Source organism: Mercurialis annua, linkage group LG4 (assembly GCF_937616625.2).
Source record: "Mercurialis annua linkage group LG4, ddMerAnnu1.2, whole genome shotgun sequence".
NCBI classification, from domain to species: Eukaryota; Viridiplantae; Streptophyta; class Magnoliopsida; order Malpighiales; family Euphorbiaceae; genus Mercurialis; species Mercurialis annua.
Window position 1 is genome coordinate 23754385 of NC_065573.1, and position 144179 is coordinate 23898563.

General features: G+C 31.0%; 12 protein-coding genes, 1 long non-coding RNA gene, 1 other non-coding gene and 1 pseudogene across 22 annotated transcripts; 8 read left to right on the top strand and 7 right to left on the bottom strand.

The window, feature by feature from the left end:
* The first annotated feature begins 1384 nt into the window (after window positions 1–1384).
* Window positions 1385–4281, top strand: LOC126678112 (metal tolerance protein 4-like). Its single transcript, XM_050372994.1, has 7 exons — window positions 1385–1797; window positions 2073–2242; window positions 2326–2524; window positions 2635–2813; window positions 3017–3167; window positions 3808–3941; window positions 4037–4281. The coding sequence occupies exons 1-7, from the start codon at window positions 1554–1556 to the stop codon at window positions 4214–4216; spliced, it is 1257 nt and encodes a 418-aa protein (XP_050228951.1). The 5' UTR covers window positions 1385–1553; the 3' UTR covers window positions 4217–4281.
* A 549-nt stretch (window positions 4282–4830) lies between these two features.
* Window positions 4831–7221, top strand: LOC126678113 (uncharacterized). Of its 2 annotated transcripts, XM_050372995.2 has the most exons (4): window positions 4831–4995; window positions 5238–5280; window positions 5602–6404; window positions 6820–7221. In XM_050372995.2, the coding sequence occupies exons 3-4, from the start codon at window positions 5780–5782 to the stop codon at window positions 7023–7025; spliced, it is 831 nt and encodes a 276-aa protein (XP_050228952.1). In that variant the 5' UTR covers window positions 4831–4995; window positions 5238–5280; window positions 5602–5779; the 3' UTR covers window positions 7026–7221. The 2 variants fall into 2 exon arrangements, with proteins under 2 accessions (XP_050228952.1, XP_050228953.1); XM_050372996.2 differs by lacking the exons at window positions 4831–4995; window positions 5238–5280 and adding an exon at window positions 5295–5436.
* Window positions 7222–8268: 1047 nt separating this feature from the next.
* LOC126676888 (uncharacterized) lies at window positions 8269–16072 on the bottom strand. The gene is made up of 8 exons (XM_050371211.2): window positions 15556–16072; window positions 14593–14961; window positions 14254–14513; window positions 13130–13271; window positions 12592–12963; window positions 12328–12459; window positions 11014–11142; window positions 8269–10817 (listed from the first exon to the last, which is right to left on the bottom strand). Exons 1-8 carry the CDS (start codon window positions 15691–15693, stop codon window positions 8559–8561), a joined length of 3801 nt encoding a protein of 1266 aa, XP_050227168.1. The 5' UTR covers window positions 15694–16072; the 3' UTR covers window positions 8269–8558.
* Window positions 16073–32661: 16589 nt separating this feature from the next.
* LOC126676892 (uncharacterized) lies at window positions 32662–34485 on the bottom strand. The gene is made up of 3 exons (XM_050371215.1): window positions 33337–34485; window positions 33109–33188; window positions 32662–33011 (listed from the first exon to the last, which is right to left on the bottom strand). Exons 1-3 carry the CDS (start codon window positions 34225–34227, stop codon window positions 32918–32920), a joined length of 1065 nt encoding a protein of 354 aa, XP_050227172.1. The 5' UTR covers window positions 34228–34485; the 3' UTR covers window positions 32662–32917.
* Window positions 34486–40886: 6401 nt separating this feature from the next.
* LOC126676894 (DNA-3-methyladenine glycosylase) lies at window positions 40887–45198 on the top strand. Of its 3 annotated transcripts, none has more exons than XR_007640437.2 (7): window positions 40887–41247; window positions 42005–42076; window positions 42200–42323; window positions 42503–42573; window positions 43243–43300; window positions 43383–43655; window positions 44277–44367. XR_007640437.2 is itself a non-coding variant. In XM_050371218.2 (7 exons), the coding sequence occupies exons 1-7, from the start codon at window positions 40912–40914 to the stop codon at window positions 44381–44383; spliced, it is 885 nt and encodes a 294-aa protein (XP_050227175.1). In that variant the 5' UTR covers window positions 40887–40911; the 3' UTR covers window positions 44384–45198. The 3 variants fall into 3 exon arrangements, 2 of the variants coding, with proteins under 2 accessions (XP_050227175.1, XP_050227177.1); XM_050371218.2 differs by having other exon boundaries at window positions 43383–43499; window positions 44277–45198; XM_050371220.2 differs by lacking the exon at window positions 44277–44367 and having other exon boundaries at window positions 43383–43842.
* Window positions 45199–48513, bottom strand: LOC126676889 (gamma-tubulin complex component 3). 2 transcript variants are annotated; one of them, XM_050371213.1, is made up of 4 exons: window positions 46127–48513; window positions 45526–45985; window positions 45389–45442; window positions 45199–45298 (listed from the first exon to the last, which is right to left on the bottom strand). In XM_050371213.1, the coding sequence occupies exons 1-2, from the start codon at window positions 48406–48408 to the stop codon at window positions 45706–45708; spliced, it is 2562 nt and encodes an 853-aa protein (XP_050227170.1). In that variant the 5' UTR covers window positions 48409–48513; the 3' UTR covers window positions 45199–45298; window positions 45389–45442; window positions 45526–45705. The 2 variants fall into 2 exon arrangements, with proteins under 2 accessions (XP_050227170.1, XP_050227169.1); XM_050371212.1 differs by having other exon boundaries at window positions 45199–45442.
* An 18742-nt stretch (window positions 48514–67255) lies between these two features.
* Window positions 67256–70551, top strand: LOC126676893 (E3 ubiquitin-protein ligase SINAT2). Its single transcript, XM_050371217.2, has 4 exons — window positions 67256–67388; window positions 68045–68656; window positions 68963–69349; window positions 69860–70551. Exons 2-4 carry the CDS (start codon window positions 68453–68455, stop codon window positions 70178–70180), a joined length of 912 nt encoding a protein of 303 aa, XP_050227174.1. The 5' UTR covers window positions 67256–67388; window positions 68045–68452; the 3' UTR covers window positions 70181–70551.
* Window positions 70552–77060: 6509 nt separating this feature from the next.
* Window positions 77061–78336, top strand: LOC126678467 (probable protein kinase At2g41970; annotated as a pseudogene).
* Window positions 78337–78897: 561 nt separating this feature from the next.
* Window positions 78898–81173, top strand: LOC126676891 (pentatricopeptide repeat-containing protein At3g12770-like). The gene has a single exon (XM_050371214.2). It carries the CDS (start codon window positions 79017–79019, stop codon window positions 80799–80801), a length of 1785 nt encoding a protein of 594 aa, XP_050227171.1. The 5' UTR covers window positions 78898–79016; the 3' UTR covers window positions 80802–81173.
* Window positions 81174–81638: 465 nt separating this feature from the next.
* Window positions 81639–81720, bottom strand: TRNAS-GCU (transfer RNA serine (anticodon GCU)). Its single transcript has one exon. It is a non-coding gene; the product is annotated as a tRNA-Ser (tRNA).
* Window positions 81721–81863: 143 nt separating this feature from the next.
* Window positions 81864–83614, bottom strand: LOC126676895 (thioredoxin-like 3-1, chloroplastic). 4 transcript variants are annotated; one of them, XM_050371222.2, is made up of 5 exons: window positions 83133–83598; window positions 82985–83059; window positions 82331–82397; window positions 82168–82185; window positions 81864–82071 (listed from the first exon to the last, which is right to left on the bottom strand). In XM_050371222.2, the coding sequence occupies exons 1-5, from the start codon at window positions 83414–83416 to the stop codon at window positions 81973–81975; spliced, it is 543 nt and encodes a 180-aa protein (XP_050227179.1). In that variant the 5' UTR covers window positions 83417–83598; the 3' UTR covers window positions 81864–81972. The 4 variants fall into 4 exon arrangements, with proteins under 4 accessions (XP_050227179.1, XP_050227181.1, XP_050227180.1 ...); XM_050371224.2 differs by lacking the exon at window positions 82985–83059 and having other exon boundaries at window positions 83133–83614; XM_050371223.2 differs by lacking the exon at window positions 82168–82185.
* A 4311-nt stretch (window positions 83615–87925) lies between these two features.
* Window positions 87926–89234, bottom strand: LOC126678991 (uncharacterized). Its single transcript, XM_050373928.2, has 4 exons — window positions 88690–89234; window positions 88563–88612; window positions 88375–88463; window positions 87926–88294 (listed from the first exon to the last, which is right to left on the bottom strand). Exons 1-4 carry the CDS (start codon window positions 88849–88851, stop codon window positions 88032–88034), a joined length of 564 nt encoding a protein of 187 aa, XP_050229885.1. The 5' UTR covers window positions 88852–89234; the 3' UTR covers window positions 87926–88031.
* Window positions 89235–106087: 16853 nt separating this feature from the next.
* LOC126676480 (uncharacterized) lies at window positions 106088–108381 on the top strand. Its single transcript, XR_007640299.2, has 3 exons — window positions 106088–106173; window positions 106255–106332; window positions 107933–108381. It is a non-coding gene; the product is annotated as an uncharacterized LOC126676480 (long non-coding RNA).
* Window positions 108382–113213: 4832 nt separating this feature from the next.
* LOC126677869 (protein trichome birefringence) lies at window positions 113214–116218 on the top strand. The gene is made up of 5 exons (XM_050372683.2): window positions 113214–114472; window positions 114583–114775; window positions 114868–115061; window positions 115165–115323; window positions 115620–116218. The coding sequence occupies exons 1-5, from the start codon at window positions 113478–113480 to the stop codon at window positions 115960–115962; spliced, it is 1884 nt and encodes a 627-aa protein (XP_050228640.1). The 5' UTR covers window positions 113214–113477; the 3' UTR covers window positions 115963–116218.
* A 16018-nt stretch (window positions 116219–132236) lies between these two features.
* Window positions 132237–133970, bottom strand: LOC126679529 (homeobox-leucine zipper protein HOX11). Of its 2 annotated transcripts, none has more exons than XM_050374577.2 (4): window positions 133496–133970; window positions 133109–133398; window positions 132936–133015; window positions 132237–132850 (listed from the first exon to the last, which is right to left on the bottom strand). In XM_050374577.2, exons 1-4 carry the CDS (start codon window positions 133794–133796, stop codon window positions 132520–132522), a joined length of 1002 nt encoding a protein of 333 aa, XP_050230534.1. In that variant the 5' UTR covers window positions 133797–133970; the 3' UTR covers window positions 132237–132519. The 2 variants fall into 2 exon arrangements, with proteins under 2 accessions (XP_050230534.1, XP_050230535.1); XM_050374578.2 differs by having other exon boundaries at window positions 133502–133963.
* Window positions 133971–144179: the final 10209 nt, after the last annotated feature.

Consider the following 144179-nt stretch of genomic DNA (forward strand, 5'->3'; position numbering starts at 1 on the left):
AAAGCCAAAATAAATTTTAGATTTACTAAGATATTAATTGTATAATTTATAAATGAACAAAGGGTCAACGTAGCGTCTGAACTTGTAACAAAAGATCATTTAACCCAGTTTTTACTTGTTTGAGCAACTAATCCTAAAACTCTTTATTTTTGGGTCCGATAATACCATAATTGTATTTTAAAAACGCGTAAAATACAAATCAGAGGTGAAAATGCAAAATAAAAATTAAAAAATTCTCTAATTGTTGCGATAAAATTATCCTAAATTTATATTTTGCAATAAAAATATAAATTATGGAGTTATCTAACCCAAAAATGAAGAGTTTGAGGATTAGTTGTTCAAACAAGTAAAAATTGGATTAAATGACCCCGTGTCACAAGTTCAAGAAGCGCGTTGATCCTTTTTTTTTTATAAATCATTATGATTTATTTTATCACCGTAATTTCAACTCTTTATAGACTGTAAAATGTTGAAATTAATTGAATTTGGAAAATAAAATAAAAAAGAAAGTGCTTTATTATTTGAAATGAGAAGATGGAGAGTTTATGTGTTGTCCCACATTATTTAGGAGAACTCAAGTAATTGAGTTTATTAATTTGGAATTTCTCATTTGGGTTTGGACTCTAAGGGGTACCCAATTTTGTGAACAGGCTAGGAGTTACGTCCTACCGTATTTACCGTACGCGCCGTCCGACCGGCCTGGTCTGAGTTGGATGGTTCGGTTGACACTATTATTTTTTTGATACATAAATAATTGTATTATGTAACAGATTTTTATTTTTTAAATAAACATTTGAACTGCTTCATATGCTTTTGACTGTTGTAAACAATTTATGTTCCATCTTTATGATTGACTCAACAACTTTTTTCCTCCAGCCTATGGTCTCTTTTTCATTTCAAAACAAACAGAAACAAAGCAAAAGAGCAATACTCAAAAAGTGTTTTCAAAGCTGCTTTCACAGTGCAGTGAGAGCTGTATATTTTCGGATGTTTTATCCTAAGGACGCCGCGGTTGCTAGTCAGCTTTACACCACCGAACTGTGCCGCGAAACGTCTAAAAGAGAGCGACCTAATCCGCGACTCAGCCTCATCGTATTCGTGTTCAGTTTTAGCAATTGTTCCAACATAAACTAACCAAAACAAATTATGTACTATTAAAATTATAAAAACATATTTTTAAATTTTACTTAAACATAATATATCATGCAATGCGTAGCATTTATTTAAATTTAAATATTGTATCGCTAGGTTCGTATGATATCAGCGTACCTATAGGACACCAGTTGACAAAGCAAAAAAAACTAATTAAATTTTATTTTCTTATAATTTCCATTCTTACAAAACTAAAACAAACCACATGTAATAAAAACCGTATCTGTGTTTGGCGCAAATGTTTTAAGACAACAACCAACCTGCAATATTTATCAATAACAATCATAGATTTATTAACGTAGTTGCTGATTTGTTGAGAAATAAATATATAAATCAAAGGGTTTGTGTATTTTCTGAATCCTGATATTGGGGTTTGAGTTTTTGTCAGGATTGTCATTAATATGGAAGGTGGTACTGGCAGCCATGGTGAGAGTGATGACCAGAGCGTGACGACACCGTTTCTGTCAAGCGAAGATAAACATAATTCGGACCAGAACAATGGAGGAAGAAGAAGAAAAAGATGTAACTCTGTGACTCATCTGAAATGTGATTTTCTTTCGAATTTGCCTGACAAAGTTAAGGCCGGCCTTGATCCTGAGTCTCCTTTCAAGCTTGATATTTCTAAAACCAGGGGCTTGATTCAAGGTATTTTATTACAGATTATCAATTATAGGATCTGTTTGGTTCACTTTGTTTGTTTCTGTTGCAGTTGACACAATTTAACAGCTCTGTTTTTCAGTTTTTTATTAGGACAAGATTCAGTGATTTTAAAAAATGTCACTTGGAATCTATTTTATTTTATCTGTAATTTGTCCTGATGAATATTTTCTTGATAATATCAGTTGGATTTACTTCAGTTTTATATGTGTACAAGAGGGTGGTTTTCAATTAATAATGAATATTTTGATTTGTTGTATTAGGAGAGAAGGAATATTATGAAAAACAATTTGCAACTCTGAAATCTTTTGAGGAAGTTGACTGTCATGAGTCACAAGCTCTTGATGAAGACCAAGAAAATGAAGAACAAATCCAGCATGAAAGAGCTATGAAAATTTCTAATTGGGCAAACATCCTTTTGCTCGCTTTTAAGGTTATCTACTCGTTTTTTCTTTCGTATTTTGACAAATTCAAACATCGAGTTAAGGTTGATATGGCTTGTTATGAATGTTTCAGATATATGCGACTATCCGGAGTGGATCTTTGGCGATTGCAGCGTCGACTCTGGATTCGTTGCTGGATCTCATGGCGGGTGGGATACTATGGTTCACGCACTTGTCGATGAAAAACATTAATATCTATAAGTATCCTATAGGAAAATTGAGGGTGCAGCCGGTAGGAATCATCATCTTTGCAGCTATTATGGCTACGCTTGGTATGAATCTTAAGCCCGATTTTAGTTCAGATGTGGTGTTCTTGATTTGGGTATAAGGGCTAATTACAAAACATGAATGATGATTTGTTGTATGTACGTGTTGTGTATAGGTTTTCAAGTGCTGATCCAGGCCGTAGAACAACTGATTCAGAACGATCCATCTGCAAAGATGACTACGGAACAATTGATATGGTTGTATGGAATCATGCTGACAGCTACTGCAGTTAAACTTGTCTTATGGCTTTACTGCAGAAGTTCCGGGAATGATATTGTTCGCGCATATGCCAAGGTTTGATCCTAAATCCAATTTTCAGCTCATGATTCGAAGAGGGTTGTCGGTTTTATATAAATTCTCCCTTCACGCGTTACTGCAGAGAGATTGTATGCAATTTCAGATTAAAGGATTAATCTTACTCTCGCGCTAAGGCGGGCCTGCTGTTCATAATAACTAACTCTGCTCCAATTCATTTATTTGCATATGATCATTTTCAGGACCATTACTTTGATGTGGTAACCAACGTAATTGGTTTGGTAGCCGCGGTCCTCGGTGATAAATACTACTGGTGGATCGATCCAGCTGGGGCTCTTCTTCTTGCAGTTTATACAATCTGCAATTGGTCTGGAACTGTACTTGAAAATGCAGGTTAATTTCATTGATATTGTACCTAGTCTCTATAGCTCCTGCTACATTAGGGGTGAGCATTAAACGGTCAAAACCGAATAACCGAACCAAACCGAATTAATCAAACCGAAATATAATTTGAAAATATGGTTCGGTTACGGTCCGAATTTTTAAAATTTTGACTATTCGGTTTGGTTTACGGTTTTTACAAAAAAATAACCGTAATAACCGAACCGACCGTATTTAAAAATTACATTGTTTTAAACTTTCATATACTCACATTTATATATTAAACTTGTTTAGTTTTATAGTTTTATAATAAAAAAAGATAAATATAGATTTAATTTAAAGCACATGTACTCTCTAGGTTAAATTTTTCCATTTTTTTTTTATTTTTTAAAAAACTGTTTTTTTTTCTTTCTAAAAACCATACAAAAAATATTACGGTTTTCGACCGAACCGAACCGAACCGAACCGTAATATTTCGGTTTGATTAATACGGTTTTGATATAATTTGGTTAATACGGTTCGGTGACCGAAATTTTTAAAAAACCGAACGGTTTTGAATTTTTGGACGGTTCGATGACCGAACCGACCGTTGCTCACCCCTATGCTACATTACTAGTCTTGCGCTTGTGTCTAATGGCTGCTTGTTTTGTAGTTTCGCTGATCGGACAGTCAGCGTCCCCTGAGGTCCTACAGAAACTTACATATCTCGTCATTGGCCACCATCCGCGAATCAAAAGAGTAGACACAGTTCGCGCATATACATTTGGCGTTCTTTATTTTGTCGAGGTTACTACACAATCCGTATTCTATGCTAAGCAAAAAGTTATCAAGTCCTACATTTCGGGGTTTTATTTATGTTTTCGGAAATGTTTGAATGGCAGGTCGATATTGAATTGCCGGAAGATTTGCCGCTAAAGGAAGCGCATGCTATTGGAGAGTCATTGCAGATAAAGATTGAAGAACTTCCTGAAGTGGAGAGGGCATTTGTTCATCTTGATTATGAGTGCACACACAAACCAGAGCATTCTGTTCTTAATAGACTCCCTAATAATCTTGATTGATTTTGAAGTTTCCCTTTTTGTATTTTGTTGCTGTTTGTCAACCAGAATTCTTCTGTTTCATGTCATTTTCTTCTTGTGTGGGATGAGGATATGTGATAGTCTCAATTAATAGAAATTATTGTGTTCTTCATAAAAAAAAAAGTGCATAAAAACGGAAATGATATTTTAACTAAAATCAACAATTTCAAACTACAAAAATATTATTAAAATTATATTTTTCTTGTTAGAATATTAGATTAAAAATGGAATTTCATTTTGAGAAGTGTGTCCTAGACAATGCATTCTAATTTCTAAACCTAGTTAAAATTGTCTTGGAAAGTTTAGGAAAATAAAAATAAAATGGCATAAATTTAAAATAAAGATTAGGAAAAGGTAATGTCCACGTTAGTGTTTTTCTAGTTCGGTGTATCAATTTATTAAAAAATAGAAATTTATGTGGTAATTGCCAAATTTTAAAATTCGTGTTGTAATTGCAAATTAAAGTAAAGTTCGTATATTAATTTACAATTAATCCAAATATTTATAGCTCAAATGACTATAAAATAGTACTATGTCACAACATTTCAGTTTAGTGTAGTCCCCAACAAACCGTTGAGGATACTTTAATGTTTGAAGTTTCACTTTATGAAGGTCATTTATGTATAGGGGAAGAAACACGAGGGTCATTTTGTACCTTTTACTCCAGAAAGCGGGCCAAAGAGCCCAAAACTCGCTGCTAAACATTTTTGTTCTTTCACTCACTCACTCACTCACCAGGAAGTCATTGGAGAGCAGAGAAGGTTAGCTTCTTTATTTCTTCCCCTCAATTTTATTTTTTTTATGCCTCTGCTTTAAAAATCTACATAAAAGGAATGAACTTTCTTGGAATCTTCAGAATTTATTTGATTGGAAACTCTGTTGCTGTTCAAATTGTAGCAAAATCCATGAATTTGTGTTGTTGAACTTGGTGTTGTAATTATCTTGTGTTAGAAATGCAGGATTATTCAAGATTTCTGGGTTAACGACTTTTTTTATTCTTCAGGGTTTGGGGTTCGATTGGTTTTTGGTTCGGTTTGGCTTTTCAGGTCAGTTTGAACTAAAGGAAACCGGAAAACCAAATTTTTTTCTTTTTGTAGTTTGAGGATTTTCACTTGGTTTATAGCTTTGATATGTTTGTGTTAGTAATTTTTCGGCAGGTTCGGAGAAAATGTACCTTTATATTAACTGAATTTAATTTAATGGTATGTTACTAAGTTGAAAGGTTATTGTAGCTGTTTTTCTACTCAGAATTGTTGAGACTTTCTTCAGCTGTCATTGTTGGGCAATTTGATTGTCTTTCACATTTGCTTTCTCTTCTTTTGTATATTTTAAAAACTAGTTTTGACATTAGTATTTTCTTTCATCAGGAAGTAAGATAAAAGGCATTGTCAATCTGTTGACATAGTAACGTCGATGAACTGAATAAGTTCTCCTGGAGATTTTTATCGGTTACAAGTACAACGTTTTCTTCTCGTACTGTGAAACATCAGTACTGCTCATCTTAAATCTAATAAACAGCCATAAGGGGGAAGGCTAGTTTCTTCGATGAATTCTATTTCAATGCCTTCATCTCTTGTCCTTCAGTTGCCTTCCCGCCATTTGTCCTGTCACCGTCAGCTGCATTCTCATTACATTTCCAATAGAACTGTTGCTTGTCATGTTCGTTTAGTTTCCTCTCTTTCCAGCTCGTTTCTATCCAATTCATGTTGTTCCTTGCACACTCGCCAATCATCAATTGGTGCTGCAGTTCCATCAAATGACGAGGGTCCAGTATCTGTAATCAACTTTGAAGAATTCGCAGAAAAGGATTGGTCATTTCTTGATCTGGAAGACTCGAACTCCGTACAGCATAAACAAAATCTTGGCCGGATAATTTCTGCGGGAGAGATTGGGGAGACTTCGAGGGTTTTGGTTTTGATTGGCTCTGAAGAATTTGTCGATCAATTGGTTGATACATCACCCGCCAGTCCTTTGCATGTCATACATGATTCGCTTTTTGTATTGGCTATCACCAAAGAAAAATATGACAAAGTTAAATGTTGGCATGGGGAGCTGATACATATGCCAGCAAAGTGGGCTCCTTTGGATGTTGTATTTCTCTATTTTCTGCCAGCTTTGCCTTTCAAGCTCGACCAGGTTCTTGGGACGCTCGCACAACATTGCTCACAAGGTAAATAAGATTTATTCTTTTTTATAAATTTTATATAGAGAAAGAGAAGAAGAATGAGCATACCTAGCTTAACTATGAGAAGCTAATTTTGATATTTCCTATATGTTGTCTTACTATTTGTATGATGTTTGTTCGGAAACTTTTGTTTGTCATAAACAGTGGCGGTACCAAAATACAAGGGAGGTGGGGGTGGGTTTTAACTAGTATCAGATGTCGAACCCATTATTTACTCAAAATTTTTTGTTAATGGTTTTAAAAAATCTCTAAAAGCAAAAAAATTATCCGTAATCAAACAATAAATTTATATTATAAAATCAAACTAACACAAATCGATAAATTGCATGGTTATGACAAGTAGTGAAGTAAAATTTATTTACCTGCTTGTGGATTTGACTTGTGCCTATTGATTGCATAGGTGCAAGAGTGGTCATTAGCCATCCCCAAGGAAGGGAAGCGTTGGAGCAGCAACGGAAACAATACAAAGATGTTATAGTTTCTGAACTGCCTGATAAGATGACCCTGCAGAATGCTGCATCTAATAATTCTTTTGAGATAACTGAATATGTGGACGAGCCGGGATTCTATCTTGCTGTTTTACGGTTCTCTCGAGCAAGAAACTGAAATGTTGTTTTCTATAATACATTTTTGCGTATACATTGAACAACTGATTGTGTTTATTTTAGGTTCACAAATTATTAGCTTACCAATTTCAGTTTTTCGGTTGGTGATCCGAGTTGCATTGTGTTCATATTATTTTGTCCTGCAAGAATTTAAGCTATTTTTCCATTATATGCTATTGATTGATGCTCCTTATGAATATCACAGTGCAAGTATTTTTGACATACTGATGCTCATCTTATATGTGCTTTGTCTGGTATGTAAACAATGAACGGTCACTGGAGAAGATGTAGGCTATTCAATTTACTGATCTCCAGGTTTAATATTTCATCTTGATGATTGATTTTCTTATTTTATGAGAATTTTGTGGAGCTTCCGAGTTTTTTTTTTTTTTTTATCAAAGATGGGAATCGACTCTTTCGAGTCTCAGTTGTTAGTTGTTAGTTACCAATGCGTGGTTCGAACCCACAACCTATTGATGCAATTAGAGGTACCTTAGCCCTTAGCCATTCAAGCTAGGCCCACATTGGCAGCTTCCGAGTTCAATACTCACGACTACATACATTCATTTAGATATGAATTAATCACTTTTATTGTGTAAAATGAGTTATTTTCTATTATGTAGTTCGTCGCTGATCTTTAATGTATAGGAAAATCCATCCTAATAATGCTTGTTGAGCCTTGCTATCTGTTAAATAACCAATTCACCCATGGCCTCTTTAAAAGTTTAGACTATTAAGTGAGACTCCAACAATAATATTATCTCTAACACACTTCCGCACGCGCGGGTGCCCATTTTATCTTATGCATTTAATAATCAAATGGTACCTTATGCATTTGATTAATTAAATGAGGATTACTGTGAATTGAACTCTAGACCTATCGATCACAAAGCTTCAGTACCATACTAAGTAACTTAACCATAAGACTGAATTACCTGGGATGCCTGTGCCCATAAGAAATCGCGGTCCAAGAACTCAATTCGTCAGATAAGTCTCCAACGATAACATTATCCCAAACACCATCTATAGTAAGGGCACTCTAAACGATTGCATAAGAGGAACAACTAAGAAGGCAGCAGAAGGAATTCCTAGAAGGTACTTATCAATTTCCTCTCACAAACCGAATGTGAACAACGCAAAGGCTGACCAGGCTCAGTTCGACTTGTTCATTTACAATGCTAGCTAGTTTAGAGAGTTCTAAGTCTCCCAAAAGTATATTTCTTCAGTTTAAATTCATACCAAAATTCATACCAACAAATGCTTCATTATGAATAAGAAAAAAACCTGCCCTCATACAGAAAATCTCAAGCATTATATCACTCTTCCAACTTTTCTCTCTACATTTTTTAAAAAATGAGACAAATTGGTCACCAATCAAACTGAAAAAATAAAAAACTATAGCTGAATTGCAATTTCTCATAGGAAGATTATTGTGTATTGGCTTCAGAAGTACTCGAATTTTCGAAAGCAAATAAGTAGACTGAGACTGCTAGACTGCACTGCCAGAGTCCTGTCACAATTTCTCGCTAACATTTTAGAAGATGGAAAACCTTATGCCATTGGTTGCTGCAAACAGGTTGTATTCTTCCATAGCAGTCTCTTTATTATTGCAAGCAGGGTCATTTCCAACTTGATCCCCCGAGATTTTTGAAGAAAGATCAACAATCCCATCTTTCGATTCTGGCTTACATCCTGTTGAAAGAGCTACAGGCCCGCCGAAGTGGAACAAGGAAAAGCTGGAGTTACTGACATGCAATTTGGCAGGATTCCCGCCTTCTCCGCTTGTAGGCATTTCCATTAAATGCGACCCAGCTGAAACCTTGTTCTCTGTCATAGAATCAGTCGAAGCTTCCTGCATATGAGCCGTCTTTGTTCTCTCCTCCGAGCTCAAGCCATTGGCCTTTCCAACTGGCTGGTAAACTGGAACCGCACCAGGATTAAACATGGGAGTTGCTAAATGCTGTACTGGACTATACTGCATGCACAAACGTGAATTTCCATTCAAACCGTAACCAAGAGGACCAGCATAGAGGTAATGGTTAGGGTGGGGAAAAGGCACTAATCCATTAGGCGGGCCAGCAGACCAAGCAACTGGATTTTGATGATAGTAATTCAATGAAGGAGCTTGAAACACTGGATATTGCAAGTTTTGGTTTTGCATGGTTTGAAACATGCCTTGATGTTGCGAGCCTACAGCAGCAGTTGGTATTGCGTGCTCAGTGTTTTGGGCAGTTTTTGTCCGCATATTTCCCACGGAATTCATTCTTGGAGGTTCGGGTGGAAGTGCAAATTGCTTCCTGCTTCCATATGTGTCCCCTCCATTTACACTTGGTTTGTTCTCCATGTCCACTTCATGAGGATTTGAGAAACCATTTTCGCACAGTAAAGCTTCTCTTCCTTCTGATTGTTGACTGGTATCTTCTGAATCCGATGTGGAAGATGATTCCAAATTCCCATGGCTAGAAGAAGCTGTATTGCTGTCTCCCTCACTAAGGCAAGAAGAGCAGTTATCAGAATTTGAAGAACTACCTAAGCTGGGATCAGAACTCCCACAAAAACCAGAGTTCTTACTAGCAGGACATGAGCTGGCATCACCAAAAGGAATTGTCAAGTAACCAGGGTCATCTGTGGCTTTCACATTATGTCCGTTATTGCAGTCTTTATTAACACTAGAGTTTCCTGATTCCTCCATATTTTTGTCCTCGTGATCAATTTCATCAGAAAATCCAGTAATTTCACCTGAACATGTATCACCGGATGACTCAAAAAGGTTAGCATCAGATTCTACACCCTCAATCTTGAAACTAGATGACCTCAAGGTGACATCAGTGTCTGAGCAGCTCCGAGGATACTTTTTGTTAGATTCCAGAGGCTCCCAAACTTTCTTAGAATGAAGCATTTCTCTGCCAGAAGAATTATTCTTGACTCTTCCACAACCTTCACGGATGTAATCTGTCTGCCCATACTTGTTCCCACGATAAAATTGTCTGGACATATCCGTCGTAGATTCTGACTTACCAACAGGTTTGCTATCTCTGACGATTCTTACTGCAGAAACTTGCGGTTCAACCTTCACTCTGTATTCATTGTTTTGGTGACAGCTGCAAGAATGAAAGTCATGTCTGTCATTCATCTTGTTGTTGAGGCAATGGAACTTCTCACTAAACTTGAGGCCACAATTTCGACCATTGGACTTTGGGCCATTGATCCTTGATTGCCTATGTGATGTGTTGACACCCTTTGTAGGTGTCTCAAAATTATCACTGTAATGTCTCGACTCGGACCTGCTGACGGTAGCCCCATTTTCTGAAACAACTGCACATCGACGTCTATCAGACCACTTCGTTGAGGGATCAGCTTGAACTTCTTTTCGAAATTTCAGTCTCTGGCGGGAAAATTTTGACTGCTCAATTGTAAAAGAACCAGCCGCATCTTGCACATCAGTAATTTCTCCGCTCAGACTATCATAGAAATCATTTTGCATCATGGAATTCAGAGATTTTTGTTCCTGACTATCAGCATATTCAGGCACGGATAGAGTATCACCAGTTTCACTCACTGAATCTCTTAAGCTGATGACAGTATTAGGTTCCTCATCAACATCTGCAAAGGTTTTTTCTTCCGAGGCCTCAAAGGTATCATTGGATTCGGAGCTCTTCTTTTCTTTATCCTTTTCCTTGCCTTTTAACCTCTCCTTCCTTCGGAGTTTTTTCTCTCGTTCTTTTGTCCTTCTCCGCTCCTTGCGTTCCTCTTCTTCACGTTTTTCTTTTTCCTCTTCTTCAAGAAGTTTCATCTGCGGGGAACAATTTCACTTGTCACATATTTCTCCTAAACTAAATGCCTTTCTTAGGAGAAGGGTCTGGCTTTTACACCCATAACCCCCACTTGCAATTACCTGCAGGTGTACCAATTGAGCTAACACAATTGGTTAGCTCCCCAATTTTGACGCACAGCTCAGACTAAATCTAACACAAAATAACTAGTAATACCTGCTTCTCCAATGTGATAATTTCTTTGCATGCAACGTGAACACGCTCTTCAAGCAGTTTTAGTGCAAGACAAACAAAGATACTGTGTGCATTTTGGCGTGCAGTTCCTTCTCTGAAAGCCTTTTCAACCTGAAATGTGCATCAAACAGTATAAGTAGTAGAGAATGTGAAGTTCCATATAAAGAGACATACAACTGCATCTTCTGTACAAAGCACCAGAATGTACACATTGTGCCAGCTAATCTTCGCCTTGTTTAGCACATCTAGATTAGTGAAGATTTTACTGCATTAATTTTCTATACATGGTTGGTGATGATGATTATAAGAGATTATCAGACAGACAGCCACAATTATATGCCAATAACCAGATATATCACAAAGCCAACAATTTCTATCTATAAGCCAAGGCACATGCATGAAACTAAAGTAAATAGAGGCATTCCTGACAATAAGGTCTATTCCTGACAATATGATTTAATAGACTGAGCTTACTGTAAAGCGTAAGAAAGAAAATTTGTGCTCGGGCGCCCTTATGTCACAATAACATATCTAACCTTGTACAGTTGTACTCCCTTCCTCTGTCCAATGTAAAAATTCTCATGTTGTTTTGCACAAAGTAAAAACAAATTTATATATCCAATTCTAATTTTACCCTTATTAATTTCTGTAAAATTTAACTTTGTAATTGATTATCTTGTAAATTGTGTTCAAACATTAAGATAACAGAAGAGGTAAAAGAGTAAGTTTAAGATAATAAGTGCTAAAAATTCCAATGGGACTTCTTAAGTGGGACATTGTAAAAGTTACAATGAGACTTCTTTAACGGGGCGGAGGGAGTATTTGGAAAAGAAATTCTTTTTCTTACCTTCTGTTTTTCCTAGTTTAATATAACAGACTTTTAGATTGCAAAGTTCTAGGGTTTGCATTACTCAAGTTTCTTCATTTGTGTCATCACATAAAGGACCACTTGCTTTGACCTCTACTTTACAGAAATCAGATTAGAATGTTTTGGTTCAACTACTCAATGTCGCTCTACTTTTTTCAAATCACATTCATATTTTCTCTATTTTCAAGTTTACAATCCAAATGCAAATTAGCTGAGGAAACTGGCACTAGGACACTAAATTAATAGAAGCCATTCTTTCCTGTCAACAATTCAACCTGATGCTAGTTTCCCTATGCAACCTACCACATCATTTCCCAATGCTAGAAGACAGCATATGTACATTCAAAATTCACAAAACTTCCAAAGTGGAAATAATTCCTCATACAACAGTTAGAAAAGACGAGCAGATTGCAAGACTTTAAACATACCTGTTCCTTAAAAATAACAGTAGCAGCATCAAGAAGAAATTCTCGAGCAAGTTCCGGACTCTTCGCATGTTTTTGTGGACGGGAGCATTCTCCATCCAGCTCATTTCCATCCTTGTCCATGGAATCATCATCCTAGAAGTTTAAGAATTTTCAAGAAAGGAAACACTATTACATATAAAGTAGAAAGAATAATGCCCAGAAGTACTCGAATTAGATTTTAAAGCAATTAGATGGTAGAAAAGATGATAATTAAGACTCAACTACCTCTTCTTCCTCAGCCTCTTCGGCATGTTCAAAAAATCTTCTGATGCTTTCCCCTCTAGTGATTGTAACGAAACCATCACCAACTACTAGCCTGCAATGCACACATTGTTGACCCTTTAACGCATGAGCTTTTACAGAAAGATCAGTACGTCGCCCGTCTAGTTTCCAAGCCCTCAAGGTGATAAAACATGCACTTAAACCACCAAGGTCTAAGCCACTGACTTGAACACTTCCATTCATGCCTACATTTTCAAATTCTAGAATGTCGGCTTTCCCTTCTCCTGTCCCAACTGCCCATTCAAAGTGATGATATAATCCAACAGTATCTGCAAATGTCTGGCGCCAATCAGCTTGGATAGCATCATCAGTCACCTGAGGTAATAATAGAGAAAACATGTCACGTCAATCAAATCTCATCAAGTGATCGATAATATATGAGAAACTGATAAAAACATATAACATGATCAGCATTTCTTGGTGACTGACTGACTTCTAAATCTTCATTCAGAAGCACAAAATCATAAGGAAAAAGAAAAACCTCATATTGGAAATCCGTATCTGCACCACAAAACCAACTAGTGCAACGAGGTTCTCGCCTCATGCGTTTCAGCTCCTTTAGCTCCTTGAACTCACGAATAACATTACGTCTGCAATCTCTGCAAAATCTCTTGCTGTCAAACCTGTGGCAGGAACACACAATTTATTAAAGGAGAAAGAATTGGAGCCAAACCCATTTCAGGAATTATGCAGCATAATAACGAGCAGTACATGATTAACTAAGAGTATAAAAAAAAGGCATCAGCTAATCACAACCTTCATAAGAAATTTAAAGAGATGATAAAGAAAGGTTTAGCTAACAGCTACATGACAATCTACATTCAAAAATTGAAATTTTCTCAAAGGTTGCCCCATCTGTCAACTCCTCTACAAATCACCTCCAAATTTCAAAAATCTTCAAGGATCACTTGCAGAATTAACTTCCAAAAGAAAATCGAAAGAGTGATGTCACTTTTATTACTCCAACCTGTAACTAAACAGAAACCCTCCTATTTGCTAATAGGACTTCATTTGAACTCCGACCACTCCGGATGAGAGTAACACTATTTCATGACTTTCTTAGAGTTCTCTATTTTTCATTTACCTTTTTTTCTTTTGAGTGCTATAAATTTGAACTATAGATTTAATGGTATGCATGGAGATAATCGTTACCAAACCATATGCTATTATAAAGTGAAGCAACATAGCCTAAAGATAATTGTCTAAAGCCAGTAACACTACATTTGTGTGGATTTTCAAGTTAGTTCTCAGAAAACAAATACATGCATCTGAAATAACATAACATATGAGCACGAATGAGACTATAATATGCCGCATAATGTACAAATGGGGAGGAAATAGTCCCAATCTATACGCAATTGGCAGTCTACTCCTTCAGTGTCCTTTTACATCTACCATATCATGTCCTGATTAAACAAAATGTGACATTTTTTGACAGACTTTTGTCTCTTATCTCTGGGGCATTCCTAATTTCTTAGCTAAAACCATCCTTATAGTTCTAATTCTTACTTCCTCAGTAGCGCATTGGCAGTAAACAAAGTAGCTTCAGGTCACCAACTGAATTATGTATATAAAGGATAAGCATATAGATAAATGCAGACACACCTGTACATAAGCCTCTCAATGAAATCCTCTTCCTTCATTCTTAAAAGAGACAGCCGAGTTTCTTCTCCAAGTGCTGACCAGAAATCCACTAAAGTGTCGCAAGAAAGCCTTGCAGTGTGCAGAGCACATGTTTCTCTAGTTCCATGTCCTCTACCATAACTTGCAATTCCTTGGCTTATCCAACCCCGACCTCCCCCACCACAGGCATCCGGATAGAGTAATTCCCTTTCACGTTCCCTTGCTCGAGCACTGTCAAAAACCTGATTTCGAGAGGACAATCAGTTTCCAAAAAAGGGAAAGAACGAAATAATTGGACATCAAGATCCAATCAGCACTCACATTTTGGAGAGCTTTAAGAGACTTTGAAAACAAATAGCAGTTCAATAGCGTCAATGAGCCATCACGTGTTGTAGTCAGACCCCCCCAGGGATGGACAGATGGATCCTGAATTTCATCTTGGCACCCATTCGTCATACTCAATTCACCGTCATTATAAGTTTTTGAGGCTCCTGATCGGTTTTTAGGAAGATGTCCGCCTTCACTGTTCTGCTGCAAAGACTTGCCATAAATGACAATTTGCAAAAAGCCTTCGAGCAGTAGTCCATTACATCTAGAACAGTACATGTTTTTACGAGCTTGCTCAAATAGAGTTTGCTTGTCAATCCGTAGTAGCTTATGTCGAGCTTGAGGTGGCAAGTCAGTCCAGTACTACAAGAACATAAAAGCTTTGTTACTCACTGATCAAAATCGGCTTCAATAAAAAACAAACTCTTAAAACTATTCTAAAAGATAAAAATTAAATTCTCTAACAATTCTTTAAGCACCAAAATGACTACAAGCATGCTCGCAAAACATAGAGAGCATACTTTCACTCGGTTCATGTTCGTAATAGATGGAAAACCACTCCCCTAGCCCAACAACATTCATTTGCAGAAACTTCTCAATCATAGTTTAATAAGGCTCTCACTTCTCATTAAAATGACTCAGCCTGAACAAGCAACCCACTAATTCTTGTCCTCTAAGAAACCAGACAAAACCACTGAAATGCCATTACCCTCCAATACTTTATACACAAAACCCATTGATAAAGAGTTACAGTGGATCTAGTGAACAAAACACTCATAACCAAAATCAAAAACTACCCAAAAACAATCCTCAAATACTAAACTTAAGCAATAAGATCCAATCTACACCCATTAAAACCCAAATTAATTTCTCCAAATTATATGTAACAATACAGCAATCCAATTAAAACCCAATATACAATCAATACAGAAAACAAATTAAAACATCCAAGTATACCTTCTGTAGCTGATTATAGCTAACATCATCACGGTGTTTCGACCAGAACCCATTGGTGGTAGAAAGTGAGTAAACACTACTATTACACGTTGCATTATCATTACTCAATTGCTCATTTCTCTGAGCTAATCCAGGCATCTTTAAAATTACTCTAAATTAGATAACAAATTAGACTACTATAGCATATCAGATTCATCACAAAAAATACATATCTATGCTTCAAATTCCACCCAAATCATTGAGAAACAGATCGAGTCAATGAATCGAATAATCAAACAATTGAATAAAAATTAAAAGATTGAGGGTGAAAATGATCTGGGTTTATTGTGAATTGCAAGGATCGATTGGATAGGATTAAGAATTAGATTGAATTTTCATAGGAGAAGAGGGGTTTTTGGGGTTGATGATTGATGAGATTTGGTGCTGGTTTTGTTGTTGCTCTCTATTTATATATTTATATGGTGAAAGAGAAAAAAAAAGATTTTTGAGATGGATGATGCTAAATGATGCTAACAAATGGTAATTTTGCTAAGCAAAAAATGTTTTTGTTTTTGTTGTATAATGTCGTTGTGGTATGTGTGTTTTGGCGACGGTTGGGTAAAAAAGAATGAATTACTACTACTCTTTGTATTTCATGTCACATTACTTCTCTTTTATATGTAGGGAATGAAAATGTTCATTAGTGATTTTCTATAAAGTTGAATTGTGTTTTAATGGAAAATGGGAACTCAATAAAGGAAAGGCTATGCAATAAACTATAGATTTAGTCATAATTGTAAAGTATTTAATTCAATTGATCCGTGTATGATCGGGGAGTCTGATCGAACAGTGAACTCATGTTTGATCAAACACTGAATCTGTCATTAAGTCGAGATTGTGTGATCAAAAATTTACAACTGTCGTTCACTTTTTTCCAAGAAAAAGTTAATTTAAAGTTTGTTTTATTGTGATTAATTTTTTAAATATTAAATGATAGAGTAATCAAACAATTTTTAGATAAACAAATATGTTTATTTTAATTAATAAATTTATATGGATTTAATTTGAATTAATTAGACCATTGTAATATAAATTAATAAATTTATTTGTAAATATATGAAATGGTAAAAAGTTAATTTTTATATAAAAAAATATTTAATAAGATTTTATAGTATTTAAAAATAATTATTTTTTAGAAATCTTAATGTTTCGATGAAAGTATTAAATTTTCAAAAGAAAAATTGAATTAGTATCAATTTGAGTGCATGTGTGTATGTGAAATAAAACAATTGAGTAACAAAAGGTGATTTACAAGTCAAGTCGAGTTTTGAAAGAGATAAACGAACATTAGGAGAACAGTTAAAAGAAATTTATCGTTTGTTTTAACGTTTCAGTTAGTGCAAAGAAGAGAAACAATAAAAAAAATAAAGAGATACCAAATGAAAAAAAAATAAGTTTAGTGCTTTGCTTTTAAAAAGTAGGCCTAATGTCTTAAAAAAACTCGTTCTTTTAACCTTTTTCAATCCTATACTAACGTTGAAAACTGGTCAACTTTACCCTATTTTGCATTTTATCATTTCAATTATACCCGATTTTTTAATTTTTGCAATTTTTTTACTTAAATGATGAAATCATTTAATTAACTAAGTATAAAGATAAAATTAAATTCATTTTCATTCAAAAAAGTACAAATAAGTCCTTTATTTTTTAAAAACTAACTAAATATCATAATCAAATTAAAACTAATTTAAATTTTTAATTAATTTAATTAAATTTAATTTCAAATTTTAGGCACATAGAATTAACATATGCTATACATGGAGAACGTTTTTGAATTTTTTTCTAAACGAAAAAGACGTTAATTTTATATTTTAGAGTACAATTGAAACGATAAAATGCAAAATAGGGTTGAATTGACCAGTTTTTAACGTTAAGGTAGGATTGAAAAAGGGCTAAAAGATCAGAGTTTTTTGAGACATTAGGCGTAAAAAGTATATATATATATATATATATATATATATATATATATATATACTTTGTAGGTCAAATGACTTCTGGTATTCCTTTAATCAATTTCTATATATAAGTTTTTTTTTTCTTTTGATAAACGATAAATATATGAGCTCAGCTGTTACGACCCGATTTCCACCTGAAACTCGAATTAAGACCGGCTCTAGGGAATAAGAATGATTGTTCCGAAACCCGTAGCAAATCTAGGAAAAACAGTAAACACTTTTCGCGTTTTAAAAATGTTAAAGGTCTCAATCTCTTCTCGCGAGTATCTGAAAATCTTTAAAATAACATGTAATCAAAACCCTGCGATTTCATTCCTGTACTCAGGGTAGTACGCGTACACATCACGTATCTTTTTTTTTGGTAAAAACCGAGATTAGATTAAGCTCAAAACAGCACAAAACAACAAGAGTCTGACTCAGACTCAATCAATCAGAGAGGCTACAACTTTGCCACTTCTGATACAAATTCAAAAAACTTGCAGAATTACATCTAAGGGAGAACAACTTCAGCAGCACATCATGTCTTATCCACATATAAATCCTATCAGCATCAATCTTCTCCTTCTTGAAAATCACATTGTTCCTTGCTTTCCAGATGTTGTAAATGGCACAGCAGAAACTGATTCTTCTAACTTTAGCCAGCAAGCTCTTGCCTTTTGCTTTTTCTGCTGAACCAGAAGCATTCTCTCCTCCATCCATACACTTCTCTATTCATCAAGCAATTCCTGATAGCTTTCTCAAAAACTTTTTTAGACACACAGCAATCAAAAAACAAGTTCTCAATATCTTCTACCTCTCTATTGCAAAGTACACAAATCTCAGAATCAATGCAACCCCACCTTTTTAGCTTACTTCTAGTTCTCAGTTTCTGCTTGATTGCTAACCAGGAAATGAAACTGTGTCTTGGAACATTGCCTGGATTCCAAAGGACTCTCCACCAGCTAACCTCATCATTCTGGTCCCTAAAATGCTCCCAGGCAGACCTCACTGTAAATTTCCCAGTTTTATTAAGCTTCCACTTGATGTTATCTTCACACGCATCCTGCACACTAAAGTCTCTTTTAATCATATCCCAAGCTTCTTCACTTTGATCATCAAAAGGATCAGGTAACCTCCAGCCACCTCTTCTCCATAAGTCTTTAACTTTAGCTTGCTTTGGTATATCAGAATCAGCAATTGAAATGCCAGGAAACATATCACTTAAAGCTTTTCCTCCCACCCAAGGATCAAACCAGAAAGACATATCACCTTTCCCCAGAATGTACTCAAAACACTCTTTCAACTCATCTCTAACTTTAAATAGGCATCTCCAGCTCCAGCTAGCTACTAATGGTTTAGTTATGCCCCAGAAGCTGAGCATCTTCAATTTGTTTCTAATCACCCACATTGCCCACAGGGAATTCCTTTCAACAATTAAATCCCAAACATGTCTCATAATAACCACTCTGTTCCAGACAACCATATTCTTAATCCCCAAACCACCTTCACTTTTCTTCTTACAAACATTCTCCCAAGCCACTAGATTGCCATTTTTACTTTCACAAGAGCCTTTCCACAAAAAAGTTCCTGCAGATCTTCTCAACTTCTTTAGTAACTGAAATGGGAAGTAAAAACATTGAACTCCAATAGACCTGCATACTGAATAACACAGAGTTCACTAATTGCATTCTACCAGCATAAGTCAGATGCTTAACAGTCCAACTTGATACTCTTCTAGTGATCTTTTCAATTAAACCACTGCAATTCCCCTTAGTTAACCTTATACTGATCAAAGGCACTCCTAAGTACTTGACAGGAAGTGACCCTTCCTTGAAGCCAATCTCTTGTAAAACAGTAGCTTTAGTACTATCAACCACCCCATTGAAGTATATGCAACTCTTGCTAACATTCATTTCCAAACCAGTAACATCATGAAAATGATTCAGAACATTGGAGATTTGTTTCACACTCTTCAAATTGCATTTACAAAAAATAAATAAGTCATCTGCAAAGCATAGATGCTTAATCTTCAACTCTTTACAACCATAATGATAACCAAAACCCTCCTCACACATAACCTTAAGTGCCCTAGATAAGTATTCCATTACTAAAACAAACAATAATGGAGACATGGGATCACCCTGTCTTACTCCACAAGCACCAGCAAAGTATCCCTCTGGACTGCCATTGACCATAACAGAAAAGCTAGGGGTTCTCACACAAACCATCACCCACTTTATGAATTTATCAGGAAATTTCATCCCTAATAACACTTCCTCTATGCTATCCCAATTAATAGAATCATAAGCTTTCCTCAAATCAATTTTCATGGCACAATCTCCCCTACCTTTAGATTTATGATAATTATGCACAAGTTCATGGGCTAACAAGATGTTATCACTAATTTTCCTCCCGGGCACAAAAGCAGATTGTGAATTACTAACTAAATACCCCAGGCATCTACTCAGTCTCTTAGCCAGAATCTTAGTAATACATTTATAAATGACATTACAACAAGAAATAGGTCTATAATCATTTAGAAGCTCAGCATTAACTACTTTAGGGATAATAGTTATGATAGTGGCATTTACCTGCTTCAGGAGCTTTCCAGATTCAAAGAAATCTTTGACAGCATCACAGACTTCTTCTCCCACCACACTCCAGCTCTTTTTAAAAAACAAGCTATTATAACCATCAGCTCCTGGAGCTTTCTCAGATCCAATGCCAAAAATTGCATCTTTAATCTCAGAATCACTAACCTCAGCACATAACATGTTTTTATCAATATCAGAAACTGATGTACCATTCTCCATAATAGCATAGTTAACACTACTGCTTCTTTGCTTATATCTCCTAATTAGATTTTTATAATATTCCACAATACACTCTGATAACTTTTCCTGATCATCAATCATTACTCCATCCACCCTTAAATGAGTAATTCTGTTACTAGACTGTCTTTGTAACAGAGACTTATGGAAAAACTTTGTATTCAGATCCCCCAAATCAATCCACTGAACCCTGGATTTCTGTCTATAAAAATTCTCCTCAAGTCTCAAAAGATCTCTGAACTGGCCCACTACATCTTTCTCTTCCTCAAGAAAACAGGCATTCATAGGATCACCCTGCAGATTATCCTGAATTCTTTTGAGTCTCTCTCTCATATCTATAACTTTCCCAGAAATATCATTAAAACTACTTCTGTTGAGCATTCTCAACTCCTTCTTTAACTTCTTGAGCTTCTGAACAACCTTGTACATTTTATGCCCCACAACAGGTTCACTCCAAACCCTCTTGACTATCTCCATAAACATACTGGATTCAGTCCACATGTTAAAAAACCTGAAAGGTTTAAATTTCATCACCACTGGCTCCATGAACTTAACCACTAGAGCAGCATGATCTGAGATCCCCTGATTCTGGATCCATGCCTCAGCCTCAAAAGATTGCAGCCAACTTTCTGAAATCAGCACTCTATCAATTCTCCTCCAGATTCTATTTTCACCAAGTTGGTTATTATTCCAGGTGTATTTGCTACCCTTCCACCTCATTTCTATCAACTTAGAACTATCAACACAATTCTGAAAATCCTCACAATCATGATGGCTCACAGTATTACCACCACACCTCTCACTGTCTCCAAGCACTGCATTAAAGTCTCCTAAAACAATCCATGGCTTATCAATCTCCCCAGCCAGGTAAATTATCTTATCTCATAAGGATTTCCTCCCAGCACTATCATTCAAGCCATAGACAAAAGTACATAAGAAATTCTTACCATTACCATTAACTTCTCCATGAATAATTTGATCAGTTTGCTGAATCATCCTGAACTGAATCTCTTTTTTGTGTATAACCCAAATTCTGCCATTCTGACCACAACCATTATTATTCACCAAACTCCAATTCCTGAAGTTTAACCTATTCCAAACTCTATCCACATTCTCCATACGTACCCTAGTTTCAATGATAGCAAACAGAGATAGCTGGTTATTATCCACCCATTTTCTAATCTCTGAGTGCTTAATGGGGTCATTGATACCCCTAACATTCCATGAGCCAATCATTTTCCCCTTTCAGGGGTTATGTTAACCTTCTTGACCTTTTTATCACCAATGATTCCAAATTTCACACCTCCAGGGATTTCAAATCTGTTTGCAGTTGTTGTAAAAGGAGGGTTAACAATCTTACCCTTCCCTTTTGGCATAACTCCTACAACTTTCTGCTTCTGAGCTTCTGTCACCTTACTAGTTCCTCCTTCTTCAATCATCTTAACATTCTCTGTGTGTTCCCCTTCTTTCATTGCTTCTTTACTCATTGTGTTTTCCTTATCTACAATCACCTCAGGATTCTTACTATTCAAGTCTGTTTTAGCTTTCACAGCCCATTCTTTCTTCTCTTGTCCAACTTTATACATCAAATCAGTATGCCCCATCACTTTACACTTTGAACAAGCAGGAGGCCTCCATTCATATACCACATCCTGAATAAATGTCACACCATTTTCATCCTCTAGAATTACATCATTAGGGAATTCACCAAATATCTCCATCTCCACCAATACTCTAGCATAAGCTAGTCTTGATTGGTCACTGGTGCACTGATCAGTGTACATTGGTCTTCCACACAGACTTGCAATTCTTCCCAACATGTTAGCTGACCAGAACTCCCAAGGCAATTTTGGAAAATGCACCCAAACAGGTATACTCATGAATTCATCCATCTCAAATGTCATTCTTCTTTGCCATTCCTTCAATATTACAGGTCTTTTGTCAAAAAACAAAGGACCCTCAGATAGAGCCTTCATCTTTCCCTCATCCTCCTGGAACTGAAGGAGAAACATCTTTGGATTAATCTGAATTACCTCCAATAAGCCATGCTTCCTCCATCTACTCATAGCAAAGTTTTGCATCCGAAAAAATCTGGGTTGCAATCCAATCACAGAACAAATCAACGCATGTTTCCATTTGATTTCTTCATCATTTATTTCAGATGAATGAAACTTCGCAACTCTAATTCCATTTGTCACTGAAGGAGGCTGGTACTGCAATCTGGTTCCATTTTCTTTAGATCTATTCGAAGCAAACAGAGATCTCCAATTTTTGTTCTCACTACCTGCTTTCGGCCCTTCTTCTTCTTCCTTCAACACAGTTAGGTTTTCATCAGGAACACTCGATTCAAGCACCTTCGGCATATTTCCCAGACTCTTCTCACTCATAACCGATTTTACACTCTCCACTCCATCTCTTCCCGAATCATACCCATTTCTATCTTCCACATTCTCTATCATTCCTACTGTACCAACATTGTTCAGTTCCAGAACAGCTTCATTATTTTGCTCTATTCCATTGATCCGATCTACGTTTTCTTCTTCCTGAGCCTCTTTATCAAGCACCTCATCAATTAGTTGTAACTTCAGATCGAAAGTTTTCTTACTCTGTGAGCTCGTCCCTTCTTCAATCTCCTCCCCATTGAGAAACGGTGTACGTTAGCAGGAAAAGTTAACTTGCACCAAGAGAAATTTCAGAGAGAAAAGACACGTCATCAGAGAGAGAAAAAATTTATAATTGTTTGTCTAAATTCACATCACGTATCTTAATATAACCTTGTCCACAAAAATACAAGCGGTGCAAACCAACACATCAAATAACCGGTTAAAGCATTTCGTACAAACATAATTTTTTTTTATCAAAACCAGCTTTCTTTATAAACAACTATAGCTCTTATGGTGTAAAACATGCAAACATGCTTCAGTCCCAAAACGTTGTTACTAACAGTAGTTTCATATCAGAGTTAAAACATTTACAAATGAACTATTGTGTGATAATAGAACTACCCTGCAGCTCTAGAGTGACCTTTATATAATTACAACTTCCAGAGAAAGAACTAGAACTCTTGTCACGTCAAAATGTTATTTACCTGTGAAAGGAAAATCAATGGGGGTAAAAAATTAGTGAATTCACAAAGATACTTAAGCATATTAATAAAAGCAGAAATCGCATGTAAACATACTTTATGCAGCCAAATAACCGATTCATAAATCTTAAGAGAAACCCTGTTTGTTTAACTATAGCTAACACTATAATTTATGCTCACTTGTTCAACACATGATGAATTGTGAACTCGCAATGTCACAACCATCTTAATTCTATGTAGGGTTGTCAGGCCGTAAATTAAATTACTGACGCCACTGGACTACCCGTTAGGTCTTGGCCGTTTTGCAAGCATCTGGCCATAGGACCCAACTATCATGGAAGACGATACAATAATTTATTTATACCGGTGATCACACAGTCCTATTGTTGTCCAATAGTTAGTACGTTCCAATGGATTTATATCGGTTTTAAATCGACTCTATGCAATGCAATTTCAATCACATTTTGAGTTTTAAATATTTTGGCATTAATATTCATAAGTAAATATGCAAACTCACAGAACCAATTAACAATCGAAGAACTTATGGCAATAATTGAATACCAAAAAGATTGGCAATCATCATTCATTAATTTTCATATTCATTTATAAAGTAAGCCGATGTTTTTCCATCTAAAAGGAGTAATGCCCAAACCTCCTTCTGTAAAAGGAATGCACACATCCGATCAAACCATATAGCTAAAATAAGAACCAGTCGAGGAACCTGCCTAATTTTTTTTATTATATATGTTTTAAGAGAACAAACAGTATATTGAAATATACAAAATGAGAGAGTTTGAGAGGTTTTTGAAAGGAGGGAGAAAAGTAATTCAATTTAAAATATGGAGAATAATACTTTTATAAATTTATTTTCAGATAGTAAATATTTGGGGTAATGTTATAAAAATTTACGAACTATACATGTTTTCTCATTTTAATCATGCACTTTAAATTTTCTCATTTTCATGCACAGACTACCACTTTTTCTCAAATTCATGCACGATGCTGAGGTGTCACGGCTCAATTGGTGTAATTCGCTGAGGTGGAGGTCATTTTACACCAATGAATGAGTGCCACCTCAGCACTGTGTATGAATTTGAGAAAAAGTGGTAGTTCGTGTATGAAAATAAGAAAATTTAAACTTCATGATTAAAATGAAAAAATGTGTAAAGTTTGTGATTTTTTTTGACATTAACCCTAAATATTTTATACTAAGAATAATATATTTTTTATTTAACAAGTGCTACTCAAACTTTAGTTAAAGAATAATTAAATATATAAATTTTAATGTAATAGTATTCAATCTTTTAAAAATATGAAACCTATATTTCTTCGGTTTTGAAATAGTTTCCATTTTAGAGAATTTTTTTAATTCATTTAGAATATTAAAAAATTATTTATTACTATTTTTTCATATATCTCTTATTCATTCATTAAAAAAAGATTTAATTACATATAAAGTCACCACCTTTATACGAGATCTCAGAAATAACACGACCTTTAAAACGTGTCAATTCAGAGCATTATCTTTCTTTCTTTTTTTAAAAATAATATGGACACATTTTTAAATAAAATTTTGATGACTTTGATACCTGATGGGAGTTCCACGTGTAATACCAAGTCAACAAAAACGCCACAAAAAATTGTCGATGTTGTTTTTAAAAAGAAACCAAAGGTGATGCCTTGAATTGACACGTTTTAAAGGTCATATTATTTTTGAAATTTTATGTAAAGATGGTGATTTTATATGCAACTAACCCTTAAAAAATATAAAAATACAAATAAATAGTGATAATTGCAAATATCATCAAGTTTAAAGAAAAGATTAATTAGTAAAAATGCTTATATATTTAAATATATTTATTACTCTCTTAATTTGTATGAAAATGGTTAAAGCGACAATTATTTCAAAATGATGGAAGTATAGATCAGTTTGCCAAAGCAATGTTATTTATACATCAGTTAAGTAAAGGGATAATTTGCATTGAACTTACGTATTTAAGGATTGGATTATTACTAAATTGGAATTTAGAAGTGTAAATATTCCTTAAATAAAAGTTGGAGGATAAATCTACACCTTTTGCCTTTCTCAATAGCATAATCTTGAAGAATGAGGACATTTTGGTCCTTGCGTTAAAAAGGAAAATAGTGACAACATAATGTTCTCGTCAATTAGACGACATAATAGTTATCATTCTCTGCATTTATTTACAGTTTCCTGCTATTATTTTCTTCAGTACTTTTTAAAAACAGTTTACATTAAATTATTGATTCTATAGTATTAAATATAAAATATATTTTTCATAATTACTTTAATAAATTTTAAATTAACTACATCTTATTAAAACTATATAATAAAATAAGAGTAAATTACTTTGAAACCTCCGATATATGTTATAATTTATATTTTTATTTTTATTTAAAAATCAGACGATTTGATCTTATTTTTGTTTCCGTGAACGATTCAATCATTCCATTCATTTTTTATATTAATCAACCGAGTTAAAGGACAAAATAAAATAAAAAATTGATCCCCCACTTTTATTTTTATTTACAATTCCGTCCATCAAATTTGAAATTAATTTACCTCTAGGTCTTTTGACTTGATTGACTTATACCGGGACTAAATTGTTGACTGAATTAAAAGTGAAAGACCAAATAGTTTGATTTTCAAAAAAGATTGAGCAAAGTGTGAATTATGATAAATATGAGGAGTTTTAAAATAATTTGTTCTAAAATAATTTAGTATTTTACTTTTATTTAATTGTATTTGTCTCAATTAAAAAAATTATAGCTGTTTTATTAAGTTGTGTAACTAATTAGATTACTAGAAAAAATTGAACATGATTCTTATATTTAATAAAATGAATTTGATAAATATATTTAAAAATATTTTTATTTAATTATAATTTATTGAAAAAATAGAATCTATAATATTTAAAAATCAAATATTTATTTAATTATTGTTTTATTCAAATTTGTAGGACCTATAATATTAAAGAAAAACTACTAATACACTCAAACTTTCAATTAATTAATTTTTATTTATTTTTATCAAATAGTCCAATACTTTTATTCATAAATTTTATAAATTTTAAATTTATAAAGACAGTGAGTGATATAAAATTTAAAATTTAAAAATAAATAAAAAAGTTATTTTATCTAATAAAATAAAAAATAAAACTACTTTTTTATATTTTTTTCTCTTTTATAAATGACTAGCAATTATAAATCAAATAAAATTTATCAACTAATTTTTTAAAAGGAAATAATTATAAAATGAACCGTTTTTGAATGGTAGCCTAATTTTAATAAACATGTTTTAATTGTAGCCAATTACCTAATTCAACATTTTATTCATTTAAAAAACCAATTTTTAAAAAATAAATTGTCAATTTTAACCAAACTTATCCTATTTTTTAAGTCGAAAGATACTTATTAAACTTATGCTTCAATTAATAAAATTAAAATATATAGTTATAAATAAAATGAATAATAATTTTCTTTTATAAATATGATTTTAAACTAAAAAGTTGTCTATGATTGAGAATTTTTAATCAAAGTTAGGTTGTAATTGATGAAATTAAAATGTTTGGTTATAATTAAAAAAATCAAAGATTTGATATGTTTGAATAACCGTGTCTTCTTAAATAATAATGAATTTTATTTTATTTTTCATCTAGGTTGTGAGATCTCAAATGAAAAAAAAAATTATGAGAGATTTTTAAAATTAATGAAATTTTTTAATTTTTTTATAAAATGGCGAATTTTGATTAAAAATTTGTGAACTTTATAAATTTTATAGACTTTATTAATTTAAAATTCTCAATGCAAATGATGTCCTAATCCATTCCTAATAATTCTTTTTTCTTTTCAAAACATCATTAAAATTAAGAATTGAGATGTTTGGATTGGAACTCAAACATAATATGAAGAAGAAAAATTATGGCCAGAGTTCCAAAAGAACTTCAATATTACATCTAATGTTAGTAAAAAGATATTTTCTTTCTAAAACACAATTTAGAAGTGGCCCATTATTCCATTTATGAAAACACAAATATATAAAAGATTAATATGGTGATTAATGTTTCCAAACTTTTCTTTGTCTTATTTGATAGGAATGTCAATGTCGTCATTTTGTCTTCTGAGCAATGTTTAAAAACCGGACCGAATCGACTGGTTGAACCAGTTAAATCAAGAACCAGCTAGCGATTCGGTCTAAAATTGTAAGTACCGAATCTTTTAGTTGAACTGGGTTAAACCGGGTCAAATAGGATCGAACCGATAAAAAACCTGGTGTTGAATCGGAGAACCTAAAGTTGAACCGATAAACCAGAAATTTCTTTAATTTTTTTAAATTTATTAAGCCGGTTGAACTAATCATTAAACCGGTTCAACCAGTTGAATCGGAAACTAGTGGTCTTACCGGTTCGGCTATTCGTTCGGTTTTTAATACACTGCTTTTGAGACAATTTTTCAATTCAAGAATATTCAATAGTTCATAGTGTTAATTATAATATATAATGACATGTTATAATATAATTGATTCAATTTATTGATGACGTGGTGGACATAATTTATCTAATAATATTTCTAATTAGATATCGATCAACCCAAGATGATAATTAGAGTCTTTAAGAGTGCAATTGTCAAACTATGTCAATAGTTGAGAGCAGGGTTAGAGTCATAATTTTATTCCAGAGAAGTTGCTTGATGAAACGAAATTATTTTCAGTTTAAATTAAAAAAAATTATATTAATTTATTTTTTGAGACAATTTCTCAATTCAAGAATATTCAATAGTTCATAATGTTAATTATAATATATAATGACATGTTATAATATAATTGATTCAATTTATTGATGACGTGGTGGACATAATTTATCTAATAATTTTTCTAATTAGATATCGATCAACTCAAGATGATAATTAGAGTCTTTAAGAGTGCAATTGTCAAACTATGTCAATAGTTGAGAGCAGGGGTAGAGTCATAATTTTATTCCAGAGAAGTTGCTTGATGAAACGAAATTATTTTCAGTTTAAATTAAAAAAAAATTATATTAATTTATTAAATATTAATTAATTTACTTACAGAAAATATAAAAACGATTAAATTAATTATTCTACATGTCATATTCATTTTTACATAATTTAGCTTAATTAAATATAATAGATGTAAACATACAATAAATAACTTTAATAATCAAACTTCAAGATAAATTAAATATTAAATAGATACATACTATACGGAGTGTTATTCCATACAACTATATCATTTTTACTACAAGTTGAGTATTGATGATAAGAAATTTTTTAATTGTTATTTTTTTTATCATTTAATGTTTCACATGGCTAATTGCACGAATGGCTAATTGCACGAATAACATAGCAAAATAGTTGTGTTGTATAATACAAAACAAAACAAATTTATGACTATTTATATACACAAAGTTCAAGTTGTTTTGGATTCAATTTTATATATATATAATTGGGGAGGGAGAACATTTATGGGAGAAATAGAACCCAAAACTTTGACAGTTTGCTGTACAACGCTTATACCATTTGAATTATAATTCGTTGGTACTTTAAATTCAATTTTAATTGTCATAGAGCCGCATTTTTATTACAATTAAAAATGAAAGCCTTTTATTCTTAAAACCAAAACAAGTACATTAAAGGGAAATTACATCATATACCATAAAATGAAAAAATATTTATAAAAATACTATCTTATTTTTTCTTTACAAATAATATTATTATTTTAAAAATATTTATTAAAATACCATCTCTTCATCTTCTTTATTTCTCATTTTCTTCAAACCCTAATTTCTTTCTCTTCCTCTATTAATGTCCACCACCACCATCAACTTTCACCTTATAAACTTTGCCGCTGTCCTTTGTCATGCTGCCGCCACCCGCTGCACCTCCATATTGCCGCTCGCCATTTCTTCATAGCCCCGCTGCTCGCCAACCTCCACATCGCCGCCACTTGTCAGATCTGATATTTTAGATTTGATATTCTCAAATCTGAATTTTTTTAAACAATGTACATAATTGGTATTATATACGGATTATATACAGTAAAATTTTATATATATATTATCTAAATTATATACAAAATTTGTATTGAATATATATGGAATGTGTACTGAATGTATACAGAATCATATTTTTATATACAAAAAGATAGTATTTTATAAATATTTTATATTTCTCCAATATTTATATAAAAACCTCTACATTAAACCCCAAATTCCCAAATCCAGATTCATGAATCATAACTATTCTTCATTCTCCTATCCACACAAATCTTAATAATATGAGAAAATTATATAATACCGGTGCTTATAGAAAATATTTTCAAAAATACTTTACATATTTTGTATTTGCAATTTTAATGTTCATACTTCACCAGAATCGAAAATAACTTTTGCATTTATCAAAATACATTCATATTTAACCGGGTATACAATCATGTTTCTTTCTCTTCTTTTTTCTTCATTAGAGTTTGTCGCCGCTGGTGGCATCTTTCTCCCAAGCAGCAACATCGAGTCCTTTCTCTTCAGCAGCGCCACGTACTTGCTAGCCGTGTTGCTCCTCTTTACAAGTGTCGTCATGTCGCACCTTTTCTCTCCGGAATTCCTCACACCACTTGTACAGCTATGTGGAGTGATCTTTGTGTTATACTAGTAAATACGTAATGCTGAGACTGAGCTTGTTAAAACTAGAACTGAAATTCAATTTTTTATTTTTCTAGCTCAACAACCTGATGAGATTTATGAAAATTACGTTTAAATTATTTTTGGAGTTATAACATCATTTTTTTCTATTTGACTTTACGCTATTTTATAGCTTCTTAGATCCATATTTTGATTTATTTTTCATACAGTAAACTAATTTTGGAAATCCACACTCTTTCTTTGGAGATTTTACTTTGCATTCATATTATGATTGCCGGAAGATGTGAAGGATTTTTGTGTTGATGTATTTTATGATTTATGATTATTTATTTTATTTTTAGTATACCATTAGTAAACCATGAGTAAACCTCTGGTAATTTTTTAATAAATTAATTTTTAGTATATTGTTAATAAACCGTTGGTAAACTTAAATTGTGCATTTAAACAAATTGTATTTTTAAAAATTTATATTAAATTTATTTTAGTATATACCGTTAATAAACCGTCGATAAACTTATAATAAATTAATTTTTTAGTATAATTAAGGTAAAATTAAATTGTACATTTTTTGGTAAAACGTATTTTTTTATATAAAAAGGGTATTTTGCAATTTTTTGTCAACCCATTTTTTTAGAATATTTTACTATTTTATGGATATTTATCAAAAATATCTCTACTAAAATAGAGATAATTACGTTATGTACACCTTTTTAAAAAATAATTGCAAAATGCACTTTGTGTTCGTAAAAATACACATTTTTCTATTTTTTATTTAAAAAAAAATACACTTTTTGCAATCTATTAAAATCTACCAATAATACAGATAATCCACCCAAATCTATCAATGACCTACCAATAAAGAAAACATGCAAGAAACCTAAACGTATTTTTATAAACAGTAGGCCGAAAACAAGTATCTTTTTACATGAAAACATCAGTTATCACTTTCATTTAATAGTGAAATTAATAAAATAAGTTAAAACGAAATAACTCACAACAAAAGACCTATTGTTGAACTACACATTTAAAATAAATGTATGTAAATATATTGACAAATAAACGTTTAACATTTCAAAATTAAATGTCTGTCAAATTGCAAGTAAAAGCTGCTTTTATGTATCATAGGATTGTATATTACAATCATATATAAAGTCAACATAAATTTTTAAATTTTTTGAATATGAAGATAAAATATTTAAAAGGAACTCAAAGTTATAAAACTATAATAGACAAGCTAAAGTTTTCGACAAAAAATTATTGCACCACTAATGCAGATCAAGTTATGGCTGTTTGAAGTTGTATACAATTGTATGTTCTCACAATAAAGAGTTTCAGACCTTCGTACAAGATGATATCAATTCTTTATACTTGCTTTATAATGGTATCATAGCTTTAATTTTATTACTATTTTGGTACTATTATTTTTGTTTCATATTAGTATTTCAAACCATTTTAGATAGTTTGAAGCGGACGTGATGAAAACATCTATTAAAAATATTCAATATGATTGCCACGTCACTTCAAATTACTTAAAATAGTTGAACAACTTTATCTGGAACAAAAATAAACAAAAGTGATATTAAAATAATACAAATTGAAGCTGTGATACAATTTTAAAACAAGGTTCAAATGGTACCATTTTAAATAATTACCCTACAGTGTGAAAATATGACTTGAAATACACGACTCTACCAATATTGAATATGAAACTTTAAGAGGAACCATTATTATTTTTTCTGTAAATCACGAACACGACTCCACCATGCTCGTTCTAGATATGGTTTAATCTCCGGCTTAAAGCAGAATCAGCTGTAAAGATTACTGTTACTGCTTATACTGCTGAAGATTCACCTCATCCAACCACCAAAGGTTGTAGGATTCCCAGTTGGAGCAACTTAATCAACAATCTGCAATGAAACTAATAACTACAACATTTGACCTGTAAAATCGCTCTATTTTCTCGATGCTACTGTTCAACCGGAAAGCACTTGTTATTCATAGTTCTTGCAGCCACTCATCCTAACCCAGTAACTATAACATGAATTATTTCCTGCTCAATCACTTCTCTGATACTAAAATACCAAACCTCTTATCAAAAGTTGTGTCATTCTCCAATCATTCCACATAATCTAAATCACGTCACTGCACCACATTACACCAAAAATAGATCAATCAACCAACACTCATACAGAATCTGATCACGCTAATGTTCAAGGAGAATTCTTTTGCAATTGAGCGTTGCCGCTTCCCATAGCACAACAGCACATAAATTCCAATTAAAAGCACTAATAACTCGAAAGCTATCCAAGTTCAACTAGCATTCAAGTCAAATCTGTACTAAGCAACGTCTAAAGAGTTTTACCAGCCATTATGAGTCATCAGATTGTACATTAAGGATGGCATGAATGATAGACATTATGTCGAAAAGCAATAATGACCCGACTGGTTACAGAATAAGCATCTCGTGTATCGCTTCTAATATGCATGAGTGCTAATAGTCCATAAAACTAGAGGGTGCCCACAAATTGTCAAACAGGAAATATCAAAGTGCAGTTAATGTTTTAATATCTTGATAGAAAAAACATTTTGGTTCACTTGTATCAAACTTCTAAATTCAACAAAGCATTTTGGTTATGGAAAAATAAGAGTGCCATGACAATCAGCTAAAAAGAGATTACAGCACATGGACAATCCAAATAGTCAATAAAATCCCAGCATTCATTAGTTCAAATGTAATTGCTGAGACAAAGATAATCGGATAGCACTCTACACTTTGTAGGAAGTATTTAAACTAACTCATATGCCAAAGCCAAAAACTGCCCGTATCTTATGGAAAATAAGATCTCGCCATCCTCTCTCAGTGTTTTCAGCCACGGTTGCATTCCCATATCTGCAAAAACACAATCAATCACAAAAATGGTCAGTTTATTACATAACAAACCACTTAATAGTTACAAAATCTCAAGGACTTTGACGTCGAAACCAACCTGTCTTCCTCGGGAATGTCAGTGTGCAACAGCTTAACGACTGTAAACCCAGGTTCAGGTTCATCAAGAGTAAGCGTCACCTGCAATTGCAAATGCAAATTCATTCAGCTAAGCATTCTTATTCTAAAGAACAAACAAAGCAAAGCAAAACAATGATAAATTGTTATAAAGTTCATTAACTTTGGCAGCTACCCAATTTACATAATCAACACAATTCGAACAACTTACGGTCGAAACGACGCCATCAGGCCAGCTCCCAAATCGCCATTTCTGAACAATCAACTTCCCCTCCTTCAACTCCACATTCCTACCGGTAACAGACCCATCAAAAATGCTAAACTCCCCACCAACCTCCTTACTAATCTTCGCATTGCTCTGACTAAAACCCTTCCACCTATTCTCATCCATCAATATCTCAAACAAATGAATAGCCCTGCAACTAAACTTCTCCGTCATCGTTATCGTCTTAAACCCTTTCTTCCCCTCTTTCTTAACCTCCTTCTCCTTCTTCTCCACCACAGTACTACCACCTCCACCACTCACCGAGTCCTTACCCGCCGCACTAGACTGCCCTTTCGGAGCAAGTTTCTTACTCTCCACCTCATCTCGAGCAGGCCCACCTTTAGCCATACTCTCAACATAAACCCTAATCTTCTCCTCAATAACTTTCTTCCCTTTGGTCACCATAGCCTCCTTCAATCTCTTCCCAATAGGACCCTCGTCCTTAACAAGAACCCTAATCTCAGGATCCTCGTCAGCATTCTCGTCAGCAATATAAGGAATCTCAACAGATCCCTCAACTTTGAGTAAAGATTTCCCATCAGCAGAATCCTTAGCTTCACCTTCCCAAGAAAGTGAAACGCTCAATTCATACCCAGGTATAATCTTCCCCTTACGGACGTTAACATAAGCTTCGCCGTCGAGTTTCTCGAGTTTCTTGATTTTTATGTAAAGATTGCCTTCGCCGTCGAGAATTACGAGATTTGAGAGCAGCTTTGAGAGTAAATTTCTTGACCATTCTAGACAGTTTGTTTCGGCCCAGTGCCAATTGTGCACGTTGGCTCCGTCTGGTCTTTCTTCCACGATCCAACGGCTGTCGCCTTCTCCGTATTTCGCCATTGATGATCAAGAAATGCGTGAAGATTGGCGCTGAGGGATTGAGAAAAATAGAAGCTCGAGAGTCTGGAGAGTTCTGCTAAAGTGTAGACGAAGAGTCTAGAATATTGTTATTCAAATTGGGAAATTTTGATTTGCTGGTCCAAATCGAATTCTTGGAAGGATCTAGAACTCATATGAAAAATGATTAGGGTTTAGTGATGTTTATTCAAATTGGGAAATTTTGATTTTCTAGGAGAGAAAGTTTAGGGCTGAGAAAGAGCGAACTGGGTTGGGCTGTTTGGTGCTCATTTTAGGTCTAGCTTTAGTTCACTCACAACCTGTAGTGAATTTAGATATTTTATGCATCTCAAAAAAGTTATTTAGGCGTTTTAAATTACTAGTCTCGCTTTGCGTGCTACACACGTGAATCGTAACGTGACTTGTCAATTCATGTATTATTATTTTAAAATAAAATTAAAAAAATCAGATTAATTTTTTTTTTAGTTTTACACACAACTAACAAAGATTTGAACAATATTAATTGCGTTGCTAGTGTAGTCAAACCAAAAGATTGATATTCCTATTAATTTAGAAAAGATTAGCTATTTTTTCTATACTCAATTAGTATTTCTCTGTCATGATACAATTTTATTTTAACTAAGACTCTAATTATAATAATTTTTAATAATTAATTAAATAACTAATTTGTTAATTACTATAAAACCGTTATTTAATATAAATTAAAAAGGGTTACTCCGTAAATTTGCCTGTCTCCCCCCCCCCCCACATCCGTGCTTTTATAGATAGTATAGATAGATATAGATAAAAACATTGTTTTATGTTATATTTATAACTAGACGTAAGTCCCATATATTTATGCAGAATTAAATTAATAATTTATTTAAATAATAGATTTATTAAAATATATATACAAAAAATGTGAAAAGAAATCATAATATGCATACAAATAAAATAAAAATCTCTTTTAATGTTAATAATTGATTATTTTAAAATATTGATGATCTCTAATATTAATACTCTTTTGATAATATAATGTAAAAATCATAAAAATTAAATAAATATTTTTATAACATGTGAATTTGTCAAAATTTTAAATTAATTTTATTTTTCAAAAATTAATATTCAATAAATAAATAATTTGTAGAGATTCCAAGTTAATATATATCAACCACTATAAGATATAGAGATTATAAGTTAATATAAATTAGAATATTATAATATGTAGAGTTTAGAAGTTAATATAGATTACAACACTCATTAAAATAAATATAATTTAAATAAATAATTTAAATTAAGTGGAAACTGATGAGATTGCTCTATTTAATAGAACTAGTTTCGCATTACGTGTTATGTACATGACTCGTAACGTAACCCGTCAATGAACATATTAGTAAATTTATTATAATTATATCAATTTTTTTATTTATAATTAAGATTAAATTAGTTAAGAGTTTTTGTAAAAATAAATATAATATATTCGGTTATTAAATTTTTTTCATACTGAATTTATTCTTCTTTTGGTTTTATAATAATCATAATTAAATAATTAACTTAATTTTATTAATAATATCAGGTTGTTAAATATTTTTCCATACTGAATTTATTCTTCTTTTGGTTTTATAATAATCATAATTAAATAATTAACTTAATTTTATTAATAATATCTTTAAAAATAATAAGATAAAAATTTAAATAATAATATATTGACCAAATACAATATTTTAATTTTGTAGTTCAATCAAACTAAAAGATAGGTATTCCTACTAATTTGGAGACAATTTAGTTATTTTTTACATATTAAAAACTAAATTGGAGATAATTTAGCTACATATTCTAATTAGGACTTTAATTATAATAGTGATTAATTAAATAACTAATTAGTTAATGACTATAAAATCTTTATTTAGTAGTAAACTAAAAAGGATTATTCAGTAAATTTGTCTGCCCCCCCATCCGTGCTTTTATATATAGTATAGATTAATTAAAAAAAATTATTTAATGAGAATTAATGAAAAGTCTTCGTTGTTCCTTTCAATTATATAAGTATATAGATATTTATTTATGGCTAAAAATAAAAGAGGAAATTATACACACCACGTGATTTTGGAAAATATTTTCAAAATTACGTGATATGCTAATTAATTGCAGTCAAAAGATTGTATTAGCAAACACACGTGATAAGCTTTAAATTTTTGCATACACCACGTATTATTTTCTTTTTGTTATTTTTTTATATCTTTCACTCATTTTCACCTTCAACCCATGCCATTCTCAAGCCAAATTTGCTGCTAACGTCATCCTCTTATCTGATGCGACCTCGTCCTCCTATGTGTTGCAGTGTCATCCTCCCATCTGCTGATGAAGTCGTCCTCCAACTGCTGCCAACGTTTTCCTCCGACTGCAGCCAACGTCTTTCTTCGACTGCTACCAACTACTGCGGAAAGAGTAGCGATGCGTACAGGCGACGGCGGCGCATCATCTGAATACCTTTGCCGGAGGTGAAGAACACTAGCTAGGAGCAAAAACTAATGAAATTAAAACCTTAGTCAAAGTTTTATATTTTCGTAAGAAAATGGACTTGAAGGTTTTTCTATTTTTGGCAATTTAAGACGGCGGGGAAACCAGAAACATTTCAACACCACAACATACTTGCTTGACATGCTTAAATTGGATTGACCTGCTTAGTGTGGAGCATGTGTGCCACAAATTGCTTCTTAAAAGCAAAACTAGATATATAATAATTAATTAGTTATGCTAATAACTCTTTTTTAAAATTATTGTAAAATAGATTTGCATTATTTTTTAGTTCTCTCATTCTCCTACAATTAAAATATAAATATAAACAAAAAGTTAATATATTCATAAATGTTTTTGAATAAAAATTAATAAACAATTATTATAATACATGAGTATATCTAACTAATTCAATTTTGTGCTATTGGTTATTAAATTGAAAATAAATATTATTCAATTTTTTTGTATATTATTTAATTTAAAAATAAATATTATACTATGTGTATATATTGTGTATACTTTGTAATTTAAAATAATAAATATATTTTATGTATATTTTTTATATACTTTAAAATTTTAAAATTTTAAAATAATAATATATTTTGTGTATATTTTATGTATATTGTTTAATATTAAAATAATTAATTTTCAGATATTTTGAATAGATTTGTAACCAAAAACTATAAAACTAGAAGCCAAATGAAGAATATACATAAAGTATATATAAGGTATAACAAATACTGTGAGCAATAATGTTTATATAATTTTAAAAAAAATTAAAAAATTCAATGGAAGGTTATAAATTAATATAATTTCAAACTATTACATGTTTTCCTTTGGCAAATTTTTACAAATCTTATTATTATGCCCAAGTTGTTTATACCTTCCACATGTTACTGATTTCTTTTTCTTCCATGATGCCTTTTATATTTTTTAGGCCTTTCTGAAGCAAGTTTCTCATAAGGTGTAAAAATAATCTGATTTTTCAATTATAATGGATGATACTGTTATTGATTCCATTTCTGGTCATTAAGAAAAAAAAACACAGTAAGTATATATACAAAGAATATACATAAGATATACAAAAATATTGAAAACGATAATAAAAGCAACGCAAAATGTACCAATATACAACAAATATACAAAAAGTATACAAAGACACTGTACACAAGATTGTTCCAATAGAGAATTTTAATATTTGAAAGAATAAACAAAGTATACATAAAGTATATAACAAAACTGTAAACAATAGAAAAAACATTGAAAACGATAATAAAAGCAACGCAAGATGTACCAATATACAACAAATATACAAAAAGTATACAAAGACACTATACACAAGATTGTACCAATAGAGAATTTTAATATTTGAAAGAATAAACAAAGTATACATAAAGTATATAACAAAACTGTAAACAATAGAAAAAACATTGAAAAGGATAATAAAAGCAATGCAAGATGTACCAATATACAACAAATATACAAAAAGTATACAACGACACTACACACAAGATTGTACCAATAGAGAATATTAATATTTGAAAGAATACACAATATATATATAAAGTATATAAAAAAACTTTAAACAGTAGAAAAAAAACATAATATTGTACTTTCTATTGTTTAAATGTCAACTATCAATCAATCACAGATTATGTAATTACAGTCTACATAAAACATATAGAAAGTATGCTGAAACACTATAATCATCTAAAATAAAAAAATTAGTTCATATAACAATTTGCACATATTACTACTTTAAAGTATAGATATAACATACAAAAAGTATATCAGAACATTATAATTATTATATAAAAAAACAAGTACGTATAAAAATCAATATATATAATAAATATACAATATATATAAAATATACATAAGGTACTATATATCAAAATGAGATTAGTTTGAAATTATTACAAATAAACACAAGGTATTACAATAAACCAATAAGTATTATAATATAATATATATAAAGCATTATAATAATATACATAAAATATACAAAACTCAATTAGTATTGAATCATCTAAAAAAATTGTATATGTAACAAATCAATAAATATAACAAATAAACAATATACATAAAATATTTAAAAGGTATAACAAACCATTAGCAAACTCAGAACCATACTAACAATATTTTTGATATAATATTAAAATTAACCAATTTGGATATATTTATCATTTTGATCTTTAAATTACGTTAATATTTATAAAAGAGATAATATACTAAAATTATATAAGGGTGGACTTAAAATATACAAAAAATATACTATAAATTTACGTTTTTTATTACCGTGCTACATAACTTAAACATAACTTATGAACATAATTGTTCATGTCATGGAATAAAAATTTGCGTTTTTCATTACCATGCTACATAATTTAAACATAACTTATGAATATAATTGTTCATAACATGGAATAAGAAAAACCAATTCCACCTTATTAATATCCTGAATGTTTTAGTTCTATACCTTAAAATTCTAGATAATTATGTTAAAGTATAATAAAAAGATTATCAAAAGAACTATAATGAAAAGTTACAGAAGATAACTAATTGAACCACTAGCATCTATATCATCATTATACTACTAGTTTTCAGCATCTTGTAAATAAATGAATTTTCACAGTGGTTGATTATGCAAGATTGTTTAAGAAAAGCCAAAAGAGAACCTTCTTGTTTAAATGGAGCCAATTTACTAATCTCCAATCAAAGAATCGGTGACGAAACTGCATAGAACACAAAAAACTTCAATTGCAGGGACTCCTCGACGCAATCAATCATGGCTTTAGCACAGCCACCACTACAACAAGTTGATGATCGGTTCAGCAACAGAGCACCGGCGTAATCATTTAGAATATATAGCGAAGCTGAAATCAATTTTAGCTTCTTTGCTGTGAAATCAATTTTCAGTTGAAATCGGTTACAGATCTTGATTTAAATCTGAAAAATTTGAAATCAGTTTTTTTAAATTACAAAATTAAAAAAGAAGTAGATTACTCAATGATTTTTTGCAGATTGATTTGAGAAATTTGAATTAAAATTTAATTGATCTGAAAAGAATTTGTTGAGTTTGAGAATTTGTGGTTTTCAAAAACAAGTGTTGGGTGAGAAAGGTTTGAGAAAATACGTGTTAAAAGAAATTTAGAAAGCTGATTAAGTATTAACCTCAATTAATGAGGGACATCCATATTTTTTGGATTATTTTTCCCTTTTTCAATTTTTTTCAATTTTTCCCAAGATAAAAAACATCCATCAAAATTTGCAAAAAGAGCATATAAATTATTTAGTTATTTTTGATCATTTGAACCCTTAATATTTTTGAACGGTACAAAATAATATTTCGAAATTTTCAAAGAGAGCACATAAATTTTTTTGGTTATTTCTTAGCCACTTATCCCCTCACGTTTTTAAAATTAATTATTTTTATTATTTATTAAAAATTGTATTTTCTTTATCATTTAATATATAAAAACAAAAATTAATTTTTGAATTTTTTTAAAACAAACCAAGTTGAGTGAGTAAGCTTATGAGTGATCAATTCAAACACAAAAAGTTTAAGAGCAATGAACTTCCCAAAATGTGTAACACCGAAAAACAGTGGGGAATGATCCCGGAAGAAAAAAAGTGGCGTTTCCTTTTTGTTTACGACCTATATCACAGGGGTACCTATATAATTATAAAGGATTAGGATTATCTCAAATTCATATTTTTTTAATTTTATTTTTATTAATAAAGGCCTTTTAAATTGTGTTTATAGTTGTAATCAATCAAGAATTATTTTGTCACTTCAACTTGACACAAAACATCAATTAAGAAGAAGTTCATAATTTTTGGATAAAAGCACTCACAATCACAATTAAACTAATTTGACTAATTGTAACCTCTTAATTAAGATGACACAAAATGATTTGAGTGAAACTGAGATGACGACAAATTATTAGACAATTTAAATCTAAAGGAATAAAACAAGGCAAAAGCCAAAACGCATATTTTTGAAGGTGTTTTATCCACGCCTATTTTAGAGTGTTTTATTTAAAACTACAAATTTGGCCTTATTTTATTTTTCATTCCAAATTCAAGGTTCAAAATGAACTTTTGTTGGAGTTGCCATCATTAAATTTAAAAGAAAAAAAAAAGGTAAAAGAATCATATAAAATAGCAATGGACTTAAAATTTCATATAGGCACCAGTAACAGGAACGATCAGATGAAGAAGTCTCAGCGATTCACCCGAGTCATCAAATCAGTTAAACCCAAAGAATCAGCCGACACCATCAACATTAGTTCAAAATCAGTGACCATTTGTAAGGCCAAATCCAACAAGCCCCGCCAACCCAAAACTCAAACGCTTCCAATCCCTGTATCAAACCCAGCCAGTTTTTTTGATAACTCAAGATTATTACCCTTTGACTTCTTTCAAATTGACGCTCTTGATCTTGCTCCACGTTTGCTCGGCAAGTTCTTGAGGAGAGATGACGTTGTTCTTCAGATCACTGAGGTTATTCTATTTACTAAATGTTTGTTTTGTTCTCTTTCGGCCATGTTTGGTTCATGGAATAGGTGCGGAATGGAATAGCTATTCCGTATAGAATGAAAATTCTTTACTTTGTTTCATGGAATAGGTATTCTACGGAATTGCTATTCCATGATTTTGTGGAATAAGTACTCCTCTCAAAAACTAAAGAATGGCTATTCCATTCTTTAAGGAATAACTATTCTATTCCATACTATTCCATTCCATGAACCAAACATGGCCTTCTTGTCAAGTTGTGGAAATTGCTTGAGAAAGTAGAGATTTTTAGTTTTGGATTTTTGATAATCTGTTGATATTTTAGTTTGTGTCATGCCCTTTTGTTTCATTTTAGAGCCGAGGAAAGTTGGAATTTTGTGTTGAATATACATCACAACCGTTGCTCCATGTCATTTAATAGATTAGCCATGCGGAATATTTAATGATAAAAAAAATAAATAATAATTATCTCTATCGCGAATGCTCATTTGCTTGTTGTAAATATGACATGGCTCAACATTCGTGTGGGATAAACTCTCGATCTCGAATGATAGAATACGTGATAGTAAGGTAAGTTTAAATTTCGAGTTTTATGTTAGAAATTTAGCATTCCTAATTTGAAGTAAAACAATAAACGAATTGATATTATATTATTATTGGTGTCAATCCCCCTATTATTATGACATGAAAAACTGCAAAATGTTTTGTGAATTGGTTCTAGTATATTAATAAGTTATTTGCACAGGTTGAAGCTTACCGACCTAATGATTCAGCTTGTCATGGCAGATTTGGTGTTACAGCAAGAACGGCTCCAGTTGTAAGTTAATTTGGATTGTTAAGTTTTTTATTTCCGTAAATGCGGCTGTTCAACTGTGGATGGAACGAAATTTTTGAATGTTGGCAGTAAATTTTTGTATATGATTTGTGTATCTGTCTATAGTTTGGAGCTGGAGGGCATGCATATGTTTATCTTTGCTATGGTTTGCATACAATGCTCAATGTTGTTGCAGACAAGGAAGGTATTGGGGCTGCAGTCCTGATACGATCTTGTGCTCCCATTAGTGGTAAATTTTCGTCTTGTTAATTATCGTACCGTTTATATTCACTAACTAGATTAGCCTTACCTTGATAGCCAGTGTCTCAAACTTAAAGAATGCTTTGAAAGGTCAAACTTAAAGAATGCTTTGAAAGGTTCTTACTATGTCATACCGCCTTTTCCAAGTCAGTTTAACCTTAATTGCAGGGTTGGATAAGATTCAGCAGCGACGAGGTCAGAAAACTGAGAAACCTGTTCTTCTTACTGGGCCCGGCAAGGTCTGTATTTTATTTTCTTGCCTACAATATAGCTGATTCGGTGGAGTGAATGTTGATTCATCAAGATCAATTTGATTTGCATGCATGAAATGAAGTCCATAATGTCTATGAAAAAATAAATTTTGTTCTAAAATCTTACATGGATAAACTCTTTCTAATGAATTGAAGAAGGAAACAAGCTTCGGATTTTGATATCGGTAAAATGAATAAAACATAAACAAATTAGTTATATTCTGCATGTTCATTAGAAGTCCGAAGTTGCTTCATGAACTAGTTACCGTTCTACATGTTAAATCTATTTAGAAGTTATTCAATGCAATTTAGAGATATCCAATGGAAGTTGAGCATTCTATATGTGCATTAGAAGTTGGACGTTTCTTGATGAATTATTTTGGATATATGTAGAGATTCTTCTAACTGGTAACGGCAGCCAGATAGGACTCGATGCTTCCTTGTCTCGATGCAACCGGTGTAAATTATGGATTTAACCCATTACTATTGCAATATATAATGCAATTCTATTTCTTTAATAATGCACTTTATGGTAGGGAAGCACCCGCCATATGTGAAAATGGAAATTTAAGAATTTTTCAATCATCGCTTGTAACGACTTTTTGGGATGGTCAGTTTGCTTCAGTATACTTAACATTTCTGCATTGTCGCATTCAGATTGGACAAGCATTAGGGATTTCAACAGAATGGTCTAGTCATCCCCTGTATTCTCCTGGTAAGTTTCTCAAAGCCTGTCAATTTTTAAATCCTAATGATATTTATACAGTCCTTGATATTAATTAAGGGGAATACAACAGGGGGATTAGAACTCTTAGATGGACCAGAGCCGGAGAGCATACTCGTTGGACCACGTGTCGGAATTGAATATGCTTTACCAGAACATGTCGGTGCATTGTGGAGATTTGCCATAGCAGGTACCCCTTGGATAAGTGCACCTAAAAACACACTGAGACTGCCTTGATATTTGAAGCAATTAGATATATCTATACTAGTTGGAGTCGATGGATAGACTCTCTGCTGTTGACCATTCCAGCGGTAGCTGTGCATAGCGATCACAGCAGATTCCAATGGTAATGAATATGTGAAGTAATTAATTGTTTGTATGTTTTTGAAAGAAGGCAAACACGTCGTCTCCCATAGGTCTATGCCTAGCTCATTATTTTGCAAATGATATATTTTTGCTCTTTATTTGCAAATGGCATCTTTTTGCTCTTTATTTGCAAAGAAGAATAGACATTGAAAATCATATTACTGCTCTCTTTGTTTATCAGCTTGATTGGCTATATGGGAAACTGTCAATCAACACAAGCATCATATTCTCTAGTAGGTAACTATTCGAAATAGGGGAATTTTTAGGAAAAACAGTAAAAGAATCAACATTTTAGTACTTCTTTAAAATAAATAAATTGTCTTCTTATGCTGGTGAAAATATAGGAGGGAGAGAGATCGGGTTTACGCTGCCTCTGAAATTTATTATTTTCATAATAAGATATGTTAAAAGAATGAGATTTAACACGTGAGATCTTGGGTTTAATCCTACTCTGTTGTTTCCATCCTTGATATAGTTTGCGAGGTTGATTTTACTCTTCTGGATTATGAAAAGAGTGTAAAACCCTCATATAACGCAACATAGAAGGTGTTGTTATTGAGCAAATAGGCGGTTAAAATCGAAGTTCATCTTCCTTTCACAGTTTCGCAAGACACTTGGGCAGGTCCTACAGTTCATAATCTCCTCTTCAGGAAAAGCAGCAAACAGTTTACAATACGAACATGCCTACAGAGTCAGAGTTCAACTTAAGAAGACGGCCTCTAATGCCACTGTCAAACCAAAAGAGACCAAAAGAGATTGCCGAAACTGAAACTTCAAACTAAGAACCATTTCAGCCATCCACCGGAAAGAAGTACTCATTGGCCTCGTGCTCTTTCATGTTCCATTCGTCAGACTTGTATAAAAGCAAAACACAGAAGTGCATCTTATAAAGTTTGATGCATAAATACAAGTTGATATTCTAAAAAAAAATACAAGTTGATAGATATATAAAGTTGGGCTCCAAACTTCCAAGTGAGGAGAACATAACATCTTCAACATGTAGTTAACAAAAGAAGAAAGTGCATAGAACTGGACAAAAACAAGTGCAGCATTTAAAAGATATCACCAGAAAGTCATTAGACATTCATACCGGAAACCCTAAAGACAAAGATGACAACCCATAGAAGAAAGCATGTTTATAACAAGATGTATGCAAAATGAAATAAGCTGGCGGAGACTGTTGCTTCACATAAATTCTTCAATTACTCAACTGCTGGCGTAGACTGTTGCTTCACATAAATTCTTCAATTACTCAACTGCACTTGCAAATGTGTATATAGCAAGGAGATATGCTGCAGGCTGAGGAAAAATTCTGACTCGAGTGCAAAAAAATCATAAAAGGAAAGGACAATAAACACCTAGAAGGCCAAACGTCATTTCTTGACAAAGAGTGTCCATTGAAGACCTAATTTAGTAAGTATGTATGCTTGTCTTCGATACAATAGCAATAAACATTAACAAGATGAAGCATAATGGGAACAAATTTGGAAACAATACCACTATCAAGTGGCACCACTGCACAATTAGAACATGAAAATCATGTAACATACCTTACTCATCATTTAGCCATTACAGAACTGTGGTACAAATATACAAGCACACGGAAAAAAAAGCTAGCAACACCTGGAATAATATCATTAGTAATGAATTGGCAAATCAAATTCAAGCCGTCTACACTAATTTTAACACCATCATCTAATGATACAAGAATACCTTCAATATGGTTGCAGACCTTAGCCCAAGCTATCAAAAAGAAGCACACTCCATCTGAAAAGAAAAATACAAGGATTTGTGAATAAAGAATTAAAGAAAATGTGAAATATAATAAAATGACAATGAAAATTAACTACCAAAGATTAGCAACAAAGATGCAAACAGGTTGTCCAGATGTCAGCAATGAACTGCACAATTCAGTCACATGGAAGTGAGCAATTAGTCAAACTGAAGCCATGTTTTCATGCCTTGAATAGCAAATTTTGAGTTTGAACCCAGACATAAAAACTGATTCTTCAACCCCTATTTGATTGGATTCAACGGCTATAAAACTCAGTGAAGTCAAGACGGAACAAGAGGAATTTTAGATCAACATGATGCTGCACAGGCAATTGAGATAAAAATCCTTCTAGCAACGTTGTATATTCCTTTGCTATGGCATCCAATTCCTGCCCCATATTTCGAAGAAATTCTCCTGCACGTTCTGTTATTGCTTTCCTTCCATCACTAATCCATGATCCAGTTTCTGAAGATTTACCAGTCGTGTGCCGTCGTGATTTGTTCTTTTCTTGAGAAGGCATGGAGCTTGCAATTGTTCTGGTGAAAGCAGGGAGCAGGTGTAATTCAGAAAATGCTAATTGAACTATAAATATTTACAAATTACAACTGAAGAAAAAAAATAAAAGAGGGACACTTTCTTCATAGATTTAAATTGTAATAAAATTGGCAAGTCTTCACCTTGCTTGCAATTCATGAATGCCTTCGTATAATCGATCTGCGTGACTTCTGAAACGTAATATAAGGTCAAACAAGACAAATAGTGACTTGTAAAGAGGTTGAGAACGTTCACCGAGAAGAGACTTCTCCACGATTGAATGGAGATACTTCTCATGGGCTGCAAGCAAATCATCAAGATCCCTTGCTACTTCCATGTCATTTAAAAAATCAGACCATGACACCTCCAAGACTTCAAACATGATATAATATTGCAGGTTTGTAACAAAATGGTTCATATCATCCCAAAGAACCTGGCATCGCCTTAATGTTGAAAGTAACTGTAACTTAACTGCACCTTGCAGCTTTGTTAATGTATGAGAAGTAATGCAATTTGGTTTCATCGTCTTCCAAACACCAATAAGTGCATGCTCTACTCGTCTCAGCTTCCAAAGAAAATTAAAAATTCTCAAATACCTTGCCATAACAGACTCTGTAAATACTGTATCTAGTGGAGCCCTGGCATCATATTCCAAGGAGAACACATCCCAGCCCCTATCTCCAGAGCCATGCGGCATCATCTTGACCTTCAATCTATCTAATATGTCACGGTCATCGTACTGAGCATTAGATGATCGGATTGCACTTTCTAGCAATCCAGCAAGCTTGAAAGAGCTAATAGTACTAGCAGGTTCAGAAAGATCGGGTCCGACGATGTCCATTAGATACTGAACAAAATCACCTTGGCCTAATAGTAAATAACGCTTGATTGCAAGACAATGCTCCTTGAACCGATACCTTGTATGCATAACATCCAAGAGGTGCTTATCTATTCTCTTTGCAGCTTCATCAACCAGAGTTTCGAGTGCATCGGTTTCACCGTATCCAAGATTCCCTCTTCTAGTTGTGGTTCCAGCGGCGGTAGCAGCCTCAGTTGCAGTATCTGCCCAGCCACGATCATCACAACAAACACGAAGAAAGTTTATAGACTTTCCGGTCCTTAAGATGCGCTGAGCAAGAGATTGTGAAATGAAGGAAGGAAGCATTCCAGCATGAAGCCGGTAACCTTCCCTCCACAGTGATTCGGCTTTCACAGGCTGACCCACAACAAAAAACTCAGCAAAAATGTCCTCTAACTCCCCTTCCAAAACCCAACTCCTCACCATTTCAAAAAGCGGAGAGCACACACGCTGAAGTAAACTCCTCATAAATTCATGTACAAGTGGATCCCCATGCTGAGCATGCAAATGTATAGCCCCGGCCATTGCCCCGCCCCTCAAAACTCTGCACTTATCAACCAGAACAGCCATTAACCTCATTTTCACCATTGGCTCCGCAAACCAAACTGACAATCTCCTCAATGATAAATAGTTCCCTGAACCGGCCGCTTCAGAAACCAATGGAATAGGATTCATTGCCTGCGCTTCAAGAACAGCCAGCAACTTATAATAAACCGAGAGCTCATCTTGCAATGCAGCACAAAAAGCTTGTGCTACAGTACCAACATCTTCAGCAGGAAAGTGATCCATACTCTCTGAAATATACCCTTTTACCTTTCTAAACAACCACCCCAACTCACACAACTTCCTAATCATAATCCTAGTAGCTCTAGGAACCTTAACACTGTCAAGCAATAAATAACCATCCGCGTTCATATCAAATTTAACATATTTCCCATCAATCCCTTGACAAGCATACAACACATCTCTAACTAAAACCTCCTCGGTGGCTTCGGTTTCCTCTTTAACCAAATTAACATACTCCCTAAAGGCAACCTCCCGCAAATTCTGCGGATCTTTTGATACCAATAAAACGCCATTATCCCAACCTTTACCCCCACCTTGCTTCAAGTTATGATTAACCCGCGAATGATGATTAAAATCAAGGTCATTTAAAGCTAAATTTGGCAATAAATAAGTAGAATTGACTCCATCATCAGAGATAATCTTGAGCAAATAAAGAACAGCCCATTTGTTATTGATGCTACCAGGGCCATTTTTGGAAGAGAATTTGTTAAAAAGGTCAGAAAAAGTAAGCGCGAGTGAGGACTTACCTTGAGTAGCGAGACGACGCTTGATAGACTCAGCAATTGCGGCGGAATCAGGCGCAATTGTAGGAGTTAATCTACTCGAAATAATGCGGATTGCGTAGCGAAAAGCATTTTGGAAATCTTTGGGGTTTGGATTAGGGTTTAAATTAGGGGGTTTAGTGACGGAATTAGGGTTTTGCTGCTGCTGCTGGGAGAGTAAACGATGGACTAATTCTTTAACTAGATCTACGCATTTTTGCTGATCTTCTTCTTCCATTTTATTTGCAAATGGAGTGAGTGAAGCAGTGAGGGTTTTGATTATTTATATTTTTGAGAGAACAACTAAAAAGGTTTTTGATTTTTAATGGGCGGGGAATTGCAAAGCTCACAATTCTTTTATTTTGCTTTTCTTTCTTTTATTCTTTTATTTAGTTATTTATTAAATACATAAATCAACTTACTTGTTAATAATTTTTTTATCGGAAAAATGATTCTATTAAATCAAATCGGAAGCAATTACATTTGTGAGAAATTCAGGAAAGTGTGATAAGCCCACTCCTGATGACCTGAAATAAAACTGGCGTGTTGCGCTACAACATGCGCTGCCTGATTCGCAGATCGTCTCACGAAAGAAAAATAAATATTATCAAACTGCTTCGATAACTCCCAACAGTCCTCCACTAGTATCTTTGGCTCCGAAAGACTTGGATTCCTAATTGCTAAAATCACGTCCATCGCATCAGACTCCACAATAATATTATCTCTATCTTTTAGCTAACTAAGAGCCTCCCTAATATCTATAATCTCAGCAAGTCGAGGAGCATAACCACCGTAAAAACTGCACTGCCGAGCTAAAACAACCTTTCCCTTCCAGTCTCGGAACACTATCCCTATACCAATCCGCTCTCTGCCCAGAAACACTGCAGCATCATATTAACTTTTAACCACACTTGAGGGGGAGCTTGCCAACGAATCTGCCCATCATTCTTATTCACCACTGCTTTCCTAAGCTGAGATGGACCCGAGTTCGCCGCCAACCAAGAAGAGAACTGATGACCAGCTGAATTCATAAAGGACGAAGCATATACCATTTTATTGCCAAACTGCATCATTCCTAGATAACCATAAGTTCCAGCACACGTAAGCAATAATTGATTTCTTCTCTTCATCATGATGGTCAAGCCAGACACTACACCAAGACTTCACATTACAAATCCATCTCCACTAAAATCTATAGCTGCTAATCTCCAACATTCTACCGCCTTGGGACAAAATCAAAACAGATGGAAAGCTGTTTCTCTACCCGAGCTACAGACCATGCAGGTCTCATTGACAATGACGTGCTTGCTTGCTAAGGCATCAATAGTTGGCAGGTACCCGAGCACAACCGCCATAAAAAGCTCTGAATGGGGAAAACGCTTGGACTTGGAAGAATCGCGTATGGAACGGAGCTTTAATACTCCAAATACTACTCCAGACCCCATCAGGTTCATGCTCCAATCTTCCCGAAATTGTTCTATAAAAGCTTTTGACCGAAAAATTGCATTTTGGATCAAGCTTCCACCACCGTCTATCCGAAATGTCCTGTCTACTCACTGGAACTTCCAAAATTTGCTCCGCATCTTCCGCAATAAACACATCCCTAACCAAACTTTCATCCCACCCCAAACCATCCATAACCATCAATTGGTCCACATTAGCATTAGCAAGATTTGAAGGTTGGAAAGATTGCACACAGCCACTAACTGAGTCCAGTAACCGCAGAGAACTCCAAATGCGCGTACCTTTGCCGTTACCAATATGAATTCTAGCTCCACGTTTCATACCCTCTTGTGCTTCAACTATACTTCTCCATACGTAGCTTGGATTCGATCCTAACTTGGCCTCAAGGAACGACGAATTAGGAAAATATTTTGCCTTAAATAATCGAACCATCAAATTATTTGAAACACTAACTAACCTCCAAGCTCGTCTAGCAAGCATCGCTATATTAAAATCCCTTATTTTTTAAAGCCCAAACCTCCATATTTTTTTGGAATACAAAGCTTTTCCCATCTCGACCAATTAATACCCTTCTTTTTTGCTTGATCTCTCCCCCACCAAAAGCTATTCATCATCCTTTCAAGCTCTTCACAAAGAATATGAGGGATAAGAAATACATTCATCACGTAGTTATGCATTGCTTGAACTACGAACTTAATAAGAATTTCCTTTCCTCCCCGAGATAAATAATGCGAGTTCCACCCCTTTATCTTGCTCCACACCCGGTCTTTAATATACCCAAAGATCTCCCTCTTATCTTTTCCAACCAAAGAGGGCAGCCCTAGGTAGCAACTTCCCCCATCCACACAAGCAACTGACAACACATTACATATATTAACCATTTTAACTTCATTAACATTACTACTAAAGAGAATATTAAATTTCTGCACATTTACCCTCTGTCCCGATATCATCTCATAGTTGTCCAACACTTCCTTCACAATGCACATCTCCTCCATATTAGCTCTAAAGAATAAGAAACAATCGTCTGCGAAAAAGAGCTGGCTAATAGCCGGAGCTCCACGACAAATCACTACCCCATGCAACCTCTCTAACCGCTCCATATTGTTCAACATAAGGCTCAAGCCCTCCGCACAAATGATAAACAAGTAAGGCGATAAAGGATCTCTTTGACGTAATCCTCTACTCGGAAAAATAGGATTCATGTCGAAGCAATCACCAATACTAGTATATCTAACAGACGAAATGCACTCCATAATCAAATTGACCCAACGGCTACAAAAACCCAAATTTAGCATCATATGCTTGATAAACTCCCATCGCACTCTATCGTAAGCTTTACTCATGTCTAACTTAAGGGCAACCATTATGTTCTTCCCTCTCCTCTTTCTTCTAAGATAATGGCCAATCTCATAGGCTATAAAAAAAATTATCGGTTATAAGCCTATTTTCAACAAAGGCGCTTTGGTTCTCGGAAATAACTAACGGCATTAACTTCTTCATTCAGTTAGCCAAAACTTTTGAGATCACTTTGTACACCACATTACAAAGCGATATCGGCCTTAAATCAGACATCGTCTCCGGCGATTTCTTTTTTGGAATCAAGACAATCGCGGTATCATTCATCCCTTCCTTTAGGCTACCTGTTTCAAAAAAATCTCTACATACTTGAATTACATAACGACCCACAACACCCCAGTAATTTTTGAATAAATAATCACTTTTGAATTGCTAATAATATTTCTTGTGGGTATAAAAATAAACCCTGACAATAAAAATAAGGTCAAACTCATTTATAGGTCTTTGTACTTTACATTTTTTTTCCGTAGGTTCTTATATTTCATTTTTATATTATCTGATCCCTCTACTTATCTATTTTTTGTTTTTCAGGTTCTTTTTGAGTTTTTTCCAATCCTTTTATATGACTGGAGGAAAACAATATTATAAATAGAGAAACTTATGCAATAAAAATATTAGAAGACTGTCCTATTTTGTGTAATAAAAATTGTGAAGGACCTATTTTTCACTTTGGCTATGGATGATAGAAGGTTATGGATTTCTTTTAAAGGATCTTAAGGAATTATTTACTGGTTCCCAAATTAATAGAAATTATTTAAAATTTATTTATTATATATTATCAATAGATTATTATTTAAAAAAATAAAATAAAATAAAGTTCACAACAGTTACTATTTAATTAAAAAGGAAAAAATGTGATATTTTTTTATAAATTAATTTATTGTATTCATAGAAATTGAAAAAAAAAATACTATTTTTTTATTAGTTGTATATATCATAAATTGGGATACAATCGTAACAAATCTGAAAAAAATAGAAATAAAATAATAAAAAATAAAAAATTGATTGTGATTAATAATGGAAGTTTATAGGGTGTTTGATAATTCAATTTAATGTTTAAATTAATATATTAAATATATAATTATTTTAAGTTGGTTTAATATTTTAAAAAATATCAACTTAACTTATTCAATTAAATTAAAAAATATTTAAAATAATTTGTTAGAAATTTTATTTTATTTTTACTAAACACATGATTATAAAATATTTATAGGTTAATTACAAATTTATACACAAACTTTATTCTGATTTGCAATTACAACACAAATTTTAAAACTTGTCAATTAACGACCAGCTTAACCGAACGAACCGATGTTTTTCGGTTGGTTTGGTTTGGTGATAAAATTTTCATTGGTTGGTTTGGTCTTAGAAGTGAGAATTTTGATTTTTTGATTTTTTGGTTCGGTTTTATAGATAAATTCTTCATAATAACCGAACCGACCGAATATTAAAATTCCGAGTTTCAATTAAAACTCTGCGTTTTAATTGTACACCACCACAACTAAAACTTAACATTTGATATGCCTAAACAAACTTAACCCAAAACCGTTTAACAGAACTGCAGCCGCCATCCCATATTTCAAACTCTGAGTTTCAATACCTAATGCCATCGTATCCTGATCGTTCATTGCTCACCTCCGTCGTCCATCACTCGTCTTTGTCGCCCATTGCTTCGTCGGTGTTCCTTTAGAGATAGGATATTCAGTTCATCGTTTATTTAAATTCTAATGGATCCTCGAGATAAATCGGATTCAGTTGAACGGGTAAGTTAAATATTTATTTTAATGTTTGATTTTCATATTTGATTCATCATTCAACATTGTTTGTTTGTTTTTATGTTTGATTTATCATATAATAAAAAAAATCAGTGATTGTTTTATTGTTTGTTTTTATTTTCATTCATTTTTTTAGAAAATAAACGATTGATTGATTCTCTTCTTTTTCCTTTTAAATAGAAAACCCTAGCTCTCAAGAGTTTTCTTTTTATTTTTTGCTTCGGCTGCCGTCGATGGTATATTCTTGCCTTTGACGGTAGCCATTCCTTTTTATATTGCTTTATTTACATAAAATAAAATAAATAACCGACTTTTTTTTTATCTTTTTGTTTTGTTGGTAAATTACGAGGCACATATCATTATATATCGAATAAAAATCAGAGATAACTTAATATCTTTTCAAGACGGAAGATGAAATCATTTATAGGTTATATTAGTTTTTTTTATTTTTTTTATACTTTTTATGGTGATTGAATTTTTTTTTTTGAAAGTTTTTTTGTCCTTTATATATCGAAAGGTTTTTTTGTTACTTTTTTATGAAGTTTTGGTGAGTCTTATGTTAGACAGCGAAAAATTTGATTCTTATGATGGCAGAGAAGTTAAGTAATTTTGATTTTGATTTGGTAAAGCGATCTGCGAATAAGGATTTATTTCTTGTTCTATGTCATATTATTAGAAACGGTTATACTCTTTCTAAATTCTTACACTTGTAACTGTTTGATATTAATGGCAGATTGTTTTGATTGTAAAAAAATGATAGATTGATTTATATATTGCATATATTATGGGTTTGATAAATATTGGCAAGTTGGAGACTGCACAATTTCTATTTGATGAAATGCCTGAGAGATATGTTGTTAGCTGAATTTCATAATTTATGGATTGTTTCACATGGTTACATCAATTCAGCATTGGGAACTTTTAAGAAGATGCAAAATATGGATGTTAAACCAAGTGAACTCGCGTAATGAAAAAATCCCTTGGTGCGGTCTTTAGTGTCTGATGCTCTTTATGGTAAGGAATTTCATGCTAGTTTGATTCAAAATATATTAAGCATGTCAAATAATGTAGTGAAGAATTATTTGATAAAATGATTTGTATGTTGCATATATTGTTTTGGCAGAATTTATTATTTTCAGCCCATGATTTCTAAAGATTAAGATGATTTAATTAAAAATACATAATTTTTTTAGCTTATTGTTTAAACAAAATTTGTAGTATTTTATAGTAAATATGAATACAAATGTCACAAATAATATGATTCTCATTGTTATTCCGATTCTTATTTGATTGAGACAATAATTAACCATATATTTTCAATGAATTTGCAGCCATTGAATGAGGAGGGAATGCAAACTCAAACAAATAATGATGCGATCACAACTACCGCCAGCAATAAATCGCAAGAATCAGCAACAACTACAGCTCCAACGACGTCCAAAGGAGACCTACGAGGTCAAGGTCAGTCGTATGGGATCATTTTGATATTGCTATGATAAAAGGAGAGAAAAACAATAACTACAAATATTATGGTAGAGAATACTTTTGTGATAGCAAAAATAATGGTACATCCTCTTTAAAACACCATATAAGTGTTTGCTTGCAACATCCCGCTAGTAAAGAAGGACGATTAAAGTTGATAAATTTTCAACCTTCAATTGATGAACTTGGAGATTATGTAGGGAGTCTTAGTACTTTGAAATTCAACCAAAATACTATAAGAAAAGTCTTAATTTATATGATTGTTGTTGATGAACTTCTTTTTAAGTTTGTGGAAAAGAAAAGGTTTAGACATTTACTTTTCGTTGCTTGTTCTAGATTTAGGATGCCTTCTAGATTTACTATTTCTCGGGATTGTTATGAGCTTTACTTAGATGAGGAAAAAAATACAAAACTTGTTGAAAAAGTCAAAACAAAGTGTTTGTTTGACTACGCACACATGGATTTATTTGCAACAAATTAATTACATGTGTCTTACCGTTTATTTTATTGACAATGAATGGCATTTGCTTTAAAACAATTGTCAATTTTTGTCCCGTTGCTAGTCATAAAAGTGTGGATATTGGCTTTAAAATTGACAATTGTTTTGAAAGAGTGGGGAATTAGGAGTGTTATGACTGTTACTGTTGACAATGCAAACTCTAATGAAACCGCAGTAAGAAATTTGAAGGAACAATTCAATAATTTGGCAACTTGCCTTCTTAATTGTGGATCTTCATATGAGATGTATTGTTCATATTATTAAGTTAGTTGTTAATGATGGATTAAAAAAAATTGAAGAATCGGTTAAAAGGATTAGCATGGCGATACGGTATGTTAGGCAATCTTCGGATAGATTGACAAGATTCAAAAAATGTGTAGTTAGTGAAAAAATTGAAAATAAGAGTTTGTTATGTTTAGATATTGCTGCTAGGTGGAACTCAACCTATCTAATGTTGAATGCGGCACATCAATTCGAAAAAGTTTTAATAGATTTAATACAGTAGACCCCTGTTTTAACATTGGACTTGAGGAGGGAGTTCTTGTTTGTTATGTTTAGAATGATTACTTTTCTATAACATTTTTATGAACTCCCTTTAACTTTTATTCCTTGATAAATAAAATAGGTCTTTTACAAATATTTTTCCTAATATTCGTACTTTAAAATATTATTTTTAATATTTTAATTATCCAAGTGACCTCGTGACATATTTTATTCGTTTAAAATTACCGGATATTACAGTAATAATGAGGATTTTGAGATTCAATTTAACAACCTAAAGCGGTCCTTATCACAGTATACGCGTGTTAACCGTCATTCGAAGCCCAAAGACAAAACTTAAAGAATTTACACAAGATTAATGAAGAGATAAATTATTTCTCTACATACTCTACCCTAGATTATTAAAAATCCACAAAATCTATTACCAACATAAGGAATAAATCACGACACTATTAAATCTGGTAAAATTCTATCTCGCAATATTAGAATCAAAAAGAAAATGTCAACTACCCTAGGCATAAATATCTGTCTGACAGAAAGAGTTAATGATAATCTAGTACGGGCGAAGCAACCTTTAAAAAAATAAATAAGACCAATTATAGCAAAATGGAATAGAACATGCTCAAAGGCTCAAGAGAATTTCAATCTCAAACTAAAAGAATCTTTATCCAGATTGCCTCATGACTCATCCCGCATCTGCATCATTAAGGAAGTTGTCAGGTTTGAGATATATAGAACATAAATTGCAAAGAAAGAAAAGAAAACCACGTTATTCAAGGGGACCAATGAAAATTTTCTAACAAAAAGAACATAAAACGTATTGAACCAACCACGCTCCGAACACTAATTTAACTGAAAAGGTCAGTTCAGCCTACAAAATAGAGAAACACCTTATTAATAGAACCATGAGTGTAGACGAAGAAGTACAATGTACTTTATCCTTAATTCTTAAAATAATTTTTTTTTTATAATTTGGGGAGGGGTAACAGAATTTGAGAATCAAAGAACCAAGACTATATTAAATTGGATTGTAAAATTACAAATCAAAGTCTAAAACTAAAATATTGAACTCTATTTATACACATCATATGAGCTCTACATGAGCTGTAACCAGCTGTAATACAGCTAGAATCCAGCTGTAAAATAGCTGGAAATGACATGGCAGCAGCACACTTTCAAGAGGAGGAGGTTTGCTTCATCAGTCTTGGAGCAGCAGTTGGCTATATACTCTAATATCCCCCCTCAAGCTGGACATATATCAATTATATTCAGCTTGAAGTAGCCTTGCAGCAACACCAGTTTATAGCAATGGCTTGGAGCAGCAGTAGTAGCGGTTTGCAACAATTTTAGCAGTGTTTGCAGCAGCAGTCACATGACAAGGCACCATTCAAATTAGCCAATAAAAGATGCAAGTTGCAAGCATAATTGTTGCTACAAATCATCGTGCTCCAGCTCAATGGCTCTTCACCTATAATCTAATGTCTTCCATGAGATGCAGCTCAATGAAGATTCGCTTCCATATTTTTTCACTATCTCACATGCAACATTTTCTTTAATACAAGAGTGCCTTGGGCACTATCAATTTCCATCATCAGTTTTATTGCAATAACCTGCTCCAAAACTTGCAAGAAATGTGCTCTCCAAAAACTATAACAGGGAGTGCATAAGCAATTGATTGAGTAATTTTATCAAACAGAATATGTGCGTATCTGAAAAACACATTTGACTCCAAAAATAGAAGAATTCGAAACTAAAAAACTGTATGAACTTCTATAGAAACGATATAAGAATCCATTTGTGAGAAAAGAAGATTAGGAACTAAAGAATCAAAAAGAAGTTGAATGACAGAAAATCAAATCAAAACAGGAACAGAATATCAGAATATGAAGAGAAATTGATGAAAAGAACTTGAAATTGAAATTGCAATTAAAACTTGAAATCATTGATAACAATGATTCGAAAGAGAGTTTGAATTTTCAGCACTATAGCTATACTCTGAAATGAAACTTGAACTTTGAAATTGAATTGATAATGAATCGAAACTTATCAAAATTGATCAAAAAGAACCTGAAATTGAAGCTGAAATCATCGATAACAATGATAAGAACCTGAAATCGAACATTGAGTCACCGATAGCGATGCTCGTAAACTGAAATTCAATCCGGACCGTTGGGACTGGACATCCAGTTCGGTACAACGGAGAAGAAACTGAAATCGATAAATCTGAAATCACGGAACTGCTGGGACTGGACATCCAGTTCAGTTAACCGGAGAAAAAACACTTAATCTGAAACGCGGCGGCAACACCGGTGGCAACGCCATCTCCCGGGCTCGGACTCGCTCTGATACCATAACAGAATTTGAGAATCAAAGAACCAAGACTATATTAAATTGGATTGTAAAATTACAAATCAAAGTCTAAAACTAAAATATTGAACTCTATTTATACACATCATATGAGCTCTACATGAGCTGTAACCAGCTGTAATACAGCTAGAATCCAGCTGTAAAATAGCTGGAAATGACATGGCAGCAGCACACTTTCAAGAGGAGGAGGTTTGCTTCATCAGTCTTGGAGCAGCAGTTGGCTATATACTCTAATAAGGGGAGCGCTTGTGAGAGGAATCAAACACACGACCTAACAGTTTGCTGTTTAGCGCTTATACCATTTGAGTTATAGCTCATTGGTTAGCAATTTTTTCTTATTTTACAAATGATTAATTGAAAAATAACAAAAAATTAATTTTGATAAATATAATTATATTATTTTATTTTGTGTAATTGAAAAATAACAAAAAATTAATTTTGATAAATATAATTATATTATTTTATTTTGTGTATTTGTTCAAATGGCTGTTTTCTTTGGGAGGTAGGTAGAGTGAACATGCGATAAGAAATTATTTCATTTTTCTTTTTACTAGAAAATCGTATAGATTTTCAAATTAAAAATTCAAACATTACAAATTTCGATTTCCAAGTCTTGCTATAGGAAGTGTGGATGTGAAGGGGTGGACATGGGTCAACCAAATATGGTAAGTTGTGCCTTTCAATTGCTAACAAACTCGTTCGGCGCTCAATTATTGACTTCATTGGTACCAAAATTATCATAAGGTTCAACAAAAATAAATATTTGGGATAAGATTTGTTGTTATTTAGACTATATATTAAATATTTTATTATAATAATTATTGTTTAAACTTATTTAAACTACAATTATGTGTTATTGGATATATATCTTAGCTTTAATGTCACTAACAATATAATTTTTCTTTAAAATAAAAAATGGGAGTAGTAGTTATGGGAATGAAGTAGGCAGGCTTTTTTTTAAAAAAAAACCTCAATCGTACTGTAACTTTTTTAAAATATAGATTTATTTCAATAATGTTTTTTCTTTTAAATTAAATCTCATAACTTGATAATATATAATAAAATGTTTATAAGAAACAATAACTGCTCTAATTTAATAAAAATAAAATTTTTAATTTTTATAATTGAAAAGTAATAAACTATTTATAAAAAAAGATAAATACATCTTTTATCAAAAAAATTATGTACATTTTTATATTAAAATAGATAGTTAATAACTCATAAGCAATTTCATTTTTATTGTTAAAAATGATGTTCAATTTTTTCATTCTTGATTTGTGTATAAATTATTTAAAATATGTATTTCATTGATGCATTTTAAGCAACAAAAGTAAATAGTAAAAAGAAGCGGCTACCATCAACCGCTATAATAAATAACTGACGATATTTATAGAAAAAATTAAATAATTATAACATTTCACTTAAGTGAAAAAATGAGAAAATGAAGTAAGTAGTTAGCAAATGAGGGCTGGCCTGGTTGGCAACCCTCATGTTACATCTTTTAATGGGTGTTGGTTCGATTCATCTCTCTACAGTTAATCGGCTGAATTAAAAAATAAATAGTTTTATCAACTTTCGCGAACATTTAATTTAGTGTAGTTTGATAGAAAAAAAAGTTGATTTTATTATGATTATTAAAAAATATCAATCGTAGTTCAACTTACATAGTGCACCTATGACTTATATAATCACAAAAAATAACCATGAATTGTCCCCACCCAACCATTCTCTCTCTAAACAAAAAAACTCTTTCATCTCTCTAACGCAAATTTCAAAAAACACTAGTTTAGAGGGGGTGTTTTTTTTGCTTTTAACCAAAAAAACCACTCCCTCCTCCCTCTTTTTTCTTTATTTTTATTATAATATATTTTTATTTTTAATAATTACTTCATAGATGAAGTTTTTTGTATTTTTTGAAGGTTCAATTTTAAATTTTTCTTTTAAAAAAAATCTTGTCTTTTTAAAAAAAAGTAATCTGCATGTTAAGGATCTATAATTCAAAGAAGGTTGTATGAATTTTTTTGTCATACCTGTCATTATTCTATTGTTTATATGATGATCCTTGAACTTTAAAATATCGACGATTTTCTTTAAAAAATTTATGTTGATTGTTTATATTTAATTTTATATTTATTGTTGATTTTCTATCTATTTGATTACTTGTGAAGAATATGCTTAACTAGTTTGAAACTTTAAAGGATCAAATGGTTTATCGGCATCGTCGGATGAGATTCAAGTTAAGACATTCATAACAACGGAACTTCGTTATTTGTTGTGCGCTAAGATGACTTATTAGCGGAATTTCGGCTTAATTTTACTTTTTCGATTATTATCTTTGACTTGTATTTTATATTATTTCTTATTTTATTAAAGTATGTGGAAGATCATATATTTACTTGTTATTATATAGCTTTCATTTTTATACTTTAATCTTTTTTATTAATGAATTTATGTATGGATAAAAAAAATCATGAATTAACCCATATATATAACTTCTAAAGCAAACTTTGGAAGTGGATATTTTAATTTTTATTCTAATTTTCATTTTCTTTGCCTCTTTTTTTATATGGCAATTTTAACTATTATGAAATTCATATATATAGAATAATTAATTTAAATTTTTGTTAATTTCCTTCCTAATTTGTTGGTAGGAAACACATATATTTCTTTTTGTTTGAAACGTATGTATAGTGTATAAGACTAAAGACAAAAATGATTACAGGCAATAATTAAGGTTCTGCAATAGTTTAGTTGAATACTTTGTTAAATTACAATGGTTTACCTAATTATAACGACCAACTTTTTAATAAATAAATAAATAAAATATTTGTTATTTATTTTATTTGTAATTTGAAAAAACTTAATTAAAAAGTTGAAGGTATGTATATAATTTTTTTATTAGATTTGATTTATTGCGGATCACTTACATGATTGAATTATAAAATTTATAGATGGTGAGATTTATTTGAGAAATATTTATAGCTAAAAGATGGTCCATGAAAATATGACTGGGAAAAACTCATTGGACCATTTTTCTCACACATTCTTTCCTTTCAATTTGGCTATTTACATGTTTTGATCCAAAAAAATTGAATGACTCATTTTTTTTTTCTTAAACGATAAAAATTCATTAAGAAAATACAATTACAACATATGAAAATCATATCACAACCCACATTATAAACTTTCAAATTTGAACAATTAAAAATTAAGTAACAATTCCGAATAAACAAAAAATAATCAAAAATAAAAAAAAATTGTGATTGTGTTCCCGCATAAACTTGACAATGATGAAAATATGTTTCTCGTATATGGAGTATTGGATAGTTCTTCTTCCGATTTGCTTTTGAAACCGCTCTATCCGGTTGAGCCTAACATTCCAATCTTCATCTTCAATGATTTCTTAGCAAAGATAACCCAACAAACCTCCATACTTTTAGATCAACAAAAGTTTAAATGGATTTTCAAAACTCTCCGAATATAGATCTATAAGAACTTTGATATATCTAAAAATCTCCAATTTTTAAGATCTTTAAAAATTTGTATAGATCTAATACACACCCCACATATATTTTAGATCTTAAAGAATCGGATCTCAAATTCGAAAACCCACCAAAACCTTGATAGATCTAGCATCTACAAACATCAAAGACCTTTTAGCTTATTCAAATATGAAAAATACAAATCAAAATCCAAAAACCATCAAGAACAAAAACTTTATTCAAATAAAAAAGGACATAGTAGATCTATAGTGAATAGTATTATGGACGGAGAGAAGATGATTTTCCGGCTAACCGGAAAGATCATCTTCTCCCACCCTCAAAGAAGTGGAGAAGATGTGAGTTTTTTTAGAGAGAAGTGAAAGAACGAATTTTAAAGAGAGAAGTGATGAGTGAATGACTCATTGAATCACCATTATAAAATGTTATGATTATAAATAAACATTCCATACCTCTTCTTTTTTTGTCGCAGATTAAATTTCATTAAATGAAATATGAAAAGATATATGAAATCTATTTTAAATATATGTTGTTTGATTTATTTTATGTATTTTACATTCGAAAAGTTGAAGATCTAACTTCTCTTTAATTAAAAAAATAATTTTTTATTTTTTTTAATTAAATTGCACTTTTCAAGTTAAATAAATACAAAATAGTAAATAGAATCAATGACCTCCTACCTCAATTGGCTAAGGAATGAAACACAAAATCTGTGGGTCTTGGATTTGAACCCTTATGTGGATAAGAGGAAGAAGAAATTGAAAATTTATTGAAGGGTATTTGAAAAAATGCTCGAAGAATCAGAAATGGTGGATGCCGCATCGTTCCGCCATATTGGCGAGCTCGTAAAGACGATGCATTCAACATAAACGGTATGGATGACGTGAATGACATACAAATTTGCACATATTTATAAAATAGTGTGTGTGTGTGTGTGTGTGTGTGTGTGTGTGTGTGTGTGTGTGTGTGTGTGTGTGTGTGTGTGTGTATATCTTATGTTGTAATAGTATAGTATTTATTTTATTTATCTATCTCTGTTAAAAAAATATTAACTAGATTGCAAATATTTTTTTATAAAATAAAAGTAAAAATAATTTACCATATACAAGATTTGTAAATAAATAATATGATCTTTTTTTTAATATGTGGTCCATGAAATTATTAAACAGATTCGAACAAAATTTTCCTGCTGCCTAATGTCCTACAGCTTGCTACGTGATGCTCTCTTGAGGTGCCATATGAATTAATTGTCTTCCTATATAAGTGGTTTATTAACCAGTTTAATTCTGATAAATTAACCACTTTAGGTAGTATAATTGCACAGTTTAATGTTCTAAAACAACAAATTTTAATTATTGCATATGTGCACTTAAGTTATCAACAGTGGGTCATCTAATATTTTTTCTCTTTTCATCTTTATATTAAGCTATAAATAATATTTTAATTCTAAATTTTTTATTTACTTTCTTAAATTTTTTTTTCCCAACGTGTATTTATATATAAAAAATGTATAATAATTTCCTATTAGGAGAAAAATATTTTGTATAACTTATGGAATTTTTTAGAATACTGCATTTCATTTTACTTTTTCTAATTTATAGATTTATTAGCTATATTTTGACAAAATAACTAAATTAAAGAAATTAAAATGAAAAGATCAAATACTTTTGAAACTATTATTAGCTAATTAACTTTGAAAATATTATTAACTTTTACTCATTAAAATTTTGTAAAACGATAGATATGTATGTTATATATGTTTTTTTATGTGATTTTTACAATAACAACTTTTAAATTATCAAAATATAATATAACTTGAATTTTACTATCAATATATGGTTAATTTTTATTTATTTTAATTATTCATTTATGATAAAGTGTTAATAAAATATATCATTTCAAAAGGTAAAAGTAAAAAGTATTCTAAAATCTAAACAATTAAAATAAAACTTGTAATAAACTGTAAGGATTAAAGTAGTATATTTTTATCAAATTTTATTTATTCCACAAACCAGCCTATCAATAGTAGATACATATATGATAGCAGGATTTTCCTGCAACTTAAATTGTAAGAAAATTTTGTTCAACAGATTCTAACTATAAAACAACATTTTTAATCTTTTTATATTTAAACTAATTTTCATTCGAACCGCATAAGAATAAGTATACAACGCAATGGTTGTGCCACGTCATTCGTGTAACAAACCAATAAAACGTTAGATATGTGTAAATATTTAATGATAAAAAAATAAATAATAAACAAAGACTCTATATCGCAAATATTTATTGATTTGTCTTAAAAATGATGTGGCACATCCGTTCAACCGCACGAAAAATAAATTTTACCTCCAAATTTCGAACGGCTACATCAATGATTATAGTTTAAACACGACCCCACTTGATTAAAAAAATGGTGTAAAACTTACAAATTACTGGATATTATTTATAAGTATCAACCAATTAAGTATCATAAATCATAATTCCGATTCTTTTAAAACGATAATTAATTTTTGATAAATGATTACTGTCAACTGGGTTCAATAAAATGTAATTTTTTTTTGTACGAACTTATAAAATTATCAAGGGAAAAAGTTAAATGTCCAAAAGTCTTTCAAATCAAACAAATAAAAACAATATTTTAAGATTTTCTTTTCGGAAAACAATACTTTAATATAAGTTTTAGAAAATCAATATGGATGTATATCATATACTATTAATTTTTTTGAAAATGATGATTCAAGTCAATACTATATAGTTTTGGCTTTTACTAGTTTTGACCAAGCTAGCTTTCTTGATACGCATTCTGTAGCTGACATATGGCCTTTGCTAGTGTAGTTTTGAACCATTTATGAAGTCTTAAACTAAATAAAAAAAAATCATCATGATATAAAAATAAATAAATTTAGTAAAAGCATTTTCTAACTTTCATATAGATAATTAATATGGCAATTTCCTGAAATATATATTTCCGTAATTTATTTACACTTTAAATAAATATATAAATATAAAAAATTGTAAATTATAATTTTAAAGAAACAAAAAAAGATATAAAAATTAGAAAGGTTATAACATATAAATGATAATATAAAAAAAATTAGATACAAGCTACTTTAACAAAAAAATTAATAATGGGCCCCTTTCAATAGATATTTCATAATTTAGAATGATAATTTTAAATAATTTTTAGCTTAACTAAATAAGTTTAATTTAATTTATATTATTAAATTACTTTAAATGTAACAATACCAAAACTTAAAAATTTAATAGCACAAATTAATCTATCAAATACTCTTTATTAAAAAAAATGAATATATATAACAACATGAATAATTTGGGGGGATAAACACATTTACGTTAATATTTTTTTATTTTATTAAATATAATTATAAAAAAAAACCATTGAGATAATCAGACATAACCGAATGGACCGACCTTAAAATGAGGCCACACTAAGAGAATCAGACATAACCGAACAGACATAACCAAAAAAGACATAATCAAATCAACAACCGAACATACTCGCCTAGCAGGATAAACCCAACCCATAAATACACTCGGACAAATCGATCATAACATTAGAAAACGAAGAAGCACTTGCTCGATCTCACCGAGCAGAACCTCCCTGGTTACTAGGCAACAACCTGACAGAAAGTAAACCGACAAGTACCGGCAATCCCTACACAGACAAAGAGAACAAACAGATTAAATATCGGGGATACACAAACATGTCACTATCAAACATTAGAAAACTAGGAGATGGTATAAAAGGCCGAAGAAAAGTAAGTAAAAAAGTTTATACTCTTTTTCTCTCAACTTTTAACTCATTTCACTTATCACTTCTTTCTCTCACTAAAACAGTTATTGACTTGACCGTCAGAGAGGTATGCCAGAATCGCCTTCCGACATTCTTCTAACAGTTGTGTTGTGGTTTTCAGAACATTTCGGAACCCCAAGTTGCCCAAGTGATTCACAAATAATTAAAAATAAACTACTTATGATATTATGTTAAGATAATTATTTAGAGCACTAACTAAAATAAATTAATCTAGATATTAAATAATTTTATTTTAATTATCATTTAATCATTTAAATTATAATTAAGATAAATTACTTCCAACGGAGTACTAATTTTATTATTATTTGATGTTTTCTATCTATTTTCTTCATAAATAAGATAAACTATTCCCAATCACTATCACTTCAATAATTATTTTATATTTAAACACAATTTACAATTATAGAAAAAATTTATTTTATTGATGAATAATTATAAAAAATTATTAATTAAACATAAATATAATTTGTCTAATCCATAATAATTATTTGACAAGTCACAATACGAGCCACATGTAAAACACGTAAAACGATACTTCAAAAAAAAACTTAAAAGGAAACAAAGAACACCATATTTTTTTTAAAAAATAGGATCAACATTATAAAATAGAACGAGCATCAAATAACATAGTTTGATAAAGATATTTATTTTGATATAGCATGATTTATATAAAATTGTTGATTTATAGTTATTATCTTTCATTCTATATTGATTTTGTTGCTAAAACATTGTTTCTATTTATTTATTTAATTAAGGGAGTGAAAATAATATTTTTATGAGTTTTTAATTTATATAGCTAGTCCCGAGGAACGGAGGAGGCTAGGTTAGCCGAAAGATGGTTATCGGTTTAAGGACGCACGGTGTCCCTGTTTTTTCAGAGTAAGAAGGGGTAGAGAAAATACCTCGAGCCAATGTTCGAGTACCAGGTGCTGAAAGGGCTCGTGCCGCTGCAGCATGATTTGAAAAAGGAATTGATATTTAAATTTTATTTTTTGTAATAAAAATTAGTATGAATGAAAGATTTTTAATGAATTTCCTTTATACGAGTCTCATATGTATGATTTATATGAATCTTGTTTTAAGTCTCCAATTTATTTTAATTATTTATTATAAAATTTATTATAATCACAACATACTATTATATTTATAATTTATATACACTATTTAAAAATTCAGAATTCTCATTAATTTTTAATTTGTAATAACTACTTAATTATTGTTACCTTTTGTTATAAAAATTATTAATGTTTCTCTAATGAAATTATTATCTAAAATAAATTTTAAACTTTAATTTAGTTATATAATACATTTTAAATATTTATATAAATTATTTAATTTATTTTTACAATTATTTTTCTGTAAATACTTAATTTAAAAATTAAATTATTAATAATAAGATAATAAAAAAATAATAATTTAAATAAAGTATTTATATATTTTTAGATTAAAAAATAAATTTTAAAAAAATGAAATATTCTTAAAATTTTACGCTATTATATGGTTATACGACTAGTTTGAAATAAATCTGCACCCATAATATAATTCAATCTAATTATATTTTTTGGAAATAATTATTTTAAAATTATTCTCATAAAATACATTAAATGATACAACAAAATCTCAATATTTTATTTTACTTTTTCAAAAGTGTATAAATAAGATTCATTAATTAGAAAGGAGAGTGTTGTAGGAGGAATTCAGTCCACACAATTTAATAGTTTGCCGCCAAAATTTATACCCTCTCAGTCTTATTTTAATTGAGAAAATTTCAATTTTATATTATTTAAAAAAATAGTAATTTTATTTTTATATCTTCACATAACATTAAATGCATCACAATTTTTTAAAAATATATTTTCTAAATGCATTAATTGAAGAGGATAAAAAAATATGAAAAATATTTTATAAATAGAAATTGTCAATTAGAATAAAACACCTAAATAAAAAATGTTTAAATTAAAATGGAACAAAGAGAGTATTATTTAAGTTATAGTTCATCGATAATTATAAATATTTACTTCAAATATTATAATAAGATGGTATGCAAATATAAATTAAATTGCATCGGTATATTTCAAATTTAATTTCATAAAATGTAGATCAATATTTTTGAATCCAATGAGTTTAACCCATCACCATTAATCATACAAAAACAAAAATTCAAATGTTGCCTGCGGGAGGAGGCATTGGTCCCCTCAATCACCCTATAACATTTTTTTACTTTTTTTAATAAAATAACAAATACTAATAAAATTTCTTATAATATTAATCATTATTTAACTATTTTTACACATATATAATCACTTACATTATTTTGAAAACGAGAAAACAGAACCCATATTTCTGGATTGTGAAGCAGAGACACAGCAAACCAAAATCTAACAAATAAAACAAAAATTTAGCCTTTTTATTTCCTTCCTCGATTTCCATTTCCGGGTAATGTGGAGTTTTTATTTTAATCATAATTATATCACTTGTTAATTTTATTTTGATGTTTTTGAAATTTTGGATTTGGTTGTGTTTTTAATTGGTATCATGCCCAGACATAATCTGCTTTGATAATCTCAAACTGGGTTTTGTTTTGCTTGTGTTTTGTCTCCTTAGTTGGTTCTGTTGTTTTAATTTTTTAATGTTAATTTTTTGTTTTTGATTGGATTTTTTTTTGCTTTGGTGATTGCGAGTCAATTGCAAAGAAAAGGTTGGAAATTTTAGAATTTTGTTCAAATACGAGAATTGGGTTTGTTTAATTTTAATTAATTTTGTCTTATTTTATGGTTGTCTTGTTGGACATTTGTGTATTTTTGTTTTGGGAATAATGTTGGTTTTGAAATTTTTCTGATAAATATTGTTGCTTTAGTTGAAAACTGGAACTGGTTTTTATTTCCTGTGACGTTCTTGTCAATTTGATTTGTTTTTTTTTTAAACAAAGTTTTGAGATTAGTAACTTTATCAGAAATCTGCAATACTTTTTTAGGTATTTGATGGTTTGTGCTTATGATGAAGGTGATTGATTAATTTCTCATATTTCGTTGTTTAAAGATTGGGGCCGATTAAACGAGTAATTGATTTTTGCTTTATATTTCTTCTTACAGGTTACAATTCTGTAATGTTTTCGGTCGTATTGGTCATCAATAATGTCGACGATTTAGCTTCAGTTAGTTTTGCTATGATCTGTTCTTCTTAGTTGTTTCATCGTCAACAATCAACTGATCTTATGTTATTTTCCATTGCATTTGTATCCGTAAATGTATGGTGGTAGTATGTTATCTAATGGTACTGCTCATATGAAAACTTTTAGTCCATGGAAGTTATGTCTCTAACTTAAAACAAGACATTCGTTTTAAGCATATCTCACTCAATTTCTCATAAAGCGTGCTTTCCTTAAACACCTAAAAGCCCGTCGTATATACAGGCAACCGGATTATTGAATTTTTCTGAAAATAGAATAAAGTGCCACATTTGGTCGTTGAAATTAGAATTATTGTCAATTTGGGATAGCAATGGCTCCTGGGGGAAGTGCCTGCAAAGAGGTTCTTGAATCCCATCCTGCAACTTTGGATTACGACATTAAAACAGAAAAATCAGAGAATAATAATACAACCAAAGGTTCGGGTGGAAAGCAAGGAGTTTATTCGAACAATGGCGTGCATGAGCTCCTTGAGTGCCCTGTCTGCACAAATTTAATGTACCCTCCCATTCATCAGGTCTGTTCTTAATTTCATTTACTTACCATTTGAGACTGGCTTGTTTATGAAGTTTTCGTGGAAAATATTAGACTAAGGAATGGGCTTACTTGATGTTACTGACTGTTTAGGAATCTGGATAACCTCTTGGTTTGCTGACCATAAAACTAGCAACTTGCTACTGCTTACTTTATTTAATAAGATCTCATGAAGTTAGGACATTATAGATTTAGAAACTGAATTTTTTAGACATCTTTTAAACATTTCTGTATATATAGTTCCAAGGGTCTTAACTCTCTTCTTGTATGTTGGCTATGTATATTATAGTGCCCAAATGGACACACACTATGCTCGAACTGCAAGATAAGAGTGCACAATTGTTGCCCTACTTGTCGCTATGATCTTGGAAATATTAGGTGTTTAGCTTTGGAGAAAGTTGCAGAATCACTAGAATTACCCTGCAAGTACCAGGACTTGGGCTGTCATGACATATTTCCATACTATGGAAAACTCAAGCATGAGCAACATTGTCGATTCCGTCCGTACAATTGCCCATATGCTGGTTCTGAGTGCTCAATCACAGGTGACATCCCAGCCCTTGTTGCACATCTCAAGGATGATCACAAGGTTGACATGCATGATGGTAGTACCTTCAATCATCGTTATGTCAAATCAAATCCGCATGAAGTTGAAAATGCCACATGGATGCTTACTGTAAGTTCTCTAATTTTATCGATAACCCAATCGGATTGCTGAACTATTTTCGTGTATTAAAGGATGTTATCTTGCCTGAGCAATCATTTGTAGACCTACTTAAATCCTTAAATACATGTGGACACACGTGCATACCTGCGTGGATACTAAAATTAACTTGGTCACGCTGATTAAATTTGATTTTTTTTCGTTTATACATGGTGCTGTTTAGAATTGACCAGTTCGGTTTTGTGGAAATTTTGCCAATTTTTCCTGCCTGGGCTTTTTCTGATAGTTTGTTTAGTCTTTCTGGTGGTTCTGTTCATATTATTGGTGTTCAGGTTCTATGCTTGTTTCTAAAAGTTTGTGATCATGATAAGGTTCAACTGATATATAATTTTTCTCTCTTTAGCAAATCTTTTCCAAAATCTAGGGAACCAAATATTATTTGCTTACTGTTGTTTCTGGGAAAACTTAGTAACTTTGGAATTGGGACATCAATTGATTTTGGAATGTTGTGATCCTATGTAGATCTTCAATTGTTTTGGAAGACAATTCTGCTTGCATTTTGAGGCTTTCCAGCTGGGTATGGCACCAGTATATATGGCCTTCTTACGTTTTATGGGTGATGACAATGAAGCGAAGAAATTTAGTTACAGCTTAGAAGTTGGAGGGAATGGCCGCAAGCTGATATGGCAGGGAATTCCGAGGAGCATACGTGACAGTCATAGGAAAGTTCGTGATAGCCAGGACGGACTCATTATTCAGAGGAGTTTGGCTCTCTATTTTTCTGGCGGGGATAGGCAAGAGCTGAAGTTGAGGATTACTGGCCGTATCTGGAAAGAAGAATGAGATGGGGAAAGATATCGAGTCTGTTGTACAGTTTGCAAAATTTACTACATGCAAGGTTTTCTCCACGTAGCAAAGGAATGAAGCTCCAGCGATTCTGATGTGGTTTTTGTTGCCTTTTACGGTATTTATGGTGGGGCTATGTCTTCTGCAGTTCTACTCTATTGTCAGCTCAGTGCTCTATGGGGCAGATTTCAGTCAAAAGTGTTGGAATTGGAAAGTCAGCAGCTAAGAGATGTATGCAGAAAATTGCATAATTTGCTGCTTGCACGCGTTAATCGTCTTATTAAATCTGATTATTCTGTTTTGTTTTTGTTTTTATGTACCATATGCCTTGATTGAATGAAGAAATAAAGATCTAAATCTTTCTTGCACATGTCTTTCTGCTAAGCACATATGCATTGGCACCCTTCTTTATTCTTTGAAATGGAGCTTATGTCAATTGCTTAGGCACCCTGCAGAACAGGTCTGCAGAAAACAACATAACTGCTTGTTTATGTTGAACGAAATTTGTTTGAGTCCCGCGTTTCAACATTTTGTTTCTATTTTCAGAATGTTTATGAAACGAAATTAGAATCTGAATTGATTGTTTTGTGATTTTCGCTCATATATTTTCCGCTGTTTTCTTTTTTTTCCTTTTTACAGTCAGAAACTTTCTGATATTTAAATGGATGCAATGGGAAAAATTCTTATTGTATATCTTACATAATTTATGTCCAACGAAAATACTGAAAAATTTATTACTTTTTTTTTAAATGATCAACAGAATCATTCTCATTGATCACTTGAAAAGGATGCTTAACGTGATTTGAGATATCTTCCATAATCACTCTTTCTTCGGATAAGCTTAATAATGCCTATTTTCAAAACAACTAGATTAAAAGAAAAGATGTCCTCCTATACAAGGCTGAAATATTTATTACTTGTTGATGTAGAAAAGATACTAAATCATCCTATTGTTTATAAGTTCATAGTGGTGATAGAAGATTTGGACGTCCATGCCAATATTTTTGAATTATTAAGAATATAAAAAATTAACGTAAAGTTACTTTTGACTACACTTAGTTAAGAAATTCTTAGTAGACTCAGCACACCACGTTATCTATAAATTAAACCTATCACATTATGATACGTCATTAAAATAGTGGCACTATTGTAATATTACTAATCAAATGTGTAAAAGAGTAACAAATAAAATTGCGACAATGCTACTATTTTAATGACGTGTTATAATATGATAGGCTACTCTATGAATGACGTGATAGACTGAATTTATCTAAAAATTTCTCCACTTACATGTCATTGATTTTAGGCTACAAAATGAAATAAAACATTTTTAGTAGAAAATATATAAAATGCCAGGGACTTTGAGCAATTTTTTTTATAATTAAAAAGAAAAATCACTTATGCAAGGAATGGAACCCACGACCTAGCAGAATTGCTAACTAGGGGTGTGATTCGAACTGAACCGAATTTTTAGATTTTTTAAAAACCGAACCGAAATTTTAGAGGAAAAAAATAGTTCGAACCGAATCAAACCGGTCGGTTCGGTCGGTTATTTCAGTTCGGTTTGGTTATTTCGATTCGGTTTATATGTAAAATAGTCAGAAATTTTTTTACACTCAAAACCGAACCGACCAACCAAAATTTATGTCCAATTTCCAACTGAACCGAACCAAATTTGTCGGTTCGGTTCGGTTTTTCTATTTTGCACACCCCTAATGCTAACTAGCGCTTGGTGTTCCTTTCAAATAAAAGAATATTCAAAATCAATTAAATACTAACCAATTTGAACTTGAATTTGAGTCACTTGGGTTAATTGTGAAGTGCATTTTGAATATTTATACTCGGCTTGATACGATGGCGTACCAAATTGAATTCTAAATAATTTACTCTTTTTAATCTATAATATACATATTTATAATAATATTCATATTTATATACTAAGTTTTATAAAAAAAAACAATATACAAATAATTGAGTGGAATCAAACATAATTCTCAATAACTCTAGGAGTTCGAACTCTAAAATTGAACTCAGTAAAATTAAAATTAACTTCTAAATGTCAAAATCAAATCTAGATTGGACCCAAATATATATAGTTATAGCGGAGGAATTTAGGTGGTCGTCATACTCATCTATATAGCCTCCAAAAATCATAATATTATCTCGAAAAGTTCATATTTAAATCACAAGGTAGTAAAGCATTATGAAAAATCCTCATTCATGAACCATAATATATATAGGAATCAGACCATGATCTTGATTCTTGACCGACAAGCAATACAAACCCTATGATTTGATGCAAATAATGTAAGAAAAGGTGCATGTAAGGTAACGTGGAAAGCACGTAGAAGTAGGTTAGTTTTAGCGGTTAAACTCATTGTAAACCGAGTTTAATTTCCCGCTACACAAACAAACATCTGCCTCTGTTACAATTTACAAAACAGAGACAAAGACTCAATTCAGACAACATTGTTAAGCTTCAACAACAACAAATTAAACAAACTTGTTTGTTCTTTTGCATGATTTTGTAGGATTATCCCACATTTTCTCCTTCATTTGAATCTGCCAATTCAATCTTCCTGTCATTTCCTGTATTGGGTTGGTCAGATCTCAAAGGAATCTGTAGGTTTGATTGTTGACAATTTTAAAAACTAATCATTTCTTCAAACCCTGTTCTTATTATTATTCTCATATTATGTTTGTTGGGTTTTTGTTATATTTTTATGGAATTGTTTCTTAAATGTTCTTGTTTTTGGGACTTTATTTTGCAGAACGTTTTCGATTAATTTGGAGAATTTCTGACATTTTGAAAAACAGTTTCACATTTAATTGAAGAATTGAGATATGCACCTATCACCGGAGCTTATCAACACGTATACCACTATGTATCTATGCAGCACAGAAACAAAAATACTGAATCGGAACATTGTGAAACCATATAAATTAGGTTATGAATATTGAGTTTGGAGTTTCATAAGCATTTACGGAAAAAGAAAATGCTGAAATGTAAGATAAGAGAAGTTTTCATGCAAACATGTATCCTATGCAGCAACGAAAACACTGAAACGAAAAACTGCAAAATAACATTGTTTGTAAGAATTATAAGCATAGAATTTCAAAATTTTCAGAAGTTTTTCGAAACGGAAATGAAATGCTGAAACTAACATTGCAGAAGTTTTCGTGCAATATAGTTGATGTACGCAATTACAAAATGTTGCCTAAAGTGTGTTTTGGATATTATAGGCGGCGAGAGAGCAGAGCCAAGAGGTGCTAATACTGCCAGAAGCGGAGCACCACAAAAGGCGTTACCGATTGAAATCCCAACAGACAAACAGGTAACTTTGGCACCAAAGCATTGATCGGAGAAGGTTCGTATGGCCGTGCTTTTTATGCCAAGTTAATTAATGGCGCGCCGGCTGCAATTAAAAAGCTTGAAACCAGCACTTCCCAGGAACCAGATTCCGATTTTGCAGCTCAGGTAGATACTTAACATTATAACTTGTCCTAAATCCTATCTGTTTGTCCACAGAAGTTTACTAATTTGTATCATTACCATAACAGTTGGCAGTAGTTTCAACTTCAAGGCTTAAGCATGATGTTAGCGCAGCAGAAAATAAATAAGAGAAGAGAAAAGAATCACACAAGATTTTTTACGTGGTTCGATCAATGCGATCTACTCCACGGCAGAGAGAGAATTTATTCTATATGTTTGTTGTGAGTTTACAATAGGGTCATCACCTCTATTTATAGTGAACCCTTAAGACACAATTTAAGTCCTAATCCAATAAGGAACTAGACTATAAATCCTAAAAGGAAAACAATGCTAAACAAAGGATTAAGTATCCTAATCTAAATAGGAACAATATATCCTAATCCAAATAGGAACAATATGAGCCATAACTCAACAATCTCCACCTTGGCGAATACACCCAACAAGATTAATCTTGAAACCTTCTTCAACAAATCACAAAGGCCACCAAATTGCATCACAGAATAAACTCTCCACCTTGACTTAAAATTACTCCAAAGTCAAAGTTAACCAAGACCAACTCTCTCTCTGCCATCCATGCCCCTTAAGGGCCTCATGCACTGCGTACATTAACCAAGTCATATGCTTCTCTACTCTGCACTGACTCTTTATACGACTGCGGCTCATCGGAATCAATGATCTCACTTATTGCCAAAGCATAAGCCATAGGATTAGTATCAACCGTATCAACACAATCCACATATCTCATTGGTGTTCTGATTTGCCTTCTTCCTCTCCTTATTGCTATACTATCTTCTACCACTTCTTCATTAGGCTCGTTTATAGGATCAGTAGTAATCCTATTTGGAGCTACAAACTCCACCTTCTGGCTAGCACCCAGATCAGTTTTTCCTGCAAGATCACCAAGTTCCTCTTTATGGCCAAACATAGTAGATTCATCAAAGGTTACGTCTCTACTAATAATCAGTTTTGGAGTTCTATCCATCTCTGTGCACCACAGTCTGTACCCTTTAACTCCAGTCGCATACCCTAAAAATATGCATTTCATTGCCCTCGCCTCAAGTTTACCATCATTAACATGAGCATAGGCAACACAACCGAAAACACGCAAGCCAGAATAATCAGAGGGTTTACCATACCATACCTCTTGAGGTGTCTTCAAATCAATTGCAGTAGATGGCGATCTATTCACCAGATAACAAGCAGTGTTAACTGCTTCAGCCCAGAAACGCTTTGGAAGACCCGCGTTTAACCGCATGCACCGAGCACGCTGTAGTAGTGTTTGGTTCATCCGCTCTGCAACCCCATTCTGCTGTGGTGTGTACCGTACAGTGTGATGCCTCACTATACCTTCCTTTCTACAGAAGTCATCGAATGGTGCATTGCAAAACTCTAACCCGTTGTCCGTCCTGAGTGTCTTGACCTGTCTATCAGTATGTTTTTCAACCATGGTCTTCCACTCTTTGAACCGTCCAAACACTTCATCCTTCGATTTCAGAAAATACAACCACACCTTTCTCGAGTAGTCATCGATAAAGGTCACAAAATATTTGAGTCCCCTGTGGGATTCAACCCGAGCAGGACCCCATAAATCCGAGTGAATATAATCCAGGATGCCTTTAGAAGTGTGCCTTCCAGAAGTGAATTTCACCCTGCGTTGCTTGCCAAGAATACAAGTTTCACAGAACTTCAGCTTTCCCGTTTCCGCTCCTTCTAACAACCCTTGTTTACTCAATATGGATAGCCCCCTCTCACTCATATGACCTAACCTCTGATGCCACAACTCGGTTTTACCATCATGTACCTCCAAGGACCGAGCAACCGCCACAGTTCCCACTACTGCACTCCCTGTGAGAATATAAATGCCGTGTTGTAGCACACCCTTCATCACAGTCAATGTACCTTTAGAAATTCTGATATGTCCATCTCCACCTGAGTGGTTGTACCCTTGCTTGTCAAGTGTACCCACAGAAATCAAGTTCTTCCGCAGTTCGGGAATAAACCAAGCATCAAATGTTCTAACCATACCATCATACATCTTGATCTGAACAGAACCACTACCCTTGACAGCAAGCTCCTTATCATTCGCCACCTTTACAGTGCCATTCCACTCCTTGAAAGAATTAAACAATTCCTTTCTAGAAGACATATGATAAGATGCACCAGTATCTAGGACCCAGGTACTATCAGAACTTGATGTACTCACAGTCAAAACATCACCACTTTCTTCCTCATCAGAACTCTCCTGTACCACAGCTGCATTAGCATTACCGCTTGATTCCTTGTTTTCGCCACCCTTTTTCAGCTTCGGACAATCTCTTCTAAAGTGTCCCTTCTCCTTGCAGTGATAGCATCGTCGTCCATTAGACTTCGATTTGGAACGCGACCTGTTTCCTTTCCCACCATCTCTCTCATGACTCCTGCCCCGACTCACCACAAGACCAGAAACCGATTCCTCCTCATTAGAGTTAGAGACCTTTTTCTTTAGTTCTTTGGATTGCAAAGCATCCTTTACATCACTAACAGAAATCAAATCTCTACCATATAACATTGTATCAACAAAGTTTTCATATGAACTGGGCAAAGAACATAAAAGAATGAGGGCTTGATCCTCTTCTTCAATCGAAACACCAACACCTTGTAAATCTATAACAATTCGATTGAAGTTATTAACATGATCTCTTACCTGAGTATTTTCCGTCATCCTCAATGTATACAAACGTTGTTTCTGATACAACCGGTTTGTAAGAGATTTCTTCTGAAACTTGCTCTCCAACGCTCCCCATAAAGCATCAGTAGTTCCTTCACCGATAACCTCTCTCAACACCTCATCAGAAAGACTCAATAGAATCGTACTATGTGCCTTTGACATAATATCTGCCTTCTCTCCCACAGACAAACCTTCCGGTAAATTGCTTTCTCCTCCTAACGCCGCTACGCATCCTTGTTGAACCAAAACAGCCTTCATCTTGACTTTCCACAAAGTAAAGTCATTCGAACCATTGAATTTCTCAATATCAAATTTATGAAGCGACATCTTCAATCAACAAAATACCTAGAATCTCAGATTTGAAATCTAGGCTCCGATACCACTTGTTAGCGCAGCAGAAAATAAATAAGAGAAGAGAAAAGAATCACACAAGATTTTTTACGTGGTTCGATCAATGCGATCTACTCCACGGCAGAGAGAGAATTTATTCTATATGTTTGTTGTGAGTTTACAATAGGGTCATCACCTCTATTTATAGTGAACCCTTAAGACACAATTTAAGTCCTAATCCAATAAGGAACTAGACTATAAATCCTAAAAGGAAAACAATGCTAAACAAAGGATTAAGTATCCTAATCTAAATAGGAACAATATATCCTAATCCAAATAGGAACAATATGAGCCATAACTCAACACATGAGCATTTTGTGGAGTTGGTAGGATATTGTATAGAGGCGAACAATCGAATGTTGGTGTATCAGTTTGCGACTATGGGATCTTTGCACGATGTTTTACATGGTAATCCAATCAATTAAAGTTCTTTTTCTTATTACCAATACGACAATGGGTTCCTGTGAACTTAGACTACGTGCTCGTTATGATGCAGGGAGGAAAGGTGTACAAGGCGCTGCACCGGTTCCTGCGTTAACTTGGAACCAAAGAGTGAAATGCAGTGAAAGGGCTAGAGTATTTGCACGAAATAGTTCAGCCTCCTATAGTTCATTGTGATGTTAGATCGAGCAATGTACTACTTTTTGATGATTTCACATCGAAAATTGCAGACTTTAACTTGTCAAATGTCAAGTGCATCTTCTGAAACCGTAGCGCGGCTGCATATAACAAGAATCTAAGGAACATTTGGCTACCATGCCCCAGAGTAAGCCTCTTATATTCGGATTTGATCTCGAGACCTCATAGTTTTTACAACATTTTAAGGATCTATTGTCATATTTCTTGTTTTATATTCTTTCTCAATCTCTCGGTTTCTTTATAGGTATGCAATGACGCGACAGATAACGCAAAAAAGCAATGTATACAGTTTCGGAGTTGTTCTATTAGAGCTATTGACAGGAAGAAAGCCAGTAGACCACACAATGCGTAAGGGACAACAAAGTATTGTTACTTGGGTATGCTTTATTTGCCTTTTTTTACTACTTACATATGTTATATACATTTTACGCGTATAATTGATCTTTTTCTCGAAAAATTACGACAGGCGACTCCGAGATTGAGCGAGGATAAAGTGAAGCAATGTGTGGATCCAAAACTAAATAATGATTATCCACCGAAGGCAATCGCTAAGGTTGTTACTTTAATCATAATCATTTTTTCATTTTCTTGAGAATGTTTTATGAATTATTAATGGAAATATTTTAAATTTTGTTTGTATATATATAAATCAGTTAGCAGCAGTAGCAGCACTTTGTGTTCAATATGAAGCAGATTTCAGGCCAAACATGACAATTGTAGTGAAAGCAATACAGCCACTTGTCAATTCAAAAGCAGCAGGGGTAGAATCTCATGCATAGATAGCTTAAAAATGCCTGTTCTTATTTTTTTTATTCTTCTTCGGCGGTGATGCCAAGGTCTCAGAATTTATTCAAAAATGGAATTGTAATCATTCAATTAGCTAATACATTACTTTGGCAAATAGAGAATGCCATGAATGATTCATCACTTGAGAACTATGGTGATGTTCTGTTTGTTCTTGTGAGCAAAATGTTATAAGAATGTTTAATGCTAGTTCCAAGTTTGTTGAACAATATCTTTCTCTCCATATTTTTTTTTTAACTTAGGCTATGAAAATTGTTTTTACAAGTTGCTATTACTGATTGTTAAAATGTCAATCAAAATGTAGTCTGATTGATATTCTTAACAGTAATTAAAAAAAAAACAAATCTTTAATCAGAAACCGAAGTTGAACTTAAAATTGAACTCGTCCAACAGTCCTGTTCGATTTACCATCAAATTGGAAGTATAGTTGAAACGGGTTGGACAGGTTGATCATACTGAACCGATTGCACTGCAAACTAATGACCACACCGGTTTGATTTTTAAAACACTTAAGAGGCCTCAAATTAGAATCGTCATACTACCACATTCATATGGTTGGTTTATATTCTACTCGCCACATCTTTTTGAACTCCAAATTCTCTCAATGAGTCATTAGAATCCAAAAATTTTCTCTTACAATTTGTTATAAGTATATATATTAAAGCTTTCTAAAATTTGTTAGTAGGAATTATTAAACTCATTTTTTTCTAATTTTTAAATAGTTCTTCGAAAAAATAATCTATTATTGAGAAACAACCATTACCCTCCACTGAAATTTGCAAAATTAGAATGCCAATTTCATGTCGGCTAATGCCATCCGTACACTCTCCAAAAAAATTGAAAAAATTGGGTCGACCATCCTCATCCGTACTAACTACCATAACCTCCCTTTTAACTGCTTCTTGAACTCCTGTAACTCACTTTCCCACCTTAAACTCATCCATGCTCTCATCATCACAACCGGATCTCACCATAGCTTCCTCCTCTCCACAAAGCTCCTCACTCTGTCCTCAACTTTGGCTTCTTCAATGGACTATGCTCGTAAGCTGTTCGATAAAATGCCGCAAAGAGATGTTTTTCTTTGGAACACTTTAATTAGAGGCTATGCTGATCTGGGTCCTTGCCATGAAGCTTTATTGCTTTATAAAAGCATGCATCATGACGGGTTTTTACCGGATAATTATACTTTTCCTTTTGTGGTTCGGTCCTGCGGGGTGATTTCGGGGTTGAAGGAAGGGAAAGAAGTGCATTGTAATGTGATTAAAAATGGGTTTGATTTGGATGTGTTTGTACAGAGCGCTTTAGTCTCTATGTATGCTCAGTTTGAGGAGGTTTTGGATATGGAGATTGCTTTTGGTGAAATGGTTGTGAGGAATATAGTTTCTTGGACTGCTATGATTGCTGGTTATGTGCAGAATAGGCTTTTCAGTGAGGGGTTGGAGATTTTTAGGGAGATGGTGAGATCGGGAACTCGACCTAATGCGATTACATTGGTGAGTGTCCTTCCTGCTTGTAGTAGTTTGGAGTTTCTGATTTTAGGGAAGTTGGTTTATGCGTATGCGGTTAAAGTTGGAGTTGATTCTGATGTTTCGTTAAGAAATTCATTTATTGCGTTCTATGGGAAATGTGGAAATGTTGATGTAGCTAGATTGTTGTTTAATGGGATGGCTGATAAGAGCTTAGTCTCGTGGAACGCTATGCTTGCAGCCTATGAGCAGAATAATGCTGAAAGAAAAGCGATAAAGCTCTTTCTTAGAATGCTTTGTGAGAGGGTGGAATATGATTATATAACAGTAATTAGTGTAATTTCTGCTTGTACTAGTTTAGGAGCACTCGGTTTTGGAAAATGGTTACATGAGCTTATCAAAAGGAAGGGCTTTGAAACCAATGCTCTCATCATGAGTGCTCTTATCAACATGTATGCAAAATGCGGATGCATAGAATTGGCGAAGGATATTTTCGAGAAGTTGCCTGATAGAAACGTTGTGTCGTGGAGTTCAATAATTGGGGCTTGTGCATACCATGGTCATGCGGGTGATGCTCTCAAGCTATTCTCACAGATGAAAAAGGAAGGAATTAAACCAAATGGCTTCACCTTCACAGCTCTTTTGACGGCCTGCAGACATTCCGGCTTAGTTGAAGAAGGAAGGAGAGTGTTCGAGAGCATGACGAAAGATTACTCTATTGTACCGTGTGTAAAGCAATGTGCTTGTGTGGTTGATCTTCTTGCTAGAGCTGGGTGTTTGATCGAGGCTTATGAATTCGTCCAAAATATGCGGGTTGCACCAGATTTAGACATTTGGATAGCTTTGCTTTCGGCCTGTAAAATATACAACAATGTCGAACTAGCCGAGCTTGTGGCAGAGAAGCTATTCCAGTTGGATCCTCAAAATGTAAATTCCTATATTCTGATGTCTTGTATATATGCTCAAGTTGAGAGATGGGAAGATGCGGCGAGGTTAAAGAATTTGATTGGGGAAAGAGAGTTGAAAAAACCATCTGGACAAAGTTTGGTGGAGGCTAATCAAGGATTTCATACGTTTTTAGCAGGTTTGAGATCCCAACCCTCTTGGGCCATTCAGTGAACAAGAGTGTGTTCAATTTGAAAAGCTTGATGATCTGTGAGATATGCAGCTATGGGTAAGATTTAACTTAATGCACATCAAGTATGATGAAATAGGAACAAAAGAAATTGAAATGTGATGGATTTCAACTCATGCCAGTCTGATGGCATACATGGGCACCTACAAGACTAAATTATCATTATACAGTTGATTCAGAGGGGTCAGCAAATATTCAGTTAAACCGAATTAATCGATCTATTTCGGTTATAGAGGTTTTGGTTGATTCAATTAGTTCGATCGGTTTATATCAATAAAAAAATTTGGTTGGAATTACCGTAAAAAGTTTCAAAAATTCGGTTAATAAAATTTACCAAATATTTATTTATTTATTTATTCCTTACTTATTTATTGGTTCAAACTGATTTAACCAACTAATTTGACCGTTCTGATTTTCTATTTACAAGATTTCTATTAATTCAATTTTTGTTAAATTCGATTAACGCTTATATCATTTGAGCTATAGCTCATTGGTTATTACTAGTATTTTCGGTAAGGATTTGTGGCATTCTTCATTTTCTTTCAATAACTTTTTGGGATTGAAATTGAAACAGAAGGCAAAGCTATATTTAAGATAGTTTCCTAAGTAATTTATGCTAATTTTGGACATAACTACACGTTTAATAACTTGATGCATTTCATGACCTTTATCTGTATGTCATTAGGTGAGGCATCATAAATTGTAATAGCATTTGTGCTGACATGTAACAAAAGGGCACTTTTTTCCTTCATCTTTGGATTATTTGAACATAAAAAGATTTTCATTTGGAAAAGTAAAAGTGAAGTTGAAAAAAAATGAAACGTCGCCTGAGAGATTCGAACTCTCGCGGGGAAACCCCATGTACTTAGCAGGCACACGCCTTAACCACTCGGCCAAAGCGACTTGTTGGAATTATTCCCAGTCATTATGATTTCATTACAAGACCATAGTTATTGCTGGCTGAATTAAACAAATAAAATAAAAATATCGTAGAATATTACTAAATTAAAATAATCAGACATTTTTTGGAAAACTATGTAATGCTCTAGATCAAGTATGTGTATCATATGTAAAATATACATTAGATTCTAATTTTTTTTTAAAAGTTGGATATATGTATGGACTATGAATTACATTTAAGAAGATGAAAAAAGATCATATATGTTTTTGAATCATTGCTCTGACTTCTTCAATGACAAGCCAAGCCTTATGCCCTCCAATTACTTCTTCTTTCATCTCTCCATCTTTCCATAGCTGCAATTTCACTCATCACATTTCACTTTAATCAAATAAATTTAACAAAAAAATAATATACCCAAAAGAATACTATATAGAAGGGGCAAAATGTACCTGCATTGTTGGCATTTTCTGGCAGCAAGACAAAATAAATTAAATGATATGAGAAAATTATTAATGATCACAACTAAGAATATTAAAATAAATAGTGTATGGCTTATATTTATCAAATAATATATAGATTGAATTTTATAAATATTTTAAAGAAGATATATACCGATATGTTTCCACGCTTGACTAGAGACTGAGGTACCTTGTTCACATCCACACTGTAAAACTTCACCCTAAATTCATATTTTCAATAGCATTTGCGTTAATTTATCTCAAAGAATCAACATCCAATTATTGAGCTAATTAAGGATATTAAAAAAAAAAATACCCCCTTCATAATCTTCCAAATCTTAAAAAATATACATATTCTTCAAAACTGTGATATAAAAACATACACTAACTTATTTAGCTATTAAAAGTGCTTTTATTTGTTTAATTATTATAAATATAATTTTAATCTCTTTGAAGATATTTTTATTTAATAAGTTTTTATTTAATATTTTCAGGGTTGTCTTTCAACCGCTCTAAAAATATACGAGTGAATGTAATTTACTTTATTTGAAAAATTATAAACTAAATTATCACAAACTAATATAAAATTTAATTTAAATTAATTAAATAAACATAAATCCCTTTTGGAATTTAATAACTATTTTTTTTTTTAGAAAAATGTAGTAATATAAAATAAGGAAACAGATATTTTGCCATCTCTAAAAAAAGATATTTTTGAGTAAGATATTTTGCTTGCATATGAAATCAAAGACTGCACTGCTAATCCTAAACCCAATGACACTAATTAGTGAAGTAAAAAAGAGTGTACTTGGTATCAAATTCAGCAGCTAATTTCTCCAACTTTGGCTTCAAAAAAATACATTTCCGGCACCAAGAAGCCATCCTATATATATACACACACACAATTAAACGAACCATTGTATAATGACATAGACCCAAATAAAAAAAATGATTACCAGTCGATGAGAATGGGGTGAGAAATCTGTTGAGCATTGAGAAGAATCTGATCGAGCTGATCCGAATCATTAATGGGCTCCATTTCAATAGAAGCGGGTCTCGTCGTATCTGCCCAGAAAGCTTCAACTCTCACTGTCTCCCTTCGCTTTGTAATCTTCTTGTTATTATCATTAAAGCTTCCAAAACTGATAAAATTTCTTTGTTCCAACAATAACATACCACTGTTGCTGCTCCATAACTGGTTTCTGTATAAAACTTGAGAATTTGCGGCTAAACTTGACATTTCTTATTTCTCCTTTAATTTCTTTTGAATAATACGAACAAGATAAATTCAAATCAAGAATATGAAATAGAAGACAATCTTAAAGAGAAGTAATCAAGAAAATCATGATTTGGGTTGGACTGAAAACTTCTAATTTTACAAGAGAGAGAGATACTATTTGAGGATAAGAAGGTTTTCGTTCATAAATTGATATTTTTGTTTGTTTTAAAAAATAAAGCTTATCCAGAAGGTGAGTTGGGAAACGGAGGGAAAAATGGTAAGTGGGGTCACCTATAAAATTTATGAAACCGATTAATTAATTATTAGTAGTAGTATCATTTTTAAATTTTAGACAATAATGATTCTTTAAAATTTATAATGAATTTAAATTATCTAATTATCTTTATTTTATTACTATTAAGCTAAATGTACAAATCGGATTCTCATATTTGGCTCGATTTTCAACTTTTTTTTGTTTGAAAGTGATACCTAAACTGACAAAAAATGATAAAATAGATTTTTTAATTATTACTCATGTTGATGTAGAAAATGATAAAATAAACCTTTAATTAATATTAAATTTCAAATTAAAAAAAAATATTTATGTACAAATTGAAATACATTTTACGTGTACATCATATGTCATCCAGACGGAGAAGATAACATGTCATCGAGATGGGAAAGAATGAAAAAAATATTATAAAATTTATTTTACTATTTTTTATTAATGTTAAGTGCCATTTTCAAATAAAACAAATATTGTAGTCTAAGTTAAAAACCGAGCCATGAAGGGGGAAATTGTTCATTTGGTCTTCGATATTATTAAGAAATTTTTTTAATATTCAAATTCATTATAAATATAAATTAATTCAACAGCCTATTTTTAAGTTTGTAACTTTGTAAACTGGGCTTTCTATGTTGGACACATCATGAGCCCAGGAGATATTAACAAGGGCTTTTTACGTATTTACCTAAAATATAAAAATATTTACAAATAATACATCAACGCGGAAAAGTTAATAAAAGTACATCACGTTTTTATCAATTTTGTGTTTCTACCTTCTGCTTATAAAAATTTGTATTTTTACTCTAATTGAATAACACATGCATTTTGACATGACCTCTCTCTTTCTCTCACCCATACTCTCTCACCCACCCACCTGCACTCATAACACCTGACACTTTTTTCTATCTTTTTTTCTCTTTCCATTTTTTTCTTTTTCTCTCTTTCCTTTTTTCTCTCTATTTCCACTTTTGTTCTTATTTTTTCTTGTTTTCTTTCTCTCTCCTTCCACTGCCTGCATTTTTCACTTTCACTTTCTTTCAATTTTCCGTCATCTTCAATCTTGCGATTTTATTATAAAAATTTACAATCATTTACGTATCATTTTTTTATCTCGCAATTTGATCTTTCGGATTTAAATCTAAAAAAGCAGCAGTGACATTATCATATCGGTATCATAATTTTTTTGTAAAAAAATTATTTTTCGTACGTTATCATACTATTATCATTAACCTTTTCACACTAGTATCATAATATGTTTTTATAAAAATTATCATATCATAATATATTTTATCATAACAGTATCATAAAATTATCATGACGTACTTTATCATAACTATATCATAATCTTTTATCATACTATTATCATAACATTATCATAATACTTTATCATAATAGTATCAAAAATATATTATCATAACATTATCATAATATCTTTTATCATAACAGTATCAAAAATATATTGTCATAACATTATCATGACGTACTTTATCATAACTATATCATAGCCTTATCATACTATTATCATAGCCTTATCATAAACCTTATCATACTATTATCATAACCGTATAATATTATGATATTAATATGATAGCGTTATGATACAGATATGCTAACATTAATGATACTGAAATGATAATCAAGTATTTTTCTTAACAGAAAATCGTTTTTCTCTGCCGTGTTATGATAATGATATGATAACGTAATAGTGATAACGATATGATAACCAGATGCTGTATTCTGCAGAAAATCATTTTTTTCATCACAAAATCGTTTTTAATGCAGATTTTCAGATCTTAAACTGAAAAAATTCAAGAACAATTTTTTAATCACTGATTTAAAGATATAAAAAAAATCTGTAAAAAAAATAATTTTTTCATAATATTATTATAAAAGCACAGTGATATTATCATCTCGGTATCATAATTTTTCTATAAAAATTATTTTTCGTACATTATCATACTATTATCATTAACTTTGTCATACTATTATCATAACCTGATCTTATAAAAATTATCATAACACTATCATAATATACTTTATCATAACATTATCATAAAAAATTATCATAATATTATCATGACGTAGTTTATCATAACTATATCGTAACTTTTTATCATAAACTTATCATACTATTATCATAACATTATCACAATATACTTTATCATAACAATATCAAAAATTATTATCATAACATTATCATGACGTACTTTATCATAACTATATCATAAACTTATCATATTATTATCATAACCGCGTAATATTGTGGTATTGATATGATAACGTTATGATACATTTATGCTAACGTTAATGATACCGAAATGATAATCAAGCATTTTTCTTGACAGAAAATCGTTTTTCTCTGCAGTGTTATGATAATGATATGATAACGTCATAGTGATAACAATATGATAATCAGGCGCTGTTTTCTGCAGAAAATCGTTTTTTCTGCAGAAAATCATTTTTTTCATCATAAAATCATTCTTAATGCAGATTTTCAGATCTTAAACTAAAAAAAATTAAGAGTAATTATTTTAGATCTGAGAGTTAAAATAAATCGTAATAATCACCACGAGTTAAAAAATCGCTAAAATGTAGAAGATCAGCGGAGTGAAGACGAAACGAAGGCGGGGCGAAGGCGGAGCAACGACGGAGTAATGGCGGATCGGTGAAGGCGGAGCAACGACGTGATAAAGAAGAAAAAAATAAATGAAGAAGAAGAAGAAATTGGAGAAGAAAAAATGGAGGAGAAGAAGAAAAAGAGAGAGAGAGAAAGAGAGAGGGAGAGAAAAAAAATCTGAGAAAAAAGGAAGAACTACATGTGAGAGTAAAAATAAAATTCTTAGATTAAAAATTAATAAAAAAAGACATTAGAGTAACAAAATAAAAATGTTAAAAAGGTGAGGTATTTTTTCTATCTTTTTCTTGTTGGGGTATAATTTACTATTATTTTAAAAAATAGAGTGTTTTCCCTAATTTTCTCTATTAACAATCCACACAGAAAATGGGTCAAGCTCACTGCATTTTTTTTGATACAGTTTTTTTTTTTCTACATATTACAAACAATAATTACAATGTCAATTTATTTTAAAACTTTTTGAAAATGGCATGATAACATTATCAAATTACCTTATCAAATTTAACTTAAACTAAAATATTATCAAATTACCTTATCAAATTTATTAAATTACCAAAAAATTAATATTAAATCGAATGGTAACATATATGTTGTGCTTTTTTATTTTATTAACGGTTATTTATTTGTGATAGTTAGAGATATAAAAGCAATGCAATGAATTAGAAGCTAATTAATTTGAAGAATCAAAATAATATATTATAATATATTAAAGACCATATTATAGATAAAAAAATATATGTGGTTCTGGTGATATCTGTACTGAACTGTACCGAACCATTAGGACCGAATCTCCGCATCGAACTATACCAAAAAATAAAATCTCCAAACCGAACCGAACCGATTATTGGCACGGATCCGGATAGCCAATTTTTGATATCCCCGATTTTTGATTTGGTTCCGGAGATTAGCCATGCTCACCCCTAGAGTCTATGTATATGTACAACTATATTCTTAGAACATTTTCAAATTTTCAAAATATTGCATTACATACTAATAGCGTAAAGTTTAAAAAGATCAAATTGTTTTTTATTTTTATGGATTAAATGTACACATAAGTATAAAATATATTATCTATAGGATGCATTAAGCTTTAAATTAAAGAGACCATGATATATCAATGTATTTAAATGACTAAATACTAGTGTCACATACTTTTTTGATGCGTGTCTGATAGAATTTCATACACGTTTTGTTTAACGAAATCTCTGTCTCCCTCTCTCTATATACACACACGATTAAGTATATATTTACTTAATCTTATACATAAAGCTAATTAATATAAAGTTAGAACTATAAACTGTTGACCTTTAAATCATGGAAGCTTACGGTTATATATATAACAATATCATTAGATGTAAGATGAAGTGAAGTGTGAGTAATGAAAGGAAATGCAGCCTTATGATCATTCATATACAAAACTAGAAAAGCTTCCAAAGCAAAAGCAAAACTAGAAAAGGTAACATCTCACAATTTGTCTGTTCTTCACTATCCCACAAAAGGAAAAAACTCAAAAGGCCTATAATAGCTATATATATGTACATATACATCCCTAAGCTGCCAACTTTTGTCTAAACTGAAAACAATTGGTAACAAATTCAACAACTCAAAATGACACAAATTCTTCATCATCATCATCACTAATGTCTAGCTAATTCCTACAATTATACATATATAGTGAGTCTATAATCTTGACTTAATCTTTGTATTATCTATATTTATATATGAATTGCACTGTCATGATTAGGTTTAGCAAGCAAAGGCAGATTAAGTATACTACTTATCCTTCTTGTCTTTGCTTTCTTCTTACCAACTCCATAATCTTTTCTTCCTAACCCATTCTTCATCTCCATTCTTGAATTTGCACCCATTTTTTTCTTGTTCTTGTTCTTGATTTCACATTCTTGATCTATCATGAACCTCTCCAAGCTCAGTTTTCTTTTCTTTAATGGGAACACTTTCTCTTCTTCGCACCACTTCCCTAAATTCAAGAATAATTTACAGTCATTGATGGATCACGAATATAATTAATTTATTAAAATAGTGTATAGTTATACAAACCGTGGCACGATAATGACGAAGAGCTGCAAACTGAACTAGCAGTTGAAGATGTTCTTGTACTAATAGAACTACTGCATTTGTCACCACTACTACAATTTTTTTTGAAAAAAAAACATTAAATTCATGGACAATTAATCAAGACTTATTTTTAATTTAATTAGTTCTCATATATAGAAACTAAAACTAACCTCTTCTTCTCCGGGATATTTTCTTCTTTTGTCTTACTGGTTACTGGGTTCTGACAAGAAAAAAAAATTGTTAATCTTTAAAGATTGTACGGATTCAAGAATGAGAAGAAAATTCTTAATTACGAACCTGGTTAGAGCAAATCGAAACGTTGATTCTACTAATCATGACGGGTGGTGAGTTCTGCACCCACGGAGGTGGCGACTGATCAGCGGTTGTTGATGACGACGCAATATCAGACGGCGGCGGTGGTGTAATATGATTATAACTGCAAATTTGCCTGATCCTCATATCTGTTTCTTGATTTTCTTGTGGGTTTGTGCAAGAACTTGAAATGAATATTATGTGAAAGCAGCCATCTCTACCGCGAATTATATTCTATTTGTTGCTCTATTGTCTGCACTTTGTTGTTGCAGTAAAATGGTGTGTCTCTGTGACTGTGTGGTGTGGTGTGTGGTTATTTTGTCTTGTGGTTGGGTGGTGGCACCACAAGTACAGAGCCACGCGGCGGAATATGGGCTCAAGGGTGCGTGGTACGGATTTGTAGTACCAAGGCACGCTTGGATTGGTCGCGTGACATTTACACTCCATTTGAATTGGCACCAACGTTAACTAAAACTTTGCATGTAATAAAGCAAAGAAGATGAGGGGTACAAGCATAATGGGCTCTTAGACATGTTCATGGGCTTGTTACCGCCCAGTCTGCCCACCTTAGATCAGAGTTAGAGGTTAGAGCTGTGAGCACCAAGAGCTTAACCCATTTTTGGATCCATCATGAACACGTCAAATAAAAAAAAAATTGAAGAGACTCGCCAAGGATCGGAAAAGACTGCGGATAAAGCTAAAAATCGAATAAAATATAAATATCCAGAAATTAGCTCACTCGTGGGGAGTTAATGTGTTAATATCAGTGAGACATTAGCATCAACACTTTCTTTTTTCGGATTGAAATATTTTTAAAATGATATTATACAATTTTAAATATTATCAAAATGTTAAAAAAAGTTTAAACATAGTGGAAATTTGTGGCGAATGTTTACTTTTTTCGGTCATTAAGACATGTAGGTTGTATATATCCTAATTATTCTACTACAGCTGTCTAGCTGACATGGCACTTCCTTATTGGTGCTTTTATGTATCACACAGATTAGTATCTTAGAATAGTAGAATAGCAAGTAGCGGTTATTTTTTGTGCTTCTTCTACAGCTCCGTATATAAGCTCATTAGTTAGCTTCTTGATCATTAATGAGAAATATAGATTCTTTCTCTCAAATTGATATTTTACATGGTATCAGAGCTCTAGGAAGATCAAAACCTAGGGTTTCAAATTTTCTCTAAAATTGATCGAAGATAATCAATTACTTCTACTTTCAACTAATTGAAGAAGAAGAATGGAGGATAATAGCAATGTATCAGGAAGTCGCAACCATGAGAGGTACGCGAACAACTATAATGGTGATCCATTGATGTTACAGGGATCGGACCATCCTAATCTTACGCTGGTGAGTTCGCCATTGACAATCAACAATTATTTCAGCTGGAGTAGAGCTATTAAGATAGCTTTAGGTGCGAAAACTAAATTAGGGTTTATCAATGGTAAATGTACAATGCCAGAAGAAGACTCTGATTCATATGAACAATGGATTAAAGTTGATTGTATGGTGATTTCTTGGCTATTGAATTCTATTTCTAAAGAACTATCAGGTGCTTTTTTGTGCGCAATCTCAGCTAAAGGATTGTGGGATGACCTGAAACAGAGATTTGGACAGAGCAATGGTCCTATGCTCTACCAATTGAAGAGGGAAATTGTTTCAATCTCTCAAGGAAATGATGAAATTTCTGTTTATTTTACAAGACTCAAATGTTTGTGGGATGAACTGGGCTATATGATGAACTTTCCAACTTGCAGTTGTGGAGCAATGAAGCAGTGCACCTGTAATTTGACTAAGTCTGTTATTGATTTTCACTCACAGGACAAGTTGATTCAGTTTCTTATGGGACTGAATGATGAATATGAATACTCTGGAAACCAGATTCTATTGATGGATCCTTTACCTAATGAGAATCGTGCCTACTCAATGATAATGACAGTAGAGAAACAAAGACAAGTTAGTGGACACATAATGCAAACTGTTGATAGCACAGCTCTCCTGGCAAAACCACAGAATTACCAAAGCAATAGCAAGGGAAACTGGGATGCAAAGAAGAGATATGGGGAAGACTACAAGAAAGATAAAAACAAAGGACATTGTGACTATTGCAATAGAGATGGTCATACAAAGGAAGGTTGTTTTAAACTGGTGGGATATCCTGATTGGTACAAAGGAAACAAAGGAAATGGACAGAAACAAGGGACTAGAATGGCAGCTCAAGTGAACACCTACAGTCCACAGAATGATAATCCTTTGGAAACAGAAGGAAATAACTGGAATCAAGCTTCAACGGGATATGAACAGCTGAGCAATACTTTAACTGATATGTTAAAGATCCTTAAAGGAAAGGCAGTTGCTGAGAGTGCATCAGGATCGAATGGAAAGTTTGCTGGAACTGCAGAAAGACTTCCTATGGATCGTTATGCATTTGCAGGTACTTTTTCTTCTTATGCTCTCAATAGCTTTGGTATGTATGACTGTGATTGTTGGATTATAGATACAGGGGCTTCTGATCATATGACCTATAACAGTTCATCTTTTCTCACCAAAACCTCTTTAACTCAACCTATACAAGTTTGCCTACCAAATGGTTTTATACATTCCATATTTCAGACTGGAAACATTTCTCTAAACCCAAATTTATTACTAAGAGATGTACTACATGTACCAAGTTTCAAGTATAACTTACTGTCAGTTAGTAAGTTGGTACAATCAAATCATCTTAAAGTAACATTCTATTCTAAATACTGTCTCATACAGGACCAGAAGACTAAGGTCATACTGGCAAAGGGGAAACAAATGGGAGGATTATACAAACTTGATCCTAGCAGTTTTTTCACACCATCTCCTTGTACAAACTCTTCAACTAATAATGTTTTTTCATCCAACATTAATAAAGACAATCCTTCTCATTGCTCTCCAAATACTGCTATGAATGTTCATTGTGATTTTTCTGATTCTTTTCTTTGGCATGCTATATTAGGACATGTCAGCTTGCCTGTTATTAATCACATTCCTGAATTAACCATTCTTAAATCACACACTGAAGTTTGTGAAATCTGTCCTCAAGCAAAACAGCATAGGCATCCTTTTCCTTACTCAGAAATTAAAACCAAATTTGTCTTTGATATGCTACATGTGGATCTCTGGGGTCCTTATAAAACAACATCTATTCAAGGCTCTCACTATTTCATCACCATTGTTGATGATAAAACTAGAGTAACCTGGACTCTCTTGTTAAAACAAAAAGTAGATTGTTCCACTACTTTTCTTCATTTTCTTAAAATGATTAAGACTCAGTATCAAGCCCAAGTTAAAATCATTCGAACTGATAATGGTCTTGAATTCACTAACCAAAATGTTTCCTCTTATCTTCAAGACCATGGGATTATTCATCAACTCACTTGTCCCTACACACCACAACAAAATGGTGTAGTAGAAAGAAAGCATAGACATCTTTTAGAAGTAGCTAGAGCCCTTAGGTTTCAAGCTAATCTACCAAAACGTTTTTGGGGTGATTGTGTACTTACAGCTACTTATCTAATCAATAGACTTCCAATGAAACTGCTAAATTGGAAATCCCCATATGAAATGTTTCACTCAAAAATCCCAGACTATTCCTTACTCAAAGTGTTTGGTTGCTTATGCTATGCTGTAAACAACATTCCATTTAAAGATAAATTTGACAGCAGGAGTATCAAATCCATTTTCTTAGGTTATTCTTCTGTTCAAAAGGGTTACAAACTGTTAAACCTATCTACTGAACAATGTTATGTCAGTAGGGATGTAAAATTCTTTGAACACATTTTTCCTTTTCAAAAATCTGTGTTATCATCTGATACTTCTTCTATTCCTTTACCTCTTACTTCTACTGATGCTCCTGATTCACTATTTTCTCCTCCTACTGTTATACCTTCCATTCCTGAACTTCATAATTCTCCAACTGATGACAATCTTCCAGAACATGACTCACCTATTCCTTTACCAACTAGACATACTACCAGATACCATCACCCTCCCATTTGGTTTAAGGACTATCATGTTCCCACAATATCTAAAACAAAACCTACATGCCTAACCATCACCAAATCTCCTACCTACCCTTTACCTGAATTTTCACTACTTACAAAATCTAATGATCAGATAAGTTCTAGTTCTATAATTCAAGAACCATTTTCATATAATCAGGCTAGGAAAGATCATAGATGGATTTCTGCTATGCATGATGAATTAACAGCTCTGGAAAACAATGGAACTTGGATACTTACATCTTTACCTGCAGGCAAGATTGCTATAGGTTCTAAATGGGTGTATAAAATTAAACATAATCTTGATGGTAGTGTGGAAAGGCTTAAAGCCAGACTTGTAGCAAAGGGTTACAATCAGATTGCAGGTCTTGATTATAAGGAAAGATTTTCTCCTGTGGCAAAGTTAGTTACTGTCAGATTACTTATTGCACTGGCAGCAGCTAAAGGATGGTTTTTAGAACAATTGGATGTTAATAATGCTTTTTTACATGGAACTTTGGAAGAAGAAGTTTACATGTTACCCCCTCAGGGTTATACTAAAGCCAAATCTACAGAAGTATGCAAATTGGTTAAGTCATTATATGGTCTGAAGCAGGCCTCAAGACAATGGAACATCAAATTCACAACTTCTTTACTCAACATTGGTTTTATACAATCCACTAATGACAACTGCTTGTTTACAAGATTTCAGGATAATCATTTCACTATTCTACTTGTATATGTGGATGATGTAATTCTTGCTGGAGACAACATGGCTGTTATTTCTCAGGTGAAGCAGTTTCTACATACTGAATTCACCATTAAGGATCTTGGTCCTTTGAAATACTTTCTTGGTATTGAAATTCATAGAGATTCTTCAGGGATTTCTCTTAATCAGAGAAGATATATCTTGGACATTCTTGCTGATTCAGGATATACAGCAGCTAAGCCTTCTCTATTTCCTCTTCCTGCTAACATAAAGCTTACCATGGAGGATGGTGCTTTACTTGATGATCCTGACCAATATCGCAGACTTATTGGTCGTCTTTTGTATGTCACAATTACTAGACCTGATATTAGCTTCTCAGTTCACCTATTGAGCCAATTTATCAGTTCACCTAAAGTTCCTCACTGGGAAGCTGCTTTACATCTTCTTCGATATCTCAAGCACTGTCCATCCCTTGGATTATTCTACTCTTCAACCAATGATTTTACTCTTCAGGCATACTGTGACTCAGATTGGGCAGCCTGTCTTGACTCTCGCAGATCCGTTACTGGTTACTGTGTGTTTATTGGTTCTTCTCTAATATCATGGAAGAGTAAGAAACAATCCATTGTTTCCAGATCTTCAGCAGAGGCAGAGTATCGCTCTATGGCATCCACTACCTGCGAGCTTCTTTGGCTCAGTTACATTTTGAAGGATTTGCATATATCCTTATCTTTACCAGTCTCTCTATTTTGTGACAACAAAGCTGCTATTCACATTGCTGGTAACCCTGTTTTCCATGAACGTACCAAGCATCTGGATATTGACTGTCACTTGGTTCGTGAACAGTATAAGAAGGGTTTTCTTCATCCTACATATACTCCCTCCAAGCTCCAGTTGGCAGATATTCTCACCAAGTCTTTGGGTGCTGCTCCTCATCAGTTTCTTCTGTCCAAGTTGCAACTTAGTTCGCCAGCAGATGCAACTTGAGGGGGGGATGTAGGTTGTATATATCCTAATTATTCTACTACAGCTGTCTAGCTGACATGGCACTTTCTTATTGGTGCTTTTATGTATCACACAGATTAGTATCTTAGAATAGTAGAATAGCAAGTAGCGGTTATTTTTTGTGCTTCTTCTGCAGCTCTGTATATAAGCTCATTAGTTAGCTTCTTGATCATTAATGAGAAATATAGATTCTTTCTCTCAAATTGATATTTTACAAGACAGCTATAAATAACTGAATCATTATTATAATTATAGTTCGATTTAGTTTGTTTTTATTTTATGATATGGATTCGTTCTTTCACACTCGTAATAGCGGCATGGAGGCAGTAAGCAGGCAGCTCTCTCTCTTCAGTTTAAGGGTTTCTGGCAAAACTTTGTATTATCTATTTTAGCTGATTTTGCTAACTGAAATTCTAATTAAAAATTGGTGTATTAAAATGATTTGCAAAGAAAAAGAAGGCGGACTAAAAGTGTGAGAAATTTGTGGGTGTAGTAGATAAGGGCAAATTGCAATGTGACAAAGCCAAAAGTTTGATATATTTATGTCTTAGTTAGGGCATAGTCGGTGGGGAGAAGTAGTTGAATGTTGAGTTTGATGGGACTTTAAAATGGACCCTCTCTCATTCTCTTTCATTTTCGAAGTATTATTAGCATCCATGATGTAATTGGGAATTAATTTGATTAGGTGTCATTATTAATATTATCATCAAACCTAATCGAATCATAATTTTAGTTAATGCAATTTATTTTAGCGTTGTCAGTTAATATTAACTTTTTTTTCTATGGCTTATAATTAAAGGGGAACACCGAAAATCCTACAGTACCCTTTACATCGGAAGTGGATCACCTTAAATTCAAAATTTTCTCAATTCCCTCCTTTTCGTCCTTAAAGCGTTTTTCACTTTTTTGTATTTCCTTTTTCAGAGTTTTTGTCTATTTTTAATAAATAACAAATCTTAACTTTTTTATATTATCTTTATTTAAAATTACTGATAAATAAATATTTATTACTATTATTTTTTAAATAATATAAACAAACAAGAATTTGTGAATATATTAAATAGAAGTATAGTAAGTAAAGTAAAAAAAATATTTTAAAATTTTATAACGTTAGTTGTGTTTTCTTAAACCGTGTGATAATGATAAATAAACAACTCTATTTAGTCAAAAAGAGTTTATTTTATTAAAAATAAAATAAAATTCTATATTGTATTATATCACGTCTTAAACGCTTTCTGTTTTAAACTTGAATTTATTTTTTTCTTACTTGTCTAAATATTAAACAGTCTTAAACTAAATCATACATTTATTTAAAATATTTTAAAAATAAAATTACGAGATTTAAATTAAAATATTATACATAAAATTATTCTTTCTAATTGACACCGAAAATATATCTTTGTGAGTGAGTCAAAATTTGAGTATTACAAGTCATAAATGCATTAAAAAAACATACAATATGTGAATCATAAGTCATAACTCATATCCGAACGTAATACTGACATGCATATCTTCAAATAGGGCAACTTTTGAGCATAACTGAAAGAGTACAGCTCATATTCTTCTACTTGCATTAATATTTTTATTATTACTAATGAAGATGAAAATTCGTTAAAAAATAAACTTATAACCTTAGAAAAATGTTGCCAATCGTTTATATTATTTGAACTACGGCTTATTAGTTTTCCGTATTGAATTTTCATTTGCAAAACAACTATATAAAAATTAAAATACAAAAGCCCATCATAGAGTAGTCGATCATGGCGTCAATATTTTCGAGTGCTATTTATACTCTTAGAACTTCCAACGTCAACGTGTTCTATTTTTAATATATTGCAATTGACCAACTATAATATTGATTCATCAATATCTGAAGTTTGAATGAATGTGAAATACTTTTGATCTAATCAAAAAAATCGACACACTAAAATTAAAAAATTATCATTAAATCCCACAAAAAAATCACATCAAAATACAAAAAAATGAAATTATTGGAGAAATAAAAAAAAGTCAATACAGGGAATATATAAAAATACAAATAATATGTCATACACATCCAATGCCTTTAAATAATTAATTACTAGAATTATTATAATAAATTTTTATTTTAACTTATTAATTCATAAATTACAAATTATAAGATTTTTATTGTTATTTGTATGAATTTTGTTTAAAAATTATTATTTCAATTAGATATTAATTAGATTTTGCATAAATGCGCGGATTTACGACTAGTAATATAGAATTTACTGTTTACTCTTTAAGCCAGGTATTTAGGAGGAGATATGTCCTTTTTACACATAAATTTAGAAGGTAATAATTATTTTAGTTTTTTTTTATTTTATTTCTATTAATTATTGTTCGTAGTTTGTATATAAAATATTAGTTTTAATTATAGAAAAAAAATGAGGGTATAAAAGAGAATTTTTTATAAAACAATATAAAAATTTTGATTTAACTTTTTTATGTGGAACAAAATTGAAAAATGAACGCAGGAAATATACCTTATATAAAATGTTGAATTTATTTTATCAGTTTTTCCATTTAAAAATAAACATCACCGTTTATTGTAGTACTATTATTTAGAAAAAAAATATTTGAAATTAAGCACCGACACAACATCACCTCAGCTTTACGGAGTTGACGCGTTACTCATATTAGTCCAGCCGAGTCCACGCTAATTGGTACAAATTCTCCGTTAAAAAAAAATTGGTACAAATTCTAGATGCTTTCTTTACTTTTTTATCTATTAAGTACCAATTTTTGATTGGCGTATCAATATTAGTCCTTAACTAATGCAATCCATCATAAACTCTATTGAATTTGTTCGAATTTAGTCTGTTATTTCGTCAATGTGGGCCTAATCTGAATGGTTAAGGTGTTTCTAAGTGCATCGAGAGGTTGTGGGTTCGAACTACGTCTCGGTAACTAACAACTAACATGAGACTCTAAAAAGTCGATTTCCATCTTTGATAAAAAAAAAGTCTGTTATTTCCGATTGAAATTACCGATTGGCAAATTTAAATCAAATTTCAATTAAAAATTTCCGATTGAAATTCCTTTATCATGAGGGATCATGTTCACGAATTTATACCATTCATTATAAAATGAATGGTGTAAATTAATTTAATTAAAATTAAATTTTTTAAATTTAAACTATTTATTTTGTAATAAATGGTGTACATTTATTAAGCATGACCTCTCATGTTTAAGTGAACATGAGAAATCTCAAACCAAAACTCTAAATTTTGAATTATTTATATGAGTTTACTATCAGAAACCAAGCACAAAATATGTGAACGGAAAAACCAAAAAAGCTGGAATCAATTGTATTAGATTAGCTAGATTAAGATTAATGTAAAATAGAATAGAAAACAAAAAGTAAAATAGAGTTACTCTATTTTGTTCTCCAACAGAGCTCTATTTTAAGGTACACTTTAATAGAGTGACTCTATATATAGAGTAAAAAAATAAGGTACACTATAATAGAGTTGGATATAGAGTACTGTTGGAGAGGATTTGCACACCAAATTGGCAATTTGGTGTTCTGTTGGAGATGGCCTAACCTGAATGGTTAAGGTGTTTCTAAGTGCATCGAGAGGTTGTGGGTTCGAACCACGTCTCGGTAACTCACAACTAACATGAGACTCTAAAAAATCGATTTCCACCTTTGATAAAAAAAAAAGTCTGTTATTTCCGATTGAAATTACCGATTGGCAAATTTAAATCAAATTTCAATTAAAAATTTCCGATTGAAATTCCTTCATCATGAGTGGTCATGTTCACGAATTTATACCATTCATTATAAAATAAATGGTGTAAATTAATTTAATTAAAATTGAATTTTTAAATCTAAATGTTTAAATGAACATGAGACATCTCAAACCAAAACTCTAAATTTTGAATTATTAATATGAGTTTACTATCAGAAACCAAGCACAAAATATGTGAACGGAAAAACCAAAAAAGCTGGAATCAATTGTACTAGATTAGCTAGATTAAGATTAATGTGCATGCAGCAATATTTTAGGACACCAGCAGTATAGGAGTGGATTGTAGCGTGCAGTATAAATATGAAATTGTCGTTCAAGTAATAATGGGGGACTTGATAGCAAAAATTGACTTCATTGTTGGCCAATGTTAAAAACTGATTTTTACTTAAGTTTTGTTAATTACTTAGAGTTGGCAAAAAAAGAACTATGAATCAAATATCATATCATATGTGTTAATGTAAAATATTTACTTTTTTACTTAAGTTTTGTTAATTACTTAGAGTTGGCAAAAAAAGAACTATGAATCAAATATCATATCATATGTGTTAATGTAAAATATTTACTTTTTCTTATGTCATGAAAAATAATTTAACAATTAACATGAATTATTAATGAGTTATATTTCAAGTGATTTAAACGCTAGACAACAAATTGAAAAGTCATTGATTCAATCCTCTCACAAACGCTCGCTTCTCTCCAACTATAAAAAAACCTAAAATGAATTCATTATGAATGCAATTGTTTCGAATTTAAGCTAATATAATTATTTTTGAATTTAAAAAAAAATATGAAGAATAAATTTTGAATTTGATCTTAATTAAATTTATCTTACCTTTTATATTCTTATAAAATCATAGAAAAAAATAATTCATAAATATTTATTAAATCAGTACTTAAATATTTTTATTAAATTTACAATAACAATACCAATATAAATTTTAATATATATGTAGCATTTATCATCTTTAATTATATTAATTTTAAATATAATTATTATTACGAATCTTATAATCTAAAAAATATATTCATAAATAGATCGTAAATTTATGATAATTGTAATCTTTTTATTTTATTAATATGATTTTAATGATATTTTATTAAAAATATGTTGGCAGAATAAATAACATATATTGTTTAGTGAATAGAATAAATAAAATACTAATCATGATAAATTTTTTTTTTAACAAATACAACTAGCATGATTAACTGATGTATAGGTAATGCTCCCTTTGTCCCATTCTAATTGAGAAAATTTCCATTGCACATTGTTTAATAAATTTTAATAACTTTATTTTTATATCCTCATATTAACATTAAATGCTTCACTACTTTTAAAAAAAATACTTTTAAATTGCATTAATTGACGAGGGTAAAAGAAGGAAAATGGTGTGAAAAATATTCTATAAATAAAAGTTTTCAAATAGAATAGCACACTCAAAATAGAAAATTTGGTCAATTAGAATGAGACGGAGGAAGTAATAAATTTGCTCAAATGTCAACTAAATATTCAAGAAAATCTTAGTAGTTTGACTTGATTTTAAGAATCTTTAAATAATTAACCTGAATAATAAAATAGTTCATAAAATTATAAAACAATAATTTACATAATATCTAAAAATATAAATGGTTAAGAATTAAAGTTTGTTCTGAAACATATTCAATAGTTTTAAGTTAAAAGATGCACTTAAACAAAAAAATCTAAGCGTCAAAAGTTTTTTTTTTCTGATTGTGGTTAATGGTATATGCTTGCCGTTAGCGGTAGTCATTATTTTATATAAAGTAAAATAAATAGCCGACTCAATTTTATATTTCTAGTTTTATTGGTATATACAAATCAAGAATAAAAGAGATAGATCAACACCGTTTAAAATTGAAGATGAAATCGATTAGAGATTTATACTAGTTTTCTTTTGTGGTATTATTTATTACAGCAATTGATTTTGTTCTCTTTTCTCTATAAAAGGTCTGTTTATCCATTTTTATGAAGAATAGGTGCGGGTTGGTGAGTTTTCAGTTAGGCAGCAAAAAATTAGATTTTTATTATAATAGAACAATTAAGTGTTAATTTTTATTTTGTAAGTCGATTTGCGATCAAAATTTTACATCTTTTTTGTGTCAGGTCATTAGAAACGGTTATACTGTTTCTAAATTCATATACTTGTAACTACTTAATATTAACGATATTTTTTTTTAAACACACAATTTATTTAGATTTTTTTATAAATTGCATACTCTATAATGTTAGTATTTCAAAAAGAAAAATTACTTTAAGTATAATTTTTTCCTTTAAGGATATTTTTGTATTTTTTTCCACTTTAAATTAGACTTTCAAAATTAACTTAGCATTTTATGTTATTATTTTGATGTTTATATTATTTCTAAAAATATTTGACTTATTATATTATTAGTTTTATATAAGAAGGTTATTTAATAGCTTTTAAAAATGTTATGATACTTTCAGTGATCAAAAAACAATTTAAATATTAGTTACATATTATATTGTTAAAAATATTATAAATATTATGCGTTGATATCTATTGTATAGTAATTAACATTGTAATAAATTAGAAGATTAACAACACATGCTTTTTTTTATTTAGTATTACCTTATATTTGATAATTCTTTATCTTTAAAGATGATATTTTTTTATGAGCCGACAATCTCATTTAACTTTAATTAATTTGATATTATTTTTTTGAAATATCAAGTTGATCTTTTGAAAGTTATAATTAAAAATAAAATACGTTGATAATTAATTTTTTAAACATTTTGATATAATTAATTTTCTAAACATTTTTATCATAATATAATTTTTAATTAAATTTAAAAATTTGAATATTAAATATAAAATATGTTTGGAATTTTTGTGGGAGTTTAGTGTTTTTCAAGAACCCAGGGCATGTGATGGAGTAATATTTTATATAGTAAGTCACAGTCTACTAGTAATGTCTTTTTAGTCTGGTCTCCTTCAATTATAATTATGAAAACGACATGATTTTCATGAATTTTAATCTCAACATAATTTTCTTCAACTATTAGTAATATTCTTTTCAGGTGAAAATATAAAACAAATGAAGAAATATATGCGTATGTGTATAGGAGCTTTTAAAGAGAATTTTCTACTTTCCTCAAAAAAAAGATTTTTTTACATAGAAACCGTTGCTCTAATATTTTGATCGTACAATAATATTTCAGTGTTGTTGATAAATCACGATTTGAATTGCTCTCTTAAGATCTATAGAAAAGGAGCAAATAGAGATAAAAAAGAATCCTGGTGGAGTTTGCCGACTGACCGCTCCGACGCTCTAGTTAGTTTGAGTAGGGAAAAGAAGAGAAAAGATTAAATATTCAAGTGTCATAAAGAGTGGTACCTTAAAATTGGCACATAAGGTAGTTTATATAGTCATCCACACAAATCTTTTTTTCCTTTCTCTCTAGTCCTCACTTTTCTGTTTGCCTTAATGACCAATTCAGTTATATCTCGAGTGGTGTGTTAGGTGCAAACCGCACAGGGAACATTCTTGTGTGTCAGAAGATCTCATGTGGTCTCCTCGAAGTTGTTACGTACATGTGTTTGCTAATTTTTCGATGTGATGTCAAGTATTTGATGTCTTAGGTGAGCGGACAGCGGACGCCATGTACAAGTTCCCGGTTATCTAGGGACTTAGAAGTTCAGAGCTATTCTTGTGCTGAGGTATTGGTTCTCCAAGTTATGAATAGACTTATGTGTCCTTAGCTATTCACTTGTCGAGGATTTTTTAGAGTTATAAGTGTCCTGACGAGGTTGTGTTAGTTTATTGCATGATTTAGTGATACTTTATTTTGACGAGATTGCTTCACCCTTAATATATGTTACTATTCCATTATATGTTATAAATGTAAATATTTTAAAAATAATACATGGTGGGCGTATGGTTTAAGTTTCTAGAGGAGTTTTTAACTTTTTTTCAAAAAGTATTATTTAAGAGTTCGCAAAAAAAATTATAATATTAGCTACTAGTTTTTTGAATTTTATAAAAACTGTTTGGAAAAGGCTAGAGGCAGGTTTATATATTTCCTTCAATTGTTTTTTTGCGCCTTATTGAAAACTACAAAAAATTCAACATAATCTCACTAATACAGACACACCCATTTTTTAGGACAACACTTTCAAAATACATAAAATTGCTTCATCACGTCATTTAGAAAGAAAATTGCATCTAATATGTGATTTGTGATCACAAATCACAATTTCTCTCAAGACGAAGAAGATATGAAGATACTGCACTAAATCGGAGGAAACAACAGCAAATTGGAGAAGACGGGCTAGGCGGCGGCAGATCGGAGGAGCCGGCCTAGGCAGCAGCAACTCGGAAGAGACGGTCTAGCTTGAATTGGTGTTATTTTTGCTGCTTCTCAGATAACATCTATCAAGTATTACTTTTGATTCTTTTAATTTTGATCTGCATAAAAGAAAAATGGGAATAAAGAGCTTGATCGTTAAACCTTGACATTTTAATTTCTTGCATTTCTTATTGTTTTCTTCTAAAACAAATCTTGAATTTGTTAATTTAAATGTTTTTTAATATCCTTATAGTGTCTGATGTTTTTGTTGGTGGAACCAAACAATTTGTAGTTCTTTTGTATCAAAAGTTTGTTTCTTATTATTTGCTCATCAAAAGTACGCGTATTGTATGTTTAAATAGAATATAGCAAAATTACTTTATATAATGCTGCCATGAATTGCTAACTTTCAGGTACAATATGAGATTGCTTTATTGCTCAAGTGCTTAACCAAATCAAATAATAGTTCTATTGCTATGTTTTTTGGTTTAAAAATGACTGAAAGTTAAGTTTCTTCTGAACTAGTTTGGAGAATGGCACTGAAGTGATTTTGTATACAAACTATGCTTTAGTTCATGATCGTTTAGTGCATTATATTGCTGTCTTGTGCAGTATTTCACGGATTCTAATTCTAAATTGGGAGATTTCAAGATATGAAGTGTGTTTAAGATGGAAGATATTTTAGTAGTTTTTCTGATAGAATTTGACATTTATACTTTAAATATATTTTTAATGTGTAAATCTCGAATATAATCCGATGCAGGTAGTGCCAACAAATTCACATTTATTTAATGTGTTGAATGGAAAGCATACATTCATAGTAAACTTAAAAGAGAGGATATGTACATGCAACAAGTTTCAAATGTATGAGATACCATGTCGGCATGCATAAACGAAGACGCACTAAGAAGCATATACGAAGACGCAATATCTTACTGCTCAAAATTCTATAAAAGAGAGAATGATCGCCACTTACGAATCAACAGTGTATCCAATACCCGGTCAAGAAACGTGTAACTTAATACCTGAATTCTTTTAATTTTTAGAAGTAATGTAATCATTACTGCTCACAGTGTTTGGCATACCTTATGTAGATCTTATATCTATCATGCATATACTTTGTAGTTTTCCAATTTCTAGTTCCATTGTAATACCCCAAAATATTTAAGTATGTAAATGGGACCACGTGTCCAGTGTTAAGTCGCCAGAGTGGCGATATCGAAAAGATTTTCGAGAAATTAAGATAAATATTAAAATTTTAGCAGGACGGTTTTGAAAAAATTATCGCGGGAAATTTAATATCATATTCCAGTTCTAAAGTTGGAATTGGAATTGGAATTAGAAAAGAAAAATGTTAAGAAAGTTGCAAAATACAGTACATGGACTAAAATGGTAATTTAACCATATAAAACTCGAAGGGATATTATTTCGCCAAGGTCCGCGAAATATTTTATAGTATATGTGGTAAAAGGTTCGGGTCAATCGGAGACCTTTTAAAATTTGGACGCGGATTCGTTTTGGGCTAAATTGCAATTTTTGAAAAGTTCAAGGACCAAATTGTAAGTTAGACAATTAAATATCGAGAATAGTAATTAGAATATTATTGAAGGAAAATAATAATTTTAGGATAGTATTATTTATTTAAATATAAATAATACGTAAGTAATTGAGTTAAAAGAATAATTTAACCGTTTGGTTAAATTAGAAAGTTTAAAAGAGAAATGGTTTAAGTTGAAGAAATGAAGGATCAAAATGGATAGTTAGCCATATATATATAAGATCTTGAAGCAGCTAGAATGATCAAGAGAAGAAGAAAGAGGTCAGGAGCAGAAAAGAAAGAAAAAAATGACGATCGTTACGATCCGTCGCCGCTTCGCCATTTCTCATCCGTTTCCGACATTCCATAACTCGGATTGATCGTATTTCAATGGCGAATCACGGTAAGTTTGAAGTTTCGCCTTTTTAATGGATGAATTGGATTATATATCGAGTTAAAGTTTTATGCCATAAAACGATTATATCAATTTATTGATTATTGGATTCGATTATAGCGTTTTGAATTTAGAATTGGTGTTTTTGGCACGTTTACGCGTTGTTTGAAAGTCGGAATACGGAAAATACTAAGGAAGCATGTCGGAATGGATTGAAAACGATTATAAGAACGTTACGCAGGCGCGTAAGTATGTTGCGCGGGCGCGTAACTGTCTTGCACGGGCGCGTAAGAATGTTACGCAGGTGCGTAACTCTCTTACGCGGGCGCATATGTATCTTACGCGGGCGCATATGTATCTTGCGCGGACGCGCATTAAGGTTATGCGGGTGCATAACTTATTTGAAACATCTATAAGGTATTTTTTACCTTTCTATGACCCCGTTTTCCTACTTTAAGAGTGTCGGACATTGAAAAGGAAACACGGACCCCGAAAACGATAAATTTGGATATCGAACATGGGGTATTCAATTAGGATTTCGATGTATACAGAACCTATGATTAGTAATCGATTAATAAGAGATATAATAAGTATCTCGACTAAGTATTAGAACGCGATCAAAATTAAAAGACGTATTTAGAATAAGATCGTGTTAACCTAAGTTTATAACTTAGGTTTTTGATATTAAGCCTACGTTTATGAATTAAACGTACAGGTAACTCGACTAAGTAGCTAACGAATCGACGAGCTACCAGGCCGATGCGATGGAATAGCAAGGAGATCAAACGACATATGGGGCTCGTGTTCATGGGATCTGTATATTATTACATTTCGGAAAGCGGTCACTGTGAGTGGCAATTTATTTTCGCGTATTATTTTTATTAAATTTATTTTCATATATTATGAATATTATTATCAATACATCGCATTTATATGATTTGTTCGAATAAGATGTTATGTTCGGTGAATTTAATTATATGAATGCTGTTATATTCATTGTTCTGAATATGAATATCTAGTGTGCGATCCGAAGAAACCAACTACCTATTGGGTGTCAATAGGCTGTGTGATCACCAGTATTTGAGTCAGTCTAGCGTGTCCAGATTGTCTATGAGATTACGAAATGCGCATACGATATGAATGTGATACGAGTGAGAACTCGGTTACGGTGTAACCTGAGCCCCGTATCTAGTGGGTTGGACCTATCAGTGAGTTGGACTCACACTTTGAGATTAATATCCCGTATTTTTATTTTTTATATTTTTTTAAATATAATTTTTAAATTCCGTCAAACTTTAAGTAATTTATTTTTTATTATTAAATATTTTTAATTAATTTTATTTGTGTCGTTCGTTAATTTGTTTGTGGTTCGATTCGTGTTTGGTTTGTACTAATAAAATCAATGAATGTATAATCCATGCATGCAAAATAAAACCCCATGCCTTATTATCCACGTAACTAGGCCCAATTGTTTTTTTAATAACATGAAAGGCCATAAAAAAAAAGGTCCATACAATTTGTTACTTTAATTATGCTAATTATGCAATCATGTCCTCCAAGCCTATTTATTTAAACATGCTATTTTGCTGTTTCACGTGGTCTTTTTCTAACCTAAACTTTCATTATCTTTTACAAAACCTTAGCCGCCATCCCTCTCTAAACAAATCTCAAGAATCATAACTTCCCTTCTCCATTCATTCACCTCAAATCCGGTAACTATTTTACGTTGCTTTTTACATATTTCAATACGATACCATATCGCGGCTTATTAACTTATGTTTTCATTGAACTAGTATCAATCTGAGATCGTTCTCTTCATTTCGTCGGTCCTTATCACCCTCGATTAACATCACGTTTTGATTATGAAATTGGTACGTTGAAATCTCTTTGTTTTTAATGCCGTTAGTTTATCGCTTAGTGTTTTTGTTACTGTCGTTGGGTGTTCTTTTCCTTTTGCATTGATTTTGTTGCTTATTGTTGTTTAATAGACTATTGATTAATGGGTTATTATGTGTTAAATCTCAGTTGGTAATTTATCTTTGGTTTGGTTGCTTTTGGTTTCGGTTTCAGATTTTATTGTCTCTGCCATACTCGTTTTTTAAGAAAAAGGATGAACCTTGAATTGTTAAGTTTCGGCAACCTTGAGAAATTGTTCTTGATTGTTGTTTTGATTTTAATATGATTGACATGAAATTGATGATTTGGTGGTTGCTTGATTTGGTTTCTGAGTTATACGTGTTTATGCTTTCCTGTTCATGGTGGGTTTCAATTGTTTGATAATTGGAGAAGACAATGACGTGTCAATGAATGATTTGTTACTTTGAAAATGTTTTGGCAAATTGATGACTTTGGTCACTGAATTTTTGTGCCTTAAATCTTTTGATTCCTAAACTTATCTTTTAAATGTTTTAAATTGATTTTTAATTTTAATCTACGAAATTGATTTCGACTTATTAATTAGCAACTTAAATAATATTATTATTTATAATTTGAAATTACTTCGGGCATTAATATTTTTTAAATTAAAATTAATATTAATTTCATTATAGTTTATTTTTGATTTTATAAATTGACTTTATTAAATGAGAATTGGGGATTTCATTTTAATTTGAAAGTCGTTAAATCAATTATATTATTTTAAGACCTAAAAATAATATTTGAGTTATTTAAAATTTAATTAATAATAATAATTATTAATTATTTAATTGACAAATTGAGATTTTTGGCTTTAAATACCAATGTGATTAAATTTATGTTTTTAACCTTTGGTTTCCGTTTCAAGTTATAAATTGTCAAATTGAAATCGAAGATTATTTTATAATCTAAATTTATATAATTACTCGGGTAATTATATTTGGTTTTAAATATCTTTTGATATGGCATTTTGGCTAAATTACAATTTAGTCCTTAAACGTTTTTAGAACTTATTTGATTAAGTTTTTGATTGTAACTCGGGTTACTTGAGGTTAAGGATATTGGGTTCCGTTTTAAATATTGATTTATTATTTTATCAAAATTGATTTTATAATTATAAACTATGGTTTATAATTGGGTATGATTATACTTATTTTATCAAGGTGATTTTGGAAATTTTAAACTCTGGTTTATATTTTGATAAATTTTTTTGGGTCGGGTTAGACTTGGGTCACCCGACATGTGAGGTAGCTTGGTAGTTATTGGTAACTCGGCTAACCTAATATTTGAGGAAATGGATTTAAGTTATTGTTTATTTATTATTTAAGTAATGTTTTTCGGAACGGATTTTAAAGAGGAAACCCAATAGACTTTGCTTAATTATCTGAGTATTGTGTTACTCGATGTGATTCATTTTGACTCGGGTCATTACGTGATTAATTGTTCATTCTATTCTTGCTACATTTATGTTTGACTCGGTATTGTGCTAGTCCTATGTGGTGTCTAGTATTCTTAGAGTTAGGGGTTGAATGGAGTTTAACTTATATATTGTTTTAGACCCGTCGACTGCTCGTGCTTCGGAGTCTATGCAGGGTTAGCTGTTTGCCAAGATTCACGTGGATAAGCAAGCAGTGAGTTTGTAGTGCTATTTACCGCTTTATTAAGTACCGCATCATATTTTAGTATTATAAATGCTTTTAATTGTTTTAAGCGATTATGGATCTGGATTGAAACGAGCTACTCGATAGGCTTGTATCGAGACTGTGTGCACCAGTATATACTCTGGGATCGGCAGACTATGGTCTTGCTTACGCTGGTAAATTGACGAGGATTTGTTCCCGTCCACTCTGGGTTTATGTTTCAGTATGCTATGTCATACTTACGCTGGGATCTTTTCAATACTGTTTTCCATAATCATACTATATTAGTATAAACTGTTTTGATTTAAGGGTTTTAAACTTAATAAATGTAAATAGTATTGCGAACTCATCTCAGTATATCTGACCCCGTTGTTTTCCCAAATTTTCCAGGATATGATTTGAAAGCTGGTCCACTCCGATCCTTTTATTCTTCGGAGGTTTATTTTATTTTATATAGATTGTCAAGCTGATTTTTATTCTTAGACCGCAGTAGTAAACTAGAAGTTCATATTACATTAGATGTTTGTCAGATTTGTCTGACTGACTTTATTTTATGCTTTGACATACTTATTTGTTTAACTCTGGTTATCTTTTTATCAATGTAAGTAATTACATTTAGGTTGTTATATTACTTTGTATGTTTGATTTTTATCCGCAAGGCTAGCTACGGGTTTTGGTACTACATTACCCATACCCTAGCACCGGTCGCGATTCATGAAAATGGGCCGTGACAGCCCCGTATCTAGTGGGTTGGACCTATCAGTTAGTTGGACTCACACTTTGAGATTAAGAGATTGGTCGCGGCTGACGTGGTTGAGTGTGAACACTCCCGGGTCGGACCATTTGGATCAGTTTGATTCGAATATTCGGAATAAGATAAGTTCAGAGTTTAAGATTAGGATTTCGGTCGGATATGCTATTTATGAATATTATGTTATTTTCATATCATATCGAGATAGATATATATGTGTTTGAGTATGTGATGTGTATTTTGATAATACCGATAATAAGTTGCATACTCACTCAGTATTTTCCCAAATACTGACCCCTCACTCTGATGTTTGCAGGTATTAGAAGTCGGATCAGACAAGCCATCTCCCTTGTGCCAGAAGTCATTGAACTTGCACAAGTATGAATTCATAGAGCTGCAGTAGTCACAAGGTGTCAGTATTAGATATACATTTTGACTTCAAATAGTATTTTATATTGTAAACTCTAATATGATATTTTAATATCTATAAATGCATCATCTAAAAGAGTTTTTCTGAAAATGTTTACATATAATATTATACTTTTAAATGCGAAAAATTATTACTGGTTTTAGGCTTGCTACGGGTTTCGGAGCTATCACTCCCATTCCCTAGCGCCGGTCTCGGCTCAATAATTTGGGTCGTGACATCCATTGTGTTTGTATACTTTCTATATAAAATTTGTACATTAATATTATTTAGTTAATGTTTTCATTTCACTTGTGCAATTGATAAAAAATATAAAATTAAAATCTTCTATTGAATCATGTGTCTTTTAAACCTTATTTTGATAGATTCAATTACTTGACATTTATTTAAGTCTAACTTGTTTCAAGCAATTGTGCAGTATTTTTTTGAGTATTTTTGTAAACTTCATGAAATAAACGATCGATTATAATATTTGTTTTAGTTTTTTTGGCAATTCTTCCCAACTTATAGTTTAGGGAACGATTGTATAAACGATCAAATGAACGATCGTTCAAAATGAAATAAATGATCGTTCATCGCGTTTAAACAGTCGTTCATTTCTGTTTTTCAAATATTTTTTCGACCGTTGGAAGTGACGTTCTTTTCATTTGGACGATCGCTCTTAATATACTAAAAACCTATTTTTGAAGATTTTAAAGGAATCGCAATAGGTGTCAAAGCTTAGTTGCTCATTATTTTTCTTAAATGCGAGTTAATTATCAAAAATTACTCCTACACTCTTAGGCCATTCTTCGACGGCTCAGATTTTCCAAATTGAAAGTTCAAGATGTAAAACTATCCAGGTATGGAAGGAGTGAATCTTTGGCGGCTTTATATCAAAGAATACAAAGCTCTTACTCAAAAAGTTGATGGTAATGAAGTTTCATGGCCAAGAGATGACTGGAAAAGAGTGAAAATTGAAGCAAATGGTCTTAACCGGAAGTCTATATGTGTTCTCTTTGGTTCATTATCTAGAGATGAACAATCAAGAGTTCAGAATTACGCTTGTGCTCTTGACATGTGGAAGATCTTAGAGAATTAACATGAAGGTACGGTTCAAGTCAAGAACAAGAAGGTAGAACTTCTCATTGGGGAATATGAAGCATTCAATCACAAGGCCAATGAGAATATTACCAAAATCACAAATAGACTTCTTGCCATCACCTTTAACCTCAAGAAGCTTGGTAAGCACTATACTCTTGAAGAAATTAATGGCAAAAAATTTTGTTCATTGTCTATCTTAAATTGGAAACCGAAGATAACCATGAAGAAGCTCATGATTTGAAGAAGTTGAGAACCAATGAGCTTATCGAAAACTTGCTTTTTCATGAGATGACTTGCATAAAGAGCATTCAAGAGGCAAAGAAAGCTCAAGATGAGAAGATTAGGAGAATTGCTTTGAAAGTTAAGGTAACTGAGTCCAAGATGAAGATTATGAGGATATGGTGATGATGGTTAAGAAAGTTAGAGATTGAAAGGCAAAGAAGAAATGGCAAAGAGGAGAGATTCCTCAAACTTCAAAATACTTATTAAAAAGAGGCTCCTACTCCTGTTCTTGAGTTTGTGAGGAGCGAATCTGCTCCTTCTAAAAAGGAGGAGCAGATCACTCCTCGTTTTTATGAAGTGCATCTGTTCCTCATTAGAGCAACAACTCCTTCTCCTTGCCTGAAATCGAAAAAAAATAAAAAAATTATTTTTTTGACAAAACATATAAATTACGGGGTTAATTTGATATATAAAGTGCTAAATTATAAGGATTAAGTTGTTTTTTATAATTATTATATATCAATTTAAAATGTAAAAAAATAGGGACCATTTTAAACTTTTTTATCATTAAAACCCACCTAGAAAAAAAGAACTACCATCAAAACCGGAAAGTATTACTCTCTTAAGTGAGAATGAGGAGGGTTATTTTTTAACAATTTAACCAAATTTAAGGTAAAAATAATGTGTTTTCTATTTTTGACTTTTTTGATAATTTCTGCCAAGTTGAAGGGGTAAAATGATCCTTTCTTCCATTAAAAATACATTCCCGAGAAAACGGCAAAAGCATTTAACCAAAAACAACAAACGACAAAGGTATAAAACTTAGACAGATGGCGGTGACAAACAAGCATCAGCTTCATTGGTTGGAGTCTCCGCTCTGCCGTTTACCATTTGGCTGTGAAGCTTTTCACCATCACAGCATACGCACCGTCAAGTTACGGTACAGCTGCGATGTTAGTTCTGTTTAGATCACGACCGTCAATATTGTCTTATTTTAAGATCGGATGTCCCTATTTTTGACACGTACAGAGTCTCGTGTACGGTAATTGCAAAAAAAGAAGTTATAGGTCTCAACGCGTAAGGACTTGAGTGCGAAATGGTCGAGCTGGAATTCTTTTAAGGGGCATCCTTCATTGGCGAATGGAATTATATTTACGGTTTTACCAATTATTGCAATTTGTTTTATTGGTAATATTATTATAAATTTTATTGTCTTTAATTGATATACCCTTTTCACAAAATTACAATAAACAAAGGGATTTTGTGTGTGTTCATATTCAGAAACATGTTTTGCCATTTAGTATTTCATAAAATTAAATAATAACTTTTAATTGATGAATTTAATAATCTGGTTGGTAATTTTAACTATTAGAAAATATTAATGTTTTTATTAAATAATTTTTTCATGATACATTTTTGAATCTTAATATTAAATTATGTAGTAAAATTAAAATTACTAACTAATGCTTATGATAATATTTATATTAAAATATCACATCTATATAAATATCAATGGGGATAAAATGTTAATAAAGAATATAAAAGATAATAGAAGAATATATGGATATTTATCAATAATTCATTATTAAATTTAATTAATAACTTAATTTTTTTATTTTTTTATTTAATTAAATTAATTAAGTTGAATTTAATGTATGTATTATCAAACATTACTTAATAAGTGTTAAAAATAATTTAATTATTAAGTTGGGTTATCAAACACTACATTTGTTTCATATATTTGAAAAAATTTGTCAACTATCATTTTTATTTTCTTTAAAATTATGTAATGTTCATAGATTTTTTTTAAAAAAACTAAAATTTTAAAGTTTATTATTTCATATTTTTAAGTTAATTTTAAACTTGAAAACACTATTCTATTTAATCTAATAAAATCATAGAAAAATATGTTATGTGATTACTTATTTAATTTTTTTATATTAGTTTTTCTGTATATAGTTGAAAATAATTTGCCACCTACTCTTATAAATTCATAAAAGAAAATATTACCTAAAAAATTATTTGGGTTGGGAAAAGTTTGGAAGGATAGACAAAATTTCCTAAAGTTTGTATAAAAAATCGAAATAAACTATTTATATGATTAATATTTTCAAGTTTAAAAATCCAATTAAAAAATTAAGTGAATTTTAATTTTATTTGAATTTAGCCTTTTGAAAAAAATTATTTGATCTTAAACTATTGGAATAATAAACAAATTTAATTTTCTAATTTGAAATTGAGATTGAAATTTATTTAGAAGATTAAGTTTTTAACTGATAAAAATGAGTATTACATTTTTGTACAAAAAATTGGAATGTTATTTTATGGGGGTAAAACTATTGTTCCTCTATATTGTTACTATCGTTTATTTATTTTTTAATTAATTTTTTTTATAAAGAGTACTATGAAAAATGCTCTTAAATAAACTGAAATTATATTAGCCAATTTAGAAAATATAAACACCTAACTAAAAAATAAAAACAGCCAAACTCACTGTATTATTAGTCAGCTTGTTTTTGTTTTTGACAAAATTAATCAGCTTGTTCAAAATTCAAAAAAGGAAAAAAAATATTTAAACTCAAAGAGATAATATAGCAAAAGCAATGGCATTTATGTGATTTTACTCCAAATCATGTCTAATTTTGTTAATTTAGTCTTAAACTATTCTCCCTAGATCTTCTTTTCTAATTTCTTTTCCTTTTCCCATTGACACATGTATTGTCATCTTCAACCCCACAATCCTATTTATAATAAATTTCTACTTTTTCTTTCTCTCTCCATCTCTACTGTAACTGATAGCATAAACACAGCACTCTTTTTTAGACTTTCCATACCCACAAAACACACACATCCTCCCTCAAAATTAACCACTACCCATTAATTATTCCCCCAAAATAACACTACCCATCTCCTTGTTTTTGCATTATTTAAGTTTTTTAAGGAGGAAAAAAAACTGATAAGCTGCAAGAGAGCACAACAATGGCTGATGCAGCAGCCACAAAGCAGCAGCAGCACTTGTCTATCAATGGCGGAAGTTTAATGTCCGAGTTGAAAAGCCAATTTTCTTTTCTGAAAAATAGAAGAACAGTGGCGGTTGCTTATGGGTTTATGTTTGCTTTTGTTGCTTTTACTGTTTTTTTAGCGTTTAATCCGTCTCCGAACTCGTATGCTCCTTGGTTTTCTAATATTTTTACAATTACTTACTCTGATTCTTATAGATCTCAAGACTCTTCTTTTTTCTCCCATTTTTTGCCCAATAATACCGACAAAATTACCAATTCCTCATCATCTGCACAAAACAGTACCTCGAGATCTAATGAAGTGAAAAACCCATCAGCTAATGTTCAAAATCAAACTCAAATTCCAGCCGTTGATTCTGTTAACCCTGCAGTTTTGCATGCAAATCAGTCTTCGACTTCAATTGCCAATAATAGTAGTATTAAAATACCACCCACCAGTAAAAATTCAAGTGAAGATCAAGCTCTGAAGCTGAATCAAACAACAATTACAGCACCCACTAGTCCGGTGATAGCGAATCAGGCAGCGAACTCTTCGGTAAATTCGCCTGTGCAGGCAGCGAATTCGTCGGTAAATTCGCCGGTGCAGACAGCGAATTCGTCTGTAAATTCGCCGGCGCAGACAGCAAATTCTTCTGTAAATTCGCCAGCGCAAATGAATAAGAGTGCGAATGCGGATGAAGGGGTTACGGTGAAGCAGAAGAAGGAGACGGGGAAGTTAAATTACACGGGTGCTTCGCCGGTGAAGCAACCGAGTAATGGAATTGATGATTTGGTGAAGAAGATGGTGAATTGTGATTTGTTTGATGGAGAATGGGTAAAGGATGATTCTTATCCACTTTATAAACCTGGGTCTTGTTCATTTATTGATGAGCAGTTTAACTGTATTCGGAATGGTAGACCTGATAAAAATTACCAGAAATATAAGTGGAAGCCTAAGGGTTGCTCTGTGCCAAGGTAATTACCATAATTGTCCAATTTTACTATTTAGGTTTTCAATTGATTTTGATTTATTTGTTTTGTCTGAGTTTATTTTAGGATTGATTTAGATGACTTGTTCATTGCAGGCTAAATCCTGCACATATGTTGAAGATGTTGAAAGGGAAACGCCTTGTTTTTGTGGGTGATTCACTCAATAGGAATATGTGGGAATCTCTAGTTTGTATGCTTAAAGGCGCGGCGAAAGATCCGAGCAAGGTTTTTGAAGCCAATGGAAGAGTTCATTTTAGAGGGGAATTTTCATATTCCTTCATATTTAAAGTAAGATTATCATAACATATCATTGTTTTTGCTATGTTTTTATTTAAATCTTGTGTGGTATGTCCGTAACTCGGTGAATTTGTTATGTGTAGGATTATGACTGCACTGTGGAATTCTTTGTATCTCCTTTCTTAGTTCAAGAATGGGAAATGCCTGATAAAGATGGAACTAAGAAAGAAACGCTACGGCTTGATTTGGTCGGGAGGTCGTCCGATCAATATAAAAATGCAGATATTATTGTCTTCAATACTGGTCATTGGTGGACTCATGAGAAGACTGCTAAAGGGTGAGCATCTAATTACGTTGTCTGTTATTGATTGGGCGAATGTCGAGGAATATGATTTTGTAACTAAGAGAAAACCAAATTAACGTGCATATTCTGTTTGCAGGAAAGATTATTACCAAGAAGGAAGTCATGTATACAACGATTTGAATGTTTTGGAGGCGTTTCGAAAAGCATTAACTACTTGGGCTAGATGGGTTGATGCCAATATTAATCCTATGAAGTCTCAAGTCTTTTTCAGAGGATATTCTGCTTCTCATTTCAGGTAAAAACTTTTGTTTCTATTCACGATCTTCCTCGACATTTTTATATAGAGTAACATATATTAGTAGTGTTAGCTTTATTTACTTGGAAGACTAATAGGTTGAGCAATTTATATATCATTTGCCAATGGATTTTGTTTATAATATAACATATGGATTTTGAAGTAAAATTGTACTAGTTGAAGCAAGAATTCGTAAATGTTTCAATGCAGTTTCTATACTCTTGATCTGTAGAAGTTTGAGAGTATCTAATTCTTAGAACAATTTTATTAAATCTTATAGCTTCGTCTTTTTGTAGCGGTGGGCAATGGAATTCTGGAGGGGCGTGTGATAATGAAGTTGAGCCAATCAAGAACGCAACATATCTGCAGGAGTATCCGTCGAAGATGTTGGTGCTAGAGAAGGTTCTTAGAGGAATGAAGAACCATGTCACGTACCTAAATGTTACGCAAATGACGGATTACCGAAAAGATGGTCATCCTTCGATTTACAGGAAGCCGAATGTAAAATCACCACTACTATACCAAGACTGCAGCCATTGGTGTCTTCCTGGTGTGCCGGATGCTTGGAATGAAATTCTTTACGCTGAGCTTTTATTAAACGAGTATCAAAAGCGACAAGTGCAGAAACGACAGAGGTAAATACTAGTTTACATAAATTTTAGATGCTGCAGATGAAATATTAATTAAGCTTCAATCAGTGGTGAATAGTGTAGATTCTTTATTTTTTCTGTTATCTTATCAATTTTGATTTATAGAAAGTAAAAAATTTGGGGGGAGGATCCAAGAAATAGTGTTCTCCTCAGCAACAAGAAAGATTAATACCTGTGTTATAATAATAATAATGGAATTTACTTGTTTATTACTTGTTGAAGAAGAAAAATATCTCTTTGTTTTATTATGTGTTCTTTCAGCTTCAAATTATGGCTTTGATTAATGTAAATCCATGATTAATTCGTTTCTTATTTTGAACAAAAAGTAGGTTATTGGATCTGTAATACAGGACAGATCCAATTGAACAATACTTTTACCATATAATTAAACACTAATGATATCATTTAGTAATGAGTTGAAGTCAGTTGTTTCTATTTATATATGATGTGGTTGATCTGAAAGTGCAATAAACAATGCAAATTGAAAGATAAATTTGATTCGGTTTGACATTATATTTCATTTTCGGATTGCTTCAATATTGTATGTAAAAATTAGGTTAAATTCATCCCGAAGCTCCTATATTTTACCACTTTTGTTTAAAAAGCTTTTATTTTAAAAAAACTTATTTGTTCAGTCCTTATCCCAAATATGTTATTTTTCAGTCCCTGTTCAAGTTGACACTTTTGTTCACCCACTCTATCCAAAAGGGCATAAAAATTAAAATATAGGGACTGAAAATGTGAGTTTTTCAGGGTAGAGATTTTTAAATGAAAGTGGTAAAGTACAGAAATTTGAGAATAAATTTTACCTAAAAACTAATAATTTTACTTCAATACAAATTAAATTGAAAAAACAAAATCAACCAAGCAAACTAACTGAATTGCTTGATTTTGTTGGACTTATTTTGAAATATCTGAATTTTTTTGTCAATTCAATTGAATTTTTTTAGATAGATTCAGTTTAACACTTCATTTATGAACCAATCATATTACAACATGTCATTAAGATAAGAAAAATATTGTAATATCATCAATTGAATCTTTATACATTTATTATAATAATTTTTTTATTCTAATGACGTGATATAATGTGATTAACTTAGTCTGCTAACGACATGACGTGATGGATTGAATCTATTTAAAAAAATTATCCTAATTGAATTTGCTTTGGACCAAATGTACTCAACTCAATTAAAAAATTCTCAATGATACAGTAAAAGTTTATTAAATATGTGAATGTTATGCTTCCATAAAATAAGCTTGTTTTAATGTCATTTTCCTTAGTTTTGTAATAGTGGGGGGTCAATGTTGAGGTTTTCACCTTAAAGACGACCGACTGTTTACTAATTTTGATGACTTTATTAATAATAAAACAATTTTGTTTGGTTCTTTTAAGTTTTTTTAGTTACACAAAACTTTGGTCTTTTTCTCGCATTGCCACATGGGGTGTTTTTGAGTAGTCTAATAATAAAAAGAATTGATGCGTGGGTGTCTTGGAACTTGGGAAAAGGAACGTGCTTCAACAAATTTGAGGGAGGGAAGCATCATGAAGAACATGTACCCCATTATTTTCATTTATTTATTTTTAAGGAAAATTTAGTTTTAATCGTCATAATTTTTGATAAAATTAGTTCATTTACTTAAATTTTATTTTTTAGTCATTAATATCAAAAATTATGACAAAGATAAGAATTTAATTAGAATTGTTGGAATATGCCTAAAATTCTAATTTCTATTTGTATTAGGACTCTATTAATGAAGTGTTTGGGAGAAGGATAACTTTATTATCATTGGCTAATTAGGAAGTATAAATCCAATTAGGATTAATACTCCTAATGCCATATAGATTATTTACTCACTATATATAGCCTACCTTATTCACCTTTTAGAAAACACCAAAAACCGAACACACAAGGTAGACATTGATGCGAATAAGGGGAAAAGGAGGTGTGTGTGATGTGAGGAATATAAGTTAATCCTTACCCTTTTGGGTACTTCTTGTAGAGAGAAAAACACTTTGTGGATTTTTCTTCTAAGAGCATATTTACTAGAGATGTTCTCTATTTGGTGAGTCTCCACCAATTTTGTACTCCTTTTGATGATTAGTGGATGGCTCGAATCTTTCGCCCGTGGATGTACGCTTTAAAGCAGAACCACGTAAATCTCTTGTATTATTTATTATTTTGCTATATTGTTATTTGTTGATCAAATCCATTATTAAATACCTACCGAATGGTTTCGATTCCGCTGCGCATACCAATCCGGTCAGAACCACGTAAATCTCTTGTATTATTTATTATTTTGCTATATTGTTATTTGTTGATCAAATCCATTATTAAATACCTACCGAATGGTTTCGATTCCGCTGCGCATACCAATCCGGTCAAGAACCGGTCACGACAATTGGTACCAAAGATTTAACAATCGGTATCAATGTTACAACAAGAATGTTTTTTTTACATGAGGGTGTAGCCCAGTGGTTGGATTTTGGTTTGGTTTGAGTTGTTTGGAACTGGTTGGGTTGTGGGTAATTTAGGGTGTTTTGGGTATTTTAATTTTTTTTCTTTTGATGACATGTCAGATTTTTTTTTTGAAATGTCAATTGACCAAAAAAGACGGCGCCAGAAGTATTTTCGTCCAAAAGGGGTTTAGCGAGCGCCGACACAAAATTAAAAGGTTTACTGATCTTCTTTTAGATCAGGGGGTTTGTCGAAAGATACCCCTAAAATCAAGGGCCATGAGCGTTATTAGCCCGCAAAGTCTTGAAGATTAGGATCGATGAGAAATTTTCTCAACATTTCCATATGACCCAAATTGTAAGGAGTGCCTCCTTTCTTCTCTGCGATTTCAGCAATACTATTAAAGTCACCCCCCCATCATACCAAGCCCTACTAAGGAGTTATCTTAGTGAACAAGAAACTGAAATTGAGTGACACGGTCAATGTAAAAAATGCTAACATAGATTCCAATAAAATTTCAAACTACATTGGTCATTTCATCAACTACATTACACTGCAAGAAACAATTTTGAAAATTAACTATACTAACATTACATTTGGAATTCCAAGCAAGCACATTGCCACTTGAGATGTCCAAAGGATCAATGCATTTGAACTATCTAAAGCCACATTTCCTAAAAATACTTTCCACTTTTTCACTACCATTCTTGGACTTAATAAGACACATCAAACCCGTAGAACGAGATTTCACAATCCCATGAGAATGTTGAATTTTCAGAGAGTTTCCAACACCTTGATAATTCCAAATGACTGTCTTCATATATTTATTTGGGATCCATTATGGCTGGCACTCTCCACCAATTTGAATAATGGGCAAACACAAACTTTCTTTAATGTTTGGTCTTCAATCTTCTGCCCTCCTCTCTTCGACCCGGTAGTGTAATGATAATTCTAATTTTGTTAAAAGTTCTATTATGTTGTTTGTAATCAAACGGTTTAAATATATAAATATATTATAATTTAGCATAGATTTGATTCCCAAACTATCACTGCAATACTTACAATTTCTTTCCAAATTTAATTATGCCACTTGAATATTCTACCGCAGTAAGAAAATGCAGTCAAGAATATTAAATATACAGCATTTTTTGTGTTAAAAAAAGGAAATAAGGAAATGGACTGAGACAAAAATAAAAAAGACTACTACATAACAATATCTGTTCATTGGTCAGGTTCGGGCGGGCTCAAACCAAATTTTGGCGGGCTTATATTTCTAAATATAGGTCCAAATGTAGCTCGAGTTAGGTTCGGATCTAATATTTACAATTCAGGCCCGATCTTCATAATAAATTTCTTTGAATTCAGGTTGGAGTTTTGCAAACATATATTGAAAGTTAATAAATTATTGGGCTTTTTATATGAAATACTGTTTTTTCTCTAACATTTACTTTTTTACTGTCCTTTTTAAATTTTTACTTTTCATACCAACTTTTTTTTTTTTGTATACTATTTTTTGAAAACTTTACTTTCTATATTAACTTTTACTTTTCAACATTTTCTTTTATTATTTTTAATTTATTTTTTCACCATTATATTCCTGCATTTAATATATATGACATATTTAAATTTAAATTTTTTTATTTTATTTTATTTTTGACTTTTTTGAATTTTGACTTTTTTAACTGTTGATATTTTTCGTCAGTTTTAATATCAACACAATATCAACAACATTTAATAAACTAACTATTTTAAATTTTTAAAATTTTTTATACTTATTTTTATTTTTCATCATTTTTTCAATTTAATTTTTATTTTTTTATTTTATTTCACGTACAATGTGGTTTTTTTTGTAATGCTAAAATCAACTAAATATCAACATAACATCAACACGATATCAACACAATATCAACATTGTAACATTACAATAATTTAACATTATTATTTGTTTTTTACCAACGCTAAAATTAACAAAATATCAACCGAAAATCAACACAATATCAACACTGCAACATTACAATAATTCAACATGATTATTTATCTTATTCCTCAATGCTAACATATCATTATACAGTCTCAGTTTAATTTTTATATTTTTAGTTATTTCACGAAAAGTATTATCTTATTTGTTAATGTCAAAATCAAAAAAAAATATCAACAGATTATCAGCACAATATCAACATAAAATCAACAACACGGTAACATTACAATAATTTATCAATCAACAATCATCAATAAATCGTACTGCAGAATTAAAAAAAATGCAGAAATACAATCAAACACAGTAAAAATGCAGAAATAACAGATTTTTCTTCCATAAAACTATAAAATCATTTTATATAACATGAAAAGATAATTTTATACATGTTTAATGATGAAAACTTACTATTATATAAAAAAAAGTAAACAGAAAAAAAAATTGCAGATCTAAAACGAAAAAGAAAAATAGAAACGATGAACTTCAGATCTGATGAACTCAAAATAAAAAACGGCGATAGTAAAAACGAGCAGAGAAAATGATTTCGATGGCGAGGTAAAGGTGTAACGACGGAGATGGAGCGCGAAGAACAGATCTGAAGATGCCGATCTACTAAATTAAAGATGAACAAAGATGATTATGGAGAAAAAGAAGAAACTTTGTAAAAATTTGAATTGAGAGAGAGCTGATAGAGAAATATGGGGAGAGAGAAAATAATTGTAATTGTGAGGGTTTGTTTGAGAGAAGAGGTATATATGTGAACTTTATAAAAAATATTATTTCACCCGTGTACCGTATTTTAGAAATATAAAAGTTAGACCTGTATAAAAGTAAAATATTAGAGAAAGTTGGTTGTTTGTGTAAAAAGTCTTAAATTATTTAATCTCATGTATATACCCCCAAAAAATGGGCTTACTAATTGTTTAGGTTCGAATCAGACTTGTGAAATATTAGTGTTCAAGTCCAATTAAAACAGGCCGGGCTTGGGCTTATGAGACAGGCTAGGGACGTAGTCTAATAAACATGTATACATATAAGGTTACTTTATAGAAAATATTTCTTTTTTCAACATTTTTTTTTACTATCACTTTAAAATATTTCCATTTCATATCAAGTGTTTTTTAGAATAACTTTTAAAAAATTTACTTTCTATATTAACTTTTATTTTCCAACATTTTTTTTTATTTTTTTTATTTTTTTATCATTATATTTTTTCACTTATTATTTAGGTCAAATGTCGTAAAAAGGCCAAATCTTTCATAAAAGTTTCCCAAAAGTCATGACCTTTCAATTTTGTCGATTTTGGCCAAAAACAAATTATTTGGTTTTAGTTGTGGCCAACTCTCAATTTGATTTCAATTTGCCTATGTGGCGCCTATGTGGCATGCCAAATATTGAAAGTTCAGGACTTTTGTGAAATCAAATAATCCATTTTTGGCCAAAATTGACAAAATTGAAAGGTCAGGACTTTTGTGAAACTAAATAATCAATTTTTGGCCAAAATCGACAAAATTGAAAAGTCAGGTCTTTTGTGAAACTTTTGTGAAATGCCTTTTTATAACATTTGGCCTATTATTTATCGTATACTCAATTTTTAATTTTTATTTTTTTTGAGTTTTTTGATTGTTGACTTTTTTTGAATGTTCTCGTTTTTCGTTAATTTTAAGATCAACACAAAATCAACATAAAATCAACCAAAGATCAACAACATTTTAATACATTAAGTAGTTTAAAATTTTAAATCTTTTTTTTATTCCAATTTTAAGTTTTCATTTTTTTTATCTTTGTTTTATTTATTTTTACTCATAATTAATCTAAATTTTTAAATTATCATATATTTAATTATATTTTTTTATATAGAATGTTGTCTTTTTGTAGATTTAAAGCTCAACGAAAAATCAACCTAAACCTGAGATCAACCAAATATCAACACAGTATCAACTAAAGATAAAAAAGGCCAAATTTCGTAAAAAGGTCAAATCTTTCATAAAAATTTCACAAAAGTCTCGACCTTTCAATTTTGTCGATTTTGGCCAAAAACTGGTTATTTGGTTTCACAAAAGTCCTGACCTTTCAATTTTTTTGATTTTGTCCAAAAATGGATTATTTGTTTTCACAAAATTCCTGACCTTTCAATATATATGCATGCCACATAGGCGCCAAATAGGCAAATTGAAATCAAATTGAGAGTTGGCCACAATTGAAACCAAATAATCTGTTTTAGGCCAAAATCGACAAAATTGAAATATCATGACTTTTGTGAAATTTTTATAAATGGTTTAGCCTTTTTACGACATTTGGCCTAAAACAAAATGTAGTAAACTGGGTAATTTTAAGTTTTTAATCTTTTTTTGCATTAATTATTAATTTTATAACATTTTGTGATTTTTTTGCTCATAAGTTAATATGCATGTTTAATTTTAATTTTTTTCCATGTAAAATGTTATTTTTTGTCAATTTTAAGAGCAAACCAAAAATCAACTTAAAATCAACAAAAAGAATCAAACTAAAGATTAAAATAATATTCTCCAGTCTCAATTTAACTATAATATTTTTAATTTATTTCATGTACGATATCATTTCTTAGAAAATATAAATCAATTAAATATCAACAGAAATTAGCACAAAATCAATAAAAAATAAATGCATAATTGTAACATTACAATAATTTAGCAATCATCATCATTAATAAATCGTACTTCATACCTAAAAAAATGAAAATACACAACCAAACACAATGAGAGTGCATAAACAACATAATATAATTCCATAAAATTATAAAATTATTTAATGTAATATGAAAACTAGTATTATATTCTTTAAATATTATATTTATATGACTAATGGTGGAAAATTACAGTTACATCAAAAAATTAAAAATAAAAATAAACTGTAGATTTGAAAACAAAGAATAAAAATAATAATGAACTCCAGATTTGAAATCAAAATAGAACAACGATAGAAGAATGGCAATGATAATGTTGACGGTGACGGTTATAACAAACAGAGATAATAGCTTCAACGGCAAGATGGAGGCAAACGGTAGAGGCAGAACGAAACGATAGTATAGATGGAGCATGGGCAGCAGAATGGCAAGGCGGCACTTCAGATATGAAAGAAAAAGAAACAAATGAAGAAGAAGATTATTGTGTTTCTTTTATGGTGGTACCGGTTAGAGTTTTTGGAGAGAAGAGAATAATGAGAAGAGAGAAAATGTAATGAATTTATGAGGGTTATGAGTTTTATGTGGGTATCTATAGTAACAGTAAAAAAGAAATAATTAAAATCGTGTACAATAATTTTGCAATGTCAAAATATAGACAATATTTTTGAAAACTAAATTAAAATTTTGATTATTGTTGTAAAAAGCCTTACAAATTTGTAATACCCCCTATTGTCAACTGATGTAAAAATTTAGGGTATGACATAAGTATATTAGGTTTTCGATGTATTTTTTATATTTTGTGATTGGTCGAAACGTGAGTCATGACATGCTATATGTTTTATGTGTTATACATGTATATATGTATGTATTTTGATGGATTAAGGCATGGGTAAATGAGTGTGAGAATAACTTTAAGCATTTTAGTTGAGAAATAGAAGTTTTGAGAAAAATTTGGAAGTGCACCATCGTACATTTATAGTGCACAATCGCACACCCACCCATCTGCGCTCGCACAAGCAAAGATGATATAAAATAGAATTTTGGCCGAGTTAAAATCATTTCACACATAATTTTCTCACCTTAGATTACTTCTCTCTTTAAAATCCTATTCTATTAACCCTAAGTCCCTACCACCCAAACCCACATCCATAAGCCTTTAGATCATCATTTTAAGTGCACATCAAAAATTGCATATGGATTTTAAGATAATTTCTTATAGGTTTCTCTTCATCTTGAAGCTTGCTTTTGTTTGATGCTTAGGAAGAAATTCTTGAAACTTTGAGAATTGAAGCTTTAGGATAAGATGATCAAACCCTTATGATGATTTTGGATTTTGATGATTTTTTTATGGTGAATTTGGGTTTGTAATTGATTTTGAGTTTCTTGAGATTCTGATCCAAAATTGGGGGTTTCTTCATGCATGTGATGAATCATGGTAGATCCATGTTTTAAAGTTAATTTCCATAGTTAAAATGATAGGTCATGATTAATTAATGAAGTATGGGATTAATTATGGATTAATTATGATTTTGGTAATAAAAGTTGATGCATGCAAATGTTTGGATACATTGATTATGAAAACAAGTTGATGGGAATGGTTGTATTCAAGAGATCTTTGTTTGATATGATTTTTGTTTGATTTGGTGTTGATGTTAACATTGGAAGTTTTAGGGTGAAATGGTAAGTTTTGTAAAAATAAAGAATTCTTTTGTAAATTAACCAAACTTTCATATTTTGGTATAAAAAGGGCAGAATTTAAATGATTTGATGTTATAAATCCCTTTCAGATGATTTTGATAATTTTGAAAGCAAAAGGATGAAATTGGTCAAATTTGAAGAGTATTGGTATTTTTGCCAAAAGTTGTATTTTAGTTAAGTGGGGCTGTTTTGACCAATATTATGTGAAAGGTTTTGTTTTCAAAATAAAATATCGGTTTATGCTCCGTAGTAAAAAAAATAATATTTTCGATTTTAAAAATCATTTGGATTGGAAAACCAAATTTTAATGAAAGACTTAAGTCGACAGATTAATACGATTTCAAGAACGAAGACGCAACTGTAAGATCTGGAATAAAGTATATGCATCCAACGCGTTGAGAAGTCAATTATCGAGAAAATTTTATTGGAGCTAAACACGATAATTGTTTTATAATAATTGGCTGTATTATGATTAATTGATTGATATGAATATTTTGTTTGAGTGTAAGTTGATCTAAAATTAAGATAGTAATATTTATGTATTAAGTTATTAGATCCTCTATGTTCAAAAGCTGCTGAGGAAGGACAACATTGATTGTGTATCAGGATTTTTGCATAAGCGGAAAAGCTGGGAGTAGTACTTTATGCATTGTTTTTATCATAAATCGTTTTATATAAAAGCATATCACGATAATCCGGTATAGTTTCGACGAAACGAGTTTTTATATCGAGTGGCAATAGGACTGTATGTACATCAATAATATCGAGTCATATATATGATTGAGGTAAATAGAAAATAAATGAAAGGTCAGACGACGGTAAACTGTATGTACACAGTCTATGATAACGGTATCAAAGTATACGGTCATGAGACGACGGTATTATAGTGACGGGTTCGACAATTGACGACGGTGTGAATATGTACCGATCAATGATAACGGAGATTGAGATACCCAGTCTTATGGTAACGGTGCTTATACTCCCAATCAAGCAATGGAATGTAAATAATACTCATGACATGGTAAGATTTTGAAATTTCAAATATTATACACCAAATATTTGAAATGCCAACATTCTTTTCGGCATTATATTAATGAACTATACACCAAATATTCCTAACTTGTCAATTTAACTGCTCTACTCATTTATGTTCAAATAATATGTAGAAATGATAGACATTTATGGTCCATAAATAATTTTATTTCTCCCCTCTCTGAAACACAATAAGCTAAAATTTCAAAAGCTCCATATTTATATTTGTAAATTGTCTTCATCGTATATAATCCAAAAATCTCTTATCAGATTGCAGCCTGTCTTCTCTGATATACTGCCTCTCTGCATAAATCATTTACTGTGTATTTAACACCACATGCTTCCATATATAATTGTTTTGAAAGGAAATTGTTAATTTCATTGCCTTTTCTATAATATGATACCCAGAAGTTAATATTAACATTGGTTCTTTATGGGCATTAAGTTTTGAAACCTTAATTTGGAGCACATAAGGACTTGGCCTAATGGCCAGGTCCAGTGACGAAGCCAGACCACAAATTTAGGTAGGGCACAATTTAATTAAAAAAATTTAAAATATCAGACCATAAAAGTTATAAAATTGTTAAATATTAAATATAATAAAAAAAATAAACTGTACAAAATTGACAAATCAGCGGTTTTCATCAAAAAACAAAAACAAAACCAGTTAACGCTTTCTAATTTGAGGAAATTGTGTCCTGCGAGTCTTTATCTTCTGAAACCGTTGTAATATATCTTCATCATCAATATTTTTTTTAAAAAAAATTTATGTAAAACATACGAGACAATCATTCATGGACTGATTTTCTATCTCATTTCGCATTGATGATATTCATACATGAGAACAATCTTTCAATTGTTGTAGTTGCAATCGTAATACCAACCAAATAAGTAGTTAAACTAAAGAAAATTAACGATCGTATCCCGTCTTAACTATCATTTTAACAAAGTCACTAATATCATGAAGATCACTAAAATTATTTGATGTAAGTTTGAATTTTATTAAAAATTTATCCATGACCTACATCAAAAATATTATCAAAAAAATAAACTGAACATTCAAACCCGTGAAAACTTGAAATTATTTATTATTATAAGTAAATAGAAATTATAAAAAAATTATACTAAAAACTACAACTAAAATAATCAAATATAATTACATAAATTAGTAAAAGAAAAAAAAAAGTTTTCACGAAAGACAAAAATATAACCGAATAAAGGAATTGAAATATATAAACAAAGTTAAAGTATACCTGACAATAACACAATGACATTTTTTAAATCTTAATCGGTATGTCAATTTTTTTTACTAATTTCTCTCTAAAAGATAACTCTTATTTTGTTTTAATTGATGAAAGTGCCACTGTGTTAATGACCTAAAACAATAACACTAAGTATGGGTTAATGAATAGCCACACAAGACTCACTCTTTAAAAAAAAATTAAAGGGAATTGAGGTAGGGCCCAGGCCCGTCCTGGCCCTACCCTCTCTCCGTCCCTGGCCAGGTCCTTATAAGTGCACTGCAAGGTCGGGAGTTCGAACCCCGACTTTCGCTCAGGCCGTGGTCTGCCTGTTTTAACTTTAAAAAAAAGTATACTGACTCCCGCTAACCCCCTGCTAACAACTAACCTTAGAATAGGTCTATTGCTGATAAAAAAAACCTTAATTTGGAAATAATTTAAAATTTAAATCATTTTTTTTTCATATGAAAAAGGACTAATATCTTAAAAGTATCAAATATTTTTGAGAGAGGGCAATATTTCTAAACAAATCTCTCAATTTTAGCCCATTTTCGACAAATGCATTTTATCCAATCACTCGTTCTTTTCCAAAAAAAAATATCAAAATATTTCGATTTGTTTGAATTATATTCTGCGATAGTATAACAGCCTTTGTGGACTGTTATCGTCTTCAGCCATCATTACTATTTATATCATAAATTTGATTAGTATTTAAATGAAAAAAAAATGTTAGATTTGGTTAGAACTGGAAATCATGTTATAAAGATTTGATAATCTTTTTGAAAAACAAAATGAGTGATTTATTTAATTGAAACTTTTGAAATCTTTGGTTAAAATTGACCTCATTTAAAAAAAAGTATATTTTTAGACACCAAGCATAAACATAATGATAAGTTAAGTACTTAATTTCAATTTTATGACGAACGTTTGGCATAAATCTTCATTTAAAATTCTACAAAATTAAAGCTATTGAAATGTCAACATCCTTCTTCTTATTCCAACAATTAATGCCAAATGTCTCCTATATTGTTCATATTTTTAAGTCAAAAGAGCATGGGACTTGATGGTTGATGATTGATGCGAGAGGGGGACCAATTTGTATTTATAGTTTCTGGTAAAATAAATAATAATTTAGTATGTTGGTTGCAATTTAGATATCATAAATAAATCAATAAGAATTTATTTTATCAAACTATAAGCTAATTTATTAAAAAATATTGAACAAAAGTCAATTATTTAAAGAATTCTGTTACAAGTTACTATAATTATCAAGAATTTATAAACTTTCAAAATTTGAATTATTATAAGGAGTGTTTATCATGCATTGGTTGTGTTATGTCATAAGAGTATTTATAATAAGTTAACGAGTATTTGCGTAGAGAAATTTTTAAATTTTTATTATTAATTTTTTACATGATTAGTGCATCATTAATTGATTATACGAATGACATGACACAATAAATTTGTGGAATAATTTTTATATTGTAAGACTCCCAAATCCGAGATCTTTATTACAACTATTATAACATTGTCTTTGAATTTCAGTTAATGAAGGGAGATATGATCCAAGTTTGAAATTTGAAATTGAAAGACTTGATAAACAAGTTACATAGTTATTGAACTACCAGAAGTAATTAACACTGGGGAACTATAAGTCTAAGACACTAACATCATCTCATTACCAAGTCAAGTGGTTAAAACATAATGTTATGTTCATAAAATAAATATAAAGAATACTCGGATGTAACTTTTTTTTTTTGAAAAAAATGGTGAAACATATTTCCTAAAAAAAATTAAATATATTTTTTATGTATGAAAAAACTTCAAATATGCAATTCATGTATAAAAAAATCTAGATACTCTATTAAAATATAAAAAAGTTCAAATATCACCACACGAAATGAACCCATAAATACATTTGTACGCATGCTGAGAAGGCTAATGCATTTTTAACATCTGTTTACACTCATTAACTTTAGCGAAAAATGTACTGATTTGCCTGATAACCGTTCTTATTCTTATGCGTAAGTTTGTAGTATAGTATGATGGTAAAGTAAATAAGTGTAAATATTTAGGTTTTAAAAAGGTACTACCTTTTTCGTCATGTGTACAAAGATTTTTAGAGGCTTTTGTGTAACGATTTCGGTAATATTATGGTGATATTTGAACTTTTTTTAATATATAAAGGACATATTTGATTTTTTTCATAAATTGAAGAGCACACTTGGACCAAGGGCCAAACGCGGAGGAGGAGAGGGGAGGGGTGTTATTTGAGTCATTTTCAAACTATTGAATGTATTTCGGCATCTTTCCAAACATATAGGGCCAATTTGATCCACCGATCAAACATGAAAGGAATATTTGAATGTATCAAGAATTTTTTATTTTTTTACCGATTGCAAATAAATTATTTGAAAGAAATTGAAATGTGTAATTCTTTCTTAAATTTGATTTAAAAAAATATTTTTAATTTTATTTAAAAATTAGATTTTATAAAATTAGCGCCGAATATGATTTAAATCCGATGTATATAGTATTTTTTGATCTCATTATCAATTATATATCTATATAACTGTAAGTACTAATAAAATATCCTTAGAGTTTTCCATTTCTATAAATTAGTTATTAACTTTTTGTAAAGTTACTACTAATTGAGTATTTTCATGAGATTGTAATTAATCAATGTGAGCTCCAAAATTATTATTATTTTCTTAAATTTGTATAAACAATTTGGTTGATCTAGTTTTTTTATTTGTATTAGAGATAAAACAATTAACAATAAACTAGTCTATAAAAAATTATATAATTGAATAAATATTTATATAAATATTAACGTTTCAATGATTAATTTTACATTAAGTTATACAACATAGTGATCACATGCTACTTGCGGTGCGGGTTTGTAACTTTTTCCATATAAACATAATATTGATCCAAAGCCACATGGTGAAAAAATAGTTAACTACCCACCTTCTTCAAAAAGATTAATATATTAGTATATATTAAATTATATATATTAGATTTATTTTAAATTTATATATTATTATTTTATTTATAGTAAACAATGAAATTTAATTCTATTTAAAATATTGTGGAGTACTATTTACCGCCCAAAATTACTACCTACCGCCCAACTTTTTACCAAAATACCCCTAAACTATTTTCAGTTTTTTTTTAAAAAAAAAATTCAATCCTCTCAATTCAATTAAAAACCCAACGAATATCCGAGCGAATTTACAATAAAAATGTCAAAATCGACTAGAGATAGAGGACGGAACCTCCGGTAAATAATTGGTTTTTATTTATTTAATTTTTAAATTTTTTTAATTTTTTTTAATTTTTTTAATGGGCCATCGCCATCTGCCATCGCCAAATCAAGACGATATCCCCTATGGACCATCGCCATCAATTGGCGATGGCCCTATGGGACCATCGCCATCATTTGTCGATGGCCCATTAAGGCGATCGCCCATAGGGTCCATCGCCAAATCAAGGCGATCGCCCATAGGGTCCATCGCCAAATCAAGGCGATGACCCATTAAAAAAATTAAAAAAATTTAAAAACGAAAAAAATTAAAAACCGATTAATTATTAGAGGTTACCGTCCTATATTTTTAGGTAATTTTGATATTTTTATTATAAATTTGCTCGGTTATTTGTCGGATTTTTAGTTGAGTTGAGAGGATTGAGTTTTTTTTTTAACTGAAAATGGCTTAAGGATATTTTGGTAAAAAGTTGGGCGGTGGATAGTAATTTTGGGCGGAGAATAGTAAAACCCAAAATATTTTAACTTGGTCATGCATTGATCCCACCTTGAAAATTAGATATCAAAAAATGACAGAACATGTGAATTGGTTGTTAACTAGTCAGTTTATAAGCACAAGTAAAGACAAACTAATCACAAAAATCAAATAAGACCACTTCTTTGTTTGAACAAATAAATGTGAGTACAAATTTGCTTAGTAGATCATGATTACCACTTAATCATTGATTTTAGTTATCAAATGATTTTTAATTTAGGACTTTTCTAGCTAACTAAGCTTTAATTTCGTTAGCGTATTTAACATAAATTTAGCCAATCCTGGGATTGGTGGTCACCAACTCCAACTATCTCTTTGCTTTTATGGTATTGTTGGCTACTAAATTGGCCTAAACCCTAAATTCAGCATAATTCGTGGCAAAGTGTATAGATTTATGGATTCGACAATAAAATCATACTTAACCAATCAAATTAAAGAAGAGTTAAAAAATACTACAATCCAAACACTTTACAAATCTAAAAATAAAATCAATCATTTTCAGGGAAAATTTTTATCAATAAAATCTGAAATTTTCCAAATTGTCTATTTCGATATTGTACTCTTATTTCTTAAATTAAACAAGTATTTTTTTTTCACTTTTCGGCCACCGGTGCATCAAATGATACAAAAAAGTTCATTTTTATTCAAATTGATGTGTCATCTTAGTAAAAAAAAAAATTGGCTAAACTCATCCGGAGATTACTATAATTTATCATTTTGTTCAGAAAGTCTCAATGCTGAAAAAGTTATCTTTACAATCACTATGCAAAAAGACATGAAAATTGAAATTTGGCTCGTACATGGACTGAAAATATACTTTTTCAGGATAAGATTTTTCTAAATAAAAATGATAAAGTATAGGAGTTTTGGGATGAGTTTTTTCAAAAAAAAATGATGATTGTTTATGCATTTTAAATTTATGAATATATCTATAAATTTTAAATTTATTTAGTAGTCAGATGATCGAAATAAATAATTTGATATTATTTTAAAAAATGTAAACATTGATCCAAAATAATTATAATTCCCGGATAAGAATTCAGAAACCACTAATATATTTTATCTTAACGTTAACCAAATTTTCAAAACTAACATCAATTTTAATTAAAATGTCTACAAGTATTTAATTAGCATGTGCCCCTACATTAAAAGATAATATGGAAAAATAAAAATTTAAAATATATATCTAATTACTTTATTTATCAATTGAAAACAAAAATAATAGAAAAAAAAACACATGACTGATTGAATAATTAGTCAAACCATACTAAAATGAATGACTTTTTATGTCGAGAAAGAATGTTAAAGTTTTGGAGTTGATTAAAATTGCGAAATTTCCAAAAGAAAAAATTGAATTTTCTAGATTTAATAGGCCATAAATTAATTAACAAAGTTTCACCAAACCGTATTCAATATAAAAATCAAATAATTACATGAAATAGTAGTAGTAGCAAACAAAAATTGAGATTTTTTTTCTAAGAAAATCTCTTCTACCATCCCTAATCATCATCGGTCAAAAGAACACATCAATCACTCATAAAATTCTCTTTTACCCTAATTAATAAATAATTAAAATAAACAACAAAATAAATTCTCCAATCAAAAAAATTTACAAAAACGGATGAAGGAAAAGCAGCCTTTTAATTACTTTTTCTATACTTTTTTTTTCTCACTAATTACACCTTTAATAACGAGTCCCGAGCATGGGAGGAGCTGCTAAAAGGGTAGGACTTAGGCTTATCGGAATTAGTGGCGGCGTTGTTCTTGGTGGAGGCGGAGGAAGTGGCGGTGGCGGTGGCTGGGGCGGTGGTGGTAGTGGTGGCGACGCGCTCACAGGAAGGACACATGGTGAGAGTGGTGGCAGGGAGTTGCATGTAGAAAGGTTGAGAAGTTTTTAAAGCTCTTAATTCTTGCAATTCCTTTTGTAATCTTCTGTTCTCTTCTGTCAGTGTCTCGCAGCATCTCTTTAAATACTCACAATCTACTTCTGTCTGCTTCAATTTTGTCCTGTTTTATTACATTTTTGTCAATATTACCCAATCAATTTTAATAATTTTGAATTTTTTTGGATTACATGAGTATTTTTGAATACCTTGCTCTTCTGTTTTGAAACCATACTTCAACTTGGCGAGGACGGAGATTTAATTGCTTGGCTAATGCTAGCTTTTGTTTCTGTAAAACCATTTTAGAAATTACTATTAACTAAAAAAAAATAAAAAATGAAATGATGAAACGACGACGTTTTTTGGGTGGGATTTGACTTACAGGATTGAGAGTGTTGTGTTCTTTGAAACTTTCTTCAAGAAAAGCTGATTGTTCTTTAGTGAGTCTGAGTTTCTTCCGAGTCGATCCGTTTTCTTCATCGTCGCTGCCTCGTTCGCCTTCAACACTATCTCTTTTGTTTCCTCTTATAATCCCAAACTCCATCTGAAACGACGACGCACCGCTGTTCGGCGACGACAGTGCTCCGCCTTCTTCTGTTTCCTCCGCCGATGAACGGTTCACATCAAACGCTCTTCCGCCTAATCCGTCAGCTGAGCCCGGCTCAGATACCACTGTCACATTCACAAACAGCAAAGAAACATGAGTAAAGAAACAGGAGAAAAATTATTTTCTCGGGAAACAAACAGAAAGATAAAGACATACACATACACATACTGTTATCCGAAAGCCATGGAAAACGAATCTGTCGAGGAGCTGGTTGATGAACGGGGGAGAACGGTAGAAGATCAAGCTGAACAGGACGATCTGAAATAACCAAAGCTCTTCTCTGATCACTAATATCATCCTCATCGTCGCCATCATCATGATCTTGAGATTCAGAAGAAAAACCAGTAGCTAAGGCCATGCAAAACCCTAGATCTTTCTTGGGCTGTAATTTAGAAGAACTAGCATTATTTTCAAGAAACTTGAAAGGCTTAGAAGTGTCGCCCAAGCTCAAAGCAAGCTCCATGATCAAATTCTTGAAGAAATTATTGAAGAAACAGAGAGGGAATGAGAATTTGTTGGATGAAGAAGAAAGAAAAAGAAGGTGAGAGAGAGAAGATATAAAGAAAACGAGAAACCCTATCCACAATTATAAATGTGATCACACAAAACACAAATTCTTTCTATTTTTATTTTATTTTACTTTAGTTTTTTTATTGCAGGGATTAAAGATTGACCGACAAATCCAGGTTGACAAACACACGTGAATCTATATAAATATACACACGAGAAGAGAGGGTATTTATATGTATATGAGAAATCAAGATTTTCTTCGACCTATATCTGCCTACCAAAATCTTTTGGTGTTAAGTTTAATTTATTGATAAATAATTAAAATTTTTAGTTTCGTGTTACTGCTAAACTAAATGATACTATTAAATTAATAGCATAACTTTTTAGATTGAGATTCTCTTCTGTTCATTTAAACATGAGAAGTCATGTTCATTAAATTTACATCATTCATTATAAAATAGATAGTGTAAATCAAAAAAATTCAAGTTTAGTTTAATTAATCTACATCATTCATTTTATAATAAATGGTGTAAATTAGCGAACATGATCCATCAAGTTCATTTGAACATAAGTGAATCCCAATTCTTACTTTTTTAAAAACTAGTTTCGCATTACGTGCTATGCACGTGGCTCGTAACGTAATTCGTCAATGAACAAATTAGTAAATTTATTTTGGTTTTATAATAACTATAATTAAATAATTAACTTAATTTTATTAATAATAACTTCAAAAAAAATAAGATAGCAATTTAAATAATAATATATTAATTAAATGCAGTATTTTAATTTTGTAGTTCAATCAAACTAAAAAATAGGTATTACTATTAATTTGGAGATAATTTAGTTATTTTTTACATACTATAAACTAAATTGGAGATAATTTAGTTACCTATTTTAATTAGGACTTTGATTACAATAGTGATTAATTAAGTAACTAATTAGTTAATAACTATATTAACCTTCATTTAGTAGTAAACTGAAAAGGATTATTCAGTAAATTTGCATGTCCCCCCACCCATCCGTACTTTTATATATAGTATAGAAGTATAGATATAGATATAGATATAACTACAAACGTAAGTTAAAATCTTGTTTCATTTACTAATCAGAAAAATCGATCAGTTATAATACTCGGATGAGTTAGTAAGATACTTTTTTAGATTAATTAAAAAAAAATATACTCACTCAGTCCCAAAATAATAGTCTATTTTCTCCTTTTCATACAGTTTAAGAAACACAATTAATTCTAATTTTTCACAATTTGATTATATTTTTCTTATCATGTCCTTATTAAATATACGTCTAATTTACTTTTTATGCTAATAACATTAAATAATAAACTTTAAGTAAAGGTAATATAAAAAAATTAACATTTTAAATTGTGATTTACTAGAAACATGAACAACTATTTATAACAAAGAAAAAAAGGAAAGTGGACTATGGGACGGAGGGAGTATAATACAGCGGGTGCATCATGCGTTCAAACAACAAATCAATGATGCATTATACATATTGGAATATTTAATGATAAGATCAATAAATAATAATTAAAAAAAATTATTGTAAATTCTCACTGGTTTGTTATAAATATGATATGACACAACCGTTTCATAAAATAAATATTTTAATTAAAATTTTGCATTCAAATTATATTTATATATGCAATTGTTAAAAATTTATGGGTAGAATTTTATTTTCTGTTAAAAATTTGGTCAGAATGAAAATTATACTGAATATAAAAATTTAAAAGTGTTGTCTCATATTTAAAACTCATTTAATATATGTATTCTATATAAAAGAACAATTGTCACAAAATCTAACAGTTCATGATATATGTATGAAAAATTTGCTTTAATTTTTTTTTTATTAATACATAAGTTTTAAATATATTTTTTTTATTTTCTCCAATCTCTAATTCAAACATAATGTTTATTTTAGCTACAGTAATAATTACTTCTTCCGGTCTATAATATTTGTCTTATTTGAAAAAAAAATAGGTCAAAATATATATCACTTTAAAATATCAAAAAAGTATTGATTGCTATTTTTCCATGTTTACTTCTTATTAATTTATTAAAAGAATACAAAAAACAAATAAAAATAGTAATTAGGATTAATTTAATTAAAATATATTAATTGTTTATTTAATTTTTATGTCAAAATTAAATGCGATAAATATTATAAAACAGAGAGAGCGTTATATTTTATTTATAATTTATTTGTAATACTGAAAAGAAGAGGAGTTAGCTAGCATGCCAAATAATTGAAAAGAAACTTATTATCTTAATTAATGCAATTATTATTACCTTCCAATCATTTAAATTAAACAAGAGTGAAGGGGCAAATATAACACAAAAATAAATATAGTAAGGAAGAAATGATAACTAGTAATCCAATGGGGTAGTGATCATGTTGCCATGTTGTTTTTGACTTCTCTTTTTCTTATAAGACTAATTAATTAATTGCTTAATTATCATTATCATCATCATGATGATGACTATCATGGAATGATTAATGTGTTGTTACCAAACACAATTATAAGCATGGCAAGATCAAGCACTGTTCTGTTGTTTTGTTTGTTTCCTAAATGATTATTCTTATTATAATCCATTGAGCTAAAGATTTTCTTATACATTAAAAATTCATCTGGTTATTTTAAAGATTTATTTAGTTCAACTGTATTTTTCAAATTTTATAAAATTAAACTGAATTTTTATAAAATATGTGTTTGATTTAAATAAATATTTACAATTTAAATTTAAATTTACATTTGAAATACAAATTTTATGTTATTTAAAAGTAATTTTATATTTAAAATTTTAAAAACCAAACAAAAAAATTTATTTTCAAATAATTTTTAAATAATCATTTAAAAATAAAATGAAATAAATTCTACACTACAATTGATCTAAACATGCCCTAAGTCACGTTGTATTTTACATATATTTTGAAGAAATAGTACTAATTTTTTATTTTTTATTAATAATGTTTTATAATCTCTTTATTTTTTATGTTTCCATTTAACCAAATATATTTATTTATAATTATGTATTTTTCTAGAATTTAAAATAATTTAAAATATTATTTTCAAATTTATTTCTTACTAATAAATAATTATATAGTTCAATTTATAAAATATTAGTACTCTCATAATAATTTAAGATAAAATGCTATTTCCATATGTACAAATTTGCCTAAATAGACTAGTAAAAAAAACGGAGAGAGTGCATAAATTGTGTTCAAATTTCAAAGTATTATTTCTATATTTAAATAAAATAAAAAAAATATATATATAATTTAAAGTTAAATTTTATCTAAAAATAAAGAAACTTTTATATTAGGATTAAAGGAGTACTATATTTTTTTTCTTAAAATGATAAACTATTTAAACAAATACATAAATTAAATTAATATAATCAAATTAATTAAAATTATTTTTAATTGTATCATTTTATAAATACGGATTTCTTTTTTTATTGATGCATGTTATATCAAATAAGTCGAGTAGTTTAATTTATTTTAAGTTTACATTAAAATCATATTTATTCTATATTTAAATATCAAAAAATTAATTCATTTAAAAATAATTATACATATCTATTAAGAGTAAATGAGATGTTTAATTTTATTACTAAAAGTATAAAAAGAAACTTACAATATAAGGTTCTAAAAATAATAATACGAGCTCTCAATTCGGACTGAGGGAGCATGTAATAAGAATTATCTCATTTTATTATATTTATAATAAAAGTAATTGATTATTAATTGATAAACAAATGTAATTTTTTTATGAATTTAAATCTTAAATACTGATTTTTTTGTCCCGTTTAAAACGGGATATATCACATTTTTGTATATGTCATTTTAAGAGTTCACATTATATATTTAGTAGTATCATTTTACATGAAAATTATTGATGAAAATCAACTTTTAGAATGATACAATAAACCAAATTACACAGGATTCATCCATCAAAGTGAATCTCGGAATCCGCCCAAACAAGTTATATCTGAATCACAAGGGATTCGCCCGATTAGGGTAATGTAAGAAAATTCGTCCATTATCAAGAGTAAGTGGATTTAATAGGAATCAGTAAGTTATAGTAATCAGATCTGGTATAACTCGCTAAAGATCCTCATTTCGTATACAGATCAATTATTATAAAGATTTTAAATGACCCAGATCTTCTGGATTTCGGGAGAAAACTTTTTATTTGAAATCATGTTCTTATTTAGAAATTTTATCCAGTTTAGAAGTCATCCATAGAAAGTGAAAGTTTAAAATCTGAAAAAAAACAAATAAAAGATGAGAAATCTACTAAATTAAAATTGTGTAATTTAAAAATTTCTAAATATATTTCACCGTAAAAAGGGGTTAAAAAAGTGGTATATTAACATTATTCATTCAATATAGAGTAGCTTATGCATGGTGTCACATTATATTTACAATAAGCTAATAAACATTTGCGATATAAATTTTTTTAATTACTATTCAATTTTATTACTATTATTATTAATCTTTCCACATAATTAACGTATTCTTGATTTGTTGTATAGATGACGCTAACGGTTGTTTGCAATAATTTTTGATTAAACCAACTAAAACAGTGCGTGATTAACAGCATGATTGTCCACATGGCAAGCAATTAGTGGGGAAGATGAGTAAAACTGGGGTGCAAGAGAAGTTAAAGGCGTGATGCATTTGGGAAGAAGAGAAGATTTTGTTGAGATTTGACCATAAAATTGGCTCTCCTTTTCTTATTATGTTCTGCTCAGACAAACAGACCAATCTTTTACTTCTCCGAGACAATTTTAATTTTTGCTTAATTTTTTACTAACCAACAAAACAATCTTTCCTTTTGCTTATTTCAGGTCCCTAAACCCTTCATCTATACTTAGCCATTATATTTATATTTATGTTTATTATATCAAATAAAATTATACATATTTTACTTTTATTTAAGCAGTTGAGTTTATGCGTAGTGATTTTTAAAATAATAATTTTAATAATTTATTTGAATTTATGGATAGCGATTTGTTATTTGTTTTGTAAATTAATCTCTGCAATTAGAGAGTTAGAAAAGAAAAAAGAAAATCTAATGTAATGACTAATGAGTGATGTATTTTGAGCAGTTAATGAAGAGGGTGGTCCCATGCGCGTGGGTTGTTCTTTGTATTTTGTTTAATTAATTAATTTTGATTTAAAAAAAGACATCTAGAGGATGTGACCAGGTCAGATATGTCATGCTTTTGGGATCATTGCAATTATTGAACTCATGCAGGCTTTAATGATCAGTTGTATAATCTACTACTACTACCCATTTTTTATTTTTTATTTACTCCCTGCCTCTCAGTATAAGTCAAGTTTCTATTTTAAACGATTTTAATTTTTTTGAAAAGAAATATAGTAAAATTTTAATACAAAATTAAAAAATATTATAAACTCAAGCAAATAGTTTGTATGTAAATGTATTGATAAATAAATAAACAAAAGCTGTAATATTCATTGCACGGATTAATAAGATAAAAATTTCTGATGATAGCACCATCAAATCGAAAATTATAAATTGCTGACAATGCATATTTACAAGAAATTGATCGTTAATAGGACTTAATATTTTTTTTAAAATACTTAATTAAGAACACAGTCTGCAGTTATAATAGCTTTTAACATGATTTGCTCAAGTTTCACCATGAACAATTCAGATCAACACCGTTGAGAAAATCCATGAGAGGAACACCAAATCCCATTAAGGACAATAAAACTTCTATAAAAGAAATAGAAGGAGATGTTAGAACAACAATTAAAAAAAACATAAAAAGCAATAAACTACAAACCTAAAAATGAAAATCGAAAGAAGAAACGAGACCATCGCCGATCAAAATATTGATCGGCGGTGGTCTTAAAGAAGGCAAAGAGAAAAAAGATTATTTGATAGTAGGCAGCAATAAGAAAAAGATAGGAATTTTTTTTGTTATTTTGAATTTTTTATTTTAAATTATTTACTTGAAATTATTCTTTATTTACTTCAACTGCCAGTATTATATTTTTTTAATTTTTTAATTAGTATCATTTAATTTAATATAAAATTTAATTGTAAATATTTTTTTATTATTTCAAAAATTAATGGGTGTTTCTAAAATATATTAACCAAGGTCTCACTTGATTTGTTTTATAGTAATTCTCAAAAAAAAAACTTCTCCATAAATATAATTCTTGGAAAGTAAACTTTTCATAAAATTTAAAAGTTGATTCTTTTAATTTTTATTTATAAGAGAATACAGATTTAAATTCAAATATAATATATTATATTTTAAATTAAAAAATATAAATATCATTTTATATATATTTTACACTGCTAAAAAAATAAATGTCTTTTTATATAAAACAATGAATAATTTAATTATAATTTATTAACTCTTATCTTACAATTCAAGTACTATTTAAATGAGTTTTGAATATTAAAATTAAAAAATATTAATTTTATAGCTTGATTTTACATAATACAAAAAAATATCGACTATACGATTAAATATAAAATATTGATTTATTATAAATAATAATTATTAAATAAAATAGGCGATAACAGGATATACGGAACAACCACAAACCAAGCGACAAGTCCATCAAAAGCCCAATCACCAAGAATAGTCAAGACATACCACCACAGGCCGAGTAGGCCCTCCTCAGTCAAAGACCGACCAAACCCATAACTATTTAGCCAAGCAAGTCAAACAAGGTCAACCTCACAGAGACAAACAACCGAGTAAGACCAGTCTTACAGAGACAACTGGCCGAGCTAAGCCGTCCTCACATAGGCATACAAGTATAAGTAAAGACCCACTACTAGAAATTCGCTGTTTAGCGACGGAAATTTCCGTCGCTAAACAGCCAAAATCCGTCGGCAAATGTGTTTGCCGACGGATTACCGACGGACGTTGTCCGTCGGTGGATTTCTGGTCGCAAATTTTTTTAACGACAGAAGAAAAAGTTTACCGACGGATTATTAAAAAATTAGCGACGGATTTTAGCGACGGATTTTAATCCGTCGCTAATTTTTAAAAATTAAAAAAAATTAATTAAAATCATAAAATACAATATTATTTAATCGGTAGCCCACCGAACCCAACCACCCGCGATAGACCACACACTGTCACCCAACCACCCGCGATAGACCACACACTGTCATCCATCCGCAAATTTCCCAACTTCCCAGTAGGTCACCCATCCTTCCATTGCTCCCATCCAAAGCTCATTAACTTTGGAGTTCCCCCACGCGTAACTCCATCTTAACCAGCTCATATTCTTGTTATATATGTATGTATATTATATTTAAATATAACTAAAAGCAACAAATATTTGCTCTCACAATTTACTTCCACGATATAAAATATATTTTTTTCATACTAATTATTTTTTATACTTAATATTTTTAATAACTTTTTTATAATTATTTTAAATAAAAACAACAAATTATTGTTTTTACACTTTACCCCCACATTTGAATATAATTATTTTTTACATTAATATTTTTAATTCAAATACTTTTATTAATAATATTTTTTAATAAATAATAATTTTGTTGATTTAATAATAATTTTTTAATTAATACGTTTTTAATTAATAATTTTTTTAATTAATAATTTTTTTAATTAATAATTTTTTAATTAATAATAATTTTTTAATTAATAATATTTTTTAATTAATAAATATTTATTTTTTAATTAATAATAAATTTTTAATAAATTTTTTTCTATTAACTAATTTTTTTTTAAAATAGAACTTTTAGCGACGGATTAAACAATCCGTCGCTATTTATTTACTTTTAGCGACGGATTCAACAATCCGTCGCTAAAAGTGCAATTTTCATTGGCGGGAATCATCCCTCCAATTTTAGCGACGGAATTTCCGTCGCGAAATTTGGCGGGATGATTCCCGCCAATTTTTATTAGGAATTAGCGACGGATTTTCAATCCGTCGCTAAATCCGTCGGTAATATTAATTTTAGCGACGGATTTGAAATCCGTCGCTAAAATCCGTCACTAATCAACGAATTTCTAGTAGTGACCAAGCATGATTTCACCGAGATAAGACACAAAGAAGACGGAAGGCATTTCCGACAACGAAGTATAAAAGTACACCGACAAGACGCCGATAAAACCTGCAGCAGACAAAGACAATGTGTGCCAGATTTTGCCAATCCGATCTCCTACCAACCATTGGCTACAACAAATCATCAACTATAAAAGACCCCAACACTAGATAGGTAAGTGAGTGTTTGGTTCAACTATTCGATGGAGTTTTTAGCTTTTATTTTTCAAAAAGCTCCACTAAAACGTTTGGTGAGAATATTTTTGAACCTCCAACAGCTGCTTTTGGAAAAACTCCATTTTGCAACTTTTTACTAACGCTGATAATTTTTTCAATATTTTTAATTTAAACAAAATTACCCCTATTAGAATATATCGTTTCTTTAACATATAAAGTAATTTAAATTATTTTTAAATACTCTAATCATTTATAAATTATATAATTTTTTTTATATTAAAATAACTATAATTTAAATATTTTTAAAATTAGTTATAAGTTTATCAAAAAAAATATCTAAACAAGTTTAAACTAAATATTGCTTCTTATAAAAAAATATTTTCAATATTTTTATTAAATATTATATAATATAATATATTTATAATTTAATAAATAAAAATAAAAATAAATATTATGCCTTCAACGGTCATTTTATATATAAACAGCAACATCTAATTAAATATCACTAAATACGTATAGGCTATTAGCTACGAGCCAATAGCTAACAGGAATAAAAAACAGCTGAACCAAACAGACATTTAAGTTAATACTCTTTTCACTCAAAACTTATAATCTACTTTCTTTTCTCCATTCTTTCTCATACTCATATTGACTTGATCATCGAAGTGGTTTGCCGGAATTCTCATCTGACACCTTTCTAACGGTTTTCTTCGTGACCGTACATGTACCTATGGATCAGACTCGAACCGGCTCAGATTTTCAGTTATCAATAGGCATATTTTATAAAACAAAACAAAAAGAATTTATATGAATTTTAATTTTTCTTTTGCAGTTAGTTAAGAATAAATTAGAAAAATATCATAAAAATATTAGGAAAATTATACTTAAATACCATAAAAATATTAGAAAAATTATACTTACCTGAGTTTTATTAGGGAAGTCACTTCTCTAATCAGAAAGAAGTCAAATAAATTGCATAAGTTACACTAAATAAGAAAATTTTACTATTTTTTAGAAAGTAAATTTTTTATAATCTATTAATTTCTAACCAAACGAGCCTAATAATATTTAATTTAATTTATATTTTTTAGTTTTATATAAATTTAATTTGACCTATTTTTATGGAGGAGGGAATATTCATTTCATTGTAATAACCAATCTTAATATTCAATTATTTGGTAGGGTCCCTTATAAAGGACTTTAATACACTTCTTTTTAATTTCTTTTTAAATAATTTTAGTTTTCCTTTTAAAAAAATGATCTTAAATTTAGTACATTCCCTAATAATCTTAAATTATTCAACCATTTTGACAATCATAAGGTGATTTGGTCAAGATTCAAGATTTGACACAAAGCCATCAAACATGGATCAATTTTCCAAGGTAGCTTTTATTATTAATTAATTGCATATTGCGAACCAACATTTGCATAATCAATTGTTTTTCTTCCATTTAAAATCCCATTTCTTAATCCTTCAAAAAAAAAATCCCATTCTTAACCTACGGAAAGTTGGTCCTTTTTCATTCTTATTACTGATAGAACTTCAATCCCTAATCATTAAATGTTTAGTTGGTAGAAAAGATTTTAACAATAATTTTAATATTCGTGGAACAAACTTAATTCTAATAATACACCTAAAATTATGCACAACCAAATTTCTTGAGTGAGTAGATATGTTTACAATTAAATACCAAAATTGCATATAGGTAAAATATTGGTATATAAAAATATTACCAGTTCTCGATCCAAATGAAATCATACTCATGTTACGTTATAATACTATCATTAATAATGAATATGCTCAAATTCTTGTTTAATACAGGATGAGCTGTATACTTATGTAACACAGCCATCTTAACTCTGTATAGGGTTATTGGGCCGGAACTTAAGTCACTGTCACCTCAGGACTATCCGTTTGGTTCAAGCCGCTTTGCAAGCATCTGACTTCACAACCTAATCTCAACATGCTAATAATGTTTACCTCTCATTCTAGTTCATTATCATCGATGTTGTTGCCCAATAGATAGCTCGTTTCAGTGGATCTTCCTTGGCTAAGTTTCATACTTAG

Excerpts from the sequence above, each read along its gene's own strand:
- LOC126678112 (XM_050372994.1), top strand. The coding sequence starts at position 1,554 with ATGGAAGGTGGTACTGGCAGCCATGGTGAGAGTGATGACCAGAGCGTG. Across the intron at positions 2,814-3,016 it reads TTGTTCGCGCATATGCCAAG|GACCATTACTTTGATGTGGT; the intron begins GTTTGATCCTAA and ends GATCATTTTCAG. Across the intron at positions 3,942-4,036 it reads GCGTTCTTTATTTTGTCGAG|GTCGATATTGAATTGCCGGA; the intron begins GTTACTACACAA and ends TTTGAATGGCAG.
- LOC126679529 (XM_050374577.2), bottom strand. The coding sequence starts at position 133,796 with ATGGAGCTTGCTTTGAGCTTGGGCGACACTTCTAAGCCTTTCAAGTTT. Across the intron at positions 133,016-133,108 it reads AACACAACACTCTCAATCCT|AAACAAAAGCTAGCATTAGC; the intron begins GTAAGTCAAATC and ends ATGGTTTTACAG. Across the intron at positions 132,851-132,935 it reads TTTCAAAACAGAAGAGCAAG|GACAAAATTGAAGCAGACAG; the intron begins GTATTCAAAAAT and ends GTAATAAAACAG.
- LOC126678113 (XM_050372995.2), top strand. The coding sequence starts at position 5,780 with ATGAATTCTATTTCAATGCCTTCATCTCTTGTCCTTCAGTTGCCTTCC. Across the intron at positions 6,405-6,819 it reads CGCACAACATTGCTCACAAG|GTGCAAGAGTGGTCATTAGC; the intron begins GTAAATAAGATT and ends TTGATTGCATAG.
- LOC126676895 (XM_050371222.2), bottom strand. The coding sequence starts at position 83,416 with ATGTCAAGTTTAGCCGCAAATTCTCAAGTTTTATACAGAAACCAGTTA. Across the intron at positions 83,060-83,132 it reads CACCCCATTCTCATCGACTG|GATGGCTTCTTGGTGCCGGA; the intron begins GTAATCATTTTT and ends GTATATATATAG. Across the intron at positions 82,398-82,984 it reads GCTGCTGAATTTGATACCAA|GGTGAAGTTTTACAGTGTGG; the intron begins GTACACTCTTTT and ends ATATGAATTTAG.
- LOC126677869 (XM_050372683.2), top strand. The coding sequence starts at position 113,478 with ATGGCTGATGCAGCAGCCACAAAGCAGCAGCAGCACTTGTCTATCAAT. Across the intron at positions 114,776-114,867 it reads CATATTCCTTCATATTTAAA|GATTATGACTGCACTGTGGA; the intron begins GTAAGATTATCA and ends TGTTATGTGTAG. Across the intron at positions 115,062-115,164 it reads CATGAGAAGACTGCTAAAGG|GAAAGATTATTACCAAGAAG; the intron begins GTGAGCATCTAA and ends TTCTGTTTGCAG.
- LOC126676894 (XM_050371218.2), top strand. The coding sequence starts at position 40,912 with ATGGACTTAAAATTTCATATAGGCACCAGTAACAGGAACGATCAGATG. Across the intron at positions 42,077-42,199 it reads CAGCAAGAACGGCTCCAGTT|TTTGGAGCTGGAGGGCATGC; the intron begins GTAAGTTAATTT and ends ATCTGTCTATAG. Across the intron at positions 43,500-44,276 it reads GTGGAGATTTGCCATAGCAG|TTTCGCAAGACACTTGGGCA; the intron begins GTACCCCTTGGA and ends TTCCTTTCACAG.
- LOC126676888 (XM_050371211.2), bottom strand. The coding sequence starts at position 15,693 with ATGCCTGGATTAGCTCAGAGAAATGAGCAATTGAGTAATGATAATGCA. Across the intron at positions 12,460-12,591 it reads AAGAGGCTGAGGAAGAAGAG|GATGATGATTCCATGGACAA; the intron begins GTAGTTGAGTCT and ends TTAAACTTCTAG. Across the intron at positions 11,143-12,327 it reads CTGTTATTTTTAAGGAACAG|GTTGAAAAGGCTTTCAGAGA; the intron begins GTATGTTTAAAG and ends TGCACATTTCAG.
- LOC126676892 (XM_050371215.1), bottom strand. The coding sequence starts at position 34,227 with ATGGCGAAATACGGAGAAGGCGACAGCCGTTGGATCGTGGAAGAAAGA. Across the intron at positions 33,189-33,336 it reads CTGATGGCGTCGTTTCGACC|GTGACGCTTACTCTTGATGA; the intron begins GTAAGTTGTTCG and ends TTGCAATTGCAG. Across the intron at positions 33,012-33,108 it reads GACATTCCCGAGGAAGACAG|ATATGGGAATGCAACCGTGG; the intron begins GTTGGTTTCGAC and ends GTGTTTTTGCAG.
- LOC126676891 (XM_050371214.2), top strand. The coding sequence starts at position 79,017 with ATGTCGGCTAATGCCATCCGTACACTCTCCAAAAAAATTGAAAAAATT.
- LOC126676889 (XM_050371213.1), bottom strand. The coding sequence starts at position 48,408 with ATGGAAGAAGAAGATCAGCAAAAATGCGTAGATCTAGTTAAAGAATTA. Across the intron at positions 45,986-46,126 it reads ATTCATGAATTGCAAGCAAG|AACAATTGCAAGCTCCATGC; the intron begins GTGAAGACTTGC and ends TGCTTTCACCAG.
- LOC126676893 (XM_050371217.2), top strand. The coding sequence starts at position 68,453 with ATGGCTCCTGGGGGAAGTGCCTGCAAAGAGGTTCTTGAATCCCATCCT. Across the intron at positions 68,657-68,962 it reads TGTACCCTCCCATTCATCAG|TGCCCAAATGGACACACACT; the intron begins GTCTGTTCTTAA and ends TGTATATTATAG. Across the intron at positions 69,350-69,859 it reads ATGCCACATGGATGCTTACT|ATCTTCAATTGTTTTGGAAG; the intron begins GTAAGTTCTCTA and ends GATCCTATGTAG.
- LOC126678991 (XM_050373928.2), bottom strand. The coding sequence starts at position 88,851 with ATGAGGATCAGGCAAATTTGCAGTTATAATCATATTACACCACCGCCG. Across the intron at positions 88,613-88,689 it reads TTTCGATTTGCTCTAACCAG|AACCCAGTAACCAGTAAGAC; the intron begins GTTCGTAATTAA and ends TTTTCTTGTCAG. Across the intron at positions 88,295-88,374 it reads TTCGTCATTATCGTGCCACG|GGAAGTGGTGCGAAGAAGAG; the intron begins GTTTGTATAACT and ends TCTTGAATTTAG.